This window comes from Peromyscus maniculatus, chromosome 10 (genome assembly GCF_049852395.1).
Source record: "Peromyscus maniculatus bairdii isolate BWxNUB_F1_BW_parent chromosome 10, HU_Pman_BW_mat_3.1, whole genome shotgun sequence".
NCBI lineage: Eukaryota > Metazoa > Chordata > Mammalia > Rodentia > Cricetidae > Peromyscus > Peromyscus maniculatus.
In genome coordinates, this window is record NC_134861.1 from 83,964,824 (window position 1) to 84,109,002 (window position 144,179).

The window sequence follows — 144,179 nt, forward strand, 5'->3', positions numbered from 1 at the left end:
TTCTTTGTGTCTTTCACAGCTTGTTTCCTGATCCCATCCATCTTCCTCCCTGCCCCAAAATAAAACAAAATAAAATTTAAGAGAAAAAGAGGAAGGAAAAAAAAGGAAGAAAGGGAAAATCTTGTCAGGAGAGCTGTAGCGTGACACAGTGAGTCACATAGTAAACCCCTTTGTCCGTATATCTTTACATGCAGGCATTTATCAAAAACAATCATTGGTCTGGTTTGAGGCCCCTGGTCTCTGCTGCACCATTCACTTGGGGCCCTCATTGGGACTCTTCCTGGATATCCTGTTGCTGCCCTGTGTCATGGAGATCCTGCAGCCTTGTAGCTACAGGACTGACCTCCACTGTTACCCCCATACTACAGCAGATTACAGATGGGGTTGTAGCTGGAGTTTTCTCCAGTCCTGCCCAGCCCTATGGACCCCACAACCACTTATAATATAATCACTCAGAAGCTCATATTAATTAAACTGCTCAGCCATTAGCTCAGGCCTACCACTGTCTAGCTCATACACTTAAACTCAGCTCATTTCTGTTAATCTATATGTCGTCATATGTTCTGTGGCTTTACCTGCTGTCTTTACATGCTGCTCCCTGGACGGTAGGCTGGCATCTCCTTTGTCCAGCCTTTCACTTCTCAGACTTCTCCTCTCTCTTTGTCCTGCCTATACTTTCTGCCTGGCTACTGGCCAATCGGCGTTTTATTTATCAATCAATCATCCACAGCATGAGTTGGATGTTGGGATGGGCCAACACAGCCCTGGTTCTGGGCCTGAGTATTGCTGGGTGAGTCAGTCCACCAGCTCTTCCCTGTCTTAGCCACCAGGGTGGACTCACCAGCATTACCCTGGCTAGTTCACCCCTTGCAGTGATGAGCAAGGGGCAGGGCCAGTTCTTCAGCTTTCATGCCCTCAGGGTCAGTTCTCCCACACCTACACCTTCAGCGCTAGCTCTACCGTGTTGCTCAGGTAAGGTATAGGGGATACTTTCCAAGGTGCTGCAGCTGATAAGGGGCAGGGCCAGCTCTCCTACCTGCCTCAGAGGTTGATGGGTGGATAGGGGGCATCTTTCCCCAACCCATGCCTCCACAAGACAGATGAATAGTGGGGACAGCTCTGCCATGTTCAAAACATCATTGGGGCTGGCTCACTCACACCTCCGCCAACAGGGTCAGCTCAGCTGTGCTGCCCAAGCCAGGTGCAGGGGCTGCTCTCCTGAGTTGCAGCTGGTGGGGGCAGGGACAGCTCTCCTGCTCTTATGACCTGAGAGACAGCTCTCCTACCTGCCTCAGTACAGAACCGTTTGTAGTTAAGGTTACGGAGATGGATAGCCCAATCCTTGAGAAACAGAGGTTTAATCATGAACAGGAATTAATCAAGTTTGTCTTTACTATAAGATGGCTTTTAAGCCTAAGATGGAGGCAGGCTGGTTTTTCAGTCAACTGCTATGATAGCTCAAAAGAGACATAGAAAACATTCAACGGATGAACATGGCTACCCATGAGAAGCTTCTTATGGACACTGAGATTCAAGTTTCATAAAAATCTTTCCTCAATCTTGAAATATTTGTATAATTTTCATGGATTCTAAGGCCATATGGGAAAAGCAGGTTGACCCTCAGAGAGGAACATAACATGAAGACTTGAAGATTGTCTATGCTCCTCACGAACACTAAAGTATTAGGGAAATACTTCTTTAGTGTATATTAATTGTACAGAATTCACTGTGGCATGAGTGTGGTGCACTTTGACCACATCTGTTCTCCATATTACCTATATTTACCTGACTGCGCCCCCCCATTTGCATCCTTTTCCCCAACAGCCCCCTTTCTACTTTTATTTATTTGCCCCTAGATTACATCTATGAGAGACATGCCTCTGTGAGTCTGGCTTTCTTCAGTTGACAAGGCAATTCTGAAAAAAAAATATATATATTATCTGTTTTCTAGCTGAATGACACTCTCCTGTGTGCTTAGGTCATGTTCTTCTGCACGTGTGTGTTGGTTGATACTGTGGCTGACTCCATAACTTGACTGTTGTGAGCATTGACAAGACAAGCAGAGTGCCCGGGGATCTGCATGGTGTGCCGAGTCCTCAGGAGTGGTCGAGCTGGATCACATGCTACTTCTGTTTTTCTGCATTTTGAGGACCCTCCACCTGTACTGGTTTCCATGTTGGTTGGACTCACGCAGGCTCTCTTCGGAAGTGTATGAGTTCTCCCCGACCCCCCCACATTCTTGCAATCGTATGTTGTTTGTTTTCTTGGCCCCTTTGACGGAAGTGGCATGAAATGTCAGTGCAGTTTTCATTTTTTCATTAGGACTGCCCCCAGGGAAGAGCATTTCCGATGAAATGCAGTCACTCTATTCTGTCGGATTGACATGCTGACTGCTGGGCTCTTTCCTGGACTTATCTCCACTCTTACAAAAACTCCAGTTGCCTTCTAGTTACTTTATACTTGGGGAACTGCTGATGAACGGCACCCCTGGTTCTGAACTTTCACTCTGCTTAGACCTTGAAAAGTACTGATGCTATTCTGTAGACTATCTCTTTACTCTGTTGTTTTGTTTGCCTTGAAAGAACTTTCTAATTTCATATAACCCTATTTTACATCAAGTAAATACATGGAAAAATGTCCAGCATCATTAGTCATCACAGAAATGCAAATATAGATTATATTAAAATCTGATTTCACCCCAGTCGAGTGCACTGATTACTTAAGGGACATGTCCCAGCCTGGTGGTGGTGGTGGTGGTGGTGGTGGTGGTGGTGGTGGTGGTGCACGCCTTTAATCCTAGCACTGGGGAGGCAGAGCCAGGCAGTTCTCTGTGAGTTCAAGGCCAGCCTAGTATACAGAGTAAGAATCAGGGCAGGCACCAAAACTATACAGAGAAACTCTGTATTGAAAAACCAAAAAAACAAAAACAAGGGACTTGTCCCTTTCTTTTATCTTGACTTCTGGCAGCCAACTATCTTGGAAATCTTGTCTGCTTTAGTCCAATGTAGGTGATACAGTTACTGTTTATTAATTGCCCTTGGGATTTTTTTCTATATAAGTAGAAGAAAGGAGCAGTCCTACTGTGTGAATGTGTGTTGTTAATAGAAGGAGGATTTAGCTTAGTTTATTAGGAGACATTTCTTCTGTGCAAATCTTTCTACAAAGGAAAGTATTTCTAAAAGCCCCTTTTATCTCTGTGTATCTCATTGATCTTTTATGCCTTTAGTTTTTAAGTCTTCTTATATTGGAGTGATGCTTGTGCCTTTCTATGCTTCAATTTTATATACATATATGAGGCATATTCATACACATGTGCATATTCCAGAAAAGTGAATGTTCATGAATCAAGTTTATTTGCCATACATTTTTTTTTACTTTTGAGAAAGTTAACTATAATTCACATGATATTTATATGAAGAATTCAACTGTTTCCATAACATTTTTAACAGATCTATAAAATGGCATATATACACTGACTTGCACATATACTGTGACTAGAGTAACAGCTATTGCCACCATTGTCAATAACTTTAGAATCAGGGAAGGTAAGTGTGACAAATCTTTTTCTTAGGCTCGCTACCAGAGATTCCAATTTAAAAAAAAAAAATCTACACTTGCAGAAGATGTTAGAAATCTATAAAAGTTTTTAAAACTGTAAGATTCTGGTTTTGAAAACACAATGACATCTCAAACCCTAAGGCTCTCAGCCATCTGAAGAGCAGAGTTTGATTAGGTTCCTCTTGGAACCTGAAGCTTTGGGTCTAATTGCCTCCAAGACATTTTGCAAAGATTTGGAAAAACAGCTACAAGGATCATTCATTTTGATGATAGAATTTCTCTTAACAAACTTGTCTGATAATGATAATGAAGAAAATTGGTTTAGAAGGCATTTCTGCCCCTTCTGGAATCTCTATATTGCATACATTAATGGCTTTAGATTGTTGTTTTTTCATGTGTCAAATCACTTTTTTTTTTTTTTAGTATATGCCATGCACCAAACCCTTAGTGTGTGCCCTGTCCTTTGACATAACAGAAATTAACACAGATGGTTTCTTGTTGTGATACTTGTAGTTTTCAATTCCAAGAAATGTTTATGATTCCTGGAAGGACCAGAAAATAATTTGGGAGTGGTAAAGGCTCTGAGGATCTGGACAATACTCAGAATCTAGCCAGAAGAATCTTCAGGCTTTCTGAAGGGTTTGTACAAGGTGATGCGTGCCTGAAGCAGGTACAATCCTGCACTTCCTGCAGTGTTGCCAGTGATGAAACCATTTGTGCATACACTGGTGGATGCTAGATGCTTCCAAAAGCCTGAAATTCTAACTCCCTGGGTCGGTCTCTCTCTCTCTCTCTCTCTCTCTGCTGTTACTTGAGTTCTGTTGATTATTTTTTCCTTCTGACCTCCATGATAGGAGGAACAAGATAGCACCCAGTAGTAAGAGACTATTATTTCATGATTATTTCCTCCTTACTGTGTCTTCAGATTCCACAGCAATCATTATGTCATCTTCTCATGGCTCTGGTGACATTGTTTTCAGAGGATTTAAGCAAGTTTTAATAAAAGGTGAGGCTCACTTTTGAGTTTTGATATTCAGTCGAATTTACCCCCAAAGGTTCAGGTTTCTCATCCATACAATGAGGAGAAAGAGCTGCCTGCACTGCTTTTAAGATCTGATTAAATAGCATCTGAAATTAAATAATATTTGCAAAGTAGTACTTTAGTATGCATGACACTGTGCTTAACAAATTGGTGGCACAATAGGTACTTATTGCTATCGATATATTTTTTATTTTAGAAACTTAAGAGATTCATTTGAAATGAGAACTATTAAAGGCCAAATTCCTTTCCTTATATTGGTGGACTTTAATTCTTATCTTTTAGTGGATAAACATCGGGGTTCACTCCTTGTTTAAGGAAATAAATGCAGAAACACACACTTCATGAGGAAATTATTAAAGATTTCTTTTTTTTTGCTCTAGGGTTCTATAAATATAATTAATAAATTATTATGGGCCAAATCATTTTCCCAAATGCATATTTTGAAGCTCTAACTTCCAATGCAGTGGTATTTTGAAATGGAGCCTTTGGGGGGCAGTTAGATTTAGAAGTCGTGATTTAGACCACACATGGATTGGGTGTCCTAGAAGGACTATCATGGTGCCTGTTAGCTTTCTCCATTACCGGGACACAGCAAAAAGGCAGCCATCTCTAAGATGCAAGAGAGCCTCAACAGAATCTAACCATGCCTCCACCATCACCTCAGCCTTCTAAACTCTACAGCAACATGAGAAGAGGGCTGTCCATTTAATCTTCTTTAGTTTATCTTATTATGTTGTTTTGTGATGGCAGGTGAGGAGACTCAGGCTTACATGGATATGCAAACTTGATTAAATTATTTCATTATAATTCATTTGAACCTGATGCATAGGAAACCGAACCCGTTTCTTATGCTTACATACTTGTTAAAGAACTAGTAAATAAGAAAGCAAAGATCTTTAAAATAAAATCTTAGTTAAAATATAATTCCATCAGTTCCCCCTTTCCCTTTCCTCCCTTGAAACCCTCCCTTAATGCATATACAATAACTAGCAAAATTTATAATAAACACAATTTCCATTGAAAGGGGATATTATTTTGTTGAAATAAGACAGCTGCTTACAATGCAAATACTTTTAAGTCCTCTAGATTAAATCACATCTAAAAAGTTCAGCATTTCTAATGCATTATTGATCATAATAAGAAGATAATTTGGGGTTATCTGAACATTGCTTTCAGGCTGGCTGGATTATAGGCTTGGTGTGAAGGGAGAATTTATATAGTTTATAGTGAATGCACAAGTGTTTGGTTACTGGTTACCTAGATTTATCAATAACAGATTGGGGCTAGTGTTATAAGGAACTACAGGATATCACAGACAAATGACAAGTATGACCAGAAAGTTAGTCACTGCTTTTCTGAGAAACTGATTTTTAAACTAAAACCAAGTAAATGGTTTTGGAGTAGAAAACAGGAAAAATGCAAGGAGACTTTTCATATGCTCCCACTCTCAAAAGTAGCATCTCTGTGTGCCAAGCGGTTGCCCTCTTACTATTGTTTAGATGGAGCCCGGAGTCATTCCTAAGGCTAATGACTCCATTGAAGTGCCTGTCCCACGCCAGCCTCCTCAGTTTCATTGCGCTGATGCTTGCCATCCCACATCTTTAACAAGTCTGTTTCTACTGCACTATTTCTATTACATGAAGTGATAGAATCATTCCTACCTTTTGAAAAAGACCTCTCTTGATTTGTTCCTTCTTTTAGTAAAGGTTCCATTTTTCCTTTCACCGAGGCTGCAGGAGTATTCTTTCTTTACTCTCTCTTCTTTCTTCCCATTCTCCTGTGCATCCTCCCCAATCAGGTTTTCTCTCCTAGAGGCTCCGATCAAGGCACCAATGATTCAGATGAGACAAAGGTTCAGAGCTCCTTGTTTGATGAGGAGACCCATCCATCTTCAGACTCATGAGAAGTATTTTATCTTTACAGCAAGAAGAGGGCAACTATGCTGCTTTTTTTTTTTTTTTTTTTTTTGCTTCATTCATCTTTTGGAAAGGAACCATGTTACTATTGTTGCTATACTGTAGGAGTCTAGCTCCATCCTGTTGAAGGGTTCTTGTGGGGAGAAGAGAGGAATGAGGAAGTACTAGACAGAAATATAGATGTAGATGAGGGGAAAGATGGAGACACAGGATAGCTTTGGGAGGGCCCAGGGTCAATACCCAGTCGCCCCAACTTTATGCATAATGGGCCTTTTATCCATCAACAAGGGGAGGGGCAAAAGACCTCCCCCTTTCAAGGTTGAAGTATAAAGTGCCAACAAGAGTAGACCCTTCAAAACACCTGGTAACCACGAAAGCATGCATGTGTATGGGTGTGTGTGGTGAGTGGGGAACACTCCATTTGCTATCCTAGGAACAGAGTCAGGCTTTCTCCTTTTATAACAACCTTGTCCTGTAAATGAACTTGGGAGTCCATGCTAACGACCTTAGTTGCAAAACTCCAAAAACCTTTCACCAGACCTCACTTTTCATAGGTTCCACTATGTCCCAATAGCAATACCATAGAGACAAGCAAAGATTTGAAATTTCCCTGAAATAAGACATTTTTAAACAATAAAGGAAACCCATTATAAAGAAATATGTGCAAATGATTCTAGTTATATTAAATTTGAAAAATATGCAGACATAAGAGAAAAGGCTAAGAATCTGGATCATGCTTATGTTTTGAATTTAGTGGCTAGGCATTAGGATTTTGAGAGCTTCAGTAATATTCCAGTTCTGGAGTGAAGATATAGACATTTAATAATTATGCAATGAACAGTAGAAAGTTTTTCTATGTACCTTAACTTCCTTCTAGTAACAGATTGCTCACCTTGGCCCAGAACATCTTGTTACAGAAGTTTCACATTTATTACTTGTAAAAGAGAAAAGCTAACACATTCTCTGTTGAACCTATTTCTGTGGGATTTTGTACACTGGTTTAATAAAATGTGGATTGGCTAGTAGCCAGGCAGGAAATATAGGTGGGATAAGCAGACAAGGAGAATTCTGGGAAGAGGAAGACTGAGTCAGGAGATGCCAGCCTGCTCTCCAGGGAACAGCATATAATGGCACATAGGTAAAACTACGGAGCACGTGGCGACATACAGATTAACAGAAATGGACTGAGTTTAAGTCTAAGAGCTAGTCAGTAATTAGCCTGAACTAATGGTCAAGCAGTCTTAATTAATATAAGCCTCTGTGTGTTTATGTGGGTCTAAGTGGCTGTGGACTGGGCAGGATACTGGAAAATTTTCAGCTATAACCTATGACATTTCAAAGCTGCTTATGTAATCTGTCTTACTGTGGTTGGGGGAATTCTCTCCTCTATGTGCCAGGGAGAGGGTAATTTAAGTTTGTATAATTACTAGTTACTTTCTTCTTTGAAGGCTGATCTGAACAGGCCAATTTCCCTTAAGTTCCTCTTGATCCTTCTAAAGAAAGATAACGTGACCCAATGTAATCTAGACCTTATGCCACATTGTACATGTCTGAATCTAGCTGCTTTTTCAGTTCTTTTAGCAGTAACTATATGAGACTGGTTAAGTATCTTTCTAGGTGGGAAACAAAAATAGTCTAACTCTTGCCACTATAAGTATTTATTATTTATATGGCATTATTTCAAGTCATTTCATATCATTAGTAAGCAAGTGAAATGATTTATAGACATTGTTTTGTAAGTTAATCTGTGCAAATTGAATCCCCCCAAATTACATATTCCCAGTGTACATCTAATATGTGCAATAGAAGTCAGTCTGGGATCAAGTACAGAGTATGTTCCTCAGTACTCTTGGGAATATAATGAAAGTAAACGAACCAGTAGTTCTTGTTAGAATTCCTAGCCACTCCACCAGCTACATGACCATGAATGCGCTGTCTAGTAGCCAGGCATGATGCTTAGTCATCCTAGGGCCTTACATCCTACATAATCTGTGTGCTGAGTGATCACATAATCTGCACACAGTGTGGTAACATAATCTGTGCGCATGCATGGCATCGCTACACAAACCCATATGTGCATGTGAGGTATGTGTGTGGGAACCTATAAAAGCAACTTTCACCTATTCCTTCCCCCTCTTCCTTCATGGTCATTCCATAGGCTTGGAATGCACACCTCTTCTGTTCCCTTCCTTTAATAAACCCTTATAGTGGGTTTTGTTGTGCGTCATGTCTTCTCTCATACCGTAAACAGCACTACTTAATAAATAACATTGTGCCTCTTAATAAATAACAGTTCTCTCAATGGAAAGACTACAGTGTAGAACATTTGTTGTTTATTCCTTTATGTACTTTCCTATTCCAAATGACCTTTTCCAAACAAACTGCAGAATTTATGTGGTTACAATAAATTAATCATTAGGCATTATTAATTAATCAGTAAATGAATTCATTGGGATACGGATTCATATATTGTAGGACATTTCTGAACTCATGGCATAGCTGAGGATGACACTGAATATCTGATCCTCTTGCCTTTGCTTTCTGAGTGCTGGGATTACAGTTGTGTGCCACCACATGGGTTATGTCATACTGGAGGTCAAACCCAGAGCTTCATGCATGCTGGACAAGTACTCTACCAATTGAACTATATCCCCAGCCTCATAAATACATTCATATTTGGTTATCTCCTCCTGTTGTTTGAAGCTTAATTTCAGAAATATGTTAGTACTCAATCAAAGCTGAATAAGGAAAGTAGCAGCAACCCCACCCATTGAAAAGACAATTTGATGTCAACATTGACAAAACAGTTTCCTGTCAACCACTTCTATGGACAAGACAGTTCACTGTCATCAGGTACACCATTCATGAGTTTGAGTCAGGGAAAGACATTCTAAGGAAAGGTGGACTGGTTAAAAGAATTTGAGAGCAAGAATGGATATTTGGATGAATGCTGTGGATTGGATGATCATGTCATTTTAAAATCCATGTGTGGGAACCCTAGTGCTCGGAGTACTGAGATTAGACTGCTGTGTAATCACCCGTTAGCAGGGAATCCTCAAGGTTGGGTTGGGTACTTGCAATAGACAGGAGAACTTCTTTCCTCTCTATGCCTTATATGAAGAAACAATGAGACCATGCCATCTGCAGACCAGAAAGAGAATTGTTCCCAGTGATTCAAACACACTGGCCTGATGATCCTGTACTCCACAGCCTCTGGAATTCTGACAAATGATGCCTACCTGGTCAGTCACCTAGTCTATGGTAATCATAATAAAACCCCTGACAAACTAAGAGGAAAACAAGGAATTAGGTTGGATCAGCAAAAATAAAGTATTACGAGAGTGAAAATTTCAAGTTCAAGCTGAGCACTCTTTGTGGGTCCTGAAGTAAACAAGGGGCATACAATACTATAAGATTAGCACCGGGGCTCCCAGAGGATGTCATGTCACCATATAACAGAGCAAGTGTTTTCAATTTTGGTTTAATTTATCATTGTTCTTGTATTAATTGTGTTTAGGTTATCAAAAATCCCCACATACCCATATAAATTACATATCTTTTCTGTGTTTGCTCTTACATTGGAGGACACAATATGCATAAGCCCATTACTTTCATTCTAGCACAAGATTTTTTTTATAATTTTTCCCTTTTTAAAAATTATAATATAATTACATCATTTCCTCCCTGCTTTTCCTCTGTCCAGCCCCTCCTGTGTACCATCCCTTGTTCTCTCTCAAATTCAAATAAAAACTTTTTAACACAGGGTTTCTCTTTAGACAGAAGTCATTTTGGATGTTGTTTCCATGTTTATAAAGTTAAACATGAACAGAGAATAAAGGAAGATACCCAGGTATAGACTTTAAATATAAAACATAACAACTGCCCAGATTTTATGTCCTCTCATTGCTGAATTTTCTCTAGCAAATATTTCACATATCTGCTACTCTGAACTATGTAATTATACAGAGCCTCAAAACATACAGCAAACCATGGAGCTAATTGCTCAGCAGCTAAGAGCACAGACTACTCTTCCAGAAGACTTGGGTTCAATTGGTTCATCTGTTACTCTACTTCCAGAAGATCCAATGTCCTTTTCTAGCCCCTGTGGGCATCGGACAGGCAAGTGGTACCCAGACTGTGGGAGGTGACGAAGATTCCAACTTGTGGTTTGACTCAAGGTCAGAGACTCAGCATTGCTCTCCAAGGCTGTATAACAGGGCGCAAAGGAATGGTTACCAGGTGTCTTATACTTCAAGGCCTAATCACAAGATGCTTTGTCTTGGGGCATAGTTCCCAGGTGTTTGGAAGGGTCTACACTTGGTTGTATGTTGTGCTTTGATCTTGAAAGGGGGAGGTCTTTTGCCTTTCTCTTTGCTAGTGTATAAAACGCTCATTATAAATAAACGAGGATGCTGGGCATTTACCCAGGGCCCTCCCAAAGCTATCCTGCATCTCTGTCTTTCTCTCCATCTAAGTCTGCATTTCTTCCTGCATTATTTCTCAGTTTCTCACTCTTCCCTCCAAGAACCCTTCAACAGGTCAGGACTGGACCCCAACAGCAGACTTACATTCAGGTAAAGCACCCAATATAAAAAATAAAAAAAAAATTGAAGAAAATGTTAGACCAAGACTTTGGATGATATTTTGATATATCTTAAAGTCAGTGCTGTATATTAAGCTACACATGAATGTTATTTGATGGATTATTATTACTAACCCAAAAGATGTAAGGAGAAAGACAACTGACCCATATCATCATGGCTAAATTAATTAAAGCAAGCAGTTTTTTATTCAGGTACATGGGCTGCTTCCCCATAAGGTGTGGTTTAAGAGGTCAGCATTGGATGTGAGGAACACAGGGTTTTTATAGCTCAAGGGTAGGTGGTTTCTAAATGGGGGACTTGACAGGCAAAATAGGTGGGATTACAGAAGCAGAGCATAACAAGGTGATCATAACAAGGTGGACATAACAGCCTTTTGAGACAAAGGTAGGGTTACAAGATGGTTATAACAACTTTTTGGAACAAAGACATAGTGGCTGTTTCCTGGAAAAGATAGTACAGAACCATTTGTTGTTAAGGTTACAGGTGGGACATGTTCTGGGTGTTGAGGGAATAGCATTGTGTAGTCACCTACAGATTGAGACAAACAAATGTTTGATTTTTTAAACTTATTTCTAGAATGTAACAGCATAATTGGATTTCTCTAAAATTAGCTTTCAACTCACTAAAAAAATACTGGTTATTGGATTTTACACATTTATAAAGACTAATTTTTCTATAAATGTATTGATAAGAAATGTAACCTCATTACCTACTTATTTAGGGCTAAAAATTATGTTTATCACTTTTCCCCTGCTTAATGTTTTAAAATACCAGCTCTCTGAAGCATGAATGCTTTCTAGTGGTACAGAATTACAAATGGCACCTTTCCCTCCCAGTCACTCACCCTTTGAAGTGTTTATTATATGTTATGATCCTTGATTCTCTTCTGGAAACTTAGCAGTGGATGAGACAGGTGGCCATTTTTTTAATAATGTAATTCCTCTTGATATTTTAGAAAATGGATCATTTTGTGAATAAGATGTATTTTCCTCTACATTCTTTTTGAACTCCGAAAAGTTATCAACTGGAAACTTAGGTTTGAATGCTAAGCATTCTGTGTGAAATTGAAACTGGAGACTGCTGAGGATTAGAATGACGGGGAAGAACACACATTAAGAAACAGAGCGTACTTTAAAGGACCATGAGCCTGAGGGGAAATGTAATTGCCAAGAGCAAACCATATTTGAAAAAAACATTTCTCTAAAGTCCTTTCTTTGCAGTGTTCTTTGCCCCTGGCATTTCTTGTACTGGTTCTTTTTTCATTGATCTATAAAATCAGGTCTTCACCATTAGAGCTCATTTTGAGGCATCTGAAATGATTCTCCAGAGCTCACAATTTCTTTTCAAATAATTTGCACTATACAACACTCTGAAACTATGGGTTAGCCTGTTACTGAAGATTTTATGTACATTTTATATACATAAAATATATACTGCAAAATTATATATATATTATGACTTATAACTTTATATGTAGATCACATATATTCATAAAAAGCATTTGTTATTAGTATTTTCTCTTTTTCACTGATAATGCTAATATATCTTTCATTTTCCATTTCCTATTTTGTTATCAGCAGCAGGCTGGAAAGGGAGACTTGCAATGGCATCTACTTATTTTAATTATTCCATTTTCTCTTAGTAATACTTTAGATTTTACTGAGGTGTCTTTCACTGGGTAACTTTCTTTTTTGTTTTATTTTTATTTTTTATTTAAATTTTTTTTTCATTTTACATACCAACCACAGTTTCCCCTCCCTCCCTTCCTCCTGCTTCCCACCCCACCTCCCTGCATTCCCCCCCCCATCCACTCCTCAAAGAGGGTAAGGCCTCCCATGGGGAATCAACAAAGCCTGGCATGGGACACTCAGAACGACTAACAATAGTGTTCATTTCAGACTAAGGCTAAAGGTACTAAGAAGTGTGTTAGACATTATGAAGTTTTGGGTGTCTGATAGGCTGTTTTGGAAACAATGCTTTTTGTGTTTAAAATAGTTACTCTTTCTTCACATAAATGTGAAAATCAAGTAGTGAGTGAATATATGGAAATATAAGTTCTGCAACACTGTGCACATGTGCATGATATTTATCAAAGCAATGCAGAAACACTGGGGGTGGGGTGGGGAATGCTGTAGCTGTAGAGTGACTGTTATGTTTTAGAAGAAGTTCCTGCTGTGAGCACTAAGGCTCTTTTGAAGAACCTCTGTTACAGTCAAGACAATGAACTGACCTCATTGTGCCTTAGACCCCTTGGCAGTGCTGTGCTCTGGCAATCAGTGATCTGCATTCGACAGTCATGGGCACTCTACACTGTCCAGAATTCTATACAAATAGAATCATACAGAGTATATTCTTTCTGAGGTTTTTGTTTTGTTTTTCTCTCATCCCTCAACATAATTATTTAAGACCCATCCATATTGTTGTCAATTATCAACAGTTTTGTAATTTTTTTTTAATTTTTTTGTTTTGTTTTGTTTTTCAAGAGAGAGTTTCTCTGTATAACAGCTCTGGCTGTCCTGGAGCTCACTTTGTAGACCAAGCTGGCATTGAACTCACAGAGATCCACTTGCCTCTGCCTCCTGAGTGTTGGGATTAAAGGCGTGTACCACCACCACCATTCTTGTAATTTTTTTTAATTGTAGCATAGTAGTCAGTTTTGTGGACATGTCACAAATGACTTGTCCATCTGTCTGTGCACAAACACTTGATTGATTACAGTATATTGGTCTATGACAGACAAAGCAACCTTCATCATTTGCACATGTCTTTGTGTAAACATCTGCTTGCCTTTGCTCTGTTTGTGTTTTATAGGAAGCATATAGTTTTATATATAGGAGCATATAGTTAACAAAATAGTTGTCAAGCTTTCTTACACAGTCCTTGAACCAATTTAGATATTTAGATAGATACCACCTATAGCCTCAGCTCTGTTCTCCATACCATCAACAACAGCTAGTGTGATGAGTCTTTAATATCAGATATTCCAGTAACACTCACACCCCCAGATATGAAGTATGAAGACCATAGAACACCTGGGTCTAATTGTTCCATTCCTAAGTCTCATGATATCTTTTCCGCTAGTATTTCATCTTGGTTTAAGGAAAACTCATAGCTCCATGATTAGAATGCATTAATGTTTTAAATCCATTCAAGCTATAACTTTTAGAAAGTTGTCATTTTGTTTGACCTCTGTTATATTCTGTATATTTGCTTCATATCTGAGATCTTATGCACATGGGAAATCTTGGCTTTGAAATCTTATTAGAATTCTTAGAGGATCAATTTGCAGTTGTTTCTCCAAACTATATTCTTCTAATGTTCATGCAATTTCACTTGAATATGCTCAACCTGTAAATATTACAAAAATAAAGACCCTAAGAATTTAGTCTCCAAAATTCTGTGAGCTTAGCCTATGGTCACATTCTTGACAGAAATAATTTTGTTTTCTACTCAGAGGCAAAACAGAAATAGACACATTTCTTTGGCAGATTCCTCTCTTATTGTACTTGATTCTACACATTTTCTAAGGTACAATATGAAGACACCCAGGAATGTGAGGAGTCTGATCTTTTTCACGCCCTGTCACAGGAAGGCCTTTTGTTTTCTTTTTGGACATTTGGGGTGATTTATATAAACACCTGCTCCATCTGGGCTAATCAACTTTCTGAGTTCTTGTTTATCTTCCTGGTCCCAGTCTTCAGCATGGAATATATACATTGTAAGGATTTGATCCTTAATTACGTCATCAGCCTTCGCCAGCTTCCCAGCCTAAAAAGAGGGTGAGCCCTTTGTGGGCTCTCTGTCCCCTCTCCTCTCCACTCCTTCCTCCTGTCAGCTCCCCTCTCTCCCTCCCCCCCTTTTGTGTCTCTCTGTTCCTGTTTCTCTCTCTCTCTCTCTCTCTCTCTCTCTCTCTCTCTCTCTCTCTCTCTCTCTCTCTTTCTCCCCTCTCCCCCCCAATAAAGATCTAAAAAGGTAACCATGGCTATGATTCTTTTAATCAGCACGCTGCTCCGACGGCATGGTCGCTTTGGTCGGCGACCAGCCACGAGGGGCAGCGCTGCGGCATAAGGACCAGCCACAAGGGGTAATGCCGGGGCATAACTAACATATTTTTTACTTTCCTGAGAGTTAATCTATGCATTTAAAAGCAGTTTTACGACTGTTTAATTGAGTATGAAAAAATATGGAAGGGTTCGAGGTAAATAGGCCATTATATTTTTAGATTTTACTTATGTATCTTCTTCTGGGTAGCCTTCATAGGAATCTCACAGTACTAGTGATAGTGTTTATTTCATGCTATGGCTAAAGCTGCTCATTCATTAATGGGAAACATGTCTTAAAAGACCATTGTAGGTAAAGATGGAAAATGCCCAGTGAGGACAAACACAATAAGAAGACAGTTTTTAGTGTTGTGTCACATAGTTTTGAAGTATTCAGTCTAAAATTAAAACACTAGTTAGATTTGTAATCAAAGAAGAAATATCAATTTTTGTTGCAAAGTGTCGTGGCATGGGTGTGTGGGTTCACACAAATCCTTGGGAAGAAGACTCAAAGGCACCTTAAGAAGGAATGTAGCCTTTCTCAGCTGCAGGGGGGTCCAGCCTCAAAGGACTGAAGCACTTTCCCTTCACCCAGGGCATTGTTATTTTTCTCAATATTTACAGTTTAGTCAGTTGATTTCCATATGCTCAAAACAACCTGAGAGGAGTTCCCAAAAATGTAATACCAATGCAATTTCACCAGGTACCACAGTTTTGGGGTTTCCTGAAGCAAATTTTGCATAGGCCTTTGTATCCTTGGGAAACTCTCAGACAAGATTCATATAGGGCAACTAGAGAAACAAAAGGTATCAGTTAAACAAAAGCTGGATTAGGGCTGGGTGCTACTCTCTGGAGCCAGGCCAGGAGTAGCTCAGCGGGAATGCAGCCACACATTTTACAGCATCCCTATGTGTTTTCTTTTCTTGTTTGTTGCTCTGATAAAATACCATAACCGAGGCAACACAAGAAAGAGTTTATTTGGGCCTGTGGTCCCAAAGGGATAAGAGTCCATCATGGTGGGGAGGTATGACAGCAGGCAGCAACTGTAGAGACCTTCACTCAAATTCCATGATCTTAGCTCAAAAATTTGATGAGAACCTTTTATTGAAATGTTGAGTGTAATTATTTCTATAAGGAAAGAACGTTAGGAAGGATTCAGCATATTCAGGGTGTTGTGGCCATTACAAATAGTAGTAGGAAGAATTTGGATAAGAAAAACACAGAAATTTAACCTAATTTATTGTCATGCTTTCAGTTGGATTCTCAATCTAGTTTGCAATCTTCTGCATGCTCCTCAGTTCTCTAAGTCTTAGTGTGCTCATTTGTCCTCTTGAGAAAAGAAATTTTCTCACCTATCAAAAATGATGATCTGAGTCTTGTAATGTTGCCCTAAGTATTCATTTAAATACTATGCTTAAAACAGTAATTCTACAAAATCTAATTTTTTTTGTGGTCCTGTAAATCACCCTTTGTCTTTTCACTACAGGAATTCAAGAATGAATATCAGGTTATTCATGTGCTTTCAAATATAATTTGCATCATAAGGCACTCGATAGTTACATTGTCCTTCTTAATTAATCCCTTCTGGGAGACCACAAGTCATCCAGGGCATAAATAGGGGCTTCACTCATTTTTGTAGCCACAGACCTAGTGATGTGCCCAACACAAGTCCTCAGTAATTACGTGTTCAGGAATTGAATTGTCCTCTGATTCTATTATTTTTAAAATAGTAATGGAATTAGAGAGCTGTGCAGAATAACAGACTCTAAACTGTACAAAAACGATGTCATTTTAATTTCTGAATCTTCTAATTATGGTTAAGTTGCGAGAATCATTGCGGATAATTGCACTCATGCCAGGGGTAGTTCTGGAATACAGCGAGGGAAGCTTCGGTCTAACCTAATCCATAGCTTAGTTGCTGAGAAATTCTGACCCCTGCAGCACTCAACAGAGCAGTGGTTTGAAGTAAAATCAATTGAATTTTGAGAAATTAGATGAAGGAAACTGAAAAAACATGGTACGTGTTAGTAAAAACAATAGAGTGATACTAGTAATGGACTTTCAAAATGGGTAACAGCATTTCTTCAGAAATTCTCTATTGCTTTTGAGTTGAAGGTCTGGTCTCCCTGGAGAGCAGTGGTTCCTCATGCTGGCCAGTGAAGTAGCAATCTTTTCCACACACTTGCTTCAGTGTTCCATAAAAATGTCTTTATAAGTCATAGGAATAGTGGCTTATTAAATGTAGTTTTAAATTATTATAATAAAGGAGGCAAAACACAAAGTGTTCATAAGCACACTGACTTGCCAGAGATGGATTTGAAAGACCATTCAAACTCTACAACCATACAGTATATAGTGGAAATCACCTATTGTAGAATTAGAATCAATTTAGAGAAATAAATCTCCCAGCCTTACAGTTCTTGATCCAACCTGAGATCTCTGTGATCTCTAGAGGAAGAGGGATGCTTTAATCAGCAAATGGTACTGGAGCAGGTCCATCTATGGTAATTTCTAGATTCTCAGAGAAATGTATGGTCATTATAGATTTTTTCATGTTTTCTGGATAAATAGTTATTTTATGCTGTTGGCATATTGCCTTTCTATTTTATCTTAATGCATTTTATCCAAAAGAAAATGACATGTATTTATGTGGTGGGTGTGGCAAGGAAAGTGTGTTGGAGGTGGAAACAGACTTGAGATTCTTGAGTGGTGCTCTTGATTCAAGGTAAATATGCACAAAAGGCAAAAGTGAATATTTTTCTCAACAAAAGCCACCAAAGGTATTTTTGCATATTAATAAGAGCATTCACAACTTTTATTAATAATATATAGGTGAAATTATTTCAAGTACTAATGATAATCATGATAATATCTATATTATATATTTTGCCTTAATATTCAGACACTGAAGCCAGTTGGGTATTTTTCTTCTTAAGTAACTTCTGAGCTTAGATAGAGATAGAGAGTCTGTTCAAAATTATGGAGACTGAAAGTAGGGAAATCCATTCAGCTTTAAACAACAGTGAAAAATACAGTCCCACAATGAAGCTAAAACCTCCCTTCCTCATTTATCTCTCTTTACACATACCTCACATACACATATAAATACAAATAATGAAAGAAACTTAACAGAGACTGAAGCCAGTCTTGTGACTGACTTTATTGGCTTTGTCTTCAACAGTTTTGGCTAATGATTTGGAAAATTATGTTGAAAGGGAACTTCTTAATCTTAGCTATCAGTGGTGTAACTAATTTATCTGTTATATGTACATCTATCATCCATCTTGAGCCTTGAAGGAGACTTTTGGTGTTGGCCAAGAGTTGGGGAAGTAAGAGAGGAACTTTTTCACCTTTGGGGCCAGAGATTGATACAGAATAAAAATAAACGAGGGGATGGGGGTAGGATAAGACAGTAATGGGGAGGAAATACCATGAATTGTTTTAAGGAATGCTTCTAAGCTTTCTGTGAATTAGGGTGTTGCTTTCCTTTGCCTTTTTTATGGTATCCCCAGTCATTGCTTTAAACTTTCAAGTGTCTTGAAAGTGGAGGGTGTGTCATTTAGCATGCAGATAAAATAGTTATGAAGTTATGGCTGTGTGGTTGCCACATTGGCAGCCACATTTATTTATTGATCAAACGGACTTTAGTCCAATGAAGAGGAACTTCTGGCCACCTGCCATCGCTTCCTCAAATAAGGCTAAGGTTGGGTAGAAATTCAGTTTGGCCACTGGGCCTTACTCAGAGTAACTAATCTCGTTTCTTATTGCTGTGGCTATTGCTCTCTATATAAATAAAACACTGATGGCCAGTGACCAGGCAGGAAGTAGGTTGCCAGGCAGGAAGTAGGTGGGACAAGGAGAGAGGAGAATTCTGGGAAGCAGAAGGCTGAGGAGAGAGACTGCAACCACCGCCAGGACAAGCAGCATGTGAAGACGCCGGTAAGCCACCAGCCACGTGGCAAGGTATAGATTTATAAAAATGGGTTAATTTAAGATAAAAGAACAGTTAGCAAGAAGCCTGCCACGGCCATACAGTTTATAAGTGATATAAGCGTCTGAGTGATTATTTTATATGTGGATTGTGGGACTGCGGGGCTTGGGGAACCTGGAGAGAAGCCCTCCAGCAACACTTATTTTCATTTCTGTTTACCACTCTAAAGGTGGTAGAACCTGGGAGAGTGGAGCCTAAAAATAAGGGAGACTAAAGTCTCACACAATAGCCAACTTGATTCAGAGCAATAGACGGCTTATAATCTGAGGTTTAAGAAAAGTCACATGAGTCAAGTTCTCATGAGTTCAAACTATATATAATCACAAGGACCTTGCACTTGGAAAAATCTTGTTTTTCCTCAGAGGCATAGAAACAGATAACAATAACCAGATGTAATGAATAGTCTGAAGTAAACTCACTCCTATGTGCTACAGCTTACAGGGGCACAAAAGTACATTCCAAGAACAATTCCATGATTTTGAAGAAACTGGAGTCACAAGACTCATGTCTTGTTTTCTTGGAGTGTTCTCATAAGCACTCAAAATTCCCTTTGTAGGACTCCATTTTTGGACTTTGTTCTGACACACTTATTCATTAGAGGGTACTACAGGACAAAGGTATAGTCTGTGTAATTTTTTACAGTTGAATTGAGGTCTCAAGGAGATGCCCAACACAGGAGTGAAAGCTCAGTGAACTCCTCAGTGGCGTGGTTATTTTCTGGCTCTGGGCCTCCATGTTTATACCCAGAATGACTGTTGTGAATAACGGTCCTTTACTTAGGAATGAGACTAACCAGTAGAAGACCCTAGACCAAAGGGCAGAAAAGACTATTAGGGGCCCAAATGTGACAGAATTAATTAAGTAATGCTTGCTTTTGAGTATTTTGCACAAAAATGCCTGGAATTTGATGGTGGAGCCTGATTGCCTTTCTTAAACATCTACAGACTCATTTCATTTCTCATGGTGTTTATATAAAAAGCAATAGAATGTGCTGAATGACCATTGGAAAAATCACCTTTTAAAAAGAATCCAGACATTTAATCTGATAGCAAGAACAGTCATTGTAAACCATGCAGTAGAACATAGAAAGTAATGCATCCCGACGGATTGTTCCATAACAATAAACATCTATGCTTCTATTTGTCTGTGAGATCATTAACTACTGCCATGTTTGGGAACAATTTCTGGTATATGAATTAAGTCCAGGGAGATGGCTTTATAGATTTTATTGTGGCTTTGTGTGTGTGTGTGTGTGTGTGTGTGTGTGTGTGTGTGTGTGTGTGTGTGTATGTGTATGATGGGGATCAAACCCAGGATATTAAGCAATAAATAAAGCAAGCTCCTAGTACTGAGCCTCATCTTCCAGGTCATGGGGAAAATAATGTCAAGGAAAAAGTTACATCAAATTAAGGGATCATCAGAAAGATGCATTTGTATATTCTTAAAATGTCCAAAAGGATTATTATTTGCTATCAGTTAAGAAATTATGCTTTTGTATTTCATAATACAAATTGTCTCAAGAGCTACATCACAATTACTGCAGTATTCAAAGTCATCTCTCAGAACATGCTTTTTGGTCAGTGAAAATCCCCAAAGCTGCCCTCAAAGGTTGACCTCATAGATAGCTTATTAACCTATTCTGACTGGTACATTTACTTATTTAGCAACTAATAAAGAACTAAGACAGACTAGTGGGACTTTGTATGTCTTCTGTTGCTGTTCATATTTCAGTGGGTAATTAAAAGACAAACCTATAAATCTGTATTTTACTATGTCTATTAAAGTGTTTTCTCATTAAGCAGCATTTAGTGGCTAACATCAACTTCTATTGAAATATAAAATAGCATGTCAATTTCTTTTTAGTTGTTGTTTTCAATATTATAATGAATTAATTGCATTTATGATGCTTAATGTTTCTCCTGGGTTCATCTGTAAAATTTTAATTATAAATTTTTCCTGCTCACTGGATATAGAGAAAAATATATTTCTTTAATTTTTTTCAACTAAGAACAGATAGTTTTCATTGAAAGTGAGTCTTTATGATGTTCCTTGCCCACTGGCTACCTTTGAATTGATGCCTCATGGTGTATTCTATTTGATTGGCTCTCTGTGATCTAAATTGACATGTTAGGATGATGAAGAAAGAAAAATGGAGTATTCAGGAAAAGATGAAGATTTGGCTATACTATGAATTTTCTTGTCTCTTTTTATGTTTAACTTTGCTTATATTTTAGTGAAGCCAAAGTGTTTAACATAAAAATAATTTTGAATAGCACATAAACAAATATAAAGATATTTATATCTCTATCATTGTGATGTGGACTATTGATTGATAAAATAATGCTGTCTTGTTCTTTTTTTTTTTTTGGTTTTTCGAGACAGGGTTTCTCTGTGTAGCTTTGCGCCTTTCCTGGGACTCACTTGGTAGCCCAGGCTGGCCTCGAACTCACAGAGATCCGCCTGCCTCTGCCTCCCGAGTGCTGGGATTAAAGGCGTGCGCCACCAACGCCCGGCCTGTCTTGTTCTTTTAATGACATGCACGGATTCCTGTTAAAAAGTATTTGAAGACCAAAACAGTTAATGCTAAGTTTTTTTTAAAATTTTATTTAACTTTATTTTATGTGCATTGGAGTATAGGTGTCAGGTCCCCTGGAAGTGGAGTTACAGACAGTTGTGAGCTGCCATGTGGGTGCTGGGAATTGAACCCAAGTCCTCTGGAAGAACAGCCAGTGCTCTTATCCACCGAGCCATCCCTCCAGCCCCTAATGCTAAGTTGTTAAGAACTCAACTGTTGCTTTTTTTTTTTTTTTTTTTTTTTTTATCATCTCCTCTACTTCTTTTCTTGGTGGGAGCCAAAGTGTAAACCTTGGTACTCATAAGAACTGTTTACCAAATAATTTTGGTTCTCACTTCAGAGCATATTTCAATTTCCACTCCTCTTCCAGCTAGCTTAGTCATGTGTGAGGAACTTTAAAACAATGAGCTGTGGTCAGAAATGATGTCTGCAGTTGAGGGGCTCTTGCAGATGGACCCCTCCCCACAGTGGTTTTCCCAAGTACAGCCACCAAGAGGAAGGTGAAGGCATTGGCTTGGGTAGATGATTACCTAAGATAGACAGAGCCCTCTGCTGACTGGCAAAGGAAAGACACCATGGCCAGAAAAAAAATCAACTCCCATATATAATTTAATATATCCCAATAGTTTCTTTTCCACATACCTCTAAATAGCTGATGAAAGTAGTCTCCATGAAAAAAGGAAATCTGAAAAAAATGCTAAAGAGAATATGAGAAATTTGGGTTATAAACTATATCTTTGATGGAACATTATTAAACAAATACCTTCTCCTAAAAGCCTGGGTGCTTCAGTAGCAACCCAGTTTCAGTAAGGAATTCGTCACTTGTGTCTCTGTCCCCTATTATCCCTTTCCTTGCTTTGTCTCTACATGCCATTCGAACATTAGACCTCTCTGTTCTTTGTGAAGGTAAATCATGCCTGGAAGGATATTTTATGTTTTTTTTTTTTTCACTTCTTACCTTAGGGTTTTAAAAAATGCTTATAAGCAGTAGGCACTCACAATAAAAAAAGAGACAAGAACATTGTTAGGTGCATTTAATGAGTATAGATATAAAAAGGCATTCTGAAATGTTTTAAGAAAATGGAAAAACAGAAAAGCAAGCCCCCCCCACCTTTCATGGAATATTTGGTTAACTGTCCAAAGAAATGTTGCATTTGTTTAGCATGTAAAGATGTGTTGCATTTGTTTATGTTGCATAATATTTGTTTAACTATGTAAGGATATGTTGCATTTGTTTAATTATGTAAAGATGTGTTGCTGTTTTACCTTGCCTGTCTAAGGTACCTGTTTGGTCTAATAAAAAGATGAATGGCCAATACTGAGTGGGGAGGCATTGGTGGGACTTCTGGGCAGGAAGAGTAACTAGAAGGAGGGATTTAGGCTCAAGGGAAGAAAAAAAAGAGATGCCAGGGAGATACCAGGGGCCAGACAGACAGACATGGAGGCAGAAAAGTAGGACATACAGAATGAAAGAAAGGCAAAAAGCCCAAAGGCAAAATGTAGATAAATAGAAACAGGTTAAATTAAGTAAAAGATCTAGTGTGACAAGCCTAAGCTAAGGCTAGACATTCATAGTTAATAATAAGTCTCTGTGTCTTTATTTGGGAGGTGGTTTGGCAGCCCAAAGAAAATTCTCTCTCTCTCTCTCTCTCTCTCTCTCTCTCTCTCTGCTTTCACCCCACTCCTTTCTTATCTTTCTCTGTGTAATCATCTTTCTCACAAGACACTGGCTTTTTATTGAAAATGAATGGGATTGGAGCTACTGTCTTGTCTTGTGGTCTTGTAATCCCTGGACTTCTCCCGGGAGTTTGGTATGTGTGGACTGTCTGCCTCGTGCAGGTGTGTGCCTGATGTTTCTGTTGATGGTGCAACAGCTCCCAGCTGTGAGCACGGGGCTGTGGCTGTAATGGCAGCACTTATAGCCGTTCCATTATTTCTATCTCTAAAAATAGACTTGCCCATTTCTGTTCATGCTTTGCCTTTTACGTAACAGAACAGTTGTATTTGCAATCTAATATCATCAAATGGCCTTCAGTTTGTTCCTGGTTAAGTCTTGTTTAAGAACTTGTTTAAGTTCATCCCTTGCCACATCAGGCCTTTGGGGACCCAGCTTCATCTTTGAAAGAGGTGTTTGCTTGTTTGTTTTCTCCACAGTTATTGATGTCTTATCAGTTCCCAGGGTCAGCCATCACTTGCATTGATGACCTCCCTGCTTTCCCTGACAACAGAGTTCTCACAACAGCCACATCATCTCAGATCTCCAATTCTGAACTCACTAATGGTGCAGTTCTTTTCCTTATAATTTTTGAGCTTCCAGAGAAAAAGGTCTTTGTAGTGATTTTCAACATGAATCAATATTGACATCTTAATATATATTTGCTGAATGAATAAATAATCACACTAAATGTCTTTATTCAGTGATTTCTCCCATGTTACAAATTATAAAACACGAGCCATTTCAATGCTCTTGGCTCTGAGGAGAAAGAGAGGGAAGTTCATAAAACTTCTGAAGTAAAAGGTCTCCCTGGGAAATGTAATCGTTTTTATTTGTCTATGGGCTAGGAAGCTCAAGTATTTTAAAATGTTCAACATGTTCTGTGCCCAAAGGAACGATTAAAGTGTCAGCAAGTATATTAGAACTGTCATCTTACAATAAAGCAGACATTTTTCAAGCTTCAAGAGGCATTTATCTCACTTGTGTTTCTGAGGCCAGAGGATTTTACTATTAATTATATTCAAGGATGCGCTACAAAACTGTTGTATTGAAAGAATGTTGTCACAGTAACAACTCATATTTGTTCTATCTTTTTAATAAGCTTTGGGCTAGAGAGATGGATCAGTGGTTAAGAGCATTTGTTGCTCTTGCAGAGGACCTGGTTTTGATTCCCAGCACCCCATGGTGGTGTATAATCATTTCTAACTCGAGTTCTAGGAAAATCTAATGCCCTCTCCTGACCTTTGTGGGCACCAGGCATACATATGGTACATACATACATACATACATACATACATACATACTGGCAAAACTCTCAAATACATGAAATAAAATAAATAAATATTTTTTTAAAATTGAAAACAAACATGTTAAAGTGTGTGTGTGTGTGTGTGTGTGTGTGTGTGTGTGTGTGTGTGTCCATCCTGTCATTCCTTAGGCATAGATACCTATTTGTTAAGACAGGGCTTGAAGGGCTTCATGTAGCCTAGACTGTTGGCCCAGTATCCCCTGGGGTCTGCCTGTCTGTCTGCCCAGTTCAGGGCTTACAAACACAGGACACTTGTTTTTCCATTTTACTTGGATGTGTGTGGACGTTTTGCCTGCATAGATGTCTGTGTACCATGTGGATGCAGTGCTGGCAGAGGCCAGCAGAGGGTGTCCGATCCCCTGAGACTATAGTGGTGTTTATGAGTCACCATGTAGTTGCTGGGAATCAGACCCTAGTTCTTTGGAAGAGCAGCCAGTGCTCTTAGCCACTGAGCCATCTCTCCAGCCCTATGCCTAGGTTCTTTTGCGTGAGATCTGGGGCTGGAATTTAAGTAATTGACTGTGCCAACTTCCCAGCCCTAACTGAGGATTTTTAAGTGCATGTTTGATGATAGACATAGGGTGGTAGACAATGTAGTAGACATAGGATGATGAGAAGGGACCCCTGAAAATGTTCATTGGTCAGACACAGGGCAAATTAATGGGCTATAGTTGTAGTTTAAGAGATAAACTTATAATGTAGATAAATAATGTTGTAGAAATCTGCGCTTATATTTACTGTGTTATAATAGATGAAGCTGACTTAACATCTGTCACTATAGATGACAAATGAAAGACCATGTAGTAAATATTTGCAGAAGTAAATTCTTTCAGTTTATGTCTCTAGGTGGTAAATTTGGCAACATTCTAGATTAAGATGAGAGATTATTAATTACTTCTAATTAATTTTATGCTACTTCCCCATCATATTAATCAGAACTAATTTTTTACCTAAATATTCTCATCACAAGAATTGTTGTAAAGAAAAATGCTTTCACTTGAAAACTCACATCATTCATTCTCATAAAATTTCAAGGAACAGGTATAAAATCATACATTATTGGAATATCAATCAACTGTTTGCAAGTACTTATATATATGTATATATTTATCCCAGTAAAATATTTCTCTCTATATATAGATCTATAGATCTATATATATTATATATGTTTTATTTTAGTATGTATTAGATTAATTCATGTTTTATTTTAGATGTCAAAATATTTCTTTGCAAGGCCCATTACTTAGATAAATATGAATGTAAGTTTACATGTGCATATAAAATAGATTATTGTATAGAAATAAACTACTCAAACATAGTGTTTACAGCTGATAGTGAAATGGTGAAATTGTCCAATGCTAAATAATTACAGATTATAACCAGGTTTGTTTATGTTCAAGCTGACTAAAAAAAGATTAAAAAAGGAACATATTTCACTAGTAAATATATTTTCAAAAGAGGTTGGTATGATAACTGAACTCTCCATCTTTATTTAAGTAAAAGTCTTGTTCTACAAATGGCTGATCCACATGTATAAAATCCAAAGACAAAGGGAAATTTAGTTACCATGGTAATTGCCCTATGATATCATTGTTATCTATCTTTGTGACAAGTGGGGCTACTTAATGTGACACGCCGATATATTTCTGAATGACAGATGGGAGAGAACACACAATTAAATATATTTAGTTACTGCAATACCTATTTATCTTCTGCCACTTTTAGTTTGAGTACTGTAAGTACAATAATGATTCCACACTGAATTATTTACATAACTACCCCTCTTCACCTTGTCTCTGTTGGCACCATGATGATAGTTCTGTTGCATTTACAGTTGGTGATTTTAAGTACATGCTTGGGAGAATGACTTGGGAACACATGAGAACATTTTCTCTCTTCAGCCTTGGCAGATGTCACAGTCCTCACCCTGTGAAATTATGTTTGATATGGGGAAATCTCTCATCAAGAGGGTAATTTGTATTACAAAATTTAACATTTAGAGGAAAAAATACATCTGAATCTTCCTTTTTCTCTCAAACAAACAAACAAACAAACAAACAATGGCCAGAACAAACAAGCTAAAACGGAGCATCTGTTTTGTTGACTTTCAGATGTCTTGACAGTTGGGCCCCAGGGACCAGGTCTTGTGTGTAACTCCTATTGGCCATTTCCCTACTGAGTGAAATGTTTCTGCTGCCTGTTACAACATTAAGGACAGAGCTCGCTGGGGACAGAGTCTCCTTTATCTTTTATTACGAAGGCTAATTACTGTCCACTTGTGGATTTGGACTCATCTAGAAGGCATACCTATGACTGTGTCTTTGTGGGCATTTCTAGAGATGCTTAAATGAAGACATGTTTTCAACTATTAAATGCCAAGTAGATATAAATCTTGGTTTCAGGGAAGAGGGCCGAACTGATGGCATAGGTTCCCACACTCAGTGTGATTCTTGAGTCTATTTTTTCATCACAGTACAACCTTATCGATTTATTCATTTATCTGAAGTTCTGAGAACTGAGCCCAGGGCCTTATGCATGCTAACTAAGCACTCTATCACTGAACTACATTTGAAGTCTATGATATCTTTTTAACTGCTACACTGTTTTTTAAACCCAACTCATTTTTTTTTGTGTGTGTGAAATGTGATTGTGTTGAAATCTATAGTTGTTTCTTAGTTACTCAGTTTTTAATAAGCTATGCATATCTGATTTAAGTAGAGGAGTTTCTTTTTGCAGCGGGGATGTGGCTATTTAGACTCACAACTGGTCAAAGCGTTCAGAACAAGTGTGATGAGTTTTCAGAAGTGGATGGATTATCTATAGTGACTTCCCTCTATCTAAGACTCAGGGAACATCTCACATAATCAGGAAGAAGGAACATAAGAGCTAGCAAATGGAGAGGAGAACTGTTGAAAGGCTTCCTTCTAGATATGACATGACTGATGCACACATCCACTGTGGTTGCCTGCACAAGATCAAGCCAGTTGAAAACAAGATGGTGATCCAAGGAGGTGGAGCTCAGCAGGTGAAGGAGCTTGCCATAAAGACTGATGATCTGAGATCGATCCCTAGAACCCACATGAAGGAAGGAGAGAACTGGCTCTCACAGATGTCCTATGATCTTCACATGTGCATCATGGCTTGTGCATGTGTGTACCCCCACACCCCTACACACTAAATAAATAAATAAATAAATAAAATGTATACAATAAAAACAAGGTAGAACACAGCAGAAGATACCCAATGTCACCTCTCACTTCCACACACACACATTCATGAATAAGTGCACACACATACATGTAGACACAAATACCATGGAGCCACCCACACACATGCAAAAAAATTCTATACATATACCAAATTTCAAACACAGGAAATCATGCATTTTGTTTCTTCCATATTTTATGTTATTTCAAAAGATAATAAAAGGGAACCAGAAAGTTCTAGAATAGTTTTAAACATTTCAGATGCTGTATCTTAATATATTTTTCTTAAATTAATTTCCATACAATTACTTCTTCTTTCAAAGCAGTATTTTATAGATGAAAAATAGAATGAATGCTCAGAACAAGTGTCAAATTAGATTAGAATCAAAATTAAAAGGATACATATATTTCATTGATAGTAAGTTCTATAATTCACAATTAAGCACAATAGAGATACAAAGTTGATGCCTCATTTTTTTAAAATAAGAAAATCAGAAAAGGGAGATTTACTCAATGTGGCCACATGGGCAAGAGGAGCAAAGAAATCCAATGACATCTTTCCTTATGTCCATCTTCTAATATAAGGTTCTAATATAAGGGTAAGGTTTAAATAGAAAGCAAAAGCTATGCACAAGTAAACAGCCCAATGAGGTGTGGTCCCTGTCCACCACTGCCTCTCCTCCAAGTAAATCTATGCACAGTTTGGATAGAAAATCTATGCCCATGGAGAAATCATTGTATCAATGCTAGAAAATCTGCTTAGCAGCTAGCCTGGCACTCACAGCTGGGTTTTGATATATACTATGTGAAGATGTGTCTTTGTCAAGGTGCCTTCTTATCGGTTTATTAAAGAGCTGAATGGCAAATATTTAGGCAGGAAGAAGTTAGGTAGAACTTCTAGGGACTGAGGACTCTGGGAAGAAGAAAGGCAGAGTTGCCAGCCAGATGCTGAGGAAGCAGGAGGGGCAATACAGGATAAAGGTAACCAAGCCATATAAAAGAACACAGATTAAAAGATATAGGTAAACAGAGACAGCTAACCAGGGCTAGTGGGAGCTCAGGGACTCTGGACTGACAGCTGGGGAGCCTGCATGGGACCGAACTAGCCCTCTGAATGAGGGTGACAGTTGTGTGGCTTGATCTGTTTGTGAGGCCCCATGCAGTGGGACCAGGACTTACCCTGGGTACATGAACTGGCTTTGTAGAGCCCATTCCCCTATGGTGTGATGCCTTGTTCAGCCTTGATGCAGGGGTGAGGGGCTTGATCCTACCCCAACTTGGTATGCCAACCTATGTTGACTCCCCAAGGGAAGCCTTACCCCCTATGAGGATTGGATAGGGGGTGGGGTGGGGGAGAGAGGAGTGGGAAGGGGAGTTGGGAAGGGAGGGGGGAACTGTGGTTGGTATGTAAAATGAAAATAAATAAATAAATAAAGATATAGGTTAATTTAAGTTATAAGAACTAGTTAGGAACAAGCCTAAGCTAAGGCCAAGCTTTCATAATTAATAAAAAGTCTCCATGTCATTTTTTTTATGAGCTAGCAGCCCAAAGAAAAATCTGCCTACAATTATTTTCTTCCTGGTGAGATTTCTATCCTTATGACAACATTATTTCAAATTTCAGGCTGAGATTTGAAGTCTCCAAATCACTTCTCCCTCATCTTGTGACAGAGAGACAGAGGCAATGGTATACCTCCATGGAAAGTCTCCTGGACCTCTCTGGTCACTGTTTTTTCCTTGACACATAATCAACTTGTCTCTGAATGCAGTGATTGATGATTATGAAACCAAATTTCAACTTGACCCATTTTCATTTTCAACACGAGAAAGTCAGTTTCATCCATTTTCCAACAGACTTCATACAAATGACGAGTATGAAGAATTATCACAGTGTAAGCCATACAACCAAGGCGTGTGCCTTGTTTTCATTCCATGTCCTTGTCAGGACTTGTATAAACTCATCTAGAGTGGATGGGACAACATGGCCTTGGTGATTAGTGCTGTCCCAATGGCAGTTCACCAGACCCATATGTACACAAGGACAGAAGTATTATCACTCAGAAATTGCCAAAAGAAAAAAAAAAGGCTTTTCAGCCTGCCAAGATTGCCCTGAGCATTTTGGCAGTATGATTTTTGGAAGAGAATGGCTGCATAGTTTAGGCCCTTTTTCTGGACAATCTGTGGTCATGAAAACATTATCCATTGTCATCAGCAAATGTGCTCACAGTTAAGTAGTCTCACTTTAAAGCAGAAGAATTAAACCAAACATTGAGAACAAAGTCAACAGAGCATACAAACCTAAGAAGGAAATGGGGCTAATGAAGACAATTGTATAAATATCGACCAATAGTCAAAAGACTGAGATCTCTTGCAGATGGTCATTGTAACAGAAAATCACAGCTGTTAGAACATGATTTACTTCCATTCTGCCATCCTATACTGAAATATGGTACCTGATGTACAACCTGATAACTAAAGAGAATAACCCAAACACAAGGCTGGGAATAAGGGAGCAATGTTATATCCATATTGCAATACTTTGAATACAAATGGAGACAAAGTAAGAAATAACTAAGTACCCTGCCTCTCTCTACATCTTCAGGCTTCCTATATGACTAAAAGGATCATGGAAACATTAGTCCAGACTATGGCCTAAATTCAAAAGATGATGCTTTAACTTGACTCAGTAACCCTGGATGACTGATACCTGAATGAATTATGTGGCTCTGCCAGTGCCAATTTTGTTGCCCATGAATCTGTTGTCCATTGTCCTCTCTACCCCCAGAGCCCTTTTCTCAAACCTTTTGGCCCTTATTATATAAGCTAATAGTTTGGTAGCCCTGCTGAACTCACAGATGTCAATCTTTGTCTCCGTATTTATTTTTCTATCCACGTCCTCTTCACATCCCCTTGCATTTGTTTGGACGATGGTCTTGTACACTGTTCTGAGCTAACACTACTTGTCAAGACTCTACATTACTCATTCTTGGAGGTAATGTCACTCCCTCCCATGCTCACATGGGTTTTCATTCCCAGGCTTCCCAGCCCTCATCCTTGCTCACCCTAATCTCCTCTGTCCATTTATAGGGTTTTTCTTCCTGCCTCTAGAAATACAGATTAGACCCCATCTTACGGGTGAAATCAAAATTCAACCTGCCAAAGTGAAACCATATAAAGGTAACACTTACTTCACACAGATGGAAAGGGTTGGGATTACCATCTCCACATCTGATTTTTTTCTTACAGCATTCAACCATTTGTTTTTGCTTGCTGACCTCTTTTTGATAAACCAAGCTGAAAGCAACATGCAGGAGTACTGAAACATCTAAAGTGACCTAAGAGTCTTTACAGAGTTACAAAACAAAATATCTTCTAGCTAGAGCATTTAATGTCTTTAGTCTGTGTGATTGCATGCTCTTTAGAATTGGGGGCACCAGGGGAGGGAGAGTCATTACTCTGTGCACTGAAAAAGATGAAGTTTTCTGTTGGGAAGAGATTTGGGACTACTTATCAATCTTGCTTACAGCTAATGTTGAAGAGGCAGTGAGTAGTTTTACAGCATCCTTTCTGCTTTACCCTTCATGGCTCTCATGCAAATCAGAAAGTTCTGCAGCCACATGGACCCTGCCCCTACTCTCAGTCAAGGGTGTTAGGTCTTTGCTCTTGTGGCCACCACAGTGAAGTGCATCCTTTTTCTTTGATTCACAGATGCACACTCATTTGCTTTCAGCCATGACACATTTCAAAGTAACAAAACCATTCCTGGTTTAAGCCAATATTTGAAATTTATTCTGAAAGTAGGGCTTGGGTGACCAGTACTTGACCCCTCTGCTGTCATTACATCTTTCCAGGAAGGAAAAAAAAAACTTTTGTATTTGCGTTGCAGTTCATAGATATTTAGCAGAATTCTCTCTCTCTCTCTCTCTGTATGTATATATATTATGTGTGTGTATCTATGCATGCTTCATATAGACAGCATCATTAGATCCTTTGTTAAAGACTGCCATTTTGTGTATTTTTAGTTGTTAATTTGGTAGCCATGTTGATTTTCTTCTGATGGTCATTTTCCTGCAATAAGGAAAAACTGTTGTGGATGGGGTGATTTGAGTCTCAAGTTTGCTGCTTTGTCTGCCTTGAACAAAGAGATTACAGCCATCTTCACAATGCTTATGCTAGTATTGAGTGACTTGAATACTCCATGATGCTTTGAGATGACTGTGTAAGGAATTGTAGCTAATTACCCTGGCTCCAAAGGTGCAGATCCAGTCAGGGATGTTTAAAACAGTTTCTACTAGACTTTTTGCTATTACAAACCTCAGTGAAATTTAGAGGATTCTAACAACCATTTCCTCTTGGGCTGAGAGGGACTTCCCTCTGGTGGTCTAGAAGAGGACCTGCTATTATCAGTTCTAAATGGCAAGATTATCCTTGGTGAAAATCAGTGGCTGTGATTAGTTCAAATACTTGAATTACACAAGCAAACGGTTCAGGCTCACCAGTCAGTTGCTGGTGGACACTCTCCTGTATCTCCTCCTATGATGTTCCAATATCAGCCCAGCCAAAGTTTCTCTCCAGTGTTTTCCCTTACTTTTAGTAGTTATGGCCAAGCTTGTGATCCAAAGAAAGAAATAACAGGAAGTTGTGGCCGTGGTGCCAGCAGAGGGGATACAATGGCAGTGGCAGCAGGCCCGAGGCAGTCAAGCTGCAGGACTGAAAAAGCAGCAGAGTGGCCAGCTGCAAAACAGCTGAAGAAGCAGCTGAGCAGTTCATGAGCATCTGGGGCAAGAGAAGACTGAAACAGAAGGGCAGAAAGGAAAATAGGACAAGAGAGGATGGAGAGCAGACGCTGAAGAAGGACAGAGGTCTGTAATGGAGCCAGAGAAAAGAAACTGCAAGTCCCCAGTCTCCAGAAGGTCTAAAAGGTCAGTAGGTTTGCAGCGCCACAGGGCTCAGGTTCTGGGTTGAGCTATAATGGTGGCCGCTGCCTGGGCTCGGATCCTGAGAGCCAAGGCTGGTGCACGTGGAGTGTAACATTTGTAGGACAAAGGGTGCTGGTAGGAGAGGCTGCAGAAGGGATGGCGCCCTAGAGGGAGCTCCTTGCTGTTGCTCCTGTCGGCCTATCTGGCTTGTCTGCCTCAGATGCCATTTCCAAGCTGCCAAACAAAAGCTGCCAGAGACCAGCCCTTAAAATGCTTCTCCCCACCAGGCCCTGTGTTCTGCCTATAACAAAAGGACATTCAGGCAGCTGGTGGATGGCACACTGAGTCTCTCCAGAGTTCTGTGTCATGCTTAGTGAATAGACACTTTCATGGAGTATAATCATACCTAAAGCATTATAAAGAGTGCATCCATTAGCAAAATAGGCCAAAGAGGACTTTGCCAATCTTCTACACTCCTAGCACTCATATATTTAATTTTGTGTAAGTGATTTTTTTCTTTAAGCCAATTAACTACTCCCCCTCAAATACGTAATGCCCTATTCTGTGTCAGTCGATACACTCATGGTTGGATAGTAACCATATATTTTATAAAGCAACATTGTTGGTCATAGTAGACTACTGATGGCATTAAAGTATTCTAAAGATACTCTTTCCTTGAGGGGGAAACCTAACCTCAGCAGGGGTCCGTGTAAAATATCACTCCATTTTTAAAATAAGATAGCAGATACATTAATAACACAAATGGTCCAGAGGTGGCAAGTTCATAACCAGAACTAACCTCTAAGTGTGCGGGTGCACAATGATCATGGAAATACGATGTTCATTCAAAACCAGAACTAATCTCTAAGTGTGCAGGTGCACAATGGCCATTGAAATACAATGTTCATTCATAACCAGAACTAACCTCCAAGTGTGCAGGTGCATGATGGTCATTGAAATACAATGTTCATTCATAACTAGAACTAACCTCCGAGTGTGAGGGTGCACAATGGCCATCGGAACACAATGTTCATTCATTGTCCAGTCTAATAGACTTGTTTGCTGGACCTAGGAAAATGGGACTTTGTTTTTCTTTTCCCAAACAGACAGGCCTTAGAAGTTTGTGGTTGCTCTACTCCCCCTATCTGCAATGCTAGCCATGGGCTACATCCCTCTGAAGAGTTTAGAGGGCAAGTTCTGTGGCTCTCCATCTTAGTCCAAATTGTTCAAGCTAACTTTGTTTCTTCATTACCTTAATTTCTTTCTTTTGAAAAAAAAAAAAGATTAAAAAAATCTTGTATGAGTTTCTTTTCTAGCTTTTTTAATAGTAGATTTGTTTCATGCAATCTATTCTGATTATGGGTTTTCTCTCCCCCAACTCCTCTCAGGTCCTCCCCACCTCCCCGAATCCACACCCTTTCTGTCCCTCCTTAGAAAACAAACAGGCGGCCGGGCGGTGGTGGCGCACGCCTTTAATCCCAGCACTCGGGAGGCAGAGCCAGGCGGATCTCTGTGAGTTCGAGGCCAGCCTGGGCTACCAAGTGAGCTCCAGGAAAGGCGCAAAGCTACACAGAGAAACCCTGTCTCGAAAAACCAAAAAAAAAAAAAAAAAAAAGAAAACAAACAGGCATCAAACAAACTGGGAACTAGGACAAAGTAACCGAACAGAAGAAAAAGAGCCAAAGAAAAAGCACAAGAAACACATATAGATGCAGAGACATACATGTTCATACACCCCTTAAAAACAAAACTGGAAGCCAAAGAAGCTGTAGTTACAAAACAAAACAAAACAAAACAAAACAAAACAAAACAAAACAAAACAAAACAAAACAAAAATCCTGACAAAAGATTGAGACAAAGAATATCCAAGAATGCCATTGAGTTTGTCTTGTGTTGGCCATCTATTGCTAGACATGAAGGCTGCCCTTAAGAGTAGGTTGTAACCTGGGTAAGACTCTAATTGGAGGGAGCTAATTTTTCAATTGCAAGTGGTTATCAGTTGGAGATAGATTCTGGATTAGAGATGTGTCCACTTCTCTCAGTGCTGGGTGGGACCTCATATGGTGTGGACCTGTGTATGATGATATTTTATTTGTGCTGAAATGTGATTTTATTTGTATGTTAATAAAGTTGCCTGGGGATCAGAGCTAAGAGCAAGCCATTAAGCAGAAGTCTGGTAGTGGTAGCACAGGCCCTTAATCAGATTACATGGCAGGCAGAATCTCTGTGTGTTCAAGGACACAGCCAGCATGGTGACACACACCTTTAATCTCCGTACCAACCATAGAGACCTGGAGGTCTGTATAGACAGGCAGTAATGAGGAAGTCATGTGGTTGGGTTTATAGCCAATGAGAAGGCAGAACAGAAAGGCAATAAAAAGGACACAGGAAGAAGGTCTCTCTCTCAGGGGAAAGACAGCAGCTAGTGGTAAGATAAGGTGGTTTTAGCTCTTGGCTACTGCTCGGTCTCTGGGCTTTTAACTTTATTTGACTCTGCGTTTCTTATTTAATAAGACCGTTTAGGATTCCATCTACATCTGTACAGTCCCTGTGCATGCTGCCTCAGTCTCTTTGAGTTCATATGTCTTTTGGTTAGAAAACCTTGTTTCCTTGATATCCTTCATCCACTCTGGCTCTTACCTTCTTTCTGATTCTTCTTCTACAGGGTTCCCTGAGCCCTAAGGGGAGAAATTTGATGGCAACACCACATTTAGGGCTGAGCATTCCAAGGTATCACTCTCTCTGCATAATGTCCAGCAGACCCAGGGGCTCTGTCTTTGTTTCCATCTACTGCAGAAGGAAGCTTCTCTGATGATGGGCTGAGCAAGACACTGATCTACAAGTATAGGAGAATGCTGTTAGAAGCCATTTTATGGCTATATTCCTTTAGCAGTATAGTCATATTTGGTTTTCCCCTAGGTCCCTGGCCTATCTGGTCTCAGGTTCTAGGCTACCAAAGCAGTGTTGGAAATGGGTCCCATTTCATGGAGTGGGCCTTAAATCCAGTCTGTATTGGTTGGCTACCCCTAAAAGCTTGATGTCACTATTGCAAGGCAGGTCATCATTGTAGATCAAATTGATGTAGTAGGTTACATCAATTTCTTTAGAATGTCTTTGAGAAGCATTAATTATTGAGTTTAAAGATTTTAGAGTGTAACTAGATAGAGTGTAACTAGATGTAACTATTTTCCTGGTCTTTATAGCTAAGATGGAATAGTTTTAGCTGTCCTAAAGCTAAATTCTACTAAAGCTATGACTGTGGACCTAAGATTCAGACCCCGGTGGCCTCTATGCCTTTATTATGTTGATCTGTAACAAATGTCACTCTCGTTCAAAGTCACTATACACTGAAGAATTCATATCCATCTTTCTGGTCATGACTTTCTAAAGTATTTGTTAGCCCAACACATCGGCTGAGCATTGATTATAAGACAATAGCAATGTTGTGAGCTGTGCATTTGAAAGTGACTGAATAAGAACCCACTTGCATGGAACTTGTTGGTGATAAAGGAAGTGTGCTAAGAGAGCACTAGGGAAGGATGCTCTTCCTGGGGGAAGGTAAAGTCAACAGAGAGCAGTGGAAATAGTCAGCATGGAATTAACACTGTGCCTTTGCCTGGGGTTATATGACTGAACTCTTAAAAGAGGATAGAAATGATGCAGACCATACATCAAGTTTACAGTATTCACTTATCTATTTGATAGTTTTAAGTTGGAAGCAGCATGTTCAAAACAGTCATGTGATAACCTTTATTCTCCTCTGGTGTTTCTTATTTTTGTCAATGGCACCTTAAACTACCAACTCACCAACACAGAAGTATCTGAGATGTCTTCCAGCCCTTCACTTGACATCTTTGGGGTCTCTAAGTTACATTACTTGTAAACATCTGTTCTCCTTTCTGCCCAGGCTCCTGCTTTGTTAGTACAGTTTGAAAAACTGGTTTTTAGTATCTTTTGAGGCAGGCTATGTTTCCTTTCCCCCCAGTCCACTATATTTTTTGTAGGAAGCAACCTTTCTAGAATACTTATCCAACCATGCCATTACCTCCTTGAGTCTTTGATGGCTCCCTTTTAGGGACAGTATAAATTCCTGAACTGCTAACTATATACCATTATCTGCCTTTATGTGCTCTGCTCCTACACTAGCTGATACTTCTGTGTATGCACATATTCGTAACACACACACACACACACACACACACACACACACACACACACACACGGAAAGAGCTATGTTGAACTTCCTCCAGTTACTCGAATACAGATGGACTAGAACTTGGTGGCCTGATTTTAAATGCTAGCACTGCAGTGGTTAGCTGTGGTGCTGCAGGACAGTTACTGCACTGCACTGAGACAATGTGTGAGGATGACGTGGGAGAGGGAAAGCTAGGTCATTTCCAAATTCCTGACACTACTTTAGCATTTAGCAAATATTAATGTCATTATTTGTTTTCTTCCCCTGTGTTCCTGTAAATAAGCAGTCCTGATGGCTTGAATGACTCAAGAACACCCAGCATCAGTATTAATTGATGCACTAAGTGCTCAGATAACAAAACAGTGTGTGAAGTATCCTCGGCTCTGGAAAGCTTTCCCTGGAAGAACCTGGCAGAGTTCTTCCAGAGTGCCTTGATAATATCTGAGAGGGGTGTACTTACTCACTGCCTACTTCTTAGCACTTGGGGGGGGGGGTTTGCTCATTATATCCTGCAAAACCTGGTAAATGCTCAATGAGCTCTTGTTGAACGAGTGACTGATGAGTTTAAGGAGATAACTCACTGGCTTAGCAGCTGTATACTTACTTGTAATAGGATGCTTCCTATCCCAACCACCTGTTCCCAAATACCCAGCTGTTTCCCAAATTACCACACAGAGGCTTATATTAATTATAAATGCTTGGCTGATAGTTCTGGCTTATTGCTAACTAGCTCTTACACTTAAATTAACCCATAATTCCTATCTATGTTTAGTCACATGGCTTGGTACCTTTCCTCAGTACGGCATTCTAATCTTGCTTCTCTGTCTTTGCCAGTGACTCTCTGACTCTCTGGCTTCCCAGAATTCTCCTAGCCTAGCTCTCATGCTCAATCTCTTCCTGCCCAGCTATTGGCCAACCAGCCAATGAAAGTAATACATATTTATAATGTAGAAGAGGATTGTTCCACAGCACTTACTAATTTCTGATAACTTCTCAAAAATACATTTATGATTAGCAAAACTAAGACATCTTTGTCTACTTGCTTATTCATTATCAAGTATGTACAGAGATGATGTCACTGCCTGGCACTTTGCTAGATTTCCGGAATTAAAAAAAAAACAAGAGTTTTAAAGTCAGAATTTAATGTGCCAATACTGTTTGCCCCTCAAATAAGACCATAATTATTTGCTAAAGTAAAAAAAAATCTGGTTAAAAACTCACCAAATCTTTGAAAACTCTGTCAGTCTGCAAACCCACATATCTCAGCTCAACCTATGGATGGAATTAATGAAATCTTGACCTAACAGATGCAACACATAAAAAAATCACCATGGTTTGTGTAACAAGTGGGTCCAAACTTAGCTGATTTTTAAAACTCCAGAGACTTGGTAAAAATGACAAAGATAAAAAACCAGACACATGCACGCACAAAGGTTGGACTGATAAAGCTGGACAAGGGTGCAAAACACAGATGCAATTGTTCTAGACATCTCTGTGGTTGCTGTGAGTTGCCTGGCATATGTTAATCAGATGGACTTGCCTTTATCTACTTATACACTTATGCCCACCTATACAGTCACTTGGTTCTACTTACTGATATTCCCCACTTGGTTCTTTTCCTAGAATTTTGTATACTAAAAGTTTAGAAAAGGTTCCTTCTCCTCAGTGAGCCTTGACTTTAGGACTCACCATGCCCACTTAGCACTCCTTACCCGAGTGACTCAGCCATGATCTTCAAACTGAGGCATGAAAGTAGACACTAGTCATTTCAATCTGCAGATAATCCAGTGAATGTATTATGCTGTAGATGGAAAATTTCAATTTCCTTCTCATTCTAGGGTTTCAGAAATGCATTTCAAATAAGTCAGTTGTAACTAAATACATACAAATAGCAAAACTGGTCGTGAATGGTACTATTAATTATATTCTTTTCCCATATCTCCATTTTCTTGTTTCTACATTAGGACACTTGTCAAAAGCATAGCTTTCTTTAAGTGACTTTAGGTGTCATGGTAAGAACACCAGGACTGATAATATGTCTTCAATTCTTCTTTCAGCATCATGGTCGACTTGTGAACTTAGTCAGCTTTCTGAACACCTTCAAGATTATATTCATATACATATAAATAAATGACATACCGATATATGTATATATAGACTATATATATATGAGTATACATACATGTTTATACATGTACATACACACGTGCATGCACATACACACACATTCCTCTGTATCAGTGCCTATCTAAAATTGTTGATGGTTCTCATGAGACAAATGTAAAAATGAATGTGATTAATTGTGCAATCACTTGAGGCTTCACCCTTGAAAGTTCTACAGCTCTTCCCCAAGTGATCAACTATTTGGAAACTACATTCTGCAGACTGTGAAATTTCACATGGCTGAGAGTTACCAAGAAAGTAACCACTGGAGTCCCTGGCTTTAAGTGGTCATCTGTCATCACCAATCCTGAGTTCCAGAGCATTGTGACAGACTGTAGATTGATTTTAGTTATAGACTCAATATAAACATTAAAATTTGTAGGAAGAGAAAAGGTTATGGCCTTTATTCTGAAGGAAATATTTCCTCTTGGCAGACATCTAATCAATGAATTCAGACTTTTTATGATTCTATCAATTTAGAAATCAATACTACAAACCCACTCCTCCTCTTTTGAGCAGATTGAGCTAAATTCTCAAAATTTTTGAGTATTTCAGAAAACCTAGAAACAGATATTTCAGAGTCAATTGATGGTTTTGAGTGAAGACAGACTGATACTCAGTCAATGGTTTTGAGTGAAGAAAGGCTGTTAGTTCTGATGCTTCTCTGGTATTCTGAATACCTTGTCCCCATCAGCTACCGGGTTTCCATCCCTCTACTGTTCACTATAATGTGATAGTATACCTGCCCCCTGTGGCATTTGACTCATTTATATCTTTCACATAATTGCAGCATGCCATGATTTCTAAGGCAGTGGCTAAATAATAAAATGAGCTCCTGAAATAGAAGCTAAGCAGAACTAAAATGATGGCCAGCACTAGGATGACCTGAAATTACCAGGTTACATCACATGAATGTGCAAAGTATAGAGAATTACTTAGTCCAACAAAAAGAAGAGTTAATCAGGAAATAAGTCCACTGGTTATTTTTTTTATTATTTATTAATGGTATTCCATTATGCCAGATACAATGGTATCTGGCAAAGCCATTATAGATGCATAGCAAATAAGGTCAAATACATCTTGTTAAGAAGAGTTCCATAGTCTTTAAAATCAAAACCCAGATTAGAATGTGTAGACACCAGCTTGCCTCAGATACTTAACACTCTCTCAAGGCTTAGTTCTCCACATGCTCATAAACCCTTAAGTAGCTCCCATACTAAGGCCATCCCTCCTTCCCTCATTCTACCCATGTGAACTAACTTCATTTATTCCATGTAAAATTAGCTAGGCATGATGGACCATCACAAAGGATTGGGGCTCAAGCAGATTTGCAGAACAAAGTAAGAAACTGTATGGCTTTGGGCAATTACCAACTTCTGAAAGACCTTGTTACTCAAAGTGTGATCAATGAAGGGTGGTGTCTGTGTTACTTTTGAGCTTATAAGAGACAAAGGCTGTCCACTCACCACAGAAATACTGGGAAATTTTACATTAAAACTGCCTTAAAATTTTGAGAATCATTACTATAAGCTACAGTTTTTTTTTATCTGTAAGAAATAAGGTAAAATAAGGTTTAAAAAGAATCCATTTTAGGGCTTTTATTAGTATGAAATGGGAGTAATGACTATAAGCGGTTTGGCATAGCTCGGGAAACAAGTAGCCAACAATTAATATTTAGTGATAATTTTTAAAATCGCCTTTTGAGTTTTTCCCAAAGTAATAAATATTACTTCTATTTTAAGAAAAATATGTGCTAGAAAGTTTAACAAATTTTTGTGATCCCCATTCTAGTAAACAAGACCACCAGGGCATCAGTCCCCACAGCACAGTTACATGGGTATATACTACATGTAATATACTACATCTACTACAAGAACTCGCTTCTGTTCTATGACCAATAGGACATCACAATGGGAGGGGCTGAAGAGACAAAACCTTGCCGCTGGGTGTCCAGAACACTATGATCTCGTTTTGTTTAAATCAATCCAAACCTTGTGTTAAATGTATTCTTCTCACTTCCCTGCTTCCAGCTATGGTGTTTTCTTGTATCTTGAGGTCAAAGAAGAAAGGTTCTCTCTTCCAGGCAATGAGGATTAGTTCTACCACTTTAAGCTAAACCCAACCTCCAGTGGCCTGTTAGAGGAGTGCACTGTCCCCTCTGGCAAAGTCCTGACTGTGCTTTGCATCTTAGAAGTTTTATCCTGACTCAGAACCTCCACATTTGCTCAAGCAAGAACACAGAGTTTTGTGGTTCCGCTACATTCCATGCACAGACTTTAAGGAAGGAGGCACGAGACTACCTGCTTAGACATTTCCCTCTACCAGGTCAGTTTAGTTCCTCTAGATTCATGCTGGCTGTGCTGCTGAGCTTATCATGGGATACACTGAGGCTTTACAACAAGGAACTGCAAAAGCTCCTTTATTTGCTGATGTGAGCACAGTTGTACATGCATTACACTACACAGTGTCCTGGTACTAACAAGTCTTCAAATACTGCGACTTTCTGTTGTCTTATACATTGCTGCTTTTGCCATGCTGAGTGAAGAAACTTTTCCACATAAATCTCAGTGTTCCCTTGCTCCATATGTTCTCAGAGCCTAGCCTTTGCCTAAATTACATTACCCACTTGTGGAATATTTAAGATGTGTTACATTTGTTTATGCTGTGAAATATTTGTTTAATGATGCAAAGATGTGTTGTGTTCTTTTATGTTGCATTTGTTTAACTCTGTAAAGTTGTGTTACTTTGCCTGCCTAAAACACTTGATTGGTCTAATAAAGTGTTGAGCAGCCAATAGCTAGGCAGGAGAAGGATAGGCAGGGCTGTCAGGCAGAGAGAATAAATAAGAGGAGAAATCTAGGCTTGAAAGAAGAGGAGGAGTGAGAAAAGGAGAAGGAGCAGAGGATGCCAGGGGCCAGCCACACAGACACACAGTCACACAGCCAGCCACAGAGTAAGAAGGAAAGAAAGATATTTAGCATAAAGAAAGGTTAAAAAGTCCAGAGGCAAAATATAGTTAAAGAGAAACAGAATAATTTAAGTTAGAGAAGCTGGCTAGAAACAAGCCAAGCTAAGGCCAGGCATTCATAAGTAAGATAAGTCTCTGTGTATTTATTTGGGAGCTGGGTGGTGGGCCCCCAAAGAGTAAAAAAATCAACTACACCCACAGTTTGACATGTCCAAATGGTACTTATTTTTTGAGACACAATTGAAACACCTTGTCCTTGTTCCTTCTTTTGGAAATAATATTTCTATTTTGATCTTAACTTTTGAATGTGGACTCTGTAGAGTCCTAATAGGTAGGGTTAAATGAAGGTAATAATTATAAAGGGCTCATGTTCTACACACCAAACTCAAAGTTTTCCTTCAAAGCATTTTAAGGTGCTGAGTATGGTCACACATCCCCACATGAAGGCAGGAGGATCTTGAATTCAAGGCCAGTTTAGACTACATGGCCTGATCCCCAAGACCCTGCTCATCATAACTGAAGAGAGAGAGAGAGAGAGAGAGAGAGAGACAGAGACAGAGACAGAGACAGAGACAGAGACACAGAGACACAGACAGAGACACAGAGACACAGACAGAGACAGACAGAGAGACAGAGACAGAGAGACAGAGAGAACAAAAGAATGGAGGCTATTCTAATCCATGTCTACCACCCTCTCCCATCAAAACTTTGCACAATGGCAGTGAATATTACTGACTGAGAGACTACAAATTATTGAATGAAAACTGGGAGGAAGATGGCTTGCTAAACTGGGAGTGAGAATCTAGGCTCTTTCAAGTAGTAAAACGTGAGTTGAACCCTTTGTTACACTTAAAAAAACTGAAGTTAATGAACATAAAGGATTGAAACATGTAAGAAAAGGCAGCTGCTGGAATAATAAAACACTAGAAGAAATGTATTCACTTATAATTACAATATAATGTATAGACTTATCCAAATACTCATCTAAGCATTATCCCAAAAATTTATTACTTTGCATATAATCAAAATTTATCCCAATTAGCATGCTTATTTCACTTAGTATTATTCTACATTTCTTTCTATTCATTGCTATTGCTGTTGTAATGAATGTTTTTGTGGCCACATAAATTTCACTGTGTTCCCATACCAGAAATATCTTGCTTTTTCACTGTTTAGTTAAAACTAATAAATAGCATCCTGCTTCTAGTATTTATTATATAGCTGTTTCCAGTGGGCATATTTCCAAGAATGGGTTTATTAAATGAAAACCTAATAACATTGTAATTTGCTTTATTCTGTCAAACTGTTTTTTTAAAATATGTTATTCCTAAAGGAATTTTCCTTGCCAACTGACAAATGGGTATTGTTAATATATTATTAATGTAAATAGGAAAATAATACTTAAATCTTATTTTAATCTGTATTTTATGGTTTAGCAATGCTCATTCCTTTGGTTTTTTGCAACAATATTATTTTGCTATATTATTTGCCTCTGTAGTTTTCCTACATATGCTTTTTTTCATAAATATTGTTTGACTTCTCTAACATCTTTTAAAAATTCATTTTATTTTCCCCTTAGAAACAACCACCAAACTTGAGTTTAAAACAAGCACATCGGATCAGATATGACTACAAGTGAGGTTGGGGTGCCCTGTGGCCTCCTCCTTCCTTTGTCCCTTGATCCATCTTTAAAGTGTCCCCATGTTGTTTACAATCTTCTGCTGCTTTCCTCTGTGTCTCATTCTGTAAGTTTGTCTCCAGATTACTTAGGTAGTGTTCCCCACACTGAAGTACTATTCCTGGACTGTAAGATGCCTTAACATGTAATATGGACAAACTCTTCAGGAAACCTTTAACATTTCTACTTTAATATCTATTAACAACCCATTTTGTATTTGCACCAAACTTCCACTGGTTTTCTACTTATATGAGGAATGTAGATAGACTTGTGTCATTGAAACACATTCAGAAAATGGCATGGTTAGGTAATTATGGGAACATCTTAGAGTGCACTAGAGTAAACTTAAACAGCAGAGTTCAATCTATGGACATTGGGCCCCTTGACCCAATCAAGATAGGACATAAATATGAGATAAATGTCCGTGTAGCGTTACAGATTGTTACAGTAAGATTTTAATGGGTAATGTGTTGTGCTGTGATGTCACAATGGAAGAGAAATAAAGCCATAAGACACTTTCAGTTCCATCATACTCTTATGGGCTTACAGTCCCTTGTTGATCAAAATGTCTTTATTAGACATGGGCACCATTTTTAAAAACTGGGCTTTTCTCCTCATGAAAAAGAAGCTCAGGTTCCAGGCAGAACCGGAGAAGCTGTCAACTAAGGTCCCCTTGTCTTCCTTCTTTATGATCCTTAGCACCCAGTTCTCACGTTATGTTCCCATTTGCTGACTTGAGTCATACCACATTGAAGCTAGCAGTGAGAAGGGCAGGTAGCAAGGTCATGAGAGCCGATGAATGAGTTTTGGGAAGGCTGTGATCTTGTGTTTGGATGTGCTGAGTTTGCGGTGATGCTGAGCTGCAGACGAGTCCCTTATGCAGAATGGATGCCCTTTTCCGGGAGGTACAATGGTGAAGACCTTCTGCATGTGCTTTAATAGCCGACTTGAGGCTAATGATATGAATGAAAATGCTCAGAAAGTTAGTGCAGAATGGAGAGCGAAAGAAGCAAGCCTGGCACCCAGCCTTAGAGGAACATTTGTACTACATGGTTGTGAAGCAACAATGAAGACTTTAAAGGACAGCAATGGAGTAGCCAGAAATTCAGAGTAAATAAGCAAAATAGAGGAATATCGTGAAACAAATGTCAAGAGAAGGAAGTGTTTGGAAAAATCAAGCTGGCTTGAGCCAAAGAAGCCTGAAGTGAAAAACACCCATTTTATTTATCAACCTTGAGCTAAATGATGATCCTTATAGTATCATTCCATAGAGGCTCGAAAGCTTCTGTGGGTTGATGAGTGCGTGCGAAATGAGGAAATAAAAACCACAGAATAGATTGTGGTTGCTCCTGGGGAGGAATGATATGGGTAGGTATCACATTTGAGGCCTTGAGGGAATTGGTTTGGATTCTTTTTTTTTTTTTTAAAGTGGGAGAGAGTGAGCCGATCTAAAAGCTGGGGTGAATAATTCATTGGACAGTAGGAACAGAGAGGGAAAAGGAGAGTTAAGAAGCAACTCTGGAGGCCCTAAAGATGGGTTTTGGAAACCTGGTGAGGCAAAGTCATTAAAGTGGCGGGTGGGGTGTGTAAGAAGGGCACAGTGAGGGAGGGGTGCGTCACAGACATGCTCTAAGGCTTCCAATGGCAGCTTATGGGGTCCATCTCACACCGCATTGCTTTATAAGGGACAGAAGTTGACTCACTGTTGATCTGATTATTACACACACACACACACACACACACACACACACACACACACACACACACACACACACACACATTTAAAATGAAATGCCAGGAAGGTAGACATTACTCACTGTCTTATCAGAACCTGGCTATTGGGATCATTCACTTTGATGACTTTTAGTTTTTCAGTGGGACAGAGGCTTGTGTGGAATGGCCCTCCTTTCCCTCTCATTTATTAGCTTTTACATCTCAACATTCTCCAACTGTCAGATCATCTCTGCCAATTTTAATTCTCTCTGCCGTTACTCTTCAAAAACCTGACACCTCTTAGTTATCTGCCAACCTGGCTTTTTATCCCTGCCTAGCTTCCTGTGTCTTGAACGTCTTGATAATAAATTCTCTCAGACCCTGGGCTTGAACTTGTAAAGTCTTAGTAGAATTATTCCTGTCTGGCTCCTCAAATTATTCGCCATTGAGATTTAAACACACACACACACACACACACACACACACACACACACACACACACACACGATAGGCAATTCTATGATGTTACTCCCTAACCAAGAATTCTTTTTCAGACAGCTTTCCCCTATATTCCATGCAGTGGAATGTCAACAGGGAATGCAATAGAGAGAATTCGCCCTCTGGAGGTGTGATTTAAATGCCACCCTGTGATCTTCCACAAGTCACTGAGCCTTGGTGCCTTGTGGATTGAAAAGAAGCCCTATGGTTTCTTGTGGCTGTTAGTGCCATACCCGGATGCTCATTAGTTATGCTCGCACCCTTGACCCTATCCCTGTTATTTTCTTAAAGCGCCTTTAACTTTTTCACCCACCCTGTGAATCTCTAAATTAACATATTTTAAGCGTGGCTTCCCTTAGCTAGTCCAATACAGCAGAAATTGTGTTAGAATCACTGCGGAACTCTCCTTGTCTCTCTCCACCGGTGGTTGTAAGAATTCAGGCAGGGGGATCAGGATCTGTCCCTAGTCAATGGGCAGGCTTCTGGAGCCTGGTGCCTGTGGTGTGACACCTTGCACAGCCTTGGTGCAGTGGGAAGGGGCTTGGACCTGCCTAGGCTCAGTGTGCTGGGCTCTGCTGACTCCCCATGGGAGACCTCTATTTGGGGGATGTAGGGATGTGGGGTGGCTTGGGAAAGAGGGCTTGGGGGGTGGGAGGAGGAAGGAGGGGGGATCTGTGGATAGTATGTGGAGTGAGTAGAAAATTTCTTAATAAAGAAAAATGAAAGAAAAAAAAGAAGAATTCACACTACTAGAATCCCAAGGATTTACAGAGCATCACCTATTTCGGACGACTGGATGTGTGGGTTGTTTTAATTTGTACTCTAAAATGGAATTCTTATTGTTATGAGAATTGACAAAAATTAACGAATGCTTGAAATGTACCACGACCACTCAGGCGTACTTACACACGGCTACCCATGTAGTTCTTAAAGTATTAAGACCATCACAATTTCTATTTTGCAACAGAAGGAAACAGACACCTAGTGGTTTAAACGATCGCCCAGGCTTTTGAGCCACCAATGACCCAGGAGGTGGTAATCAGAGCGGCTTCCCTTCCTTTGCAGCTCAGGGATTCTGAATTTACAAGCTCCCCAGAGCCTGTTGGCAGGCTGTGATCAGCTCTGTCGGTAACCAGCAGTTTGCTGGTGCTGCCCGAAAGTGATGTCCTGAACAAGAGCGGAGAGTGCAGAGCTCGCCACCGGGCAGCAGCGTGCCCTGGGGACCCAGAGGAGGAGCTAGCCCTTTACCCCTCGGCCAGGGAGAGAGAGCAAGGGAGCTGGCGACCCAGATAGAACCTGTTGCTCAGGCCGGGCTTGGCTTCTGCTTTCAACGCGGCTGGGACTCTTGGCCACCAGCAGGTGAGAGTGATGGGAAATGGCTTGGGCTCTCAGCATGGTGGGAGACCCTTTCTCAGGGGCACCACTGGCTTCAGTGACACTTGGTAGCTTGGATTCTGAGGTTTTTTACTCTTGACTTTTCCCCAGAGGCTTTCCGCTCCCTGGGCTCTCAGGGTATTGATTGTCCCTGGAGCTTTGTTCTGGTCCCAGGCTGAAGTTTGCCCTAGGGTCTTCCCAGCGCTGCCCCGCCCAGTGGGCGGCTGCGCTCTTTGGCTCACAGACAAGGGACCTGGCTGCGATGGCGGTGCTTTCTCACCCTCAAAGTACCCCGACCCCTCTCCGGGTGAACACTGGTAAACTTAGTTGAACCTCCTTAGGAAGGTAAGTGGATCGTTAGCGAGAGTTTCCTACACGGTTCGCTTGCTTCATCCGCATGATTCTTAGAAACGGCATTTGTGGACCAGACTTGGTCTTGCGCATCAGGTTTTGCCAGGGAGACTAAAATGTGGCTAGGACAACACCCAGCTCTCAAGGCGCTGAAGACGGGGGTTTCTTTTGTGTCAGACAAGCAGGCAGTGCTAGTGCAGCTCTGGGACACTGAGGTGCTGATATCTGAGAAGCAGAAAAGTGCTGTGCTGTAACTAGAATTACATACAAACCAAGGAACAAAAATGCATTTACTTCCCATTTTCCTTCAGCCAGGTTGGCGATAACTTTCAACATTTAAACAATATTAATTAACTAAATATAATTTATATAATGAAAGGATTTAATTTTAATCAACATATTCCAATTTATTGGAACCAGGTATCCAAATTCTCTTTCCATCCCATGTCTAAATCATTTTCATAAGAGGAGAAAAGATGGACAAGCCAATGTGTTGGAAGCAATGAAGGATATATTTCTGTTGTCGGCTGGGATCCCAATTAAAAATAGGTTGGTAAAATTAGTGACATCGGAAGTCACCGCTGAATTTGCAACATTTCAATAGAATGTTCACGGATAGTATTGATCAATAGCAAGTATGGATCAACAGGAAAGCTGTGCCAACAGCGTGGCAGACTTCAAATTTTCCTCTTAAGATGCCTGCTTTAATTAAATATCGACATCGCTGCTCAGTAAAAATTAGATATGATTAATCTGAAATGTGTCTTAGTTATTGTTTAACAATGAGTTGCAGGATTCTTGTTATCTTTTGCTTCTTGTCATTTTCCTTCAAATCTATATCATTTAATCCTATAGTTCTACAATATCCCCCCCCCACCTTAAGGCAATAGGCAACTTTAGGAATATTGAAAGTTCCTATTACTTTTCCTTCATGTATTTTTCTCTATGAGTTTTTTTGCATGTTGCAAATGTACTGTGAAGAATTTACAAGTGTGTATAATAGAAATCGCTTTTTATGATCCTTTTGGTTCAAAGTTTTATTTACCGCGGTTCATCTGTACTAACTTCCAGAGGTGTCAAAACTGTAGACTATACAGGTACAAATTGACTATAAGCCAGTAAATGGTTTGTGCCTGGAAGACTCTGCATTTGCTGCAGCTGTTATTGCACTTGTGTTCTGGGGTGTGGTGTGTCTGTGTGTGTAGGGCAAACTTGCAGGTGTATCTGTACTGTGTTAGGGATTTCCAGCTATATTTCAGACCAGGTAAGAACTTTGTTCCTCAAAGCTAAGTAAACCAGCAAGGATACATTTTGTAGTACATCCCTTTAATATGAGGTGGAATTGATGTTGGATGAACACTGTCATGCACGTTTGAAAATATCACATCGGATTTCACATTCTTTACCCTTGTATATAGTATGATAGTGATCTTGACTATTCTCTGGAGAATTCCATGCTTAGAATTAACAGCTGATTTCTTTTTTCTCTGGTTGGATGAGTTGCAGTGTTTGCCACAGCAGATAGACTTCCATACCCTTCACATGCCTTCTACAGTCTCAAGGTAGAAACAAGCTCTCATTTCAGTCAAATACACCACCCCCACAGCCCCACCCTGTTGGCTTTCTGCCCTAAGCAAATCATTTGCTGTCTCTAACGCTGTTTAAACATAAAAGGATGTTAGAATTGCACCAGTACAACCCTTTCAGTCTTTAGAAATCCCTGGTTTCTCATTGGAGAAAATCAGAGAATCCAGAATGAGAAGGTTACCTTGACCTTGCCTTGCCACTAAAGAGTAAATGTCCTTAGCTGAGACCCTGAAATTCATTAGTTTTTCTATAGAATGACTTGTTGGAAAGAGATGTAGTTTCTATATAGAATGGGGATCTATTTGGCTAGTTGGATGCAGCCTCTGGTACAAACAAGATGACTTAAGGTCTTTTCTCAAGAGACAATCTCTGAGAAGTCTGAAGAGATCTCAGGCTGTGGCAAAAGAGGCGTCCCTGCATGTACAGATGACTCGTGACCAGGACAGTCACTAGCTAGTACAGTAAGCACTGGGCCCCAGAGAGGAGCAAGCCAGAGCCTCACTGTGTTTTGAGTGCATATCTGTTACCTTATTCAGAAGTTCCCTCCCTGCCTCCCACAAATGGAAAGCAAAAATTAAACTGATTTCACTGACACACAAGATTGAGAAAACATGTCTTAGTCAGGTTCCCATACCTAGTTCAGCTTCTGTTCCCACTAAGCAAACCAGATAGGATCAATCATGGCCCTGAGGAATAACAACACAACCCAAACCACACACATCAGCAAATGAAGGAAAAATAGTGCAAAGGGAAGTGCTCTTCAACAGTCTGTGTGTGTGTGTGTGTGTGTGTGTGTGTGTGTGTGTGTGTGTGTGTGGTTTCCTTTAAGTAATAGTTGCCACTGAAAATTTTAATTTCTAGATATTACGAAGGCAATTTCTTACTTATTTTCTCTGGCTACAGAAGGGGCCTCATGTGGGCATCTGCTTTGTGTCTGGGTGGCTCCCCGGCATCTCTGGACTAAAGAACTTTCCATTTGAACCAATGCTCCTTTCTCTCATGCACTCTGCAGAGATTTTTATTTACCAAACACATCCATATGTTACAGCTGTTTGTCATCTCTCGAGGGTCAGAAAATACCAGCATTTGCCCAAACTCCAATGAAGCAGTAATAGTCAACTATAGTGAATAACCCTGTGTGTATGATTTCATTTCAGCCTTGTGATTTTACAGATTGTATATAAACCACTTTCCTTCTTTGACAAAGAAACTAAGATTTCAAAGTAGATTTCCTAAACTTAATATGTTTCCTAGGTAAAAGGACCAGGATAATGAAGTCATATATTCTTCCAGCCACATTTAAATTTTACGATGCAGAGCTTACAGCATTTATAGATTATAATCCAAGTACTGATTTCTGTATGTGTCTGACAGGCATTTCCAAGTGAAAACTGTATGGCTAAAAAGAACTTACATTCCCTAATCATACTCTTATTAAGAGAAGAAAGAACACCAGAGTCTTTTGTGTTCCCTTTGCAAACACTCACCCTGGTTCAGACAAGGATGGAGTGGGCTGGAAGTTGGGACTGAGTAGATGTACTTTCATGAGTTTTCTACAATGAAAACTTACTGTTCCGGTTCACAATGTTGGTTTGTAGCCATTCACAGACGACTCCTAAATGTTGTCTGATGTTTATATTTTGTGGGAAGTTTTGGATGTGAATTAGCCAAGTACAACAGGCTTAATGAACCAAAGTGATATCCAGTTTAATCACAGTTTTGGTTGATTGTAGAAAGTCCTGTGCCAGCTGATCATGCTCTAATAACTAGGTTAGCTATAATCAATTAGGTGGTTGATTGACTAGGCTGTAGCCAATGAGGTTGTTTTCTGTGTGCCCCTCACTTGTATTTTCTTGCAAATAGGGTCTGGTGCCTTGGCTGGAATTCTCTCACTGGCTCTTGTTCTAGGAGGAATTGTTTTGTTTTGCTCAAATAAGCTCTACAAATTTAATTGGTTTAAGAAATTTTCCTTCTAAAACAAAAAGAAATCTCCCTTCTAATACTGGGCAAGGGGGATATTCATTTAGAGGAAAGCTAAAAGTGGGATGAACATTTCTGTAATTTAGCCCCACCAGAAAGCCAGTAAAATCTAATAGTTGTCTGTATTAGAGAGTTTACCCCCTAAGAACCAAAAACTCAATGAGGACAACTTTCAAATTAAGAGTTCGCTGATGACCTCATGATTCTTGTGTCTTGGGGAAACCAGAGGGACTCTTAATAGATTATTTATACTTTCATAGACTGCTCTCAATCACCTTGTTAAATGTGGACAAGCAAACAGATGCCTGCAACACTCAGATTTCCTCTGAAATTTTCCACTTTCCCTTAAGGTAGAGTTTTTTTTTTTTTTAATTGAAATTTTGACCTCATTTAAAGTTTCTCTAACTTTTCGTTTCTATCTTAGTTCTGTGAGTTAGTGCACATGGGTGTTGCTTAAGTCTAACGGCTCCCTCAGGGGAGGGGGTTAGAAGACACTGGAAGTCAGTTGAAGGCAAACAACAAACTCATTTATTCAATAACAGGGAAGGCCTTATATACCCTCCTCCTAGCACCAAGTCTGTGTCCCAATCTAGTGGCATTGCTGCATGGTCATCGCTCATTGGCTGGGCACGATCAGGAACTCTGACAGTGCCTATTGCTAGGCCCTCAGGCAGATTTCAGATTGGCTCATAAGGAAGTATGTTATGTGCATGCCTTGGCAAGTGGTTTAAGCCAATTCCTCGATCCTATGGTGTGGTGATATATTGTGTACCCTAATAAACTTGCATGAGGATCAGAGGAGAGAGCCATAGGATAGAAAGTGAATTAGATACAACATTTTGTACTCACCAAAATAGGATAAATAATGGAGTATTTTCTCTGAATCTATCAAATGTTAATTGACTGGACATTGTTAATGTAATTCTTGACTGTATGCATTGTATATTCTTATTGTACTTATTGTATATAATTTTTCTTTTATTAGTTATAACCTTCTTTTATTCTTTTAGACAAAACAGGGAAATGTAATGATATATTGTGTACCCTAATAAACTTGCATGAGGATCCGAGGACAGAGCCAGCCACTAGATTAGACATAGAGGCCAGACAGTGGTAGCACACACATAACCCTATCACTCAGGAGGCAGAGATCCACCTGGATCTCTGTGAGTTAAAGGCCACACTGGAAACAGCCAGGCATTCATGGCACACACTTTTAATCCCTATACTGGGAAGCACACAAGCCTTTAATCCCAGGAAGTGACATGGCTGGGTGGAGAAAGGTATAAAATGTGTGAGGAAACAGGAACTAAAGCAGTTCAGCTGAGATCCTTTTAGGTGAGGACTCAGAGGCTTTCAGTCTGAGGAAACAAGATCAGCTGAGGAGTTGGCGAGGTGAGGTTGGCTGTAGCTTGCTCTGCTTCTCTGATCTTTCAGCTTTCATCCCAGTATCTGGCTCTGGGTTTTTTATTAAGAGACCATCTAAGATTCAAACAACATCTATGTCTAATCTAGTGGCTGGCTCTGTCTTCTGATCCTCATGCAAGTTTATTATGGTACACAATATATTACCACAGTATGGGCCTGTCCTACTACTCATGGGTACTAAAGTGATTTGAGCCCTGTCTGGAAACATAGCTTCTACTCCTTGTAAAGAAAGTATGTTTTTATATGTAATGGGCCATTCCCTCAGCATTTACCTGGGGTCTTACCTCTGACATAAAACAGGACTTTTATCTGGAACCTGTCTACCACAGTCTACAGGGAGTTTTTGTCTCTAGGCAGGCTCTTTCTTCCTTTTGTCATGGTTCTCTGTCATGCTTCAGAGTCTAGACAATTTTCCTCAAGCGGAGAAGCTTCCTTAAATCTCTTCCAACCTACACTGTGGCTGGTGCTTCTTTGCATAGTACCAGCCCTGGACTTGTCCCAAGTACTGAAGGAGCTCAGAGAAGCTGGGGTTCAACCAGGCACCCTGACCCTGAGCTTGTTTTCCTTGATAGTTTGATTATGGATTTAGTAACCTCTTCCATCATAATGTCCTACAGAATCGGGGCTGGATGAAAGCTCCCACAGCTTTCAAAGACCTGCAAACTCAGGGCACCAACCTTAGCTATAGCCACTCTTTTCTTCATTCTTGGTAGAATGGTCAACCAAGGCCATTCTACTTACAGCTTTTTTGCTTATTGTGTTCCTTGCCTCAGAAATCTAGCCTCCAGAGCCTCTCAATGATGATTCTGGTATCTGCTTCATACTGTAGGTTATCACAGCATTATCTGATGTTAGTTAAAGATCATCGAAACTGCTTCCAAAATGTGTTAACATAGTTTTGCTTTCCTAAGGGAGCTGGTTCTCAACCTTCCTGATGCCGCATCCTGCTAATAGAGCTCCTCATGTGGTGATCCCTGACCATTATATTATTTTTGTCGCTACTTTATAACTGTAGTTTTGCTACTATTGTAGCAAATGAAAATGTGTGTGATTTTTTTTTATGTAAATAATGTAATATGTGTGTTTTCTGATGGTCTTAGGAACCTCCATGAAAGGGTCTTTCGACCTAAGTGGGTCAAGACCCATAGGTTGAGAACTTCTGTTCTAAACTCTAAAGAGGTGGGTCCTATGTTTTCATGTTTGCTGCTGGATGGTGTTTAGAAGTTGATGAAGAAAAGCAACTCAGGAAACAGCTGTCCTAAAGCATGGCACTCACTCCCTTCCCCATCAGCTACTTCTGCACTCCTATGTCCAGGCCAGTTGCTAAAACATCAGCCTTAGGCTGCTTGGATTCTTCCTTTCTGCTGTTTCTTTTTTCCTTCCTTTCTATCAATCCTACCCCAATTAAAAGTCCATTTAGCTATTGTAAAGGGTGATGTATCTCTAATTGCCTTCTCAGCTTCTTTGTCCATTGTATATAGGAGGGCTGCTGCTGGTGATGGGATGGCCAGACACCCTGATAGTTGTGCCATAAACCCCATCCAAGGACTGAGGAATCTGAATGCAGACATCCACAGCTGGGCCCCTGGTGGAGCACTGGGAGTCTAATTAGTAAGAAAGAAGAGGGTTTATATGAGCGAGAATTGTTGAAGCCAAGGTTGGATAAAGCACTGGGACAAATAACCAAATGAATGGAAGCACAGGATCTATGAACCAAAGGCTGAGGGGCCCCCAACTGGATCAGGCCCCCTGAATGCGTGAGACAGTCATTTGGCTTGATCTGTTTGGGAGGCAGCTGTGCATTGGTGCCGGGTCCTGGGCTCGTTGCATGAGTTGGCTGTTTGAATCCTGGGACTTATGCAGGGACACTTGGCTTGATCTGGGAGGGGGGGAATGGACCTGCTGGACTGAGTCTACCAGGTCGACCCCAGTCCTCGGGGGAGACCTTGATCTGGAGGAGGTGGGAATGGGGGTGGGCTGGGGGGAGGGGGGGGCGAGAGGGGGAGAACAGGGGAATCTGTGGCTATTATGTTGAACTGAATGGTGTCGTAAAATAATAATAATAAAAAAAAAGTCCATTTAGCATTTATTCTTCCCATTGTGTGGAGGAAAAAAGTTTCAAGAAACTGTTTATCACTAACCATGCCCTGTTAGCACATGTTCTGTAGCGTGGTAACTGAGAAAAAGCTGTCGGAGCTCTAGGAAAGACTAAATATAAATGGCTACGACAGTTACTTTTAGTAATGCCAAATCTGTCTACTCCATTATTTTCACTGGCATGACTTTTCATCTCTAATAATGCCATATATTAAAGTATATATATGAATGTATAAATGAATGCTTAAACTAAATTATAACGTGTTACTTTTTTTTTTTTTTGGTTTTTCGAGACAGGGTTTCTCTGTGTAGCTTTGCGCCTTTCCTGGAGCTCACTTGGTAGCCCAGGCTGGCCTCGAACTCACAGAGATCCGCCTGACTCTGCCTCCCAAGTGCTGGGATTAAAGGCGTGCGCCACCAAAGCCCGGCTATAACGTGTTACTTTTAAAAATAATTTAAAATTATATCGTGTGTGTGTGTGTGTGTGTGTGTGTGTGTGTGTGTGTGTGTGTAAATGTGCGCTTGCCATAGCATACATATGGAGGTCAGGCACAATTTGTGGGAGTTGGTTCTTACCTTCTACTATGTGGGTACCCAGGATTGAACTCAGGTTGTCAAGCTTGGCAGTGAATACCTTTAACCACTGACCTGTCTTGCCAGCCATCTTGTCTTTAATTGATTAGTTTTCTTTCTTAATTGCCATCACTTACTTTTTCATTTCTTTCTGCTTCCGTATCGCAGACTGTGCTTATTCGCGTGGGGGCCTCTATTATTTTATATCTTTCCCTGCTTCTAAAAGGCCTCCATGTCAACTGCTATAAATGAAGTTCAGGTTTGTATAGCTGTATACTAGTCTATGATATGAATAGTAATGGATGCATTTAGCCATTCTCTGCCTGATAACTACTTTGTTGGGAATGTTTTCGATTTGGTTTAGTTTTGTCACTGAACAAGGCTAATATATACATACATGAATTAAATAATTAGTTCAAGGAATGAAAATTTCCAAGTTTAACGTATGTGGTCATATTGTTTCCAAGGTAATATAAACAAATGTTCACCAGAAGTTTGAAAGACTATTTATATTCCTATAACCACCAGTGTTATGACTTTGTTTACAGTTGTTCTGTTACTTTGAGTCACAGACCTCATGTCTTATTTAACAACTACAATCTTCATTTCTACAGTTACTCATCTTCTCTAATGAATTTGTATTCTTTGCACATTGCCTGTATTTATTCTGATAATGTAGCTATTTGTTTACTTGCTATCTTTTCCATAGTTTGCTATATACATTCAAAATATTTTCATGATCAATTTAGTTAGTTTCAATATGATTGGAGATTTCAGTATTAATGAGTTTCATACTTTCATTAATGAAAGTCTCTTTACATTCTAGAATGGTTATCCCAAGTGTGTGCATATGTGTATATTTATGCATATACATTCACATATGTGTTCACTCTTTTAATTGCTTAGATATATCTTTATCTAGAAGTATTAGGAGATTATTAGCTTCAGTTCTTTTTTAATTTAAAAAAATTGCTGATAAGTTTTAAATGTATTCAAATATTACTAGACTCTTTTGTTTTAAAAATAAGATTTATAAACCTAACAGCACATATTTTTGTGAAATATTTCCTATTTTCTTCAACTTTGTTGTTCTTGCTTTCATTGCTTTAAATAATTTCATTTTTTTTTGATATTTCATTTGGCCAAAGGTTGATCAAAAAGAGGTTTGCTAAGTTCTAAGTGATTAGGAATGTAGTTTCATATTTTTATTATTTAGTTCTTTGATTATCAGATGATCAATATGCAAAAATAGAGATGTACCCAGCCATTTAATGTTTGTATTCATTGATAGTATTTTGAGATGATCTTGCCTTGTAGGCCAGGATGGCTGTGGCTTTAATAAGCACTCTATATTATAACTATTAAATAAATTTTTTCTAAAAGTCGGAAATTGAAAATTGAAAAAAGAATTTAAATACAGATGTAGAGAAAAGTTTAACAAACATATAAAAAAGAATTAAACTAAACATCTTATAAAATTAGTAAAAGAACTTGATGGTCTACAATAGCTGACTAGGATCTACTCTGATTGTTCCAATAACATTGGATGTATCTGAGACCAGAAATACAGACCACAGCTAATGACAGGAATGAAATAGTTCAGTGAATACTTCTCATGCCTGAGCATAGAATGATATTTATGTCATTGATAGCAAATTAAAAAGTGCCAAATTTAAAAGCTTCCATAAACAACATGTTGGGTCTTGTTAGTACAGGTTTAAAGTCCATTGCCCATAGGATACCACCATTTTCTTATAACAGCCTCAGACTTTTCAGTTTGGTCAATACCTCCATCCCAACCTTCCTTTCCACACAACCGTGATCTGTCTATCTCCAGGCAGTAGCCACTGTGGACCTCCATCAGGTTCCTTCCTCCAAGCCTAGTTTGGTGCATGAAGATGCTTAACATCCTCACTAGCCTCCCCTGCCCATCTGTTTATACTCTGTCTCTATCCAACTTGTTCTTCCACTTAACCTTTTCTAATGAGCCCTGCAAGTCTGCCTTAAAACTTTAAAATATACTTTGTTCCCCTCTGTGCAGTTTCATCAATCAAGGAGCTTGTCATCCCTATGAATAGATACTTGGATGGTTGCCTTTTTTGCATGATTGTTGACCTGAGGCAAGTCAGTGAGCTTGAATGTTGTGTAAAGTACACAGCAAAAATAAATAAATAAATAAAAATAAAGGCTGAATGAGTGAGTGAGTAAATAAATAAAGTTCAAAGATGCATGTATACTACATGAATAATACTTTGTTTTAGTTAGGATATATACAGGTATAGAGATAGATACATTTAGTTAGGATACATACAGGTATAGAGACACCAAAATGCCAGCTTTATTACTAATAAAAACTGCCATTTGAAACTGTGACTGGAAGCTATGGGCAGGAGAATGTGCAGTTATGCTACTTCTGTGAGGGGCAGAATTTCCTGCATGATCTCATAATTACAGGGAGACACCTTTTGTAAGTGATTAGATTAGAAAGCAAGTGCACTTTTTAAGCAGAAGGCTATAAAAGGGAACAGTGCAAAGGTTCTAATGTTCAAGTTCAGTTTTTTCTCTTATACTTCCTGACACAGAAGAGAGAATGGAGAACCAGGACCAGTATCTTTCTTACTATGGAACAGTAGAGGTTGTGAATGTTTTCTCTCTAGAGGTAGTAAGTTGGATTTTAATTTTCATTTGTACAGTCTACGTTTTCCAATAATTATGCCCTGTTTTTTTTTTAAAGATTGCCAAACCATGTTGTAGCACATCTTTTCTTGACTGTTTCTGTTGTCACAAGTATCAATTCAGTCAATTTATAATAGATCCATATCAAGTTCAGATTTCACATGAGGGAAACAAACACCTAATAGAATTGAAAATGAGTAAAGTTGCTTAAAGCATGCAAAAAAAATCACACTAACTACTTGCAACTACCTAAGAACAACCACTTGAATGAGAAACTTATGGCTTAAATGAAGTGACAGGGGCCAAAAGCTATGAGTACCAAATGATATTTTGAGAATATGACCAGAATGTGAGAAAATTAACCTCCATCTTCATTGGCTTTTTTTAAACAAGATTTTCCTGTTAATAGTCAAGTTTAAAAAACTACCTTTACAACCTAGTACTCAATAGTTTCTGTGCTCTACTGCACACCATAATTGCATTATTTTGTACATACACAGGTAGAATGAATAAAACTTTACAAAACAGAAGTATTTGAACTCTGAGAATGTCCTCTTAAAAGTGTTGTTTGGATACAGGACCCAAAGTACATTTGTCAAATGAAACAGTTTGCACTCAATTTCAAGGCTGAGTTGGAGTTTTAATTTAGCATCCCCATAAAAATGATACATATTTCAATTCACTTAGTGTGAGTGGAATTTTTTATCTTGCCAAGATTATATATAGTGCAATATGATTTTTTGGGGGTGGATATTCTGTTAAAAGTTCATAGAAGGGGCCTGTGGAGATGGCTCACTTGGTAAAGTACTTGTAATACAGACAAAGGGCCATGAGTTTGATCTCTGCACCCATGTAAAGCAGCGAGGCACAGCAACGTGGCCTAGAATTCCGGCACTGGGAGTGGAAACAGGCAGATCCTGGGGTCTTGCTGGACAGTTAGTTTACTCATCAGAGAACTCTAGTTACAGTGAGAAACCCTGGGTCAAAATACAAGGTGGAGGGTGACACAGGAGATACCCAGAGTCAAGCTCTGGCTGCCACATGCAAGTGAGCATGCACACTGGCACATGCAAGTTAACACAGACACACTCCACTAACACAAGCAAAAGTTCATGAAAAGGCCCAAGGGATAACTTTTGAACTTGAGAACAGAGTGTTATGATCTTACATAACGCATCAGTTCCTCCATCTCTATTCTTTCCTTCCATGTTTTCAGTTAACCGGAGTCAGCCATGCTCTCAGTTAACCAAAGTCAGCCATGTTCTCAGTTAACTGGAGTCAGCCATGCATTCAGTTAACTGGAGTCAACCATGCTTTCAGTTAACTTGAGTCAGCCAAGCTGTAAAGGCATTCGGTAGAAAAAAGAAGAAACAAGTTTTTAATAAATTGTATACTTTTTGTTATAATTGTTTTATTTTATTATTGTCACTTATGCCATACTTTTCCTAATATATAAATTAAGCACTATCACAGGCATGTGTATAGGAAATAAGAGATTATCAAGACATTTCTAAGTGTCTACAGAAGACTGTTTCTTAGACACTTGACAAATACTAAAGTTTATAGATGTTCAAATCTCTTCTATAAAGTGGTGTATTACATGCAGAAATGTCTTCCCATATACTTTACATGGTCTGTAGGTTACTTATATTAATACACTGTGAGTAATTTGAAAACAACTGTTACAGCATATTGTCTAGTGAATAATGACAACAATAACAGTCCTTACATGTCTAGTGCAGGCAAAAATTTTTTCAAATATTTTATTTAGATTCATGATTGGTTAACCCTGTAGATAAGAAATTGGCAGATATGAATTGCCAATCATTCATGAATATGAGCAATTGTATCACAGATACAATTTAAATATCACAGATACACTTTAAAAAATGGGTGGATGTTTTGTATGAAAATTATACCTAACTAGAACTTTTAAAAAGCAATTAACTGTAATTGAATAGTATATACAGTAGTATAAGCTGTAAGTCCAAGTGAGAAATGTTCCTCTGTTTGGTAGATTGTCAATTTATAAGTGTAGAAAAAAGTCGCTATTGTGTGACTAATACCATAATTGACTCAGGTGAGCAGTATCAGTGAAGACTGAAGTGTTTTTCTGACATAACACATCCTAGGGTTGGAATAACAAACCCAGAGGCTTAAAAAAACAAATGGAAGTTTATTTTCCTATATTCTGGAGTTCAGAAATCTTGCTGGATGATATAGACATGGCCACAGTGCCTCCAGAAACCACAGGTGGGAGCCCTTCTTATCCCATCCAGTGTTTGTGAGTCTATCCATTCTGCAGCCTTGATGGCAGAACTCCAGCCTCTGCCTAGGTCTTCACACAGGCTTTCCTTTGAGCCTATGTCTGAGTTGCATTGACCTTTCCTTGAGCACCCATGTCCTTGTATTTAGGGCTTACCCTAAAAGTGAGAGGACCTTACTTTTGGATCCTCATTCTTGTTTTCAATGAACCTCTTATTAAATAAGGTCACATTCCTACCTTTAACATGGTAAGACAACTCTTTCCTTGAGTTAATTTAATCTACTACAATGAATATCAGGTACATTATCTCAGAGTGTGTATTAAAAGATTCATATTAAATGCTAAGGGAAAAGTAGAAACAGAAATGTGGGAAAGCATGGCCACTGTCATTTTGTTATACTTTCTAGAAAGTCTAATGTCTTTATGTTATGGGGAGGACATACTCAAGCATTTAGGGACACAGGGATCTCGTGTCAATAATTATTGCCTTTGGAAACTACTACTGCAAGTATGCAGACAGAAAGAAGATAGACTAAATTTGGTGAAGTATTGGTATTTGGAAAATACTATGAGATTGTATTAGAATGATGTAGGACAATTTTGTGTGGTATTGCTCTGTAATTTCTGTAGGTTGAAATCCCTGCAAGATAGTAAGGGGCTGGATGGGTGGGCTTAGTCGTTAAGAGTGCTTGGTGTTCTTCCCAGGAACCAAATTTAGTTCTTAGCATGCACTAATACACGCACACACACATCTGCCTGTAACTTCAGTTTCAGGAGATTTGATGTCCTCTTCTGATGTCTGCAGACCCCTGAATACATATGACACACACACACACACACACACACACACACACACACACACACACACACACACACTAAACAATAAACAGAAGTAAAAAATAGATCTAAACAATCAAAGCTGTGAAAAACAAAACACCTTCTTAGCTTAGGGGAATCAGAGCTTAGGAAGCTTCTGTGATTGTGACACCGGGTGATTTATGTCCTTACCTGTGTACAGTGGCCTCTGGCTGTAGATCTAGCAATCTGACAGTTTCTAAAGTAGCAGTGGTTAGAAAATTTTATAATTGTACTTATTTGTCAGTGGATAAGCTTAGGAAAAAATTTAATCTAAACATTTGGATTGTTTGTTATTTTACTCATGTTATTTGAGTTCTCTATGTAGGGTTCCATCTATTTTGACAAAGATTACCTCTACTACTCAAAGTAAACTTGATTACTTCAGAGTTCAAGGATTAAATCAATAGAAAAACACATCTGTTGATGGCTTATAGTATGGGCCACTGAGACCTAAATCTCAGGTACTGAAGATAGCTAACTGGACATGTGTATCATCTTATTTCATTTAATTTGTATTATGTCTGAAGACACCTTATAACCTGGTCCTGTAGTGGTAGAGATATGTGCTTTTAACATACGGAGAAAGATGATGCTGTGTTACCAGCTGACAAAAGAGGCCTGTCTCAGTGGGATATATGTGTCCATGTTTTTGGCCTCATTACGACTGACAGCTGTTAGAAGCATTTGGAACTCTGAGGTAATTTAGGTTTTTCATAGGCATAATTTGGGTAGGATGATGAAATTCCCAGATAAAGGTTGGGGAACTTCTGTAGGAAGGAGCAGAAGACTAAAAGAACAAGGTTTTAGCAGTATGTGTTATTGCTGTTTGCCTGTGTTGCAAGCCACTAAAGTCTTGGGGCAACTGTTTTATCTCCATTCAAGCCCCTGCACCCTGTATACAAACAGGTAAAAATACAGGAAAATTTAAATGTCTGCTGTTACAAGTTTAGTTCATTTGCTTAAAACTTTTAGAAATCATATTTCTTCTTCCAATAACTATATGCTTTGCAAGGGATGATGAGAATGTTGCACAGTAATATGTGTTGACTAATTTTCATAGGCCAACAGAAGGGGTCTCTCCATCACTGACAGGATTAAAGGTCAACCTGATGTAGAAATGCTATCATTGAAAAAATTTTTCAACTAAAACTAAATCAGGTTTTCTGCAAAGACAGTCTTCTATTCTTGTAAATAATGAATAAAACCTGGCTTGTGATCACTCAGTTGGAAGTAGAATAGAATGCATTTCTAATTTTAAGGAAGGAACCAAGGTATTCATCTTAGTGTCACAAGTGCTTAGGGTGTTTCCTTATATCATGAGCTCGCCATGATAGGAAGTTACAAACTTAATTTCAAAAATTTCAATAAGGTAATAGTTCTTAGTCTGAATTACCCTTCCTCCTCTGTTTGTATGATGCATAAAACAGAAAATGCAGGGAAGAATATCCAGAGGCCATGAGATGACAAGCTATTGGATGGTTCCACAAATTATCAGCAAGTTATGTGTTTCATGCCCTTTCTTCAGGCTGGATCTTAAGAACTGGGCGTATCCTAAAGATCTTCTTCATGCTTTGTCGATAAAGCTCCTTGAAGTAGAGGAAAGAAATAGTGTATTAATATAAACTATGTATAGCAGGGGGCAGCACTGAGTATGGGCTGTAACCACTAACAAGTGACTTTAGCAAGACAGTCAGTGTAGAGACAGGAGACAAATTACTGTACATCAAAGACTGAATGGAGATTGGGGAACCAAAGCCATTCATCATTAGGATGAGGAGTGAGTACCAGAAGAGGAGGCTAGCTTGAGGGTGACAGGTCATTGGGGGATCAATTCAACACAGTGCAGACAAGCCATAAGAAGGTGAGGGTCCATGCACTAGTCACCCTTCATGGTTGGCCTGCCATCACTCACTTTGTGCTGCACATTTAGTGCATCTGTGACATGACATTAGAAGATATTATCTATTTTGAATCAATCTATGTAATGACAGTGCATAATATCATGTTTAGTATTGACACACATAATGATTTCCAAAGAATGGTAAAAGATTATTTTTTATTTGCAAAATAAATGATTCAAATATATATTTGCCATCTGTTACTCAAAATTAGACAATATATTCCCCTTTGATAACAACTCAGGTGTGTTAAATTATCTCTTGTGTCCCATGGATTCAGGGGGCTAAGACAGGAATATTACCATGAGTTTGAGACCAACATGGATTACATAACAGAACTGTGTCTCAAAAAATACTTTTGTGTATGTTCTACCTTTTCATTTTCTACCACTTTATTAATGCTCATAATTAGTCAACTTGTCTTCTGAAGTTCCCCCATGCCAGGCATTCTCCAGTGTAACCTATGCATGTTAGACCAGATTATGCTTATTGGTGTTTGTTTGCTGGCACAAATTCATCAGAAGAAGATGTTCCTATGTGACTGTTATGAAAATACTTGGTGCTACCCCTGTCCACTTCTTCAGAGCTGTGGGTCAATCAGGAATACGGCAAGTCAACCGCTAACTCTAATGAAAGGTAACATTGGCTGGAAGAAAGCACACACAGTCACTCTGATATAGAGATACCTGAATTCTCCCACTTTCTTCCTTTCAGATGACCTTAAAATGAAGAGAACACAGAGTTTCTAACTCATTCATGAGCACAGTCCCAGCTTAAAGATAATAAATTACAAGCATACTTGTTGTGAAATATTATTGTAAGATGTATTACATTTGTTTATGCTGTGGAACATTTGTTTAAATGATGCAAAGATGTGTTGCATTCTTTTTTGTTGCATTTGTTTAACTTTGTGAAGCTGTGATACTTTGCTTTTCTAAAACACCTGGTGTTCTAGTAAAGCGCTGAATGACTGATACTGGGGTAGAGAGAAAGCTTAGGTCAGGCTGGCAGACAGAGAGAATAAACAGGAAAAAAAATCTGGGAAGAGGGACCAAGGAAGAGCAGGATAAGGAGGAGGACTCCAGGGGCCAGGCACCCAGCTACACAGCAAGCCATGGAGTTAGAAGTAAAGAAAGAAATACAGAAATAGAGAATGGTAAAAGCCCAGAGGCAAAAGGTAGATGGGATAATTTAAGAAAAGCTGGCTAGAAATAAGCCAAAATAATATTTATAAGAAATAATAAGACTCAGTACATTTATTTGGGAGCTTGGTGGTGTGCCCCCACAAAGAGAAAAAGAATTAAACAACCAACTGCATATCCTTTAAAGAATGTTTAGTTTTCTAGTCTTTAATAGCAAAATTAGAATTGTTACAAATCTCGAAAGGCATTGGCACCCAGTCCTCAAACAATAACCCCATTGAATCTATAAGGCATGTCTTGTTTTTTACATCAGACCTCTCATGGGGCTTTAGTTTTCATTGGACACACATCTCTTTTTTGTCACACCGACCTCTTAGACATTTTAGCTAGTAGGGAGCTAGTATTAACTGTAATATGTTCTTATAAAAATTGGATTTTCCTCAGCAGTTTTTTTTAAACTCAGAGGGAGTGAAAATTAGGTTCATTTTTTCAGTTATCATGCAGAGATTTCATTTACTGTTTATGTCTTGTGTACATGCCTTGGATTGGGATCATTTCCCATTTTCTTTGCTAGAACTATTCTTACATTTTAAAAGTATGTATAGAATAGGAAACCTCAGAGGCTATAGGCATTACTAATAACCCGCAGTTGGTGTGTTATGACATGGCATTTATTTCACAAAGATGTCATGGGTTATTACCCACAAAGTGTCATGCTTTACTTTGATGGGGTTCTTAAGTATTAGACTCCCTTAAAATGTGCTTTAAAATCATATTTTTAGATCATAACTGTACCTAAAGATCAGTAATAGAAGTTTTTTATTTTGTTTAACTGGAGATATATTTAACAGCAATAACTTGCATCCATAATATTGCTAATACTTTCATCATGCGACATTCATCATGTGACTATTGCCTTTGGAAGCTTTGAAGAATTTCCCCAAAAAGTAAACCAAAGTTGATGAAGGCTAAAACAGTTCTTTTCCTTACTTTAAATAAAATATTTTAGAGAACTATAAATCTACACTCTTGTCTTGTTTCTAGACAAGACAGCAAGTAGGAGGATACCCTGAACCACTGTTTCCCCAAGGTTAACTATAGGACAGTCACACAAAAAGCTTGACATTGATGCAGCCTAGTGACCCTCTGCAGATTTTCCTGGTTTTTACATCTCTCTCTCTCTCTCTCTCTCTCTCTCTCTCTCTCTCTCTCTCTCTCTCTCTCTCTCTCTCTCTCTGGTGTTCCATCTATGTTCTATTAGGTTTTTGTTTTTTGTTTGTTTCTTCCAGTGCTGGAGACCCAACTGGGGGACTTGCAACACTCAGCATGTGTTCTATTCCCAAGCCAAATCTCCAACCAGCCTGTCTCTATGCATTTTTATTACAATGTGCTTATGGAACCATCATTACAAAGGAACACAGTTGCATCTCAGAATCCTTTGTGCTGTATTCCACACAAAAAGGAGCCACCTTCCTTAGTCACCATCGTTAGCCTATTTTCCATTTTTATAATGTCATTATTTTAAGAATGTGTTATAAATGAAGTACTGTAAGGAAAAATTTGAAATTGAACTTATCCTTCAACATAATTCCATTGAATTTCTTATTATAGCTATCTCAAAACTGTGGGTATATTTGTGTGGCTCTATTTATGGCTTTTCTGGTTATTTCCCTTCACCAACACCACCTTGCCTTTATGAATGTATCCCTACCATAAGCCCCACTGTTGGGCAGAGGAATTCTTCCCATATTGTTCATTTTTAATGATGTCTTAGCTGACTGAGTCTGTGCTTTACATATAACACTTAAAATAAGCTTGTCTATAGCCACAAAAATTAACTTTATATAGATTGTGATCGACATTATATTAGACCCTTGATCTAATTAGTCTCCAATCTTCCTAAAGGCCCGTACCTCTTAAAACTCAACCATAGTGTTAGTCCCTGTGTTATTCTTATCCTTTCAAAATTTCTCTTTTTATTTTGGGGAGGTGTTATTCACACAGTTCATAGGAATTTTTCTGCAAGTTCTTGTGTCATTCTTGTCTGTCCATGCATAGTTCCAGTGGTAGGCCTGGCTGGGCTACAGAAGCAGTGAGTGGTTGTAAGGTTCTGTGGCCTGCAAATCTCTGAATTTTCACCTGACTCTTTACAGAAACGAGTATAGGTGCCTTTGGTGTAAAGCATAATCCCAGTATTCTACTAATGTCTTCCCATTGTGATTGAACCCTCACTGACATATAGGTAGACAACTAACTTATCAACTTGTACTTCATCTCATAGTGCACACTGCTAGGAAGTTCTAGAGAGATTATTGTAATGAATAAGGTGGGGGATAAGGTAGGGATTTAATTCAATTTGTAGAGTACTTACCTAGCATACCATACACAGAAACCCAGATTAGGTCTCCAGCACCACATCACACTGGGTATGGTGGCATACTCCTCTACTCTCAGCAGTCAGGAAAGAGGTGGGGAGAGTCAAGAGGATCAAAAGTTCAAGGTCATCCTCTCATTATTTAGTGAGATTAAAGCCAGCCTGAGACCTTGCCAAAAAACAAAAACAAGAAAAACCAAAAACCTCTAGTGAATAATTGGAATGTGACAGGTATATTGTTCCTAACAACAGGCCTACTGTATAAAGTGTGGAAGAGTTTTGAGGCCACCATAAGTCAGGTTGCATAGTCTTGCAAATGATTCAGAGTTGAAGAGAAGAACCTGGCTGCTATTGACAATGGCATCAAAGTGGATGAATTTGTGCTTAGAAATTCCCACCATGAGGTCAGGAAAGATACACTGGGTAATCACTACCCAACCTGACATAGATACATCAGCATCACTTGATAACATAAATAATCACTTCCAAAATGACTTTATACACTATAGTCAAAAGTTGTCTCTGGTCCCGCATGGCCCCGTGGTCTCACAGCTACTTACAAAAATATTCATTCAGAGGCTTAATATTATTTACAAACTGTATGGCCTATTATGGTGGTATTTTATTTGTACTAAAATATGATTTTAATTGTATATTAATAAATAAAGTTCCCCAGGGGTCAGAGCTATTAGAGCCATAGCAAGAGCATGGTGGTGGTAGCACACACCTTTAATCCCAGCACGTGGTAGAAAGAGCTAGGTGGATCTCTGTGTGTTCAAGGATACAGCCAGCATTGGAGACACATGCCTTTAAGACCTGGAAGGCTGTACTTATAGGCAGTGACGAGGCAGTCACGTGTTTGGGTTTGCAACCAATGAGAAGGCAGAACAGAAAGACTATGTAAAGACATACACACAGGAAGTAGGTCTCTTTCGGAGAGGTAGGAGCACCGCAGGAGCAAGGGTAAGGTTTTAGCTCTGAGCTCTGACCTCTTGGCTTTCTCTTTTACACTGGTTCTGTGTTTCTTATTTAATAAGACAGTTGGTTACATCTACAGCCTATGGCAGAATTCTTGCTAGTTAGCTCTTATAACTTAACCCATTTCGATTAATCTATAATTGCCACGTGGCCATGGCATTACTACTGGTCTGCTATTATCTTGCTTCTCCTTCGGCGGCTGGTGTCTCTTCTGACTCCACTTTTCTCTTTCCTGTCTCTCTCCTTGGATTTCCTACCTACCTCTAAGCTGCCTTGCTATAGGCCAAAGCAGTTTATTTGTTAACCAATGGAAACAACATATGTTCAAAGCATACAGAAAGATATCCTCCAGCAGCACACACAGCAGAAGTACAGAGCAAAGACTTCTGAGCTTCTCTTTTGTTCAGACCAATTGTGCTTTCTTCTGAACCACTCCCACTGTTAGGTCCTTATCTCAATACTAAAGCAAAATTCCCAACAAATGCTGTTAAAAGAGGAAAAGGGTTCTTTCAGCTCACAGTTTGAAGGGACATGGCTCATCGTGGTGGGGAAGTCATGGGAGCAGAAGCATGAAACACAACGTGTCTGTAGTCAGGCACCAAAGACAGGTGAATGCTGGTGTTCAGTTCGCATTTTTCCCTTTTTAATATAGTCTAGGATCTCAACTCTTATAGGATGCCATACACATGGAAGGCGGGGCTTCTCTTCTCAGTTACTCTGTAAACACCCTCACAGACATACCCTTGGGGATTCTAAATAAAGTTAGAGTGATAATTCCAATTGGCCAGTTTACTGGCAAAGATAACCTGGTCTAGTATACTTAGATCCAATGGCCACTCTTGGTCCTCTCTTGCTCAATTTCTTAGCAATATGTAAGGATTTGACATAATTGACTACTGTTTGGAATAGCATATTGGTTTCAGTAACACTAGCTTCTCTTTTGGTTTTGTTGTATCACTAACTTCAATCTCCTTATGTGGTTCTCTGTCCTCCATCTAACTCTAAAAATCTGGATCCCCTGGGACTGAGTCTCCTCTGTCTCCTTCCTATATACCTTGATCCTATATGTATATGATCTATTGCTATAGCTTAAAATACCATCAACACACTAGTATTTTCTAAATTGTTCTCATCAATTTTTGTCTTTTCTCCTTGCCCCAGCTCATAAACCCAAGTACTTGATAGCCTATTCAGCCTTCTAAAAGGCATCATATTATATATGTACATATGTATATATACACATATTCATATAAAGTACAACAGAATTTCTAATATAAGTAAATGTTGCTACATCCCATTTAGTTCTCATGTCCCAGATTGAGTTTGTCTCTTTTCTTCTTTTCTAATTAAATGATACCCCTGATGCATTAGCAAATGACCTTCATACTGCCACTACTTTAGTTCCCCAGGGCATTCTCTCTCTACGTTCATAGCACTATCGCTGAATCTAAGTCATTTTCATTTTCCACGTGAGTTACTAGAAATACTACAGAGTGGATTTCCCACTTCTCCTCCTGTCCCCTATGCCTGCTCAATTTAGTTTAAGCGGAACAACCAGGAAAATATTATTAAAATATAGAGCAGAAAATATCTTCCTCATTTCAAATTTTTTCTATTACAATAAAATTTACTCTTGCCGGGCGGTGGTGGCGCACGCCTTTAATCCCAGCACTCGGGAGGCAGAGCCAGGCGGATCTCTGTGAGTTCGAGGCCAGCCTGGTCTCCAAAGAGAGTTCCAGGAAAGGCGCAAAGCTACACAGAGAAACCCTGTCTCGAAAAACAAAAAAAACAAACAAACAAACAATAAAATTTACTCTTTTTAATGTGGTATATAATAATTTATCTGATTTGATTTCTGACTTCAGTTTCAATAAGATCAAGAAACAGTGTGTCATGGATGGGAGAAGGGGGGGCTTCAGTGTGACTGAGGACAATGGTTGGTGTTGGAAAATGTGAGGGATGATGAGCCTTAAGAGTAGAAAGAATCAAAATGAGAAGGCCCAAGAGCTAGAAGGGTCTTCATCAAAGAATTTGATCAATAAAATGACTAGATCAAAAGCTACATAAGTATTTTAAAAGGCAATGGGTTGTGACTACATCTAGTTTTGCCTTGAATAATGATATTTTAAACATAGCTGAGGTTCATTTCATTAGCAGATGCTTTAGGTGACTGGCTCTTCTTGGGAAATCTTGTGCTTTCATCAATATTACTATGGACCATCCCCAAGTGCAATGGCAGCTTCTATGTCAAAGACAGGTAACTTAGTTTTCCTCCTGCTGGTGTTTTCTTGAAAGGTGAAGATCTCTCAACCTGAAATTCAAGATGTTTAACTGCACTGAAGTGGGTGTCTGGAGTCATCAGATCAGTGTCCTGCTCTCACATTTCCCCCCTTGCCCAACTTGATTTTACTTGATTTCATTCCTTTACCTGTTCACCATGCTTAATGCGCCTTTCTTCCCAGAACTTCCTTTTAAGCACACTACTTGCATCAAAGCCTTTGTTTTAGTTTCTCTTATACCTGGAATTTAAAAGTGATAATTATTTATTCCTTTATTTAAAATTATTAATTAAGAACATTGTGCAATGTGCTTAAAATAGAGTCATCAAGAGATTTCAAGATGAAAATAAAACATTATGGGTTTGAACATAGTGCACATACACACACACACACACACACACACACACCACTTAAAACTTAGACATTTCATAATAAAAAAAATAGGGATTAAAATCCTAGAAAGACAATTAGAAATCTGTGAGATGAAAAAGGACACCAACAATTGTGGATACTTTGCCCCATTCTGCAGCTGTGGCGTTTATTTCCTTATTTATTGTAAGTAATAAGAAGTGGCTCTCAGGGAAACTGAAGAGTTGATGGCATTATTCAATCTTACACTTTATGTCACTGCTATCTCAAACTTCTGTGATGTAATCTTCACCTGTAAAGAGAAGGAAAGTCTACTGGGGGAAGGGCTGATTCTGTGTTACAGTTCCAGATGTGGTTCAGCGTGGTGGGGAAGATACTGCAGCAGACTGAAGAGGTATGTTGGCCGGAGTGGTCACACTAAATCCACAGAAACTCACTTCCTCCAGCAGGCTCCAACTCAAGGTTCCACAGTCTTCCAGTGCAGCACCACCGGCTGAGGACCAAGTGTTCATACACACGAGCCTACAGGGGTTGCCTCACATTTAAATCATAGCCGACCTTAATCTATTTTTTTTCTTTTATTCAACTAAACATGAACATTTTCAAATTCATCACAGCACAAACCATTTCATTTTAGAGTTGATTTTGGGTAGCTGCCAGAGAAAATGATGATGGATGATCAACTTGTTTTTTGTTTATATTGGCATCATTGTTGATTAAAGAGGGCAATTATTTATATCTTGTTTAGTTAATTAGGTCACTTGGGGGAGAGAATTCTCAAATAGTGACATAAGGAAATGTCTAATTTCCAAAGCCCCTGAACTCTTACACTGATTACCATGCCACTTACTCTGAACGCCTCGACTTTTCAGTAAAGCAAACTTCTGAAATGAAATTAATATCTAAAGTTTAAATGGTCTGTTGGTAATTCTCATAGTACACATTTGTTACATACATACTTGCTTTCATGATAATGTAAAATCTAAAAGAAATAACAAAATGGAAATGCAGATTTTTTTTGATCTTATAGATTGAAAGAAAGACACAGGGTGATAACCTACTTTGTTTGATAGATACCAAGAAGATGCTCTGTCACAACTGCTGGTTACTGCTGTGCTCCGACAAGGTCACTCGGGGCACTTTTTCTTATTAAATTATGGATATGAAATTACTCTATGTCAAGCATACAAATAAATATACATACATACAAATAAATAGTATGTTTTCCTTGATGTCCTCTGTTCTTGGTTGATGATCCAATGAGCAATCATTGCTCCCTAAAATATTATTATTTTATTATTAAAATATTATTTTAAAAAGTTAATATATTTATTATTAACTAAAATAATTAAAACAAAAATAACCTAAGAACTAGTTCAAACAGAAGACAATGGTTCTAGCCTTTTAGCTTTGTGTTGTAGCATATGGTTCAGTTTTTTGAAGTCCTCAGTCTCCTAAGTAGGCCATAGTCTGATCATCTAGAACATGAATGCTATTCATGATCCTGCATTTCTAATGTCAGAGAGGCCATGCTATTTATCCTGTTTTGCCATCCACAATGATCTACTTAGGGCCCCTGATTATGTAAGTAGACTAGTGATTACTCGGATAAAAGCTTCTGGAAATTCAAATTTTAGATATATAGCTTATGTGTTACTTCTGGATCGTTACTGATTGTGAGAGATACATTTATTAGTTCTCTTTATTACCTTAAATTTTTTAAAAATATATGTATTACTTGTGTTTTGGGTTATTCTCAAATTGATCTGCTTAAAAAGAACATTTTAGAAGAATATTAGCAGTTTATTGTGAATAGGGAATAAATAAATAAAAACCTGACTGCCAACATAGAGTGAGATTACTATAAGCACTAAAATGGTACAGATGTTAATAGTTACATAGGATATCAAAAGACAAAAATACATATTCTAAATGACTTAGTTATTTATTAAATTTGATATGCCTATTTAAAGATAACAAAATTATGGAATTTAAAAGTCTATTATTTTCTTGAAATAGTTCAAGGGAAAATATATATATTAATATTAAGGGAGCATTTGTCCTATCAAAAATACAACTGGAGTTGACAGGCAGGATATTTTATGATAAAATTATTTCAGTGATGTTTGTTGCTATGTGGATATAAGGACTGTACTCTGAGATTATTTGTTAGCTTACCAATCTTTGAACACGCCTCCAGAAAATCCCTCCAAATTGTGGTTCAACACAACAAGCTGCTAAGAGTATAGTTAACACTCAAAAGAGTTTGTAGAAGTTGCTTTCCAAAAGCATGGTTGTTTGACATTATTTCTAAATTTCTGGAATGAAAACCCAAAGGAAACACCCAGAAGGGAATGTTCATAACTTCTGGTACTTTCCTTGGAAGAGCACATGCCCAACCTTCCATGGCGCATGCAGAGAGATGGATACAGGAAAGGCAGATCTGGAGAAAAGCATGACACAAGGAAAACCCAAAACTTGAACATTTGCCTGCTGCTTGAGTTGCTCAGGATTGTGAATACTGGTAGAGACCATTCTACTGTGTGGGTCGCAGCTTTTCAGGGGACCTTGGGAAGGATCTGGAGTCCTTCAGAGAAGTAGGCTACCCCCCCTCCCAAGTAACACATTTGTAGGAAGCTTGGCATCCCCAGACAAGGCTGAAATTAAAAGAGAGTTCAGGTGTATATTTCACACTGGCAAGAACTGATGAAAAGAAAACCACATTTTTATTACATTAAAAACTTGCTAAGTATATTAATATATTACTTGAGTAGATTCACATCTCTGATATGTATAAATAAGATTCTATTAATTAATTCTCTTCCAATTTCTAGACTGGCAAACTTTATTAAAATCATATATTTCTAAAGAAATAAGACTTGGTTGATATTGTTATGACTTCTTATATCATATTAAAAATAGGTGCTCAAAAGAATTTTAATTAAGTGTACTTAAGACTGTGTGACATCAACAATGTATATTAACTATATACATTGTATATGCAACTATTTATACTACTTAAATATAATGTACATATAACTATATATTAACACTGTTTTGTAAATATCTACAATATACTGGACACTTTTATGATGTATGTATATTATAAATAAGGAATATGGAATTGCTGTAGAATGTAAAAGCTGACCACAATTCTATGTCAACACTTGAACTGTCAAGTGCTGTAGCTACAGTCACAATATACACATTTCTTTAGCAACATGTTAGGTCCAGATGGTCCCTATGACACTTCCCCAGCTTTGTGCCTTCATATATACATCAGTGTGTTACCTTTCTCTACTCCCAGGCTTTCCCATGACCAAGTCCCAATTCTCTGATAACTGCCTTATCAACTTCCCTTCCTAAGATTATTGTCTAGTGGAGACCACCTCATAATGTGACGGAGATAATTCAAATAGTGAGATCAGTAAGTTGCTTCTGATTGATGGTGGAAGACAGATTTTTATAATAAAATCTTTAGCCTTTCAGCTTTATTCCTTTTCTTTCTGCTCCAAGGTTTTTGGATAGAAGTTGATTCCTGAAATTTTACATTTAAACAGCAGTTTCATACCTGGAAGTAAAATCTCCTTTATAAATTACATACAATGTTAGGATAATAAAACCTTCGTCTGGAGAAGAAGAAAACATCTCTGATGCATATCGAATGGGAATTTAGCTGCCAAAGTTTGTGTAAAGTATACAGCTCCCTGTAGCAGGAATCTTAAAAGGTCTTATTGGGGTGAATGCTGGAAGATCAGAGAAGCAGAACAAGCCATAGCTTCCTTATCTCGCCAGTTCCTCAGCTGATCCTGTTTCCTCAGACTGGAAGCTTCTGTGTCCTCATCCAAATGGATCTCAGCTGAACTGCTGCTCAAAAGCCTAAAAGCTTAACCAGGCTCTAGTTCTTTGTCCTTATGCCTTATATACCTTTCTGCTTCCTGTCATCACTTCCTGGGATTAAAGGCTTGTGTCGCCATGCCTGGCTGTTTCCAGTGTGGCTTTGAACTCACAGAAATCCAGATGGATATCTGCCTCTGGAATGCTAGGATTAAAGGCATGTGTGTTACCACTGCCTAACCTCTATGTTTAATATTGTGGCTGTTCTGTTCTCTGACCCCAGATAAGTTTATTAGGAAGCACAATATATTGGGGGACATAATATATCACCATAGTTCCCTCAAATAGACACATGGGAATTGGACTTTCAGATTGCTCTCTGTTTATTGAGGTCACTTAGTGATCCCCAATATAACCTTAGGGGTTAGCCCCAAACAACTGATGCTCCTACCAGTCATCTTACCTTTCAGATAGAGCTGACAAAATATGTTTAATATTCTAGCCGGGTGGTGGTGGTGCACGCCTTTAATCCCAGCACTCGGGAGGCAGAGCCAGGTGGATCTCTGTGAGTTCGAGGCCAGCCTGGTCTCCAAAGTGAGTTCCAGGAAAGGCACAAAGCTACAAAGAGAAACCCTGTCTCAAAAAAACCAAAAAAAAAATTTTTTTTTAATATTCTTCTTATCTCTGTCTGACTTATCTCTGTCTCAGTTCTTAGTTACATATATTTGCATATATATGTATATATAATGTTTTCTGATTTAAATGTGTGTGGCTTATTTATTCTAATCATGCCTTGCTAGCATAAAGTAGGAGCTCAATAATTTTGTATTGAATAGACGAGTATTTCCTCTACCATGACAGAAATTATCTGACATTGTATCAAATCTATGGCATTAATTTAAGCAAAGATTTCAGAAACATTTTGTGTGTTGAAAAACACAAAACTGAGCAGGATGTAGGTGAGTTTGCTTTCTAGTGCTGTGTTGTCGACATACCCTAGGCAAAGAAGCTAAAGGAGGAAAGTTATTTCAGCCCACAGTTTCAGCCTGGAATCACCTGGTTCTGTTGCTTTGGGCAGATGAGGGAGAAATGGTGGAGCAAAACTGTTCACCTTGTGATGGCTAAGAAGCAAAGACAGAAACAGGAAGGAACCAGAGTTCCCAATACCGTCTTTACGGCAGGCACATCCTTGTGACGTCGCTTCCTCCCACTAGCCCTCATCTCCTAAGGTTCCAACACTCCCCAACGGTGCCACAGGCCTTTAGAATATGGTCTTTGGGGTGATGTTTACAATCCAAACCATGACAATATAAAAAAGGAGATGAGAAGGTAAACTAATAACTAGTTCTATACTAGAGAGTTAAGCCAGTGTGTGTAACGAGCATATCCTCAAACTTCGCCAGCTTAACACTACAGGATTTTGCTTCCTACTTACTCATATTCGATGTGGGTCTGGCAACTTTATTTACTCTTACCAAATTTGACACAGGAATCTGAGCTCACTCTATATGCATCTCTACTACTCAGTCTTTGATTCCAAATAGAGATGGGAGAGAGGATGTGAGTGAGAGAGTGAGATGTGAGTGAGTGGCGCCACAGTTTGAAATAGACAATCTTATGGCCACGTTTCTTCTACCAATGTCCTAATTTTAGATGCATGAGCTTAGAAATCCATTCTTCCTACCTACCCAGAAGAAAAGAAAAGTGATCCTATCATGCAGTATGTAGCACACTAAGAAGTAAGTCAATGTAGGTAGGGAATTTAAAATATTTTGTTTGTGCTGCACCTCAAGTTATTTGCCATTATACTTAAAAACATTGATTGTATCAGCAAAGTTTCAGTATGAAAGACTCTTCAAATGAGAAAACATTTTACACCAAGTAGACATGTCTCAGTACCTCTGGAATCTCACGGTCTCATCTGCTCATCAATCTCTATTTGAATCTAGTTGAAGATTCTACCAATGTCTGTTGACATGGAACAACCTATTCATAATAGTATTCAAAAGAAAATGTGTGCAGACTCTGACAGTACAGCCAGGCTTACACACCCTTTCTTTTGCCTGCCATTATTGGTAGACTGGTTGGTAACATAGAACCCAAACTGACATAACTTTCTGAATGCGTATGAAAAAATGTCCTCTGAGCTCGGTGCTGATGATGTCACTGGACATCATCAAAGCTAAAAGGTGAAAATGAGGTAGATTTTGAAAATTTCATGTTTGAAAACTACTTTTGAATAAATGAATAGCAAGAAGAAGCTGATTTATTTAAGTGTTCTTATCATTCAAAAGGAGCCTGGTAGAAGATCTAAGGACTAGCTTTGTGTTTTCCAGGATTTAATTTCATATTGAGAGAAATAACTCTGTCTTCCTGCTGCGATACTGTCCAGTTGCTGAAATGTAATATACTTGAAAAGCAGTTTGAATTAAATTTCACTGCAGAGGGAAAAGAGCTATGCTATTTATACTCAAATACTGAAAAAGAAAATTTTCTTCTAACTTCAAACACTTGATTGTGAAAATCTATCTTTGTTTTGCCCCTTATTCCAATCCTTCTTCATTTTGAGACGGAGCCTCAGGATGAATCCCAGGCTGCACTGAACTCACAAAACCTCTGCTCTAGCCTTTTGATTGCTGAAATTGGAGGTTTGCTCCATCACACCCAGCCCTGAGCTATTCAAGTTTTGTACATCTTATGCAATTCACTCATTTCTATATGAACATATTTCTTGTAGCATATACTTAAACCTGTAACTCCATGTACCCAACATAAAATTAAAATTGGATGTAAAACATTCATGGAAGACTAAAGTAGATGTTCAGAGGAAGACAGATGTGTTGTGTGGTTCTGTTGCTAAAGACTACCATTTAGAAATTAAAGAGATTAGACCAGAGGTTCTCAACCTATGGAGTGCGGCCCATTTGGGGACCCATTTGGGGGCCCAACAACCTTTTCACAGGAGCCACCTGAGACCATTGGAAGTATGAGCTATTTACATGATGATTCATAGCAGTAGACAGTTATGAAGTAGCAAATTTTATGGTTTGGGGTCACCTTTTAATACATGAAAAACTGTATTAAAAGGTTTCAGCATTAGAAAGGTGGGGAACCACTGGTTTAGACAACTGTACAAAGATAAAGTATTAAAATATTTTATACAGTATTATATAATATATAATATATCATAGTTAATGACATCACTAAATACATGATATGGAATCAAAGTTATTTAGGAATTTCAGGGGAAATTTCTAATGCCTAGTTAGGTAGAAAATCCCTTGATAAGATAGAATATTAGTTGAGGGTACAGGAGTCAGGGGAGAAACAGGTTTTTCCTGGGTGCGAGACAACAAAGGAGCAAAACATGAACAAAGCTGGGGGTTGAAGCCATAAACGAGCTTCAAGGAACAAGGTGTGGAAAGGGGTGACTTGGAGGTGTTCTCCCTTTAAGAAAAGCTATAATACAGTGTCCGATTAGCGTCCTCATGAACAAGCTGCAAGCTGTAGCATAGCTTCCTGAAACACTATATATGACTATGCACTTAATCTCCTGTAAATGTGATTTCTGTTCTTAGAAATATTAGGAATTGAGATCTTCGTGTCATTTTAAAATGTTTTCATTCCTTCCTTCCATCTCAAGAGGTTACAAATTCATTCTCCTTAGCCAATTGAGTCTTCATAGAAAAAGCTGAGTATCACAGTTGAAGGAGATAAGTGATGAGTTCAACTGGGTCCAGTCTATGGAGGAGCTTGGATATCAGACTAATGAGTTTGGATTTCATGGTAGCAGTGAAAGGTTTTTGAAGAATACACGTGAATGGGAAATATAAAACCCAAGTATTGTAGAAAATCAGTGTGGACTTACTATATAGGATATATGTTTGGGGAAGTTGATAAACTGGTGCTATCTCAGATATCTCCATAAGTAATTACTTAGGCAATTACATCATTTTATGAGCCAGTTCTGTGCTATAATTCACAAAAATGTTCAGTACATTTCCCTCTTTTCTGTTTCTCAAAGACCAGAGGACTCATTCCTTTAGACCTCACAATGGTTACTTTAAAATCTCAAGATTATAGTCAAAGAAAGATCTGTGACAGCTATAGGAAGTAGGGAAATAAAAAGGGACACCAAATTTGTTACAGTGCCACACAACTTCTAACAGATACTAATCAATAATATTATCTATTACAGTCTTGCATCTTACCAATCCATCTTATTAAAACCATTCAAGAATACAGTACCTCTTATATAAGACATAAAAGCAGACAAAGCTCTTGTAAGTACCAAATGTTGACGTCATCACCTGTCTTCTAGGGAAAGCATCACACAGTGTTCTGAAATTTTCTCAAATAGTTAGCAGTTAACTCAAAAGGAGATAGTGTTTTGGGGGGATTAGCATCATTGATGGACTATTTAATGACCTGTTTGGTTGTAGTTCCCTGGGAGGATAATGTGGCTTAGAAATGCTAAATACTGTAGGAATAATGAAGAGGCTTAGGAATGATAACTGCTATAAGAAGATAAATGGTAAAATTCACATTTCTTGCCTCGCTCCGTCTCTGCCACAGCCTTCAGAGCCATGAGCCATCGCTGATTCTTCTACTTCAGAAACTGGAAGAACTAGCACAGGACTCTTGGGTGCCTGGATTAGTTACTCTCCTTAGTTCTATGGCAACCTAGTTGGCAAAAGCAACTTAAGACAGGAGGGCTTTATTCTGGCTCACAGTTCAGGGATGCAGTCCATCACAGTGTGGGGGTCCTCAAGCCAGAACGTAAGGCAGACCGAAGAGGCGAATGCCTGACTTCACCTGCCTTTCTCTTCCTCATAGGTCATTCCAGGGCCTATCAAGTTGCTCATTGAAATTAACCACCACAGTGCCCTACCAAATCTGAGCTTCCTTGATAAGTCTTTCAATTTAACACTCAATTATCTTCTTTCAGGTATAGAATTTCATTTCATGATGGGGGGTGGGGTAGGGTGGAGAAACATCAGTTTCTTAAAGCTGCCAGCACAACTATATGCTACAGACTTCCTTTCCTTAAATGGGTAAACGATGATGCATGGAGAAAGCCAGTGACAGTACAAAATGTCTCTCGTGGGCTTTTTTTTTTTTTTTGTGGTAGATTTTTCTTTTTTATATCTTTATTTTTTTAATTAAAAGATTTTCTACTTATTTTACATATCAACCACAGATTCCCCTGTCCTCCCTCCTCCTACCCCCTAGCCTTTCCCCACAACCCATTCCCTAATCCCGCCTCCTCCGAGGCAAGGTCTCCCATGGGGAGTCAGCAGAGCCTGGTACATTCAGCTGAGGCACGTCCAAGCTCCTCCTCTGTGCACTAAGGCTGAGCAAAGTGTTTCAGCATAGGCCCTAGGTTCCAAAAAGCCAGCCCATGCACCAAGGACAAGTCCTGGTCTCACTGCCAGTGGGCCTCCTAAATAGTTCAAAGTAAAGAACTGTCTCGCTTATCCAGAGGGCCTGGTCCAGTACCAAGGGGGCTCCTCAGCTGTTGGTCCACATTTCATGTGTTTCCACTAGTTTTGCTAGTTGTCTCTGTACTTTTTCCAATCATGGTCTCGATATCGCTTGCCTGTAGAATCCCTCCTTTCTCTCGCCAATAGGACTCCTGTGTCTGGCTTGTAATAACTTCATCTAAGACTCAAAATATTGGAACCCTAAATCACACTTTGGGGAAGAGTAGAACAGGAGTTGACTGAAAGAAACCTCAGGCCAGTTACAGTCCACACTAGGAATGTCTGAAGACCAGTTTCTTACCATGTCACTTCCCTTGTTCTTGTCTTAATATGATTATTCCATTACACACACACACACACACACACACACACACACACACACGTATATTTAACTCTTAAAAGTCATTTTCTCCTTTACTCTCGCTGCTACATCCTCAGCCATGAGTATTCTCAGGCTACAGAAGAGGCTTGCCTCTAGTGTCCTCTGTGGTAAAAAGACAGTCTGGTTGGACCCCAATGAGACCAATGAAATAGCTAATGTCAACTCCCATCAGCAGATCCAGAAGCTGATCAAAGATGAGCTGATCATCTGGAAGCCGGTGACTGTCCATTTCTGGCTTGATGCCAGAAAGACACTGGCTGGAAGGAAGATGGGCATAGGGAAGTGCAAGGTATTGCCAATGCTCGAATACCAGGGAAGGTGATCTGCACAGAAGGATGAGGATCCTGCGCTGACTTCTCAGGAGATTCCGTGAATCTAAGATTAACCACTGTATGTATCACAGCCTATACCTGGAGGTCAAAGGGAATGTCTCTGAAAACAAGTGGATTCTCATCCACAGGCTGAAGGCAGACAAGACCCACAAGAAGCTCCCGACTGACCAGTCTTAGGCCACAGGTCTAAGACCAAGTAAGCGTGGTAGTATTGGGAAGAGCGCCTCCAGGCCAAGGAGGAAGAAATCACGAGATGTTTTTCCAAGGAGGAAGGGATCAAGAAAGAAAGTTTCCCTCATGTCTGTATATAGCTACCTGTCTGTGGCTTCAGGTGGATCAGTCATAAAAATAAAATAAGCCTTTGTCTGTTGCCCTCTTAAAAAAAAAAGAAAGTTAGTTCCTCCCTCAAAATGATTGCTTAAAAAGCAAAACAAAACAAACACCAAATGTGTTTTACTAATACTCAAAGAATAGGGGCTAGAGAGACAGCTTAGCTGTTAAGAGAGTACACTGTATTTGCAGAGAACCAGAGTTTGTTTCCCAGTATCCACGTCAAGTTGCACACTACCACTTGTAAGTAAAGAACTAAGGGATCCAATGCCTTCTTCTGGCCTCTGTGGACACTGCATTCCTACTCATAAAAACATACTTTCACACATAATTAAAAATAAAAACAAAATCTTTTTAAAAAATCTAATGAATAGTCAAGTTATGGAAGCTTAAGGTGAAATGAATATACTCATGGGTATTATTAGGCACCATTGAAGATGAATCAGTCTATAGGTCCTGGATGTCTTTCCATAGTCTTAACTATTCAAGAATTCAACATAGAAACAAGTGTAGTAACTAACTGTAGCATAGTGGGAATGATTATTTCATACTTGGGATATGTGTGCAGTGCTGACAAAATTACTGATTAGTATTTTTTGGCACAGTTAAAAGCTTCCATATAATTTTTGTCAGGAAATTTGAACAAAAGTAATCGAAAAAGATTTCTGCACACTATATCATGCATTTGAGTAATTCCCAGAGATGCCAGTGTGAGAGCTGTGGGTGAATGGCAAGTGAATTGGGGGTGTCAGGGGTGGGGTGGGGTGAGAATCTGTAGCCGAAGCTCTAAGATTTCTCAAGGCTACAAAAGAGCCAGCATCAGCCAAAGATGAATTTCCCCACAGTACACCATAAAGACTGTGCACCAGAGGATCACAACAATACTGCTAGCATCCCTGAAGAGCTCAGGGAACTCAAGGGTGCTCCCAGGAAAGTAAGCATTGCATTTTTAAAAAAAACTGCCTGGTCTGTGGAATAATTCGTGACAACATGAGAGAGAGAGAATCAGAACTTTTCAGGTTTCTTTGCACCTGGACTTGTCCATGTGCAGCTCAAAGGTCCTAGGATAGGGACTAGATAATGAAAACAGAGGAGGCAGTGATGTGGGCAAGTCAAGAACAAAGCTGAAGAAGAAGCTTGGGGAAGCTTCCACTCAGCTTCTCCAACCATCTCCTAATCCTAGTGAGCATCATTTGTGTAAGTCTGGCCTGTTTTTCATTCAGTTTTATTAACAGACTTACAAACCCTCCAAATACCATATAGCTGTAACAAACAGGTTGATGTAGCACTCGGCACATCAGGTATTGGAATACATACAGTGTCATTTGGGATATGTTTTTTCTTTCTTTCAGATTACAGACTGATGGTGACCTAACCCTTTATTTTCCATGGAAAAGAAATCTAAAAATTCCCCCCCCAGCCCCGCCCAATACTGGCTATTAGCCAGAACAAGATCTGAAACAGATGTCTACCACTATTTTCTCTGCCCTGCTGAGTTGGCAGAGAAATAACATGATTGCCTCTTTCCTAGAGCCTGAAATCAAATGCTCTCTAGACATTTGCTATAGTCTACTCTAACAAACCTCTTCTTTGTGTTGAACTTTCCAGTTCAGCAGGAATGTGATTTACCACAGTGCCAACAACCAGAACGACATTGCTCATGATGCTCTTCCCTCGCCATATCTACTGGGAAATGTGGGAAGATTGTGTGTAGAGGAATCATATAAAATTGTCCTGTACCGGGACAATAGAACTAAGAAAGGAAATGACCTGACACAGAAATGTCTAAGTTCAATGCCTTAGTCAATTTGGGCTGATGTAACAAAACATCTTAGATTACAAAGTATGTAGAGAACAGACATTTATTTTTCCAGGTTCTTAAGTCTTGTAAATCCAGAGTCAAGATAATAGCAGATTCACGATCTGCTTTCCCCAGATGGAAATTTATCCTTGCAGGGCACAAAGGCGAACAGGCAATTTTAATTTGGTTTTATACAGAGACTGATCCTACTTTAAAATGCTCTTAATCTTAAGACTTAATCACCTCCTCAAGACTCCTTAATACTATTACATTTGGGATCTAGGTTTCAATATAAGGATTTGAGGGGTCTTATTAAACATTCAGCTCATGGCAATACTTGTAGGCTTGCTAACTATGGGCTTTAGAACAGGTCTCAGCAGTTAATCAATTGTGTGTAACTGAATAATCTACACATTCCACCCTTTCTTGCCTCAGGTAACACCTGTTCTAGTTTTTGTTTTTGTGAGTTTAGCTACTTCGTATATCTCATATAAATTGAATCATGTTGTATAGGTCCCTTTGCAACTTATTCACTTAGCAAAGTATCTTCCAGATTCTAATGTCCTAATGTTCACAGTCAGGTTTGGTTGATTCTTTCCCCTGGGGTGTCTCTTCTTGTCTCATTAACCCAGCAATACAAGCTTGAAGGCCTATATGCTCCTCTCTGCAGGAACCACATAATGAATTCTAAAAATCTGGCTAATGCACGCGCCTTATTCTCACCCTAGTCTTAGACAGCGACATAGATTGTGTCAGCAACGTAGTTTCCAGTCTTCTCAATTCTCGTGAGAACTCTTTTCAATGAATGCCCATTTCCTTGAATATATAGCAAGGCCACTGGCTGCAGATGAAGGGCATTGGAGAGGCTTCTGTTTAAGCTTCTCTTGTGTGCATTCTATGTCACTGGTGATTCAGAGCCACACGATGATGACACATTCAGAAATGTTCAGCAACAAAGAGCATGCAAAAATGGGGATGGAGAGGTCCTCTGGGTGTCATTGCCGATCCTACAGCCTTCAAAGCAAAACTGCTTTTATGTAGTAATTGTCTTGCCTGAACTTCCTCATCTCCCAGTATTTCTCAGTGCATTACTCCTTAACTCATAAATAACTTTTGCCATGAGACTTGATTAATATTTGAATGACTCTGACTTGACCTTGCTGTCCTAGGTTCAAAATTGCCTGATATCTTTCTTTTGCTTGGGGTAGGCCCATACTCAGTGAGATGCTGGCAAGTAACTTCCAATACTTGATTAGGAACAGATCTCTTGAAAGGTTTTGGGCCCAGGCATAAGAAAAGTGCTCATTGAACTATTTCATTCCTGTCATTAGCCACAGTCTATAGTTCTGGTCTCAGATATATACAATGTTATGGGAGCAACCAGATTAGCATCTTAGTAGGCCATTGTAGATCACCATCCTTTGACAAATTCTCTAGCAACTGTTTCTACTTGGGCCTCTACTCACATTCAAATCTCTTTGGTGGCGCTTTTGTAAAGAGGAGCCAGTATGACTCTTAGATTAAAAAATAAAGACCCCATGGCAAAGCCAAAGCAGTAGATCATCCTGGTCCTTGGCGGTGCCTGTAAGCTATGGATTTGTATGGTTTCGGCAATGATGTTAGTTGCTCCATTCCTCCATGTAATTCCCAGGTCTTTGTATGTTAGCTGGAGCTTGCCTCTCCTTGTCATGTGAGCCACTGCAGCAGCCCTTCACTCCTCTGACCTTTTCCTCAGAGGAGGCATTTTCATAATAATCGTCAATGCAATTCACTAGCTTGATTTGAATGTTTCTTGAATCAAAGGCTCATTTCATGCAACGACAGCAGTTAGGTTGGCAAATTCAAATACACTCCAGCAATCCAGTGTATTTACACAAACTTTTCTGCAGTAAGAGTTCAAATTGTGCCAACGTGTTCATGGAAACTGCAACCAAAAGAGAGCGCTAGCCTAGCTTCTGACGACAAGGGGTCCTCTTTGGCCTGGGATACTTCCCTACAGGAAGCATATCACCAAGTCAAAGCTGTAAGTGCTGCCTCGCTCACAGCTTTATGAGTGACAGGTAACAAGTTCTTTGCCCTGGGGAAGCTCCATCAAGAACGAAGCTCTGGGAACCAACGATCATGCCTCAGCCATTCCCTCCACCACCTTGGTATTCTATGTTATTTAGTGTATTGCCTTAAAACATGTAGGGAGTTAACAATAGTTCCCATCCAGCATGACCAGTTAAAACTCCAGGAAGGTGACTTAGGCAGTATATTGCTACATGATAGAAAGACACAGGCTGTATTCTCTAATAACACAGAGTGTCTACTGCAAGGGTAAATTCAGTTAAAGGCAACTCAATATGGAAATCCTTCCACTTTTTCTCCCTACCTCTAACCTCAGTCTGATGCTTGGTCCTTCCTCTTGGTGTCTCACAGTCTTCCTACTTTCCCTGTGGCCCTTTCAGAGAACTGCTATCTCCCATGAGTGCTACAGAACATACTATCTCTCTCTGGTATAGTCCTTCTGGGGACCTATGCCAGCCAGTCCCCGGCCTGTTACCTGGATGTCCTCACAAAGCCCATGAACTTCCCATAGCACTGTTTCAGCATTGTTCAGCTCTCACTCAATGTTATTCAAGATTGCCATGGCTTATTCATGGAAATAAATTCAGGCTGGTGTTCAAGTATGTTCTGTGTGTGACTCTTGTTTTTTGATTTGATTTCTTCCAGAGTACAATCTTTATAAACTTGCAATGACTATGTGGGAGGGGTGGGAAGGTCAGAACCATACCTCGCCCTCCAAATGTTAATATTATTACACCAACGTCTTATTAGACATGTACTTGACATGCTCGGTTCTTCTTTCAGCAAGTATAAGGTAGGGGGAAAGTAGCAAGTTAGAAAGAAAAGAAAGGAAAAAATTAAGGGAGGAAGGGGAAGAGGGATGGTGGGGCTGTTCTAATTATTTTAATACCACTTGCATCGCCTAGTTATGATCATTTCCTTTCTTTCCACTTCTCTCCTCCAGTCATTCTCTCTCTCTCTCCTCTCCCCCCCCCCTCTCTCCCTCTGTTCTGGCAATTTGTTGTTGTATAACTCCTTATGCTTTCTTGGAGTCTGTAATTCCATTTATGTCTCCTGAATATTTTTGTCTTGTCTTCCCAGGAGCTGGATTACATAAGAGACCTGGAGAAGTAGGCCCCTCACAATTACAGTACCTTTGATTATCCTAGTCAGGAGCAGTAATTGATGTGTTTCCCTGGTTCTCAAAAAGCCTGTGGTTCCAGGAGCTTGATAGACACCAATAGCTTCAGGGTTGGGCCCTTTGTGGGACACAGAAGGATGCCATTAAAATGCATTAATGTGATTCTGTGTTCAAATATATCACTGAAGTTGATCATTTTAGTATGGAATGAATCTCAATATCTATATGGGTAATGAAGCTGTAATATTCCAATAATACATAATTACTATTTTAAATTTATGTACACATCTACTAAAAAAGAATGAAATAACAGCAGCACAGACTATTTGTAGCAGTTTTTTTTTATTGCCTTTGTTACTGCTTTAGAGTCACTGCACTTGCTAAGTGTGAGGAGAAAAAAACAGAGCTCCTGCCTTAAGGGAACAGAGAAAGTTTATCCTAGAGCCAAATTTGAGTGGCCATGGCCCTGGGATAACAGATTTGGGTTATCGAAAATTCATTGTTCCAACGTGGTGGGAGTTTCATGGGGTTTTATAGTTTTACAGAACAAAGTCATAAATCAATGCCTTTTTAAAACGCATTGGTGGGTACATCAGAAGGTGGGTACATTATCAGAAGGTGGGTACATCATCAGAAAGTGTGTACATCATCAGAAGGTGGGTACATCATCAGAAGGTGGGTACATCATCAGAAGGTGGGTTCATCATCAGAAGGTGGGTTCATCATCAGAAGGTGGGTACATCATCAGAAGGTGGGTACATCATCAGAAGGTGGGTTCATCATCAGAAGGTGGGTACATCATCAGAAGGTGGGTACATCATCAGAAGGTGGGTACATCATCAGAAAGTGTGTACATCATCAGAAGGTGGGTACATCATCAGAAGGTGGGTACATCATCAGAAGGTGGGTTCATCATCAGAAGGTGGGTACATCATCAGAAGGTGGGTACATCATCAGAAGGTGGGTATATCAGAAGGTGGGTTCATCATCAGAAAGTGGGCACAGCAGAAGGTGGGTACAGCATCAGAAGGTGGGTACATCAGAAGGTGGGTACATCAGAAGGTGGGTACATCAGAAGGTGGGTACATCAGAAGGTGGGTACATCAGAAGGTGGGTACATCGGAAGGTGGGTACATCAGAAGGTGGGTATATCATCAGAAGGTGGGTATATCAGAAGGTGGGTTCATCATCAGAAAGTGGGCACAGCAGAAGGTGGGTACAGCATCAGAAGGTGGGTACATCAGAAGGTGGGTACATCAGAAGGTGGGTACATCAGAAGGTGGGTACATCAGAAGGTGGGTACATCGGAAGGTGGGTACATCAGAAGGTGGGTATATCATCAGAAGGTGGGTACATCAGAGGGTGGGTACAGCAACATGGGAGAAGCTTCTCTATAGGCCCCAGATGCTATTGAATGATATTTTTAGCTTTTGGATTGGTGGGACCTAGGGCTGTCAGTTAAAAGATTCTAAAAGACTTTTAACTTTTATAGGCAAGGAATGGCTCTTCATGGGGCTAAACCTAGCCCAAGATAAAGTAATTAATGTCTGAAGTTGCAGCATCCCAACCTCTCCACATCAGTTCTGTCAGTCAACAGTCTTTGCAGACACAGCTTCTTTCTAGGAATTCTAATTGGCAGATATAATCCCAAATGTGAAATTTTTAATCATAATGCATTTAAATAAACTTTTTCTATGTCAAACTAGAGTGAACTGACTTATTTATGGAGTTTTCCCCATACGTATGTGATGATTGACTCCATTCTCAAAGCTATTTGTTTATTATAACCTTTTTTGCATTTCATTATGATTTTGTCACTGTAGTAAAGTTAGTATATCAGATTTTTGAAAAGTGAAAAGCAAACTGGAAAATACTTTATTGCCATTAGGAAATTAAGGGGACTGCATATAAACTTTTCATTTGAGATGTGATTTAATTTACAGGCTAATTTCATTTCATGGACATTATCTTGATCTAGTCTGTTATGAAGACATGCTTACACTGTTATATTGTCTCTCTAGTTTTCCACATTGCTTCATTTATTGTACTTTTAAAATTTATATTACCTGCTTTTTCTATTATCCTGGTGTAGTTACATAATTTTTCTTTTTACCTCTTTTTTTTAAATGTTTACGTAATTATACTCTTTTTTCAAACCTCTGTTTTTTCCTCTAAGGGCTCATTTGAGTCACTGACATGCTGATAAATATTACTAGCCATTCTTTTTTTAAGGAAGCATAAAGAGAAAGCCCCCCACCCCACCCCAACACACACACATTTCAAGTTTGCTGGAGGAGAAGTGTTGTTGTTGTAAATATTCCTGTGTTATCCAGCCTGTAACATGAGAGAGCTGGGAGCAATGATGTAAAACTGACCTTCACAAAGGGTTGTGAACGGGTTTCAGTGCCCCATTGTCTGAATTCCTAGTCTCCTGGAGGTTGAGACTTGATTCATTTCATAGTTGTATTTCTAGTTCCTAGAACACTAGCACATGGTCACCATGGCACTTTTTGTTAAATAAACGAAAGAAAAAAGAAGTTCCCCTCCGTCCCGGGAAAGAAGACAGAGAAGCACTTTCCCCAGAGGGCTAGCCTGGTAACTGTATCCTTTGTTCAGCCCCTTCATGAGCCTAAATTATTATTATTTTGTTTTGTTTTTTCGAGACAGGGTTTCTCTGTGTAGCTTTGTGCTTTTTCCTGGAACTCACTTGGTAGCCCAGGCTGGCCTCAAACTCACAGAGATCTGCCTGGCTCTGCCTCCCAAGTGCTGGGATTAAAGGTGTGTGCCACCACCGCCCGGCTAAGCCGAAATTATTTTAAGAGTAAGAATTAGCACTCAGTTTTTGAACAAAAAAAATTATATTAATAAAAGGCACACTGTAGATATTTTACATTCTGGTATCATATTTCTGAATATAGCATGTAGCAAGTTAAAATAAATCCCATTAAAACAAAAAAGGTAGAAAAGGAGAAAGCCTGGGAGGGAGGGAGGAAAATAGTACCAAATGTTTACTGAGTCTCTATGTTATATACGTGAATTGCATTATGTGGGTTATAGTGTAAGATTAAGAATGTTAGTTCTAGGGATGGAGAGATGGCTCAGTGGTTAAGAGCACTGGTTGCTCTTCCAGAGGTCCTGAGTTCAATTCCCAGCAACCACATGGTGGCTCATAACCATCTGTAATGAGATCTGGTGCCCTCTTCTGGCCTGCAGGGACACATGTACGCAGAACACTGTATACATAATAAATAAATGAATTTTTAAAAAAAATAAAAACATTAACTCTAGAGGAATTCCGGTTCCTGGAAGAAACAGTTCCATGTCTACTTTCTTATTGGTGATCTTTGACAGATAATTAATATTGGTAAAATTATTTTGGCCACTCCACGTAGTTAAAAGGATATTTATTTAATGGCATAACTCACAAATTAAGTGAAAGGTAGGTCGCAGGGTCTGGGAAAGGTGTATCACAGTCCAGTGGTGTTCTCTGGAGCTCTGCTCAGTCCACCTCCAATGTTCAGAGAGCGCACAGAGAGAGCACTGGCCCATCCAGCTCTCCAGGCGCCTCCCCTGGCCCCGCCTCGTAGGTGTGACAGTTTCCAGAGTCTCAATGGGGGTTGGAACTTCCAGATCCAAGCTGGAATGGCTACCCACTACAAATTAATTTGGCTATTGCCTTCGTTACCTGTTTGTGTTGCTGTAAAAAGTACATAATAAAGATACTTATTGCTAAGTTTGACCTCTAGTATAAACAAAATGCATTTTAGCAATAATTATTTTATGAAAGCCTTCAACACTATGAAGCATGCACATGTGCTAACATTACCTTTTAGATGAGATAGCTAAAGGACATGGGTTTGAGTTCTTTATCCAAATCTACATAGCTTACTCACAACGCTGTCCTCAGTGGAAAAAAAGGTGTGGAATCTGAGTGTAGAATACATTCTGAAACCTCAAAAAGGGTTTCTGATTTTTGCTTTTTGGGGGAGGTGAGTACAGCTATAAAATATAGGAGAAACCCAAGGATAACCTAAAATAATCAGAGGAAAAAAAGGAAATGAAAGGGTAACATAATACATGGTATTAAAATTAATCCCCCTCATCTATTTTAATGACTTAATATCTAGTTACTGTTTTCTATACTTAAAAAAATGTAACCATGAAACAAAATTCATTTCTCATCACTTAAGAACAGTGATGCAAAAGGCAAGTTGTTGGGCAAAGAAGATTTGTTTTGGAAACTGAAGATGATAAAGACTCATCAGCAGATTCCATGTTATCTTTGGGTTGCAGGCATGAGGTCTACATCCAGAACAGTGGGGAAGCACACCAAATAGGTGGGCATCAGTGCAATGTACAGATTTTAAGTTTTCTGTCCTGTGGCTTCCAAGACAGTAGGATTCTGTAAATCTAAAAGAAAAATGACTGTGTAAAAACTGTTACTGCTCATGTATTTCAATCCTTTTCCTAAGAGGAGTTCATTGTGCATTCAATGCTTAATTTACAAAGGGATCCTTTCCCAGAGGAAAGCCATAAAACTTTGTCTCTCTGGTTCAGCCAGGAAATAGAACAACAGTATCTTGCTCATTCAGTGACTTCATGCAGAAGTGTATTGGGGACTATGGGGGTTCAGCCCCTCGATAGTCCCCTCCCAGGGTCTGGGAAGAATCTACAACCAGCTGATGATTAATCTTTGATGAGAAGAAATGAATCTATGTACACGAAACTCCTTAGTCCATATACTTTATTATTCTGTGTCAGTTACAAGCTTATATTCTGCTCTCATATTTAGCTCATTTCTAGCCTGGTTTCTCTCTACACTTGTCTGCGGTCCCCCCTAGGTTCTATCTTAATTCCTTCATCTAGTTCTGCCCCTCCTAGATTCTTATTCATCTTGTTCTTTCCCATATCATCTTCTCTCCCATCTCCTTCTCTCTCCTCATCTCGTTCTTCCTCATCTTGTTCTTCCCCATCTGGCTTTTCCTTATCTTCCATCTCATTTCTCTAGTAGTCTCTTCTAGCCCTTCAATCTACTTCTTCCCCATCTCAGTTTGTTCCTCTCAAGTTCTTACCCATCTAGTTCTTCCATTCTCTTCTCTTCTCTGTCCTCCACATGCCCTGGAAGTCCTGGTATATATACACTTACAAGCAGTATTCCCTTAGCAGTGCAAAGCCAGGCTTCCAGGGTCAAATGGAGGGGTGATAAGAATCACATAGGGAGGCAATAACCGTTAATTATCATTTGCAACCCCAAAGGGAAGTGACCAATGGGGAAATGAATTAACTAAAGGCTAAATTCAGGTAATATCTAAGAAGAGGGCTCTTATATGCTCAACTATAATCTTAAACGTGATTGGTAGAAAATGTTAAGAATCTATAAGTTGCTAGGTCAATGGGAGAAAATAAAACTGTCTTCTTTTTTTCCTGTGACTCATATCTGTCCAAGCTATCTGCCATTTTTTTCCCACAGGGTAGGGGGAAAGTGTGCTCAGTCGCTAGGCAACCTGTGTACAGCTAGATGCCTCTGGTGATAGTTAATGGGAGATCTGGAACTAGAGGTAAGATTTGGGAAAGGAGGAAGTAAAGCTTAATTGGCACATCCTCCAGACCTTCTCAAACAGGTAGTCGGATGCTTAAGTCTGTTCTTAGAGAGTACAGAGGTATCTCTGATAAAGTACTTTCCTCCATCAGGGGATGGACCTGGCCGGATGCTGCCAATGATGATAATTATAGGGAGGCTTGAACTGGGGTTCTGGCTGAGCATAACTGTCAGTGCAGAAGGTTATTCAAATATTCCTAGAAGTGGTTAGATAAGGAGTTAGAGGTCTATAAAGTTAGTAAGACTGTAAGAAAGGAGGGTCTGAGCTAAATTGTGTAAAGCTATTACTGAACATCCACCTGACCTAGGCGATGTCTCTTTGTGGAATTTGTCTTAAATCAGGAGACTTGCATGTGGACTGTTATTACTGCTAGTCCTTGAAAGTGGCCAAGGGAGATATCTGATTCCAGAGAAAGCCTTTCCTGAGGCAGTTCTCCAAATACCTGGAATGTGTATGTCCAGAGAGTGATCAGTTCACACTGTTAGCCCTTCTTAGGGAAAAGTCCATTGGGAAAACTATGAAGGCACACATGATTTTCATAACAGAAGACAGCTGATATATAACAAGCCAAGTAACACCAAGAGCTCCTTGGAATTTGGCTTCCTCTGGAGGAATTCCCTGATTCCTCCAGGTGACTTTGCCATAACCAGCTAAGTTCTTATGATATATTCCTGAGGCCTGCAGCAGAAGTGTCATCTACAACAAAGCTCAGTGAAGAGATGAATAACGACTTCACCAGATATGCGACTCTCAAATTAGTAGTTTCAAAGTTCAGTAGAGGGTTGCTTAGATAACAACTATTCAAGGGGAATAGTATCCAAAATCAAGTATCAGATATGTAGTACATAGTTCAGTACTTACTGTGATATTTGCAGGACGAACATGACTCTCTACAGTGATAAAAGTATACTTGGCAAAGGTCCAGGAGAGATTGTGAAGTCACTAATTGCCCCAAAGTGTTTCAAAGTGTAGTCTTGCCAAATCAGTGGTTGGTCCACTTAAATTGATATCTACCAATTTAAATTTTCTAACACCATTCTTAAAAGGTGAATATAAGAGTACAATTTGAAAAATTTGTCTGATAATCTGAATACAGAGGTGGGTCTGTATCTTCCAAACACCCATAGAAATAATCCCTTGCCAGATTATTAGACAGGCTGGAGGCTCTGCTGATACACCCCGTCTTACAAGAACATAAGGGAATCAATTGTACTGATTGTTGTGAATGGCACAAAGGGATAATTTCAAATGCTTCTAGTTGAAATCCTAATATGATGAATGCTTCATTTATAATTCACTTTCATGTGAAACTGGTGGATAACTGAGAGCTCATTTAAATTCAACAATGTTGAAAAAATACCCAGTAAGTTACATAGAAGTTACATTCTACCAATGTAGAATTAATTCTCTCTCATTAATCTTCTCTTCTCTACCTCTCCTTTGTTAAGGTCCACTATGAGCAGGAAATGGGACTCAAACTCTTCAGAAAACTGGAATCACACCTGGAGTAGCAATGACACACAGCATCCCTGGTACTCTGATATCAACATCACCTATGTGAACTATTATCTTCACCAGCCTCAAGTGGCAGCGATCTTCATTAGTTCCTACTTCCTGATCTTTTTCCTGTGCATGGTGGGAAATACTGTAGTTTGCTTTATTGTAATAAGGAACAAACACATGCACACTGTGACTAATTTCTTCATCTTAAACCTGGCAATAAGTGATTTGCTGGTTGGAATATTCTGCATGCCTATCACATTGCTGGACAACATCATAGCAGGTATGTTGAGTTGTGTGAAGTATAAAGATGCCCTCAGAAAATGTTTCCACATATGCTCAGAGTCAGAGCATAGTCATTCATTCATTCATTCATTCATTCATTCATTCATTCATTCATTCATTCACTCATTCATTTATACATACTTATTGAGTGCCCTGAAGTGTTCCAGGTGATGATATCTTCACAAGATGAAGATCTTGTTCACATTCTAAACAAAACATGTAATGATCAAATAGATGTATGGTTTGGGAACAAGAACTTCCTTCCCATACTTCTGGGTCCATGTCATTATTTTTTTATACCATCTTACATGGTCTAGAGGTGCAGGGACAGTGTATTCCCTCATCCAAGTAGGGTTTTCATTCAGAGTGTTGGTTTAATATTGTACTAGTTGAGGAATAAGACTTGAGATGTTCACGTTCCTACCAAAATAAGAAAAACAATGAAATAATTGCAGCATATTGAAGATCTCCGCAGCAGCACCAGCTATTTCAAAGCTCCTGTCCTCTCATGACATTCAGTTTCCTGACATCATTATTTTGAATTAGAAGATTAATATTTTGCACATAAGTCATGTTACTGTACCCTTGCTTTTGTTTTCCAATAGGCACCCACTTACAGCATTTCATGTCTTTACTTTGGTAATTATGACCATATATCTAAGTAACATGCAGCTCATGCCATTTTCTGTTTTCTAAACTGCATAAGACAGAAATTCCATTTCCATAATCCCCTTATACCACATAAACACAAGCACGCATCACACCCTTCACCTCTTCCACTGGCTGTGATGGGAATTGCTCAGTGACTTGTTAGCTCTCTCCCACTGATGCCCTCGCAATCTTCTCCACTTCTCTTTGTATTTGGCCCTGTTTTCTGATACCACATCTTCTTTCTACTTTATTCCTTCCCAAGAAATAGCACATCGTGATGGAACATTTCTGAGAATTTATGTGTCTCTGAATGATTTCTTTCACTCTCACAATTGATTACAGTTAGCTATGTGAACAATTCTGGCTTGGAAAATTTTCCTCTCAGAATTTTAAAGGGATCATTTTCTTGTTGCTTCTGAGAAATGTTGAGTTACTCTTGAACATTTTTGATACTTGCTGTCTTTTATTTGAGTTGTGTATTTTTTCTTCCTAAAAACTTTTTGAGTTATTTTCATCCTAGTGTTCTGAATTTTATGAAATTAGGGCTGGAAGTTGGTTTTCTGAAAACCAATTTGCTTCATCCTGGAAAATTTTCTCGACCAAGTTTTTTCCCTTCCTTTGCCTGTGTTAATCACATACAGGAGGACAGGATGTCCCTTTTCATTGTTTCTCATTCAATTTATGCTTCTTATTATTCTATTCTTCAAAAATGTGTGTGTGTGTGTGTGTGTGTGTGTGTGTGTGTGTGTGTGTGTGTGTGCGTGCTAAAGTCATGGAGGTATATACCTATAATATAATATCATCACTTTGGAGATCCAGGCAGGAGGATTGCTAATTAAAGTTCACCTTGGTTAACATAAAGACACTGTCTTTAAAATCCATGAGTTTGGGACTAGACAGATTGTGTGATGCTTAAGATTGTGTGATGCTTAAGACCTAGATTCAGTCCCCAGCACCCATGTTGGTTGACTCAAAAGTGCCTATAACTTTAACTTTTAGGGAATTTGATGCTCTCTCCTGGCCTCTGTGGGCACCTGAACTTGCCTGTATATACTTATACACAGACACATACATACACATAATTTTAAAATTACAATAAATATTTTTTAAAATCCAAGGGCTAAATATGTAGTTCATGGTCAGAATGATTACCTCGCCTATACAGGGTCCTGGGCTCAATCCCCAACACTGTGGGGCAGAGAAGGATTTCCTCAACTTTCATCTTGAGTTCTTCATTTTCATTGTTTTAAATTACTTGGCCTATTTTTGTTAATTTTCTGTATGTTTCTTTACAATTATTCTATATTTCAGACATTACTGGTAACTTGTTTATTCTGTTTTTGTGTGAATTTTCTATTACACAATCCTTTTTTCTATTCCTTTATTTGAGGTTTCAGGCTTTCTAGCACGAAGAACCATTTTTGGTTTGTTTTATAGTGTGAGGTCTTATGTGTTTAATAGACTCACCAGGGAATATATTTTATGATCTAAACTGCTTGGGAGGCTCAAATGGAGAAATTGCAAGTTTGAAATCGATCTAAACAACATAGCAAACCCCTGCTTCAAAAAGCAAAGTGAAAGGCAAATCTAAGTAGGGATGCCTGTTAAAAATAGACTCGCTTACGGTATTTAGACTAATAGAAATTATATATGAGTAGTTTGTTTTTTAGAAAAGAAACTACAGGATTTTTTAACAATAAAATTTAAATCCAAAAAACATGTCTAGAGTGTTTGTTCATAGGAGATGCTATTTTTTTTTTAACAGCAAATGAGTTTTTAGTAGGTCAAACTGCTCAAATAGTTTTGCTTATTTCTCTCGTCACCAAAGTTTAGGTAAGAAACTCTGTTATTTCCATTTATATATAGGAGTCTTTATTCTAGACATCACTATTGTGTAAATTGCATACTGTACATATTTGCTTCCTATGTAATTCTCAGTTCCTCACAAGTTATAGAGTGTATTTCCAAATTAGAAAATTATTTCTCTGGCTGCTGTATTTGCTTAGAGCATTGTAACCTAAGGTTTGCTGGTTTCCACTCTGGAAACATAGCTGAGTTTAAATCTTATGATGCTAATAACTGGCTGGGGCAAGGTGTATATTTGATTTTTACCTTATCTGGAGATATTATGAGTTATAAAACAGATTCAAATCCTCCCCAGGGGATTAAGCAGAGGCAGGTGTGAAGTACTTCCTAGAGTGTCTCGGATGTAATTGTTACTGGGTTAGTTTTGCCTTGTGAATACTGTGCTGATGAAACACTCTGTCTGGAGAAATTACCAAAAGCACCAGGAGACGTCCCAGGGCTGCCTTCATTTCTTGACACTCTGTTCTTATTTGCAGTAGAGTGTGGCAAAATAATCTTCTCAAAAGACTGTTCCATTTCCCACCCAGGATGGCCATTTGGAAGCAGCATGTGCAAGATCAGTGGGCTGGTGCAGGGAATATCAGTCTCCGCTTCAGTCTTTACCTTGGTTGCCATAGCCGTGGACAGGTAAGTCAGCTCCAAATCCTGAGTTTCAGAAAGTGTTGATTTACCAAGTTACTACAGCTTGTCACTGCTATTAAATGATACTGAATATACTGATATTCATACATGTATGTGTATGTATATATAATACGTAATATACTGATATAACTATCTACCTGTTTATATTACTATAATACAGAGTACTACCACAAAATTGTTGCTTCACTGAAGATTTATAACAGATTACTTAGCATGTAATTACATGTATTTACTCAGATCTTAAAGTGTTAGTATTTCCCATGCAGTTACAGCTTGGGAATATGAACTGAGATATTTAATTTTAGAATCATTGAGACATTATTCTTCTTTGCAATAACCACATAACAAGGCCAATTGGACCCTCAGTGTTTGAAGTGATAAACCACATCACTTTTGGGTAAAAGATACATGGTTTTTGTGTGTGTGCTCACTCAAAATATACATCACACTTTAAAGAAACACATTAAATGCAAGGATGTCCTGCAAGTGAACATTATATAGTAATTGGGGTTCATTACAGTGAACAAAAGCTATACTATCATTTGTATTTCTATTTCGATCTTAAGCTTAAAATGTTTGTTTTTACTTCACATTTGGTACTTAGGTGTCCTTACATGCTTTGAGCAATGTTTCTGATAGGACACTTGAAAAAAAGTTAAAAATAAACATTGATCTTATATAGTTTAGAAAGTAAATGATATTAAAATAAACAAACAATGCTTTTTTTCAGTGAGTAATGTTAGAGAGATTTCAAATGATGAAGCAGGGCAGCATAATTCAACATATATACATTTAAAAAATATAAACTGCCAGAGAGATTGCATAATGACACACACGATATGGTGTCACAATGTGAAATCTTAAACATTCCAGATGCAGGCAAATGCTGAAAATGCAGCATTGCATATACAGGAGATATGGCTAGTGACTTCTGAATGTCTCTGCAAAGAGGCAAATGAACGCGTGTGGCTGGCTGCCAAGAGGAACGCAGCTGCATCTGAAATGTTGTATTTAAGACAGCATGGTGTAGAGATGAGAAGGACATTTGTCAGGTCTAGAGAGCAACAACAAAGGACATCATGCCTTTTCTTCTAGTTTTCATGTTTGAAAATTTAATGAGGTTAATCAATAAATAAACGTAAAGTCGTTTTATTCTTTGTGTGGCATGAATGCCTTGATCTGCATCAGGTTGTTGAATTTTAGTTTGTGTGTTAGACATGTTCTGTCTAGTGTTTAGTCAACTTTACACAAGATAGAGTCATCTGAGAGGAAAAAAATCTCAACTGAAAATAAAAATGCCTCCATAAGATCAGCATGTAGGCAAGTCTGTGGGGGCATTTTCTTGATTAATAATTGATGTGGGAGGGCCCAGGTCATTGTGGGTAGTACTTTCCCTGAGTAGGTGGTCCTGGGATGAATAAGAAAACAAATTGAGCAAGCCAGTAAGTAGCACTCTTCCTTGGCCTCTGCCTCCAGGGTTCTTGTCTTGAGTTCCTTAAGTAAAGTGTGAGTTGAGAATTATATGCTGAAATAAACCCTTTCCTCCCAAATTGATTTTGCTTGTGAAATTTTTGTTTGCTGTGTTTTGTCTTTTGAAACAGAGTTTCAATAGGTATCCTTGGCTGGACTGGAATTCATTGTGTAGGCCAGGCTGGTCTCAAACTCATAGATCCACCATCACTTTGAGTGCTGGGATTAAAGGCATGTGCCACCACACCCTGTGTTGGTCATCATCTTTATCATGGCAATAGAAACACTAATTAAGGCTTCATACATTTGAGTTTTTCTTCATAGTTATCACTTTAGTTTCATTTATTTCATTTTTAATTATTCAGAGATTGTACCAGTAATACATATAATATTAAATTATCATTCTTATTTTATTAATGAATTATAATCTTTGGCAATTTCCTACATGTATATGGTTCATTCTGATGACTCTGTCCCACAGCCTCTCTTATCTCTGCTCCCACTACTACCACAATCCCTTCTTTCCTACCCATCTCTTTCCAATACTTATGACTTGCTATTTTGTTCTGTGTCACACAGAGTTTAATGAAGCTGTTTATGTGACCATGGCTTTGGGACTATCTATCAGAGCCGTGTGAGTTCACTAGAGGCTATATAAGTAGATACTGACTTGCCCATCACCCAGAATCTGTTAGGAGCTAATAGTTCAGCAGTAACTGATAATGGCCTCATGAGCCCTGTCACCATTCACTGTTGTGGATGGGCTGCACTTGTACAGACCCAGTAGGCACAGCAACTGTGAGCTGATGATTGCTGTGGCCTTATCATGCTTTGAAGATGGCATTTCACGGCTCTTCTCCCTGTTTTCTGTCTTATATTCTTCCTATTCTTCACTTTCACTGAGTCTTAAGGGGGATGGAACAAATGTCTTGTGTGGTGGTATTGTGTTCCCCAAAATATTGTGCACCGTAATAAACTTATCTGGGGTCAGAGAACAGAACAGCCACTAGATATAGAGGCCAGAAAATAGTGGAGTGGCACACACGCCTTTGATCCTAGCATTCCAGAGGCAGAAATCCACATGGATCTCTGTGAATTCAAGGCCACACTAGAAACAGCTAGGTGTGGTGACACAAGCCTCTAATCCCAGGAAGTGATGGCAGGAAGCAGAAAGGTATTTAAGGCATGAGAATGAGGAACTAGATGCTGGTTAAGCTTTTAGGCTTTTGAGCAGCACAATTCAGCTAAAAGGCATCCAGTCTGAGGAAACGGGATCAGCTGAGGAACTGGCAAGGTGAGGTGGCTGTGGCCTGTTCTGCTTCTCTGATCTTCTAGCATTCACCCCAATACCTGGCTCTGGGTTTGCTTTTATTAATAAGACCATTTAAGATTCATGCTACAGTCTTGTTTAGGTCTGAGTCTTCAACCATCCATTATTCTCAGCATCTTATGGCTCTCTGCTTTCATCAACATCCATTGAAGAGGGGATTCTCGGGTTATGGCTGAGCATAGCCTTTGTCGGTGGGTATAAACAAAGATATTCAGAAGGAAGTTTGAAGCTGTTTCACTTCAGCTAAGGATCAGTAATAGGTTCCTTCCTTGGGCCTGTGACCTCTTTAATCAGGGTTTTTGACTTGGTTTACAGCAGTAGGCATGGGTTTCCTCTTGTGGAGCAGACCTCAGAGTCAGCCCCAGAGAGGAACTGGTTTCCCCCATAACAGTTGTGGCACAGTTTCACCAATGAACACATCTTGCCTGGCAGATTGGTTCATAAAGTTCCCAGCTGAGTAAGAACTTTTATGTCTTTACTGCACCCCCCCCCGCCCCCAGCAGCCTGCAAAACACCGTCTGGCACTATGTAAGCTAGCCAGAAGGGAGAAATCTTTTAACTCAGTTACAGCTTGATTTCTCTGTATTTTGCATTCAAGGTATGTGGTGTCTTAAGCAATATGGTTTCATCAATTCATTCATTAGTGCTTTTCTGAAGGTGCATCACAGAAGTTAATTTGGAGTTTCTAGTCAAACATTCCTTTCTTTATCTGTACAACTGTCTTCTGAGCAATAAAATCTGCTTTAGATTAATCACAAAAACAAAAAATGTATTAAGTAGGTGATCATGCCTAAAATCATAAAATTGCATAATAGCACATACACAATTATTTGCAATACATATCCAACAATAATAAAAGTCACAATAACAAAAGTGATAAAGTTCCTCAACAGATTTTGAACTGCCATGCTCAAGAGAGGATATAGAAGGGTCTTTATCAGAACTTATAATGGTGCTTCATAGACCTGTATAATTGTAAAATAGCTAAAAGCACCTTTGTATGAGAAACGGTAATTTCTTCCTCTTGTGAGTCTGTGGGTTGAGTGAGCAGCTCTCTCAGTCTTCTGCTCCCTAGACCGTTCATGCTGCAGTGTTACCCTGTGAATTAAATTGAGGCTGATATGTCTAAGATGGCCAGGCTGATGTTCCCCAGGGCCTTTCCCCATGTGCTTCTCATCTAATTCAAGTTTCTTGGAACCTGGAAGCTGCATTTTCAGAAAAAGCATCCAAAAGGACAGCCTTGATGTGCATGCCGGTTCATGTCTAGTAGCCAGAACACATTCCATGGCCAACCACATGAACGATATATTAGGAACATTAAGAACCTGGGGGAAAATGGATTATGATTGCTGCTGCTGAGCGTCTCCTGCAGCACAGTGGAACTGGCTGTCTACTGAACCTACCGTTCTGGAGTGCAACTGCTTGGATTGAAATCATGAATAACAATAAGCAAGATTGTGACCTTTCCTAAATCCTAATCTTCATACTTTAATTCATCATGCTTAAAGGAACAGCTGATGTAAGCCCATGGGACTAACTCTACAGCAGAGTTCTAAGGGACCGTATTTGGTATATTCTGATGTAATACCATTAGCACCATAATAGCATTTTCTCATTAATAGCATCTGATCTGCTTCATTCATTTACTTTGAATTAAAACATATCTTCTGTCAGTTATATAAATTGGCAATGCATGCTGCATTACCCCAGGTGCTAACCTGGGGTGTTTTTGAGGGAAATATAGGTGGATGTTTGCATCAGGTTTGGAAGTTGAGGCAGTGCTTCATTGATCTTTGCCTCTCATTGCAGATTCCGGTGTGTGGTCTACCCCTTTAAGCCAAAGCTCACTATCAAGACAGCATTTGTCACTATTGTGATCATCTGGGGCCTGGCCATCGCCATTATGTCTCCATCTGCAATAATGTTACACGTACAAGAAGAAAAATACTACCGTGTGAGACTGGGCTCCCACAATAAAACCAGCACAGTCTACTGGTGTCGGGAGGACTGGCCGAACCAGGAAATGAGGAGGATCTACACGACTGTGCTGTTTGCCACCATCTACCTGGCTCCGCTGTCCCTCATTGTTGTCATGTATGCACGGATTGGGACTTCCCTCTTCAAGACTTCAGCAAATTGCTCCGGAAAGCAGCGCCAGGAGCAGTGGCATGTATCCAAGAAGAAACAGAAGGTCATCAAGATGCTGTTGACTGTGGCCCTCCTTTTTATGCTTTCCTGGCTGCCCCTATGGACTCTGATGATGCTCTCAGACTATGCTGACCTGTCTCCTAACAAACTGCGTGTCATCAACATCTACATCTACCCCTTCGCCCACTGGCTTGCCTTTTGCAACAGCAGTGTCAACCCCATCATTTATGGTTTCTTTAATGAAAATTTTCGCAGTGGTTTCCAAGACGCATTCCAGATCTGCCAAAAGAAAACCAAACCCCAGGAAGCCTATGTCCTAAGAGCTAAAAGCAACATGGTCATAAACACATCTGGCCTGCTGGTCCAGCAACCTGCATCTCAAAACCTAGGTGGGGAACATTTGATATGTGGAAAAAGTGCTGAAAATCCCACACAGGAATCCCTGGTGGAAGACATGAGAGAAGCTACTAATAGTACTGAGGTTTAAAAAGAGCTCAGGGAAGGGAGGGACAGTGTTATGTAGTATATGAGTATGGATATGTCTTTAAATACTGCTTAGTGTGGCTTTGCATTTCTAATATTCTGGTGAAAGCCCATTTTGTCAAAAATCTGAAGGTATAAAAATGGCCTTCCTAACCAGTCTTATGGTACATGAAATATTCAGTGACTTTCATATTTGCCTGAAATTTTTCACAATCTGACCATTCCCACTTTAATCATTGGTTTTATGCGAGCCAAGTAAATCAAATGTGTTTGTTTTTGTGAGTCTTTCTTTTAGTCTGTCCATCTATCCATTCATCTTTTCTTCTGCCCTCTATCATCTATCTGTCGAGAACTGTGGTTCTCAACCTATGGGTCGCAACCCCTTTGGGGGAGTCAAATGACCCTTTCACAGGGGTTTCCCGAGACCATCAGAAAACACGGATATTTACATTACAATTCAGAACAGTAGCAAATGAAGTAGCAGCAACATTTTATGGTTGGGGGTCACCATAACATGAGGAACTCTATTAAAGGGTTGAAACCTTTGGAAAGTTAAGAACCCCTGATCTAGAAGAACACATATCTACTAAATTGGGATCAAAATGCACTGTGCATGAAAGTGCATTTTGTCAATTCTCCAGTTGATTTTGTATTTGAAAATTTAAACTTACTAATGCGCTCTGATTTTTAAATGGGTTTAGTCTTTTAAGAAAAAATATTGGGTTATCTGAAGCCTTTGCTACTGATTTCCCATTGCTGTCAATTAATCTGGGTTACTCTTGAAGAAAGATGTTGCAGGTCCATCAGCAATAATGTCCCTGGTCGCTTCACTTTATGTGTTAGAACTGCATTACCAGGGAAGGGAACACAGATTTCTTTCAATTTAAGGTTTTTTTTTTTCTTTTGAAAATTACAAAGTTAGAGAAATCATAATAGTCCATAGAATTACTACTGGGGCTGGAGAGATGGCTCAATGGTTAAGACCATTTATAGATCTTGTTGATGGACTCCATCACTAACATGGTGGTTCACAACCACCCAGAACTTAAATTATCTGAATCCTCTTTAGACTTCTGTAGCTACCAGGCACAAATACATCTAAGAAAGTTCTTAAAAGAAATTACTGTTGATGTTTTAATATTTTCATGGTTTAAGATCTGCATTTTGACAGAACAGCCAAGCAAAAGAAGAAATTCTTACACAGTGCAGCAGATGTCAGGGAGTGCCACGTCTTCCTTCTCTTTGAAAGAGTAATGTCAGAGCTGCTGGGCCATCATCCTAAGAGTTCCCTGACCTATAGACAGAGCAAGGATTCTTTTCCACACTTCCTACTGGAACCAATATTTAAAATATATCATTCATAGTTTAATAAGTTAGCACGAAGATATAAAAGAGAATTGATAACCCCCTGTTACCATTATGCAGTGTAGTGATTTTAAGTGCTAAGTTTATCTTGAGTTCCCAGAAAGTTGAACATTACAACAAAATACTTTATTTGGCAGATAAGAATAAATCCTGGCTATTGAGATCCAGGATTTCTTGAAGTCATTGTTGTAGTTCAAGTTGAAAGATTTCCAACAGGCCGGCAAGAGTTAATTATTGAGGTTTGATCTGAATTGAGTTATGATATGCTCCTTCCTGCCATCAGGGTGCACAGCTCTGTGAACCTTTAGGTTAGGAATTCTTCCCTATTGTCTTGATTTCTTGAACTTCTGCTTATAGTTGGTGAAATTGGACATTATAAATTATTCACTAGAGACTATGACTTGCTCCTGGTATTGTGACCTGGATAGACATTTGACCAGTTCTCAGAACTCTCCCAAAGCCCTCAGCTCCTTTCTTCCTGCGTTCTGTCAGCCATGTCCTCTCACTGCCTCTTTCTTAATGCTTGTGGTACTCATTGCTGGATTGTGTCCTGCTGTGGTCTTGATGCTTTTAGCTCTTTCTACAGTTGGCAGAATCATCTTCCTTAAGTAGATAGTGAATTTGTTCTCCAGTGTAAAATGTTCTTGGAAGCTCCATTAAAACATGTACAGGCCCCAGGCTAGCCAAGGCCTGCCCCATATCTGCTCTTTGTATCTTTGACAAAAATTATTTTTAAACTCTTATCAAACTAAGATGCTCAGCCTAGATTGTGCTTTTTATTTACTGTTTTTGTTCTTCTTCAACTTCCTGTGTTAGCCTTCTTGAACATCTGTTCAAAGGAGTCCCCTCAAGAAGCCCGTCTACATTCTTGGTGTAGACAACTCCATCATCATTCTAGCATATGAATGATGCACAGATAAGAGGTTTTGTTTTTAATAAACTGGAACAACAAAGGGAAGGATGGAGAACACTAAAATGTCCAAACATGTGTACTTAGCATTAGGGTTATGGAATCACAGAAAATTGAGCACCTACCTGCTAGGGTAAGACTTTGGACAAATATATTTTCCATAGCTAAATTGTCTCATTTACAAGACTAGAATCACAGCGGGTTTATGCATTTGCTATTCTATGAATATCACGTGATGGGAGAGACAAGATTGTAAAATGAAAAGCAGAGTTATTAACATTTAGTATAAGGAAATGTTGATATTTTGATTGTACTGTAGTTATAGTACTATAACATAATAATATCATAATCTTAACACCATGTAAAGTGATTTTCAAAATGTTCTTTAAGCCTCACAAAAGTACTCTGAAGTATATGTTGTCCTCATTTTTTGGAAGGCAGAACCAAGTCCATAGTAGCTGGTTTTCCCAATTTTTTTTTTAATGCATATGCTTCAATATCTGTAGGAGGGTTACGCCACATGTATATAGGTACCTGCATGGAGGAGATCAGAGGAGGGTATCAGATCCCCTGAAGTTTGAGTTAATATGTGGTTGTGAACTACCTGATGTTGGTGATGGGAACCAAACTTGGGTTCACTGAAAGAATAGTAAGTGCTCTTAACTCATGTCCCTAAAATCTTAAGATTTAAGAGTTATAAAAAGAAAAAAAAAGGTTGGGAAGTCAATGTACATAATTCAAAAACTATTTTAACATTTTCTCCCAATGTTATCATCTTGTATTATAATGAACTTGTTTTGGACTCATCTCCAACTACTTTTTCAATAGCTGTTTTTCTGACTGTAAAGCTAATATCTTTTATTTGAATTTTCGAGAAATACAGCTGGTACAAAGAAAAGAATAAATTGCATGTCTTTTTATGAAGGAGAACCACTGGCTTAAAGACTTATTCTATCCAGCTTTAAGGTCAGCACCTTACAGCTCATCTCCATCAGTAGCAAAACACTTTCAGAAGACAAGGAATGATGGGACGGACAGCTACAATACAAGAAGTAATGAGACAGACCATTTTGAAACACTTTCGGCTTCTACTATTGCTTTTTCACGAAGTTATCAATGCACAGCCCACACTTTGCAGCTGACTGTCTCAGAGTAGCCTCACACCATACCCAGTGTCTTTCTTGAGCTTTGCTACTCTAAGAAATGAAAATGCATTTGAATTGACTGTTTTGTTTACTAGCTAGTACACTGTTCTTTGTTTCTAACTAATTTATACTTCCTCTAATTCTTTGACCACTTCTCCAGCTTGTTTCGTCTTTTCTTTTCTTTTTATGCATCTTTTGTGCTTTAGGCATCTGAGTCCTCAGCAACAGGCAGAAAATATCACTTCGTTGCATCAGAAACATCACAGTTTATTTTTGATTATTATTGTTGCTTTTAACTTGGAAGAAAAACCAGAGTGTTTACTAACACTTGCAGGTCTTTGCTTTTTCTGTCCTGACCAACTTCTTGACATCCTCTGAAACCACCACTCAATCTGTCACCTTGGCCACCTGACTAATTCCTTTTTCCTCTCCCAAGTTCTTTGCAGATCCTGGATTTCCCACCTGTCTTCTGCCAGATGCACTCTCCCTATTTCCCTTCACATGTGGGCTCCTTCTCTTCCTCCAGGACTCAGCTCAAACTCTACCTGATCATTTCCTCCATAGTAGATCTCATTATCTCTAATACCTTGAAATTTCACTGATGTACTTGTGTAATATCTATATCCCCTACCAAACAGTAAACTGTAAGGCAAAGATTTTGTCTCATATTTCATTTTATTCCCAGTCCCTAAGAAGGTACTTGACACACAATAGACACATGATAAATATTTATTAAAAAATAAATTGAACAGTTACAAATAACTTCTTGGTTTTAGTTTATTAAATATGTACAAGCCATATTTTATTTTCTATTGTTGAAGGAAACCCAGAATTCAATAGAAGTGTTAGATAATACTAAAATGCAAATTAAGTAAAATGAAAACCATTAATTATCCCACTTTCATGTAGCAATAATCATTTTGGTCACTTTGGGGTCTGTGTGCATGCTTTCATTAATAAGGATATGATTCTGTGATCTATGCTTTATAGCTATTTTATTAGTTTAGTGTGTCACAGATATGTTTCCATGTTGTTTAGGAGTTTTCCAAATTATTTTAATAATTTCAATGTCATTCCATTATTTACTAAGCTTCTCTGTGGCTGGAAATGTCACCAAAGTCTTCATTTTGTGAAATGTGTAACTATGTAAAATTCTCATAACACTGAACATATTCTAGCATCTTAGAACAGACCCAGAAGAAATGAAATTGCTTGACTAAAATGCACTTCTTAATATCTTAATATTCACTGTAAGGTTCTGCTTAATTCTTTAGAAGCACTCTATATCCATCTGAGGTATAAGATAATCTATTCACATATGCTCTCAAATATTGCATATTCTTGAAAACTTTTTCTAACCAATTTGGTGGGAAAACATTATCTCATGTGTTATGGTTTGAATGCTTAATGTTTCCCACTGGCTCATGTGTTTGAATACTTGGTACCATAAAACTATTTTTGATGTCTTATAAAGTCTGGGGAGTCTAAGGGCTGGAGGCCAGGTAGCAGAAGTAGGTCATTGGGAAGCAGCCTTGAAGATGGTATCCACTTCTGCTTCTTGCTCCATGCTCTCTGCTGCCTGACCCACCATGTGTGAACAAGCAGTGCAACAAGGTCCTGCTACTGTGGACTAAGCAGTTCAGGTTAGTCTTTCTGCCATGATGAACTGTAACCTTTTGAACTGTGAGCCAAATGAGCCTTTCTTGTCTTAAGATGCTCTATTGGGTACTTTAATCACAATGATGAGAAAAGTAACACACACACACACACACACACACACACGGTACTGAGAAGTGGAGTAACTTTTGTGACCGTCTATATTGTTTTAAGCCTTTGGAGATGGTATGTAGAAGGAGTGTAGAACAGATTGAAGCTTGTAAAGTCTTATGCAGGTTGGGTCCTAGAACCTTGACTAGGGACATGTGGGGGGGGGGGATGCCGAAGAGAGGACAGACACAAAGACACAGGTACAGTAAAACTGGGATCAGGTGAGGTTCTCTAGCAGCTGCAACCAGGAACCTCACCATGTTAGATATCGCACAGGGCCTTGGCTAGTTTTGGTAGGAGGTATGTGTAGGAGGTCTCTGTAGGCAAGCAGTCTCTGGCTGCAAACATCCAGGAGTAGGAAGCAGCAGTTGTTAGTCTTTGCACACACTGACCAATTGTTTATAAACACTCGGACTCTCAAGGAGAACTATACTACCCCTCTTGAGCCTAGCTTGTATAAAGAACTGGCTTTGTGGAATGTTCCATGGGTCTGAGCCTTGGAGTCCTCAAAAGGGCCATGCCCATGTCAAATACACATTCATGCAGGACTTCACACACTCAGGACTTGCTCTGCTCCCTGCAGAAGCTGTGGAATAGAAAATACCTAGAATGTTGAAAATGGAGTTTAAAGGGCTATTTTGATGAGAGCTTGAAAGACCAGAATGCTGAGGGAAATGCAGACAGACTGTGAGTAAGAGGCTTCAGAGAGGAACAGGACTATATTGGGAACTCTGTTAAAAGACATTAGTGTTACATTCTGCCAATTAATCTGGCTCCATTCTGCTCATATCCTCAAAATGTGCATGACGCTTAATTCAAGGCAGCATGACATGTAAGCCATGGTATAGTTGTTTCTCGGTGCGATTAGCCATGGTTATAGTGAGAATCTAGAGGAGAAAGCAGAACAGGATGATGTGGAAAGGGCACATTTGATAAAGGGGGAATTGGCATTCTAAACTTGGAAGGCTAAAGCAGGCAGATTGCCATGAAGTCAGGCTCATTATGGGCTGCATAGTTATCTCCAGGCCGCCTAAGCTACACAGTGAGACTTCATCTCAAATCAATAAATAAATGAAGTCAAGTGGTAGACAAGGTGGATACAGAGAAATGTATATGAATATTTAAGATATTAGTGGCACTATTGAGAAATTGTACACTTCAAATTGAGATAATAGAAAGAATGCCTTGAGAACAAGACTCCACTTGTGGAAGTCTCTAGCCTCTACAAATGGAAATCCATTTAAGAGACATTCTTTTCAAAGGTAAATGACACCACAGAGTCATGATACTAGAACAAGTTCACCAAAGGAAGTGATTTCTCAGGTCATCCAATTAAGCACTCAGAGGCCACTGTAGCTGTGTTGGAGGAGGGGTAGCTAAACCTCATTATATCATAATGGAAGCTTACAGCCAGGGGATGTGGGGGTGGGGGAGTGGGGAAATCTTAAGGCAAGTCACTGTATAGCTGATCAGATTCCCTGAGAAGCAAGTGTGTGGTGAAGCTATGTAGACAAAACCTAAGTTGCAGTAGAGACCCCAGGAAATTGAAGATACTAGGACTGTGAGGTGTGTCTGCCAAGGAACGGTTGAGGCACTGAATAGAGGCAGCTTAAGAGAGAGCCCATTTATTATGGCAATGGCAGAATTGTAGGCACAAGGCTGCCCAAGCCTAATAGATCATAGACAATACCACCACATGCCACAAACACTGCGCATAGACTTATAGAAATTAATTTCTATTCTGCTGGTCAGTCTAGTTTCTGTCTGCTCATTCCTTGTTATGATTCTCTTGCTTCCTTTTGGAATAGAAGTATTTACTTCTTGCCATTGTATACTACAATTATACAATAAAAAACGACTTCCTTTTGGGTTTTGCAGGGGCTCACTGTTAAGAAATTAACTTGAGTATCAGCAGAGACTTGGGGCTTTTGAAAGGCATTAGCTCTGTTAAGAGTACAAGCATTTTGAAGTTTGACTGAATGCATTTTGCATTGTGAGAATGCTATGACCCTTTAGGGGCCCGGGGTGGAATGTTATGGTTTGAATGTGTTTCATTTCAAACACAGGCTCATGTGTTTACAGACTTAGTTCTCAGCTGGTGGCCCTGTTTTGGGAGGTTATAGAACTCTGGAGACAGGACTAACTAGCTGAAAGTAGGTCAAGACCTACCAGCCTTGAAATTGGTATCTGCTTCTATGTCTGAACTTTCTGATTCCCAATATGCCAAAGCACAACTGAGTCACACTGAAGTTTCTGCCACAATGACTGGGTTGCTTCAGGCCTTCCATCTACCATCACCTCCACGAGGGACTGGTGACCTCACAGTTGTGAGCCAAATTAAACCCTCCTTACTCCTCAAGTTGCTTGTGCCAAATTTTTTCTTACAGCAACATGAGTTTTAATAAATATTGTTTGTAACATGAATTGCTAAATGGTCTTTTAATAAAAAACCCAGAGCCTGATATTGGGGTAAATGCTGAAAGATCAGAGAGACAAAGGAATAAGCTACTGCCACATCTTACCTTGCCAACTCCACGAATCCTCTACCTGAATGTCTCTGAAGCTCTCTAGCTGAAAAGCCTTAAGTTCCTGTCTCCTCACGCCTTATATACCTTTCTCTGCCCAGCCATCACTTCCTTCTTAGTACTGGGATTAAAGGTGTGTGTGCTTCCCTAAGCAAAGGCATGAGATCTCAAGTGCTGGGATTAAAGGCATGTGACTCCCAAGTATTGGGATTAAAGGTGTATGACACTACTGCCTGGCTCTGTTTCCATCCTAGACTGAGTCAATCTCATGTAGTCTAGCATGGCTCTGAACTCACAGGGATCCAGATGGATCTCTGCCTCCTGAGTGCTAGGATTAAAAGTGTGTGCCATTACTGCCTGGCTTCTATGTTTAATCTAGTGGCTTGTTCTGTTCTCTGATCTTTAGGCAAGTTTTATTAGGGTACAATATATCACCACATTTGTTTATTTTTATTTTATTGGTGTCATTTGAGTATGGAAAGTAAGTTTTATCTAGCATAATTAATTTCTCCTCTTTATCTGTATTCATTTGCATTTACTTTTTGGCTAGTTTTCTGTTAACATCTTTGCCCACATTTCTGTTTGATTATTTAGTATTTTCCTTAGTTAATTAATTAAAAGGACTTTCTAATTCAGAATCCTAATCTTTGGCTATCAGATAGATTTCAATACTTTGCCTATTTTATATGTACATATGAGTGTATGGCTGTACTCATATATATTGGTACTGTGAAAGTTTTTTTTAAGGTGCTTTAAAAATAATGGATGTGCATATCCTTTTGTTTTGTTTGTTTTGCTTTTTTGTTTTTAGTTTTTAGTTTTTTGTTTTCTGTTTTGTTTTGAGACAGGGTTTTTCTGTATGGCTTTGCAGCCTATCTTGGAACTCACTTTGTTGATCAGACTGGACTTGAATTCACAGAGATCTGTCTGCCTCTGCCTCCTAAGCTCTGGGATTAAAGTAGTATACCACCACTGCCTGATTGCCTACCTTTTTTGTAAAGCTCTTCCTGAAGGCTGTCATCCAGGAACCCAGGTTCCTTCCCTCTTATTGCTTCTCTTCACCTATAGTAGTGTCAGAAAAGTACCATGAAATCTGGTCTGCCATCTATTTTGGTAAATAAAAGTATATTGGAACACAATCTGCTCATATTTTAGCATATTTTCTGTGATTGCTTTTGTGCAACAATAGAAGATTTGGATAGTTATGACTGATACCATATAGTTCACAAAGGGTAAACTATTTGCTATCTGAACAAATCAATAAAAGCCTGCAAATCAGGCTTGGGGTATCATCTTGTCTCCCTTACTACATGGGCAACAACTGACCATGAACATATTTATATAAAGGCTCATGGGAATGGAAAGGGAGGAATCCTTGGTTAGACAGTTAATTTTAAGCTAGACTGCAGACTATGTTCACAAAGTCAGAATCATGGTTCAAGGCAAGGTGGGAAATGTAGAAATGTAGTCTTCAGAAGAGCACAAATACGTACAAATGAAATTCCCCTGCTATTCAAAAAAGACAGAACAGCCTTTTCATTTTTACATGGTTGTAGTGAATAAATTTTCCATGTTTTACATTAACCTTAGCTTTGACTTCAAGAAGCCTTTTCAAGTCATTATGTAAGTTATGTATCTGAAATGATTAGAAGAAATAGACTCTTCCCCCAGAAATGCCTGTGCCTGAATTCCTGGTATTTCTGAACGTCACTGCATTCTTTTTGCAGTTGGCCAAAGGAACTTCATTGATGTAACAGATTTAATAATCTAGAGATAGGATATCATCCTGAGTTATCCAGGTGGCCAGAATAAGCACAATGGAGATGCAGTGAGGAGAGGCAGATGGTGACATGGAGCAGACCCATCCGAGGTGAGAAGCTTGGAAAGTTTGTCATTGGAGTTGGAGGAAGGAAACACATACTAAATCACACGAGTGACCTCATAAAAGAGAAAAGGCAAATGTTTTATCCACTGTTCTATTGCTATAAAGAGAAACCATAACCATAAAAGAGAGCATTTTGTTGAGTGTTTGTTTACACTTTCAGAGGGTTAGTCCACTATCTTAGTCTATTAACATCATGGGAAGAAGCAGACAGACATGGCACTGGAGCAGTAACTGGGAGCTTTGCATCCTGATCCTCAGGCAGGCAGAGAGTGAGAGTGAGAGTGAGAGTGAGAGTGAGAGTGAGAGTGAGAGTGAGAGTGAGAGGGAGAGGGAGAGGGAGAGGGAGAGGGAGAGGGAGAGGGAGAGGGAGAGGGAGAGGGAGATTGGGCCTGGTATGGGATTTGAAACATCAAAGCCCACTCCCCACAACACACTTCCTCCAACAAGGCCACACCTACTCCAACACACCTCCTAATCCTTCCAAACAGTTCATCAACTGGGCACTAAGAATGCAAATATATGAGCCTATGGGGCACATTCTCATTCAAATGATCCCAGTAAGGAAGTATGTTTCCTAGGGCTTCCAGAAAGGAAAATACCCTCATAAATTACTTGGATTTAGCTCAGTGAAATCTATGTTGGATTTATGTCCTACAGGATCGTAAACTATGCATTCATTAAGCCACAAAATTAGTAGTAATTTGTTATATCTACAATAAAAAAAAAACTCATATGGAAATATGTAGTCATAAGTGAGAGATTGTCATAACAAACTTATGTGATGTTGACCAGATTAATTCCAGTGAAGAGATAGGGAAGATTGTGAGGAGAATGTTAGGAAAAGCTTAGGTTGCTTGGAAAAAAAAAAAACTCCTAGTAAAAATACATTTCAATAAGAACACTATCAATTCTACGTGGAAGGAAGCAGAAGGAAATGACCACTATGGTAGAGACAACTTTCTATCACCTTAAAACATGTGTATACTGCCATAGAAAGATAGTTGGTAAAAAAAAAAAAAATTGGTTACTTTTAGAGGTTCAGAAGGAAATGAGAACTGTGTTATGGTTATTAGAGAAAAGGAGATCTTTGGTATACAGTGGCACAGTTTGACAGGATTGTATTCTGTTTAGAGAAACACGTTGTTAATAATGAACTTGGATATTTATCAGAGGGCTTTTACAAGTACTAAGGATTGAACTCAAGGCTTAGCTTAGGCTACCCAAGAAGCACATGGCATTTTGGAGAAATGTGTTTTTAGTGTGCTTGATGGCTCGTTGATGCTTCATGTAAAATTCTAAAGGAAAGAGATCAATTAAGAAACCAAATTGTCGAAAGATAACAGTAGTGAAACACAACCTTATCTTGGGAAATTCAGAGCCTATACAAATTGCAAATCCAGGCTTTGTCCCTCGTTGATAGCTGCATGGTTTACATGTATAGGACTCAAACTCTCCAGTAAAATCAGAATTTGCTTGTTACCAGCTGCTTGGCTATGTGTAAGAGACTCAGTCTCCCCACCAAATTGCCTGCTTGCTGCCAACTGCATAGTTGTGTAAGGAACTCAACCTCTCCATCAAATTCAGTCTATATTGCTCATTGTTGGTTGCATGTGTGAGAGCCTTGATTTCTCTAAGCATCAGTGTACTCATCTGTGAAAAGTATAGCAGCATGTCTTCACAGATGAGTTCTATGACATAAAGCACTGGACAATGTTTAGTCTTCTTATAGTGATGTTGGTAATTTGTCTCACATACCATGTATTTTGGTAGGACAAGTCTATTTTTCCAAATCAATTTCAAAATGATACTGTAATATCCTTATTGCACCTTGGATTAAAAAAATATGTTATATGATTGTGAACTAGAGTGAAATAAATAAAATACTTTTCAAATAAAAATTCTTGGTTTTCTATGAAGCATTTCTTACAAATAAATATAATTATGGTAGTGAAGGACATAAGAAGGTACTTTCGCTCATTTTTATTTCTATGTATATGTGTGTGCTTGCCTGTCTGTATGTATACTATGTATGTGCAGTGCCTGAAGAGGGAGTCAGATCCCTTCGAACTGGAGTTATAGCTTGTGAGTGGTCTGATGTGGGGTGCTTGGATGGAAACCATGAGCTCTGCAAGGGCTTCAAGAGCTATTAAGTGCTGAGCGATCTCTGTAGCCCAGGTCCTTTTATTTATTCTTTAAAATATAATAAATGAGTAAGATTTCAGGTGAAGAATTTTGCCAAGAATTATATTACTAGCGTTTTCATTTAGTAATTATATATGGATTCCATTTCACTGAAAAATATTTAAAATCTTAAAGTCTATTTGGGAAATTATATTATAGCCACAACAGAATTGTTTCCTTTAAAATAGTTGTTTCTTTTAAAATATACTTCTTTTTCATTATAATAAGAGGTATCTAATTGATATTACCTAAATATTCCTCTTATTTGCATTTCATTGATTGGACATATTTTTATAGTTCTAGTGAGGTATAAGCAAAGAGCTGTGAATAGTGAAGGTGCATCATGTGATGAGCTTGAACACATGCAAATCTCTGTGGGTCCCTCACCACAATCACCATAATAGAGGCATCTAAGGCCTTCCAGAGTGTCCGTGTATCCTTCTTATGTGTTTCTGTCTCTTTACTTGTAGGAAAATGTAAGATCTGCTCCCATTCAAATTTTTCAGGACACAATACCATATTGTTAATTATAAGCACCATATAGTGTAGTGGCTCTTTAGAGTGTATTCACCTAGCATGCCTTTCTGGTGTGCATCTAGACTTCAGTATTGTATATTAATACCACAGAGACACTTTTTGTGTCCTGCCAGATCTCTATAGCAAGACTGAACTCAACTCAGCTGTAGCCAGTTCTGGTTAGAGTACTTTAACTATCTCTATCGAGCCAGTAAGAATTTGCTCTCTTCTATAAGCCATTCTGGCCATCTTACCATGAAGATGTAATCATACACACAAAGAAGAAAGCCAAGTGTTGGTTCTCAACTCTCAGAGATTAGAATCAAGGTAATGGAAATCAAGTAGGAGGGAGCAACAACAGCAATGAAGTGCATACAGGTTTATGTATCAATGGCTAAGGGAACATAGAGTTCCTAGGCACAAGTTAGATGGGAAGGCAGTAAAGGTTTTGCTTATCTCCTATAATCAAGAAAATGCTTTTCTGCTGGGCAAAATGCTATAGTGGTCTCCTCCAATGCAAATTATTTACCTTCCGCATAGAGTTATGAGGCAGTTTTCAGAAGCAAAGTTCATGAATTGAATACCAGGTCTTCTAGAAGAATTATTTAGCATTCACTAAAAGTATGTATGAAAAAGTGCAGTTTCTTTTCAAAGACAGACTTGTAGCTAAAGAGTAAATTTCCACTAGGGAAAGAGTATGTCTGGATTTCATGCACTGTGCAATATAGACCTTAAACCAACGCTGTTCTGGGGATGGGAGCAGAAACATGGTTACATTTCCTAATTAACATTGAGGCAAACATAGCCAACATGATTAACAGAGACCTGGGCCAAGTCCATATTATTGTGACCACAATGGATCTGATTAATTACTCTGAAGTTGTTTTTATGGTTTTAATCCCTCAGTGCATTTTTAAAGGATTGAAATACTTAGCAATTGGCAGATTCCTTCTCTTAATTTCCAGATTGACAAAGTCATTTTTGTAGGAAAGGATACAGTTTTCCAATACTTTAAAGGCACAATTCCTTTGATTTCTAGATGCTAATAGTTCTATGAAGCTTAATTTCCATCAAAGAGTTACTTCTTAGAATTAACTTTTCCCTCTGAAAATTTTAGAGTATTTAACGTTTCTTAGAAATGGTGGATAAGATGGCTTCTTTGATTCTTACCCACTTGTATTCATACTTTTCTATAATTGTATGCTCTTGAGTGTAGATAGAACCTATGACTTTCTTCTAACCAAAACAGTATAGAAAAGGTGACTGAGCATTGCTCTTGGTTCTTAATTTAGATGAGACTGTGCCTTGTTAGTGGACCCATATCATCTTTTCTTGCTAACTTGCTAACTAAGTAAACTGTCTTAAATCCTACAATCCCAAGGACTTTTAGAATGAACTGATTCAGATAAGATACAATGAAATATATAATGTCATATGTGGCAGTATAATTATGAAGAATTTATGTATAAGATCTGACTTTTTCTATTAGTGGCAGTCTGAATGTTTCCCATTCTCCTTTTGTTTAATCAGACCTGTTTGTGTTCACAAGATGGCTGCCAAGAGCCCCTCACTTATCTCTTCATAGTTTAGAATGATAGTTTAACAGATCTCCAGAGATAAGTCACATGCTTGTCACTGAAGGAAGTGGCCACATCTGAAAAAAAAAAAGATTGTTTCATACACATCATGTGAGTCAGATAAGAGATTCCAAAAAGCAAATGGAGGTATTGACATGTTATCTAAAGCAGAGAAATGAATTTTTGAATAGACCAATTGCCACAAATTCCTCATTATATTTTGGCTATGCAACAAACAAGGCTCTTTCCTAATACCAGATTTTGGAAATTCTTTCACCTAATAAAACACAACTTTCACACATACTGAAATCACCTTCAAGCCACTTCTAAAATAAGATGTCACAAACTCATGCTCTGCCCTAATTACCTGGGGGGTCCCCTGACAAGACAGCAATGGCTGAAGGTCAGTAAAGGGCATGGGAATAAACCACTCTGGAGATGGTTTCAGGAACATCATCTGCTTAATTGCACATGAGCAACCACTTATATGGAATTTCCCCAGGAAACTTGCCCAGATAGTAAGCCTACCTACTGTGATTGGGTAGCACATTACCTTGGATTAGATAGTGGGTACTTACTACCAGGGTCTCTTTGCAGAAGAAGCTACAGTTAATTGTTAGTAGCCATGTGGATGTTAGGGACCAATTTTGTGTCCTCTTAGCCTTTGAGCAATGTCTCCACCTCTTTTCTTTTTATGTGAACAAATTATTAATTCATATAGCCTATGTATTCTCTGTTAGTTAACTGAGGTATGACACTATGCACGTACTTCAGAGTTGGACTCTGCCTTCTTTGATCTCTTGAGTCTGATTTCCCCTAGGTAGGATGATTCTCAGGCACAATCTCTTGTAAAATCTATGACTCATATCCTAAAAGGTTTGAGAGAGAATTTAGCATGTTCTTCAAATAAGTTTCTTCAAATAGGTTTGCTTGTGTTAATATTTTTATTAGTTCTATGAAAGTTTGGTGCAACATGTTTTGTTCATATTCACCCTCCTTCCCCCAGATCTTCCCACATCCACCCCCTTCTTACTACCCAACTTTGTGTCCTTTGTTGTTGTTTAACTCTTGAAGGACAATTTGGGCTGTCCAAATATTCTTGGTTGTGTGACCTAATTCTGGAGCATGGTCAACTTTACCAGGGTCTACACTCTTAGAGAAAATTGTCTCTTCTTCTCCCAGCAACTAACAATTGTCAATGGCTCCACAGGTTAGATGGATTTGTTTGCCCAATTTCCATCTTCATGCTGGAATTTTGTCTGGTTTGTGTTTGTACAGGCTTTGTGCATGCTCTTGACTGTGTTCAGAAGATAATGTTTCCTTGCAGTCATTTACAACCTCTGGCTCTTATATTCTTTCTTTCTTTTTTTTTTTTTTTTTTTTTTTTTTTTTGGTTTTTCGAGACAGGGTTTCTCTGTGTAGCTTTGCGCCTTTCCTGGGACTCACTTGGTAGCCCAGGCTGGCCTCAAACTCACAGAGATCCACCTGGCTCTGCCTCCCGAGTGCTGGGATTAAAGGCGTGCGCCACCACTGCCCGGCTTATATTCTTTCTGTACCCTCTTCCACAATGATTCCTGAACCCTGGTAGAAATATATATATATATACTCTTACTCTTTATGGCTACACTTTCTACAGGCTCTTATTCTTCATGCCTTGGCTTATTGTTGGTCTGTTAACCACCATCCACTGCAAATAGAAGCTTATCAAGTAAGGATGGAAAGGTGCATTGATCTATGGGAATAACAATAAATCATTAGAAATTGTTTTAATATTAAGTCTGTTTAGCAGTATAATAGTAGTAGGTTCTTCTCTAGGGTCTGTGACCTGTCTAGCCACAGGTTCTTGGCTCAATAATGGTGCCAGTTATGGGTTTCACCTTGTGGAAGAGGACTTAAATCTAATCGGAAAATTGCTGGTTCCTCCCATGATGATTATGCCACTATTGTGCCAGTGGGCATGTCTTGCTAGGCAAGTCATTATTGGAGTTTGCAGAGTTCACATCTTGATTGATGCATGATTGATGATTATTTTTCTCCTCTGACAGTATGCACAGCACCTTCTGGCACTATGAAAGCTAACCAGAAGGGGTGAAGCTTCTAGGTCCATAGAAGTTTCATTTTACCATGTTCTATGACTCAGGTGTATAGTGTATTCAGCAACAGGTTTTTACCAACAAGCTCTGGATGGTAACCAAGAGCAATAATAATAGCCTGTCACATGTAGGGGTCTATAGGACTTTATTCAACAATCCCACCTAGGTAACCCATTCCAGGCCTTTTTGGTTAACCTGTGTTTTCTAGAAGGAGCATTGTAGCCTTATTATAAGGTAATTCTATTTTTAAATCTCTCTGTCTCCCTGTCTCTGTCTCTGTCTCTGTCTCTCTCCCTGTGTGTATGTGTGTGTGTGTGTGTGTGTGTGTGTGTGTGTGTGTGTAGATATAACCAACCATCTTATTAAAATAAGAAACACAGAACCAATGTAAAAGAGAAAGCCAAGAGGTCAGAGCTCAGAGCTAAAATCTTACCTCCTGCAGTGCTCCTACCTCTCCGAAAAAGAGCTACTTCCTGTGTTTGTTAGCTAATATTATTTCCTTCTTGGGTCTCTGAGGGAGTTGAAGATTAATTAGTTATAGTTGAAGGTTAGTTAGTTATAGTTGAAGATTAATTAGGATAGAAAGTGAATTAGATACATTTTGGACTTACCAAAATAGGATAGATAAGGGAATTATTTTCTCTGATTTGTCAAATACAAATGGACTAGACATCGTTTAGGTATTTGTTACTTGTATATATTGTATATAGTTATTGTACTTTTGTATATAGTTTTTCTTTTGTTAGTTATAACCTTTTGCCTTTTTTCTTTTTATTAAAATAGAAAAGGGGAGATATGGTGGTATTTTATTTGTACTGAAATGTCATTTTCATTGTATGTTAATAAATAAAGTTTCCCGGGGGTCAGAGCTATTAGAGCCATAGTAAGATCGTGGTAGTGGTGGTGGTAGCAGTGGTAGTGGTGGTGGTGGCAGTGGCGGTGGCGGCAGCGGCGGTGCACGCTTTTAATCCCAGCACTTGGTAGAAGAGCTAGGTAGATCTCTGTGTGTTCAGGGATACAGCCAGCATTGGAGACATACGCCTTTAAGACCTGGAGGGCTGTACTTACAGGCAGTGACAAGGCAGTCATGTGTTTGGGTTTACAACCAATGAAAAGGCAGAACAGAAAGACTATTTAAAGACATACACACAGGAAGTAGCTCTCTTTTGGAGAGGTAGGAGCACGGCAGGAGGTGAGATTTTAGCTCTGAGCTCTGACCTCTTGGCTTTCTCTTTTACATTGGTTCTGTGTTTCTTATTTTAATAAGACAGTTGGTTACATCTACGTGTGTGTGTGTGTGTGTGTGTGTGTGTGTGTGTGTGTGTGTGTGTGTGCATGTATGTAAGCTTCTCTAATAGTAGGTTTCCATGTCTTTTTTGAAAAGTCTTTAGTTTTTTTAAATCTTTCCCTCCCCGTACATCTTCAAATAGTTTTAATAGCAATCTGAAAATTGGAGCTCATTGTACTGAATCCAGGCACATATACTTCTTATGATAAATTAGCTTCTCTAAGGAGATAAAATATATTAACAACCCAGTACATAGCTTTATTCCTAATTTTTCATATTCCCACATCTATTGCACAACCTTAAAATAGAATTACATAAACACATATCAAATTTGTTGTCTTACTTGTAGGAAGCTAGGTGTGAATGTTCATTCTGAGCAGGAACAAATGAGTGATATCTTTGACATATAGCTTTTTCAGTGTGTAATATGATTCCCCCATTAGAATATTAATGATTTGTGGATGAAAGTAAAGCTAGTGTATAACAATCTACTATATAAAATAGCTTGTTTTCTTGCATACAGGCATTTATCCACAAACCATGTAGTGTTTTAAGTATCCAGATACTTAAAAAGGATGATAACCTCAAAGGTGATATAGTTCTTAATGGAAACACAATACCTGCCTGACTTCACATTTCCAACAGTAATGATGGTTTTGATGCCTTGGGCAGTGAACAAGTATGCATTTCTAATTTTGCTCTTTTCCAAAGCAAACAGATTGGGAGAAAGAGATAATAGAATTTTAGAACACTGCATTCTTACAACATAAGGATAGCAAAATCTAAAATGACAGACAAGGCCTCATTTTGCACGAAGTGGCTCAGATGAACTGCTTTGGACTTCCTGAAGAGAACAATATAATCGAGTCATTCAGCCTCCTATTATCACACCAAGATTCTAACTTAAACTATTTAGAGAATGAATCTTGCTAAGGAATTAAAATCTTACTATGGACAATATACCATGACTGGTATTTTACACTCCTCAAACATTTAATCTTTCTAATAAACTTAAGTGTGTATGACCTATGCTTTTCATGTGAATAAATGCAGCCCCAAGAGGACAAATGAGGTTGCCCCCAAATAAATGTAGATAATGCTAAAACCTGTGGAAATGATAAATTTATTCTAAAACTCATTTGAGAATTATTGTTTGCATGAAAACACTCCCAGCAGCTTGGTGTCCAGTAGATATTAGAGCATTGGGTTTTTAACATAATGGCGAGACACATGGCTGCAGGAATCTGAAGCGGCTGGTCACTGCTATACACCCACAGTCAGGAAGCAGACACGAAAATGGTGGTACTCCGCTTGCTTTCTCATTGCATCTTTCCTTTTTTATGCAGGTTAAGACTCCATCCCATGAAACAGTGTCACCCACATTCAGGTTGGATCCTGAATTTGGATTCCTCTAAAATTACAGCTCTCTGGAAACAGTCTCATAGGCATGCCCAGAAGTGTACCTATAATGATTCAAAAATCAGTCAAACTGACAATGAAGCTTAATCATCATCACACAGTGTTTGCAGAAGCCAGGGTAAGCAATAACCTAACACAGGAAACAGGCAAAAGAGAGAATTCATCAAGAAGATGAAGAAATTAGCACAAGAAAGGAAGTTAGAGTCATATTGGAGTGGTAGATTTTCCTGATATAAAAAGTGTAGATTTTCCTGATATAACTGTATTATTCTAATCTTTTTTTATTACTATTTTATTCTCCTACATCTTATGTCCTTTTCTGCCTGTCTCCTCCTCTTGAGACCTTTCCAGGGAAAGGCTTAGCTACAATGTCCACAGGGACCTGTTTCTTTATTGAAAATAGATTTGATTAAGTAAAAGCCCTTGCTGCCTTTGCACAGTCACTACTGGTGACTTCCTTTTGGACTTTGTGAATCATCACATTATAGAGCTGATCACCAGCATTTGTACTAAGTAGTGAGGATCAGAAGAAAACAACTTTAATTACTGAGCTGAGCTCAGCAGGGTGCAAATGAAAGGAATCCTGCTTGCTTTTCCAGTGTTCTCTTGACTCATCCTGCAGGCCCTCTGTGCTGGCAATGTCTCTAGGAGGTGAAACATTCCCTCTAGCAGGTTCTCAGTTAATAAATGACCTGTAATTTAGGGTATGAAGGTGATAATCCAATCCAGTATAAATGTAAACGTCTTTGAAATTAAATCACTGCTTTCCCTGCACAGATATAATAAAGATAGAGAAATCAGTAGCCAAAGATGCCTGATAAGCCTCTCAATTTCTCCTCTGGCTGGTAATTGAAGCTCATTAAAAGGTCAAATGTCAAAATGGGCCTGTTAAGGATACAAAAGACTTTAGAACAATTCTGTCTTTCTTTCCTCTCTTTTTTCTTTCTTTCTTTCTTTCTTTCTTTCTTTCTTTCTTTCTTTCTTTCTTTCTTTCTTTCTTTCTTTCTTTCTTCCTTCCTTCCTTCCTTCCTTCCTTCCTTCCTTCCTTTCTTTCTTTCTTTCCTTTCTTTTCCTTTCCTTTCCTTCCCTTCTCCCTCCCTCCTGTCTGTTTTTGTTTTGTTTTGTTTTATTTGTTTGTTTGTTTGTTTGATTGATTGATTTTCAAGACAGGGTTTCTTTGTATAGACCAGGCTGGCCTGGAACTCAGAGATCTGCCTGGCTCTGCCTCCCAAGTGATGAGATTAAAGGCATGAACTACCACCTCCTGGCAAGGAAGAAATTTCTTGTTGTATGATACTGTAATCAAGTCTTAGGATGGCTGGACCTTCCCTGGCTAACTCATGCTCATTACCACACAAGTTGTCCCTCCCTGACTCAAGTGAGGCCTTATCCCTTAGGTCATTCTCATTCTTCCTCACTTAATGTCTGCGACCTTCCACCCCAGCCTTATATTCTGAGGTCCCTTGTTGTAGATTATTATTTTAAGATGTGTTACTTTTGTTTATGTTGCATTTGTTTAACTCTGTGAAGCCGTGTTTCTGTGCCTGTCTAAAACACCTAATGTTCTAGTAAAGAGCTGAATGGCCAGTGGTGAGGCAGGAGAAGGACAGGCAGGGCTGGCAGGCAGAGAGAAAATATAGAAGGAGAAATCTGGGAGGAAAAAAGGAAGAGCCAGAGAAGGAGGAGGACACATGGGCCAACCACCCAGCTATCCAGCAAGCCATGGAATAAGAGTAAGATTTACAGAAGAGAACAGGAAAAACCCAGAGGCAAAAGGTAGATGGGAAAAGTTAAGTTAAGGAAAACTGGCAGCCCCCCTGTCCCCCCCAAAAAAAGGACAAAAGCAAACAAAACCTTGATTCCTGGTTAGATGTCCTCTTTAGCATGATTCCAATCAGTGACTCGACAGAGTCTAATCATAACAATTTCCTCAAAACAAAGCTTGCATCCAAAAATATATATGTATGGGCTAGGAAGACATTCTGGAAAGAAGAAGCATTCCACCTTCCCGCTCTCTTCCTCATCAAACCTCACCCCAAGCTTCATGGCTTGCTCCGTGCTTCCACAAAGTTCTCCACTTACAGAAGCTCTTCTGTACGTGCTGTCAAGCTGGGTTCTGTCTCATTCCTGTCTTCCTCATCATCTATGGATGCTGAGGAGGTAGAATCTCTGAAGGACACTGGTAGGTCAGCCCTTTACTAAACTTGAGTGAAAACCTTTCCAGTTGTGGTTTAGGGACAACTATTGATATAGAGTGCCAGTTTTCAATCTTCTGTTGAAATGTCTATCTATCATGGGACTTCTTCAGTAGTGCCACCAAAATCAGCATGCCCTGAATATTTGTGAATAAACACATGAACAGCACAGACCAACATTTTCTACTATACACAAATTTTAAATATTCTAATAATAGGTTTGCAAAAGAAATAGTATTTTTCTTTTAAACTAAATTACACAAATTGTTTATAAATTTCACAGATTTTAAATGACATATAGGTTTTTTTTAACATTGTTAACCTCAACACTCCATGCTAATTTATCAAAAGATTAGTACCAGAAATCCAATTTAATACTCTACACTTTCAATTAAATACAGGGGCACACATTTGCACTCAAATAACCAAAGGGAGCCTTCTCTTGAAAAGATGTGCTGAGCACAGAATTTACAAAAGAAACAAAGGAAAGCAGAAATTACTGAGAAGCTCATAGGAAAGAAGATGATATTTACGTACACACAAGGAAGGCTTTTAACCTGAACAAAGAAATGAACAAAACTGATGTGAAAAGGAAGATGATTCACAATGAGGTGTATAAACTTGAATGAAATGTGGGAGCCCATTTTCAGGTTCCTAGTGGCTTTACCCAGCAGGTCTGATTAGAGGATGATTGTACTACGGGCCTGAGTGCAGGAATCTGAGATGACCTGCACTTGGCTGTACTGGGGGGAGGTCTTTTGCTCCACCCCTTGGTGTTTCTATAAATACCCTAGGGCAGAGATAGTCATGGCTGTTGGAATAGGTTCCAGACCCTCTCGAGGCTATCCTGTATTTTCTATTTGCTTATCTCTACAATCTAAATCCTTCTATGCTGTGGAATGTTCTGTATGGCAAATGTGTTGCTCTGATTGGTCAATAAATAAAATACTGATTGGCCAGTGGCTAGGCAGGAAGTATAGGTGGGACTAACAGAGAGGAGAAAAGAAAGAACAGGAAGGCAGAAGGAGTCACTGCCAGCCGCTGCCTGGACAAGCAGTATGTGAAAATGCCGGTAAGCCACGAGCCACGTGGCAAGATATAGATTTATGGAAATGGATTAATTTAAGCTATAAGAACAGTTAGCAAGAGGCCTGCCACGGGCATACAGTTTGTAAGCAATATAAGTCTCTGTGTTTACTTGGTTGGGTCTGAGCAGCTGTGGGACTGGCAGGTGACAAAGATTTGTCCTGACTGTGGGCAAGGCCGGAAAACTCTAGTTACATTTCTATCTAATATTTCCTGCTGCTCACACTTAAGAAAACTCTGGGGAACTGTGGGGTTGGTGGGTAAATGCCCTGCAATGAAAACATTCACAGAAGAGAATATGCAAATAATCAATGCTCAAATTCATCTGTGATCACAGGAAATCAAGTTAATATAAATACCATAATAAGCTGCCATGGCCTACTCACCAGAATGGCCGAAATGTACACATCTCAAGATACAAGTTTGAAGTGAATGTGGAATGTCTAGACAACTCAGACATTGATGAATGATGGGAATATTATGTATGAAAAATGCTTTGGAAAATTGGTCATAATTACTAAAAGTTATACTATAATCAAACAATTTTGTGCCTAGATTCAAATCCAACACACATATGTACACACATGTTTGTGTATCAAAATCATACAAAATATGCATAGCAGACTTCTCTCCCTCTTTAAAATAACAAATAAGTCACAACAAACCAAATCTACCTCAGTGTGATGATAAGATTCAGTGTGTCACCATAGGAATACCACATACAAAGGATGTAGGGTAATATCCAGCCAGCCCAACTCAATCCACAGGCTGCTTTACAAATGACTTTTACCAGAATACAGCCCACTCACTGTTTTTTTTTTATATATATATATTGTATAGTATTGCTTTTATACTCGAGGAGAGAGCTGAATAGTTGCTGGAGAGACCGTATGTGTCAGAAAATGCAGCATGCACACTTTCTGACCCTTTAAAGAAAAAGCTTGCAGGACCCTGCTTTGCAGAAGTGAAAAATGAAGGAATTACAGCTACATACATTACAAGGAACCTCACAATCTTTGAATTAATCCAGAAATATGAAGCAAAACTATGAGGTGTTTAGGTTCAATCATAGATTGTTCTCAACAGTCTCTGTCTGGGCTTTAAAGACCAAGAGGGATTCTTATCAGTATGTTGACTTTCTTGTCAGGGGCTAGCAGCTCCTAATTGCCTGTAGATGTTATCAGCATGTAAACTCTCCTGTTGAGAGTTTCTCAGCTTGCTAGAGATTTTGGGGTCATTAACTCTTCACTAACTCTGCAAAACCTTTACCTCTGGAACTTTCTCCTTTCCCTCAGATTAGGGGCAAGTTCCCTACCCTGGTCTTTATTGGACTATGTGTGTACTGGGCATGTTATAAAATCCACAGTTCTAAAACCAAACAGAAGTGTACTCGTGACCTCTCCCTCCTTTCAGATTCTTCTGTTTCACCTTATAGCTAAACCCTCAAGAGTTTTATTTACAGGAGTCAGGGCCTCCACTCCTGGAATTCTTCATGAGTCTTGGATTTGTGGGGACCACTGCCCCTAGAGATCTCTGGTCAAAGTGAGTGACCATCTGATCAGTCATGAGACCTTTAATAGAGAAGCCGCAGACAAAGGGCCAGTGCAGGATAAAGGAAGATGTTCATGACTGACGTGTGTGGTGGGTATCATTAAAATAAAGAGACCACACTTGAACTGCAGGGAAAATGCTGAAGATTCAGAGACTGAAAGGCAAAGAAAAAAAAGTGACTCAAAATGTTTAAATTGAGACTTTTTTTTTTAAAAGCGAGACTAATATGAATACTTCCTCTGCATGATTTGAGACATTGTTAGAAATGCTTCATTATTTAAAATATAATATTTAACTTTTAAAAACAATGTTCTGAACAATTTTTTATGGGAAAAAAATCTCTTAGTCAAAACAGTAACACATTTAATCTAACTGTGGACTAGGGTGCTTTTTATAATATTCCTGGTGATACGTTCAAAGAGAAAGTATTGCTGGGCGGTGGTGGCGCACACCTTTAATCCCAGCACTCGGGAGGCAGAGCCAGGTAGATCTCTGTGAGTTTGAGGTCAGCCTGGTCTACAAAGTGAGTTCCAGGAAAGGCACCAAAACTACACTGAGAAACCCTGTCTCGAAAAACCAAAGAGAGAGAGAGAGAGAGAGAGAGAGAGAGAGAGAGAGAGAGAGAGAGAGAGAGAGAGAGAGAGAGAATTATAAAGGAAGCCAAGATGGCTGCCCTTGTTTATAAAGAATGTGCATTTGGGGCTCTTTTCTGCTGTGCTTACTATGAGCCTGCAGGAGAATGGTAGGTTGTATCCTTTTTAGCTGGGCTATCTCAGTCATCTCCCACATTGGAAGGAACTCCAGGGCAGTTTCAGCTGTTCATTTTAGTTTCCAGAAGTTCATGATTTAGATTCTATCATGCAAAGCTCTGCCCTGGAAGCAAAGAGGAGAAAAAACATTTTGACAGAAAGTACTATGTAATCAATAAAGGGAAAACAATTAGATTGAAGGTCATTGCAGAAAGAACAGGGTGTCCTATTAGTCTAGAGTGAAGTCAGGTATCTGGGTTTTGAAAGACAGATGAATACTGGTATTGAGTTCTTTTCCAAAGCACTACAAATTGCCTTTCCTGCATGTATTGAGTGCATTTTCATCTGTGCCTACCAGTTACAGGATGCATGGCCAGGGGGCTGCTTACTAGTTTCCCATTATCTCCAGAGAAAATGTGTTTCCCTGTAGGACCCCTCCTTCACCAGTCTACCTAGTGAGTGCTATTAGGTTTCCATGGCAGACCTGAAGCCAGTGTCCCTTTCTTGGAAACCAATTCTTGTTTTCAACACACACTGAGCACATGCTCTGTGGTCCACAAGTGCCTTTTCAAGCAACCTACTGGTTCTCTTGCCTAATCACATCCACTCTCAAGTTACAGCTGAGTCTGTCTCCCTGTAGACACAGAAACTCATTGGGTTCCTTGTGTTTTGTGAATCTCCATTGGGGACTCCATGAAGCAGGCAGATTAAGATTGTACTGTCTGCTGTCATGCCTTGTTTCTTAATCATGCCATGGAGTTTCCTTGTTTTCTCCAGAGAAATGGTACACTTGATGATTTAATAGTTACAGAGTACTGACTTGGATGGTCTTCATTCATCAACTAACCCCATACTGAGCACAAAATAGAGAAGTAACCTGGGCTGAATTGAGTTATGAGCAATACTGAGTTCAGATCAAATCATATAAAATCAAATCTCTCTATATATAACCTTCTGGGGATGGCCTTTTAGTTTCATAATGCCCATTCTTATATGAGAGAGGAAATGAGAATCAGGTTCCCTATGGCATGGAAGCTTGAAATTTTGTGAGGTTCAATTAGGTAGATGTCATAAACCACAAAAGACTGCAGTCTCTGGTTGCACATAATAAAGGGTTCTGATTTCACCTAAGAAAAGTATCTAATAGAAATAATCTTGAAATTATGAGTTCACAGTGGCAACGTTAAAGACCGCTGACACTGGCAGACCCAGGACATAAAGGCTTGTCTGTCTACAGTGTCCCCTGTGAATCGTAAAGAGTGAAAGAAGCCTTTTTCCTGGCCCACACTTGAGTTCTGATAATGGCCTGTGCTTTACACCCTGTATGCCAACAAAGATGTTGAACAAAATAAATTGATTTCCTCTTCCTTTCTTTCTTCCTTCCTTCCTTCCTTCCTTCCTTCCTTCCTTCCTTCCTTCCTTTCTTTCTTTCTTTCTTTCTTTCTTTCTTTCTTTCTTTCTTTCTTTCTTTCTTTCTTTCTTTCTTTCTTTCTTTCTTTCTTTCTTTCTTTCTTTTTTCCCCTCCAATTGAAATATACCTCTCAGATGAAATGTACATAAGTTTTAAGGCTGAAAGAAAACAGGAGTTAGAGTTTCCTCACTTGACTAGAAAAAAGGCTTGAGGCTTCTGTCCTGCCCCTCACATTCCTGAACTTCCCCAGTTGCCTATCAGGTCTACTGAACCCGATAAGCTCCACTTGAACCCACCAGAGCACAAGCAGAAAGCTCAGTGCTTCTCCCCTCAGCTGTTGATACTTGAGAAAGAGGGGAAGAGAATGGAAGAAGGGCTGAGAGAGAAGGGGAGAAGGGGGGAGAAGATGTGAGGAGGGGTAGAGAGGATGGGAAAAGGGACCAAGAGAACAGAAGGAGGGAGGGGGATGGGAGAAGCCAGGAGGGAGAGTCCCTAAAGTTTGCATGTCATTGATTTTGACAAAGAGAGTAAGTCAGTCAACCTTCATTAGAACTTACAAGTTTCCCCAATCATGGATCACAGCAAAGCACTCGGTAACAGCACAGGGCTTTGACCCTAACCCCACACATTGTAATGAGCTCTCTCGTAGGCTTGGTTTTTCCGGTGTCCATCCCTAAGCAATGGCTCTCAACTGGACCTGTGAGTTAGAATCACTTAGAGAGTTTAAAGAAACTCCGGTGCTTGGGCTTGCTGCTCAGAATCTCTCTCCTGACATTGGTAGTTTTACCTAATTTCCATGTAATGTGAATATGTGGACCAGTGTTAAAATCATGATAGATAAATAGCAGACCTCTCCTCAAAGAAACTAAGCCTCTAGTAATCTAGAAAAAGAAAGCACCATTCAGTCTGGTTCCCAGAGGAAGACGATGGTGTGATTCTGACTGATCCTCTTGAAAATTGCAAGTGATTTTATGGAGATCTGAGCTGTCATAGTGGGATGTGTGCTGGCAATACAACCCTGCTCTTTGTGGGAGTTCTCAGAACCAGAGTGCTGGGATTGCAAGTGTGCACCACACCATCTCAGGTAGTCTGTGAATGAGAAAACACAGCAGCCACATACACCAATTCACCTTTCCCCACCCCCCCCATGTGGTTTTCTGTGGTATGGCCACGTGTTCTTTATCTCCCTGACCCAGACCCAACCTATGCCCCAGCTGGTCCTCAATACAACTGAACAGTCAACACCAAAGTCAAGTAAATACACTCCTCCTCCTCCTCTGCTGATGGGTTTCATACCCCAAGCCTGAGGGATTTGCACACGCTCCTTTTCAGCATCATACCATCTACTGACTGAGCTCCCAGTCACTTGTTTCCAGACTTCCTATAGTTCTCCATCTGTGATCATCCCAGGACAGATAAATAGCAGATTGTTTCTTACTCTTGCATTTTATTTCTATTCCTTGCTGCAGTCTGTGGTCAGGACTTGTAGCTAGAGTTTTCCTGCCTTGCTCACAGTCAGGACAAATCTCTGTCTACTGCCAGTCCCACAGCCGCTCAGACCCGACCAAGTAAACAGAGAGACTTATATTGCTTACAAACTGTATGGCCGTGGCAGGCTTCTTGCTAGCTGTTCTTATAGCTTAAATTAATCCATTTCCACAAATCTATACTTTGCCACGTGGATTGTGGCTTACCGGCATCTTCACATGCTGCTGGTCATGGCAGTGGCTGGCAGTGACTCCTTCCTCCTTCCTGTTCTCTCAGTTCTCCTCTCTGTTAGTCCCGCCTATACTTCCTGCCTGGCCACTGGCAAATCAGTGTTTTATTTATTGACCAATCAGAGCATTTGACATACAGACCATGAAAGTAGCTTTCCTGGCTTATGGCCATTATCGTGAAACAAACTCAAGAGGACAACAAGGGGACTACAGGGCAGTATCCCAGCTAGCTGTGCTCCTGTCTCGGCTATAACAGAGATTGTTGAAGACCACCTCACTATATCCTATTGTTAATCTCCAGTGAGCATCTGCCTGGGTTACCTACCAGAAAGGGTATTTTCAAAAGCATTAGTGGGATCAAAATTCTTCCCACAACCATTTTCTTTATGGGAATAGTGACGAAGAGATCAGAACAAAGAATCTGCTCTGGTATCCAAATCTCCCTTTGAGTCAGCATCTACTTGACCCCTTCAATTCTCCCTCTGACCTGCTCTTTCAGCAGTCTTAATGTTTACTAAGGAGGAAGTCATAGATGGCTAAAGGTTGCCGTTTAGCATAGCTGATGAAAACTGGGCAAAGGGCCAGTCAGTTTGCTATCCCCCATGAGCAGAGCAAGAGCAATGTGTCTGGTTTCTACATCCCATCTACCCCAATTATCTATTCTATATTAAAAGCAACCTAGCCAATGATTAATCTTGGTACTTTTTTGGTTTCTATCCCATCCTGCCCTTTGGTGTCGCAGCATGGCCTGTCTGAATCCTTCTCCTTTCATTTTCAATCATGTCTCTACTTCTAGTAAATGCATCTGAACATCAAGTTTCCACAGGTAATCATCCTGAGAAGTCTTGTCTCCCATCATCACTTCCAATATTGGTGCTACCATCAAGGCTGGCCATAGCCAGCTAGTGGGGAACAGGGCAGGCATACCTCAGCCACTCCACTCATGTTTTCAGTAATGGCTTTCAGGAACACATTGGATGCATCTCTCAAGCATTTTGTTCCTAAGTCATAATTCTTACAATTGGATTTCCATTACCTCAGACTAGTATGTAAAGGATAAATTACTGGGGGCTTTTACTAGGGAGAATCTGTGAATAAAACAGAGCCCTAGCTCCCAAACACTGCAAATGCCCACTCCCTTCTCCATTACCCCTGCCTTCCAATGTCACCAAATAGAGCAATCACCTAGAGCCAGTTACTGCTTCTGCTTTCTGTTTTTTTTACTCTCCCTCTGTACAGCACCTGCTTTTTAAGTGAATCATGATTTTGTCACGTATCTTACTAGTAACCCGTGATATCAGTTATGTCTTCCTGAATATTATTTTAGCTCCACAAAACAAAGTTACATAAAACTCTCCAGATCAAGTTATATCCTTCTCTCCATCCAAGAGCTTTCCTTAGGTCTCTGGGACATCAAAGGGCAAATACAAATTAAAATGGAGAGGTTTAACCCTCCTTGTTGCACTCAAGAGGAAAGATTTCTTCCTGCTCCCTTTTCTTAGAGAGCTTACTTTAGAAAAGATGTAATTATAGATTCTTTCTGTCTCTAAAATGTATATTCATTGTGGGCTATAATAACAAAGTACTGTGGATTGTATGTATTATAAACAATTTTCTTTCAGTTATGAGGAGTCAGTGTCCCAAAATGGTAATATTCTGGTGAATATATTCTTCTGGGTTGCAGACTGTCCTCTTTGTATATGCACATGGAAGAAAAGAGGCGGGAGAGCTCTCTGAGTACCAGTCCCGTTCGGAAGAGCTCCCCTCCTGACCCAATCACTTCCCCAAGTCCTCACCTCCAAATACCATCACATTCAGAGTTAGAACTTTAATTCATGAGTTTGGGGAGAACTGATCAGGAAACAGTTGAGGATTTGAGTCAAAGACGGTTTTCCCAAAGACATGCACAGGATGAAGAGCAGCTGTACTTAAAAAAAGGCAAGCATGCTAGGTACTTAGCTGACAAATGCTAAGATAGGAAGGACAAACGGAGTTATGTATGTACAGGGAAAAATTCGCCCTTTCAATCTGAGTCACGAGCAAACCTGAAGCTACCTGGATTCATGTGAAACTGCCAAGCCTCTACTAGCAGCTGCTTTTACTTAAAGACTTCTTTTCCCTGTGACCTAGCAGAAGTTTGCAGAAGGGACCTACTTTGCAGCATGTTTTCCACTCATAGCCCTATGTACAGTGAATTCAGCAATCTGAAGCTATGTGGACTTGTGCAGCTCTTGGACCTTGGTCCTTTGATGGGACAAGCATGTTGGGTTAGGAAAACGGCTGTGTCGTTGGCATGGCAGCCCACCTCCTACAAGATTGGGCATGTTATACACCCATCAAGAGAGGCTGCGAACAGCCAGACCTCAAGAGTATACTCCGTGAGTGAGGCAGCAGCTGGGACAGTCTCCCATTGATCGATCTTTTAATTTATTGATTTTCCTCAAATATATTAGCACAAGCTAAATAAGATTAGAATTCTGCTCCCGTTATTACCCACTTTTATCATAGCTCTCTTACTGACCAAAAATAATTCAAGTTGCAAGGAAGACAGTAGAATTGAAGTGGTAGACTCTCACATCTTAACATCAGCTAGTTTGGGCAGGGGGAAGTAGTAGAGAAACATGAAGAAAATATTGAAAATTACTGTGTTAGCCATTCAATCAGGAATGAATATTGAAAGGAAATAGTCATTTTGTCCGGAAAACAGACAAAAGGAGAAAAGAAAAGGAGAACATTGTTATTCCAGGCAGCCGGGTCACCGGAAGAGAAAAATGTAGAAAGTCTGGAAGATGCCTAAAGTACAAGGAAAGGAGAAGTGGGGGGGGGGGGGGAGAGCCTAAAAGAACAAAGCTCAGTTAGAAATTTGAAAATGGCTGCCAACTGGGGAATGGCACACTTCAGGAACTTTGCTCAGGCTAATCTGTCCTTAGCCTGTTCTGATGGACACTCATACTTCTCCTGTGTGTTCTGAGGCTTCCTTGAGAAGCTCTTGCTTTGCATTTCGTGGTAGATCAACATGGCTGTTAGGATTGGAGCCAGGTGTCCCATTTCTTTTTCTTTACGGTTCCCACATGTATATGTCATCTCACTGAGGAACACCTGTTCTTTAACTTGATCTTTCCTGAGAGACCCCATTGTAGCTTAAATGCCACCATATTCTGTGTTCTAGATGGAGGCCCTGTAGAGCTTTGGGGATAAGAAGGGGGCACAGAATTAAGGATGCTTCTTTATTTCTTTGCTTATGAAGTAGTCTAGTGTTCGTGTCAAAGGATTCTTTAAGGGGCTCGGGATTTCATTTTTAGTCATTAAAACCTTGACGAATTTGTCTCACTAAGGGGTCTATAGTTGTTCAAGATGTGGGTAGAGTTGCTGGTAGCCTCAGAAAGTAGGGAGCCATGCAGGTTCATGCCCATCTTTGTTTCAGTTCCTTGCTTCCCAGGACCACTTGAAATCTTGTTTATTCAGCTAAGAGAATGTTTAGGGGCACTTTCTGTCATCTGTGGGCCACAAAATGTCGCAATCTATGAGTCAGCCCCTTTTGCATATAAAGTGACCTATGAAAAATTACTTGGCAAGACTAGGAAAGAATGACAAAGAGTGAACCGCAAAGACTGAGCATTGTGTGATGTCCTGGTAGACACTGCAACAGGAGCATTTTGGACAACACACATCGGCTATAGCCTTTCCTCCCACCTTACTGATTTGTGTCTGTTTATGTTGCATATTTAGTAATACATCTGGTGCTTTACATACTTGTGGTAAAGAGGCAACCTGAGGTTTCCTGTGCTGTGATGGTTTAGATGGTGGCTTTAAATCTCACAATTGTCAAAGCTGCAGTTCTTGATTCTACAGTTAAATTTTTGTGCGTGGATATATTTACTAACAATAAATGTATATTTGACACCTGTCATGTTATAGAGATTTTTATTTTTAAAATAGAAAAAATATTTATTTCCCTGAGACCTAAAAGAATCTCGTGCAAGATGAGCGCCTAAGTGTCAGGAGCCATTGTCACGAGCTATTGCGGGCCAGGATGCAAACACAGCTTATAGCAATTGATAATTCAGATGTCAACCCACCAGAGGAGTGATTCTCAGATGGTATACCCTGTCAGGCAAAGCTTGCAGGCCACCTACTCTGAACACTGTTGCTTCCATCTGTAATTTCTTGTGCAATAACAGCTATGATATTACCATGCATTTTCATGAAATGTGTCTATGTAATCTCATGATTGCATCCCAATCTTATGGGTACACATATATCCATGGATGGTCAGGAAGATGACTTCATTAGCTGTACAATTTTGATGTGTAGAAAAAAATACTAAATATGCTTCATAACTAGATCTATTGTCCCGCGAGGACTGTAGACCCTTAAAAGCCTACTTTGTTCCTTTTCCTCAGACTAACACAAGGAAATAGCAATTTCTCTTCAGTCTAAGACTAACTGCACACATTTAGCTCATTTTTACCTCAGAGCAAGTTTAAACTGGACTAAAGACCTTCGTATATAGATAATAAGTTTCAAACTTGACAATTATGCACAAGGTCAGAGTTGCAGATGTCCAACCAAGGTTACTAACATAAAGGACCCTAAGAAAAGCATGCCAGTTCTTCGCTTGCCAAGTCTGCTGATAGAGAGCTATGTCTCAGGTTTTGTCACACTGGGCAGTGTGCCCACCCCTCTGGTCCTGAGACTTTGAAATCTTGTATTGCCATGGCAAATGGCTCAGCTCCTTATCATTTACCCGAGGAATGTGCTTTTGACCAATGAGAGGTAACTCTTGTAATTTTTTTCTATTGCTTCAATTCTCCTAAAAAAAAAAAGAGGAATTTTTAAGCTAGGAGGGATTGAGAAAGAAAATTAGATGAATAGGCAGAACAATAAAGAGACATGTGAAGAAGGAATGTGTGAGTTGATTCATTCACCCTCAGATTCCGAGGTTTCCCTCACTTGCTGTAGCATCTTTTCTGGACCCTGAAGTGGTTTAAGGGGCTGAGAGCTAAAGGACCTCGTTATCTAACCTTCCAAGAGCTTTGTAACTGCCTGCTCAGGTATAAGTAGTTTTGCTGACACTGCAAATACTGGACTAGAATGTAGTGGATCCAATTTAGAAGCTATACATTAACACATTAAGTAATTTTTTTAAATTTAAAATGAAAGTTATGCAATTGGACAGATGAATTACCAAAGGGGCCAAAACCATATGATTTAATTTGAGAATTGCCTAACAAAGTATTTTCTACATTCTCTGTTCAGCTGGTGTTGTGACATCTGCCTTCAGCAATGACCTGGTTAAAAGAGGGATTCTATGACACTATACCTAGTACCTTTCTCGGTGACACAGGATTAGCTCTGAAATTCAGTTATTTGACAGAGAATGTTCCTATCTCCCTGTGTCTGTAAGAGGCTAGGAGTTTTGTTTCTGCCAGGAGGATCCAAGCTCTAAAAAGTTGCCCTAAGAAAGAGTTTTGTTTTTATTTTCTTTTGGGAAAGTCAATTAGCTAGCACAGGTGGCTAAAAACTTACCAAGTACATTGAAGATAAACTTTATGTAACAAAACATGTTCAAAAGTCCTACTATTGAGACTACTCATGTTCATGATGAGGATGTGTTTGTAATGGATTATATGTGCTAGGCAGGACAAAAAGATGATGTCTGTCATTCAGTGAGTTCCATGGGATATATATCACACTTGGGTTTAACATCTGATTGGAAAGCCTTTCTGTGCTGGCAAAGTTTGTTTTCAATTGTATTTCACCAGCATACAGCTCATTCCTGCTTGGGGAGCAGTACTAAGTCTGTGGGTTGAGGAGTCCATATGTCACTTACTTTTTGCAAGGAAAGTTGGCCAACCTCTTACGTGTCTCAAATGTCAAGGTCAGTTTTCACATTGTCTGGAGATGGTGCTTACAACAGTTCTCAGTAATTTAGAGATCAGCCAGCAATTATAATGCCTCCTATTTTGAACTGTCATTACATAATCCCTCCTATTTGAACTGAATGCAATGACTTTCCGTGTTGTTCTTAGATCCTGAGGTCTTAGTTTTCTTTTTTTTTTGGGGGGGTCTTTTTTTTGAGACAGGGTTTCTCTGTGTAGCTTTGGCTGTTCTAGAACTTGTTCTGTAGTTCAGGCTAGCCTTGAACTCAGAGATCTGTTGACCTCTGCTTGGTTAAAGGTGTGTGCCACCATGCCCGATGACATCTTAGTTCTTTAAAGCATATTTTAGGATACATAGTGTTGGCCTCTGACTTGCCCCAGTTTCGAATGTGGTAAATCAATTGAGTTATTTTGTGAGTAAATACAATAACTTTCTTGGTAGCCATAAAGTATTAAGGATTCCAGTAATGGGAAACAGCAATACCAGTTCTTTTGTCCTACTTGTCTCGTTTTTTTTTGGATGGCTGGAATTAACAAGGTCAATTGGCAGAATTTTCACTCCTCTCCTCTCTGTGTACATAGCTATTTCACCCAGATGTAAGTTCATTTCCTCAGGGTTTACCAGGCACAGTTTTATCCCTACAATTCCCTCCAAGTTTTCCTAATTTATCCCAAAGATCTGAGAGCAACTATGCTGGCATCAGGTCCTTATCACATGCATATGTCCCATCCTTTTTCCTTACTCAAAACTGCACTAGCCATGAGGAACTGGGGATCTGAAAGACAATTCTGCCCACTTCCATTCTGGTCTAACTTTAAGGAATGGACTATCCAGTCAAAAGTAGTGTGTGTGTGTGTGTGTGTGTGTGTGTGTGTGTGTGTGTGTGTGTGGTTTTAAATATATATATATTTATTTACCATATATATATTTACTATATATATTCCTTTAAAGATAAAATGACTATGAAGCAGGATGAGTCAGCGGAAACCCCAGAATCACTGAATGTGACCTCACTACCTTTCTTGCTATTGCTCCCACTCAGATTTGGAACCTGGGGCCTATGTAGGGACACTTTGCTCGGCCTGGGTGAAGGGAGGGGGAGACTGGACCTGCCTCGACTGAGTCTACCAGGATGAGCTGAATCCCCAGGGGAGTCCTTGCCCTGGAGGAGATGGGAATGGGAAGTGGGCTGGGGAGAGGGCGGGGGAGGGGGAGAGGGGGCGAGGAGGGAGGACAGGGGAATCCATGGCTGATGTGTAGAATTGAATTAGATTATTAAATAAATAAATAAAATTTAATTTTGAAGTCTATAAGCAATATTTGTAGTTTAACAGAAGAGTCCTTTAGATCCCCTGATATCTCTATTTATACTTAATTTTAATAAGCTATGTGACATTAGCTACAGGCCATGCTACATGAATCTGTAGCTTCTGGGTTTACATAATCAATCCCTGACAACCAAGTGTCTTCTGTTATACTAATTCAATAAAAGTGTTTTTCTGCTGGCTTCTCTCTTGAGGTGTGCCGTTGGCAAGCTCATGGGAAGATTTGCTTGCTTGTCTTGTTCCTTTACCCACATTGCCCCCTTAGGAAGAACAGAGAATGGATGGCAAGCCTGTTGCTCACCCATACCTATCTTTCTTAATCCAAGTCTATGATTTTAAATGTATTATTAGAATAAGACTACATATAAATCTATATCAATTGATTGATATCATCAGCCCTATTTGTACATAGGGCAGTTCATTTGAATCACTGAAGAGATGTAGCTATCTTAAGGTTATTGTGAAAAAAATCATTGAGTTTAGCCAAACTATACAATAAAACACAGGTTTAATGAGAGTCTAGATGGTTGGGAAGGACCATAGATCATCTAAGAAGCTAGAATGCTGGTTTTATTCACTTCACACTACTTCTAGGACAACTTACTTTGCCTCATATTACTAAATTTTCTCACTTACTAAGTTAATGGATATCTATGAATAATTGTTTCTGGGATGTTTTTCTGAGCCTTGAAAGTATGTGTTGAGTTGTTCATAATGGCAAATACAGCTGATGGTATTTGGGTAAAAAAACATTTATTCAAGTACCTGTGTCCCCTGCCTCACCTCAGCTCTAGTATTAATGAGGACCTAGAATCTATGACTTAAGATGTATCTGACTAACTCAGATAAGTCATTGTATTTTAATACTATCTACAGAGGTCAGTAATGCAGACATGGTTGTCAAAGGTGTTTGATAAAACCAGAACACAGAAAGCATTTGACTGTGAGTTATTCAAATGAACAAGGTGTCACTGAGAAAATTCACAGATTAGTAGAATGGTCTTTGATAAAAACATGAATATAAAATAGTAATGACTTTTCATTCATAAAATTAGTATGTAAGGATCTGGAGAGATGGATTAGTGGCTAAGAATGCTTAACACTCTGAGGACTAGAGTTTTGTAGCCAGATGTTTTCCTGTGTCCTGCAGCCCCTCAGTCCCAAATAAACATACAGAGGCTTATATTAATTACAAACTGTTTGATCTATGGCTCAGGCTTATTGCTAGCTAGCTATTACATCTTAACCCATTTCTATTAATCTATGTATTGCCATATGTCTCATGGCTTTACCTGTGTTCTATTACATCTTGCTCCCCTGGCAGCTTTCAGCATCTCCCCTGACTCTGCCTTTCTTCTCGCTTTGTTTTTGCATGGATTTCCCACTCAGCTACATCATGTCTTACCATAGGCCAGAGCAGCTTCTTTATTAACCAGGGGTAGCAACACATATTCACAGCAGACAGAAAGACTATCTCACAGCAGAGTTCAGTTTCCAACATCTGTATCATATGACCCATATGTTATGAGTTTTTAACTCCAGCTTCAACAGATCAGATGGTCAGTGTGGGGGGCACACCTGTGCACACACATGCATGCACACACAAAATAAAAACTTAATATATACTACACATAAGTGGGTAAATAATAACTTGAGTATGGTATTTGTAATTGGCCCCCATAAGCTCATAGGGAGTGGCACTATTAGGAGGTGTGGCCTTGTTGGAATAGGTATGACCTTGTTAGAGGAAGTATATCACTGTGAAGAGGGCATGAGGTCTCATATATGCCCAAGCCATGCCTAGTGCCTCAGACCATTTCCTGCTGCCTGCAAGATGTAGGACTCTTAGCTACTTCTCCAGCGCCATGTCTGCCTGCATGCTGCCATGTCCTACCATGATGATAATGGGTTGAACCTCTGAAACTGTAAGGAGGCCACCCTAATTAAAGAGTTGCTGTGGTCATAGAAACCCTAACTAAGACATATGGTATCCAAAGGGAGATAACCTACTCACTTTATACAAGATGATACATAACTTAGAGTATATGAATATATTTTAGTACATCAGAGAAAAATGGAATAGTGGAGCCATTTACATGAAGACTAGTTATTCCATTGAGCTTGATTAATATAAGAGAAGACCCATGTCAGGTAGAATATATACTCTACAAATTGTATTTCTCCTCAGTGGCAAAAGTAAAAGTCATGTGATTTCTCTGCTCCATTGTACTGAAGAAGTGGAAATGACAGCTGTTCCTCACTTAGTACATTGGTCATTTACCATCTCTGCTCTGCCTTGACCCAGATGTTGAGCCCTCACACCCTTAGTGAAGCCCAGCCATGCAGGAGTCTGTGGAAAACACCAGGGGATTGGTAGCAACACCAGGGTAAGAACGGAAAGCAGCAAGAATGTGGAGTGATGGAAAAATGAACTAGATGGGCAAAGATCTCACCTTAGAAACATGGAAAACTATTCAATCTACAAAAGATTTTGGGGAAGAAAGGATAAGAATGTGCTGACTTGTGAAGGAAATTAGAAAGATTGGCACATCTTTTGTGAGAGTCTGCATCCCATTCTTATATACAAGTGTTTGAACACAATAAAAGTCCATTCCCATAGACTAGAAAATCTATCATTTATCTGGAAAAATTCATTTGAGGCTTTAAAATTTTTAGGAGAAATATATATGTATGTTTAGTAGTTGATGTTACCATGAATCATAAGAATGAAAGGCATTTAGTAGAGAAAAAAATCAGAGGATTGAAAGTATTTTATATCTTTCCAAAATTTGTCTGGAAACATGAAAATTTGATTTTTATAGCACTGATGAATTAATGAGGAAATCTAGTGAGTTTGTAGACAAAACTACTTAATGTGTATTGATAGTATATGTACAAAGAAATATTCTAATTTATTATTGATTTCCATAACCAAATATCTCAGTCATTCATGAAATGGAAGTTAGTGGTTATTCAATCATTTTTTATTTCTGTGTTCTTATTTTGAGAGAACATCATTCCAAATGACTCTAAGACTAGCTAACAGTAGCAGCCCTGTTAGGATCCTAAAGTCCTTACTATGTGAATTTCTTACTCAATATGTCAATTGTGTTTCTTTAAGCCCAAACATCCAGAAGTACAATGCAATGATTTAACCACAATAAATACACACGCCCAGAGTACCTGCATGTACTTGTGGCGTACTCATTCATAAGTATATTGTTGCCATGGCTACTAGACTATATACATTTTTTTTTAAAGCTTACCTGATTTTGTATTTTGTGTCTATACTTTTCCAACTCTATTTTGGAAGTAGAAATTATTAAAGGCTAATTTTACATGAAAATGTTATGGTGTCTCACGGGAAGGGTGGCACATCTTTTGAAGCATCCATCTAGTTCATACGCAAATTTCTTCAAACATTTTCTACAGGAATAGCCATTAACTGCCTGCTCCTATCCAGAGTCCTGCATTGCTGGATGTGATTGAATGAGTAATGTTCAGACACTTGACTCGGGATGCATTAGTGAAGAGGGAAGGTGTGGTAGGTGAGGAAGATTCAGAATCTCATCAACACAGTGGATTCAGAAAACTGAAAAAGGAAGAATGTGTGTGAACAATAGCAAGCAAAAGATGTGCTCAGAAAGCAGCCAATGGGGAGATGGGAATTCTGGATCCTGACTTTGGCAAATTCTTCCTGGTCCCTGGGTGTTCTTGTCCTCAGTGAGACACCGGAGTGTACTTATTTATTCAACAGCACTCTTTGTTTCTTGAATAATTGGCTCAATCCTCAGAGGGTGAAGTGAGAAACTCTCCCTTCCTTAGAAAGTACCATAACTCATGATAAGATGAAGAGCCCTGGGAGCGGCACCCAGGACAGACTAATGGTTCAAGTAAGAGTTGTTGTCATGCCCCTGCTACAGAGTCCAGTACAGCCCATAATTGAAGTCCAATGAAACATTGCTTACCGACCAAATAAGCTTAAAAGCATTATTATATGCCATAGTTAGGTGTGACTGCAATAAAGCTAATTGTCCTTACATGGCTCCTCAGATTAAACAAAACATCCCTCCAAATACCAATCCATTTTAGTTTAGTTTCCTCTGAAAAAATTGCCCTCTCTTGATATAATTTATATCAATTGTACTTATAAAATATATAGTGAATACCAAGCAGCTATGAGTTTCTGAATGGCAATTGAAATGGATAGCCTATGGACAGTGTTGTGTGACTGTGGTGGTATGGATAAGATTCTGTGATACTCAATATAACGAGTTTTAATGTAGACTCTACATAAAATTTGCTCACATTGAATTAATATTAGAGCTAGTCTAACTTTTAAAAAGCCATGTAAGAATGTCCATATAATGCCATAGTATTTTTTATAATGTTAATACATTTTTACATTTTCCCTTTCACTATAAGGGAAATATTATTTTGAATAAAATAAGGATTTGGAATTTTTGTTTTAACCAAGATACCCTCTTTCAGTCCATCTAAGAGCTGAATCTACATCTTTGCTTATTTTCACTTAATCTTTGGGTTTAAATGTTCATATCATTCCCAATGCCCTTCATTTTTTTTAAGATTTATATTTATTTATAATTATGTTTTTGGGGAGGAGGTATGTGCCCTGGAGTGGCAGGTAGCTAGGGGCTCTTTGATGTAGGTGCTGGATACTGAGTTGTGGTCCTCCAGAAAAGCAACAAGTACTCTTAACCACTAAGCCATCTCCTCAGCTCCTCAATTTGTCTTTAATGACACAAAATTTACTAACATAAAATTATATCCATGGTGTAGCACGTTATGCTTCAATACATGGATATAGTATAAAATAAAGTTGAGGTGTTTGCTAGATATATCATGTCTGACATTTATAATTTCTTTGTTGTGAGACCATTCAAAATTAGCCCTGCTAGCTAATTTTAAATATTCAATATTGTGAACCACACCCACCCTAACACAGTAACAGTCAAGTTCTTTGTCCTAGTGAACTGTAATTTAGTATCAACCTACCAACTTTTCTCCCTTGGTCCTCACCAAGTCCCCTTCTTGGACTCTGTTAACAACCACTACTCTCAAATTCTGTGAGAACAGTGTCTTTGTGAGATTGGGTGATAGTTTCATTTGTGCTTAGTTTATTTCACATAATGTAATTATCTTCATTTCCATCCATCTTATTGCAAGTGAAATATTTTATTTTTAATTTATATTTAATTAATTTATTTTACACCCCGACTGCAGTTTCCCCTTCCTGCTCTCCTCCCATGCCACCTTCCACAATCCACTCCTCCTTGGTTTCTGTTCAGAAAGGGGCAGGCCTCCCATGTGTATTGGCAAAAGCATGGCATATCAAGTTACCATAAGACTAAGCACCTCTCCCTGTATTTAGGCTGGGCAAGGAAATCCAGTGTGAGAAAAAGGTTCCTAAAAGCCAGCCAAAGGCTTAGGGACAGCCCCTGCTCCCATTGTTAGGAGGAAAGATTATAATTCATGACTCACTAGTATTCAACTGGTTAGAGGAACCATCTTTTCTTCATCCAGTCTTCCATTCGTGGATACCCTGGTTGTTTCTATTTCTTGGCTAGTATAAATAGTGTTGAAGTGAACAAGGATGTAGCATGAATTGTTAGAAGGTCTTATTAATAAAATCAAACCCAGGGCAGGCATTAGGGTGAATACTGGAAAATCAGAGAAGCAGAACAAGCCACAGCCACCTCACCTCGCCAATTCCTCAGCTGATCCTGTTTCCTCAGACTGGAAGCCTCTGTGTCCTCATCCGGAATGGATCTCAGCTGAACTTCTGCTCCAAAGCCTAAAAGCTTAACCAGCTCTAGTTCCTGGTCCTCATGCCTCATATACCTTTCTGCTTTCTGCCATCACTTCCTGGGATTAAAGGTGTGTGTCACCATGCCTGGGTGTTTCCAGTGTGACTTTGAACTCAGAGATCCGGATATATCTCTGCCTCCCAAGTGATAGGATTAATGGCATGTGTGCCACCATTTTCTGGCCTCTATGTCTATCTAGTGGCTGTTCTGTTCTCTGACCCCAGATAAGTTTATTAGGATGCACAATATATTGGGGGACACAATATATCACCACACATGGGAATAAAGATTTTTTTTGTTTTTCTTTTCTATATTTTTATTTTTTATTTTTTTCAAGACAGGGTTTCTCTGTGTAGCCCTGGCCATTCTAGAACTCAGTAGACCAGACTAGCCTCACATTCAGATATCTGCCTGCCTCTGCTTCCCGAGTGCTGGGTTTAAAGGCGTGAGTCTAAGGACTAACACTGCCTGGCAGAAGATATTTTTTTCTAAATCCTGTCTTCCTTTCTCTTGGCTATGTATCCAATAGAAAGATTGTTGTGTCTATGGTAATTACATTTTTAAGTTATTTTAAACAACCAACATGCTGTTTCCTATGAGCATCTGATATGGCCAAGTGTGTACAGTCACTCTTTTCTCTACTTCATAGTCTCACCATTGTTTGTTTCTTTTACTGTGGCCATTCTCTTCAAGGTAAATGGATATTTCATTGCAACTTTCACATAAAACCTTTGCTGTTTTTGAAGAAAACATAAATCGCCACATGAGTACATTATATAATCATATGAGACAAAGAAAGCTAACGAGAATAAAATTCCTCATAATGCTCTTCTCAGGACCTGCTGCCACTTGCTTCTACGTGTGTGTGTTTATATTTTAGCTTCCAAACCCAAACTTGTGAGCTTTGTACCATCTGTCACAGAGCATTCTTAGAAGCAGGAGATGGTCACACAGTTTCATGTGTGACTCTGACTGCCAGAGAGGTCAATGTGGGGTCATGATTCAGTCGGTGCCGCTAGTTCACCCTCACTACACAGTTTATCACAGCCAATTTATAAAAGTCTCAGGCCATGGGAATGAGGAAGGTTTCCTGGGTTTCTATCTGTCTGGGGGCCTAAAGTAATGTGGTACTTCTCAAAAGCAAGTCAGTCTTTTACAGGATTCCCACATGCTATATGGTGCCTATAAACATGATACATCCCATCTCTTCTTAACTATAACCCACAAATTAGTGATTTTTACTCTACCATATGATGTTGCAGCCCAATACCAATTTCCTTAAGCCTCAAGACACTGTAGAGAAACTGCTCAAGTACCAGAATGCACCGAACACTGGTGCACTTCTTCCTTTGAATGAAGGCCATTTTATTTATTTATTTTTACTGTGAGTAAGTAGTTATTAGCAGTAACTACATATGTGGCCACTTTTTATGACTCAAACTAATTTTCAGATATACATGTGGAACTGATAATTTTGGCACTGTGTGAGACAATCATCATGACTAGACTATTATATAAATGTATTATATTCTGTGCACAAGGAAAGCAGACAACCCTGCTAATACTTTTCTCCCAACAAAAAAATTGTTTTCCTTGTTTCTCATAATGTTGGAACTGATAAACTTGCATGTAAAACAAACTGCTTCACATTTTATTATGATAAATCTACAATGTGTTATAGTAAAGAAAACTAGCAATAGAATAACTAAAAGTATGTGTCACATGAGAAAGACATAGTTAACTCTTATTACTCTTCATTGTTAAATGGGCTAAGAGGATTTATAAAGCTATGAAATACAACTCTTTAAAATGTTGGCATGAAAATAAAGTTTGCTTTTTTCCATATGAAAAAAGACCATATGACGTAAAGCATGTAATTCCATCCATGGTTTTGAATTTCAACTTTCTCGTATGTGTAGTTTACATATGTTTTAAAATGGTAGAAAGGAACGTTTATTAGCATCTTAAATGATGAAGTTTGGATCTGTTAGTGGCTGCCCAGAACTCTTGAACTTACTCATTCTTTGGGTGGTATTCATGAATGCTAACGATTGAGAAGCTTATCTAAGCTGGTTTTGTGAAAATGTTTCCAGCTATTATTGGAAAGGAGAGG

At 39.1% G+C, this 144,179-nt stretch overlaps 1 protein-coding gene and 1 pseudogene across 5 annotated transcripts; both read left to right on the forward strand.

The window, feature by feature from the left end:
* Positions 1–18,958: 18,958 nt before the first annotated feature.
* Positions 18,959–105,725, forward strand: Npffr2 (neuropeptide FF receptor 2). 5 transcript variants are annotated; one of them, XM_076546593.1, is made up of 4 exons: positions 18,959–19,123; positions 92,723–93,057; positions 96,104–96,203; positions 100,828–105,725. In XM_076546593.1, the coding sequence occupies exons 2-4, from the start codon at positions 92,730–92,732 to the stop codon at positions 101,651–101,653; spliced, it is 1,254 nt and encodes a 417-aa protein (XP_076402708.1). In that variant the 5' UTR covers positions 18,959–19,123; positions 92,723–92,729; the 3' UTR covers positions 101,654–105,725. The 5 variants fall into 5 exon arrangements, with proteins under 5 accessions (XP_076402708.1, XP_076402709.1, XP_006991723.1 ...); XM_076546594.1 differs by having other exon boundaries at positions 18,959–19,099; XM_006991661.3 differs by lacking the exon at positions 18,959–19,123 and adding an exon at positions 47,097–47,448.
* LOC102916981 (large ribosomal subunit protein eL19 pseudogene) lies at positions 79,895–82,486 on the forward strand (annotated as a pseudogene).
* Positions 105,726–144,179: the final 38,454 nt, after the last annotated feature.

Coding starts and splice junctions, on each gene's coding strand:
- Npffr2 (XM_076546593.1), top strand. CDS start 92,730: ATGAGCAGGAAATGGGACTCAAACTCTTCAGAAAACTGGAATCACACC. Junction 93,058..96,103: donor GCTGGACAACATCATAGCAG/GTATGTTGAGTT, acceptor TTTCCCACCCAG/GATGGCCATTTGGAAGCAGC. Junction 96,204..100,827: donor GTTGCCATAGCCGTGGACAG/GTAAGTCAGCTC, acceptor CTCTCATTGCAG/ATTCCGGTGTGTGGTCTACC.